The following is a 144,179-nucleotide window of genomic DNA, read 5'->3' as shown; positions in this document are numbered from 1 at the left end:
CTCTGGCTGTGACTTCAGAACTGCCAGACCCCTGGAGTGTCTCCAGCAGTGTGTGTGTCTGCCTGTCTGTGTTTTACAGTCCCTGGGGTGTTCCCTGGAGGGGGCGAAGGAGGGTGCTGCGCTGAAGGGGATCGCAGTGTCTCCCACACTGACACCTGCAGCCGTCTGTGCTGAAACCGAGCGGGGACTCGGCTCTCTGCCTCTGTGCGCCGATGCGTGCTGCTGTCTGCTAAACAAAAAAGGGACTTGCATTTCTCTAGCGCCGTCATCACATTGAAGAGTAGAGCGGACCCAGTGGGCCAGATGGCCTACTCCGGCACCCTCAGTTTTCTAGAGGGATAGACATTGACTCAGGACATCAGGAAAAACTCTGATAGCCTTCTCCAGGAAGTGACAAGGAGATGGTGGGAGGCCCAGAAACCATTGGTCTGATATTTCAGCAGAAAGACAGCATTTCTGACACTGCAGTACTCCCTCAGCACTGACCCTCCGACATTGCGGCACTCCCTCAGCACTGACCCTCCGACAGTGCGGCGCTCCCTCAACACTGACCCTCCGACAGTGCGGCGCTCCCTCAGCATTGACCCTCCGACAGTGCGGCGCTCCCTCAGCACTGACCCTCCGACAGTATGGCACTCCCTCAGCACTGACCCTCTGACAGTGCGGCGCTCCCTCAGCACTGACCCTCTGACAGTGCGGCGCTCCCTCAGTACTGACCTCTGACAGTGCGGCACTCCTTTAATACTGACGTCCCTCAGCACTGACCCTCTGACAGTGCAGTGCTCCCTAAGTACTGACCCTCTGATAGTGTGGCACTCCCTCAGTACTGACCCTCTGACAATGCAGAACTCCCTCAGTACTGACCCTGCGACAGTGTGGCGCTCCCTCAGCGCTGGCCCTGCGACAGTGCGGCACTCCATGTTGGAATGTCAGCTGTCATTAAGTGCTCTGGAATGGGGGTCATACCCACTGCCTTCCCGGCTCCAACACACAACAGGTACATACATACACACACACACAGACACAAGCACCCCATTCCCATCATTGTCCGGATAATAAAGCCCCCAGTCAGTGTGTTGCAGGACCATTCAGTGACACTTTGCAATAAATGAGTGTTGAAGCTTTGCCCTGTCCGTCCCTGCTGCTGTCACTATCCCCGCAACCCCTCCCCCCACCCACTCGTCAGTGGGAGTTCGAGGGCATGGGGGGGGGGTCACCAGACTGCAGGGTGAGACTGAGACCTGGTCAGAAGCTAAAAAGTTCCAGGCAGGGAGGTGCCAAGGAAATCCATATCTTCATCAGGAAGCAGGAGGTGAAAGTCTGTCAGACAATCTCCCTCCCCATGAGCTCACGGCCCTGATGAAGCACCAGGAGGGTGGGTGTCTACGTGTGTGTGACTGTGTGTGTGCGTGTCTGTGTATGCATACGTTTGTGTGTATCCATGAGACTGTGACTGTGTGTGTGTGTATCTATCGGGGTGCAGTGGGCTGGTACATTTTCCCAGTCCTGATGGAGGGTCCTATCTGAAATGTCGACTCCCCTGCTCCTCTGCTGTGCTTTTTCCAGCTTTTTCCGTCGGAGATTAGCTCATGCCAGACCTGCCTGATGCTGGAACTTGCTCTGTAGCTCAGTGAGGTTTCTGAGTCCCAAGACCCAATCTAGAGGCTCAATGTCCAACCCTTAGCAACTTCATCTGCAAACATTTACACTCGGGAGACTCTGCACCCCTTTCCTCTTCAAAGCGATTGGACATTGATCTCACTGACTGGGTCAGTATTTACTGCCCACCCCTCACTGCCAAAACTGCTGTGGGTCTGGAGTCACATATAGGCCAGACCAGGTAAGGATGGCGGATTCCTTCCCTAAAGGACATGAGTGACCCAGATGGGGTTTTCCCAACAGTTAACAATGGATTCATGGTCATTATTAGACTTGTAATTCCAAATTCTTATCAAATTCAATTTCCACCATCTGTGACTGGATTCGAACTTGAATCACCCAAACATTCCCTGGTTCCCTGATTAATATGTGAGCCATCGGCTCACATTAGGCTAGCTTTCCTCTTCCAAATTTTTGTTAAATTTGAACTTCCTGATTAGCCGTGGTGGGATTTGAACCTATGTTACCGGAACATGGGCTTCCTGGATTACTGACCCAGAGACATTACCCACAGGATAATTGTTCTACTGCCTCTCTCAGGCCCTCCACTAACTCTGAGATCCAATGCTGCTCATTTCCAAACACTGCTGGACGAGAAGGAGTCTCCTCAGTCTGAGTGAGGGCCCATACCAAAGCCACTAGCCATCAATACACACCACAACCTTCATTCCTCAGCCACCGGCTTCATCCCTGTTCCTGGCCAGTCCCTGGGGGCTAAAGCAGATTGTTTGCAGATTGTTGGCACAGACATGATGGGCTGAATGGCCTTCTTCTATACTGGTGGAGGATTGATGAGGGCAAAGCAGTGGACATGATCTACATGGACTTCAGTAAGGCGTTCGACAAGGTTCCCCATGGGAGACTGATTAGCGAGGTTAGGTGTCACGGAATACAGGGAGAACCAGCCACTTGGATACAGAACGAGCCCAAAGGTAGAAGACAGAGGGTGGCGGTGGAGGGTTATTTTTCAGACTGGAGGCCTGTGACCAGTGGAGTGCCACAAGGATCGGTGCTGGGTCCTCTACTTTTGTCATTTATATAAATGATTTAGATGCGAGCAAAAGAGGTACAGTTAGTAAGTTTACAAATGACACCAAAATTGGAGGTGCAGTGAACAGCGAAGAGGGTTACCTCAGATTACAACAGGATCTTGACCAGATGGGCCAATGGGCTGAGAAGTGGCAGATGGAGTTTAATTCAGATAAATGTGAGGTGATGCATTTTGGGAAAGCAAATCTTAGCAGGACTTATACACTTAATGGTAAGGTCCTAGGGAGTCTTGCTGAACAAAGAGACCTTGGAGTGCATGTTCATAGCTCCTTGAAAGTGGAGTCGCAGGTAGATAGGATAGTGAAGAAGGCGTTTGGTATGCCTTCCTTTATTGGTCAGAGTATTGAGTACAGGAGTTGGGAGGTCATGTTGCAGCTGTATAGGACATTGGTTAGGCCAATTTTGGAATATTGCATGCAATTCTGGTCTCCTTCCTATCGGAAAAATGTTGTGAAACTTAAAAGAGTTCAGAAAATATTTACAAGGATGTTGCCAGGGTTGGAGGATCTGAGCTACAGGGAGATGCTGAACAGGCTGGGGCTGCTTTCCCTGGAGCGTCGGAGGCTGAGGGGTGACCTTATAGAGGTTTATAAAATCATGAGGGGCATGGATAGGAGAAGTAGACAAAGTCTTTTCCCTGGGTCGGGGAGTCCAGAACTAGAGGGCATAGGTTTAGGGTGAGAGGGGGAGATATAAAAGAGACATAATGGGCAACCCTTTCACGCAGAGAGGAGGTATGTGTATGGAATGAGCTGCTAGAGGATGTGGTGGAGGCTGGTACAATTACAACATTTAAGAGGCATTTGGATGGGTATATGAATAGGAAGGGTTTGGAGGGATATTGGCTCTGTGCTGGCAGGTGGGACTAGATTAGACAATAGACAATAGGTGCAGGAGTAGGCCATTCTGCCCTTCGAGCCTGCACCACCATTCAATATGATCATGGCTGATCATCCTTAATCAGTATCCTATTCTTGCCTTATCTCTATAACCCTTGATTCCACTCTCCTTGAGAGCTCTATCCAACTCTTTCTTAAATGAATCCAGAGACTGGGCCTCCACTGCCCTCTGGGGCAGAGCATTCCACACAGCCACCACTCTCTGGGTGAAGAAGTTTCTCCTCATCTCTGTCCTAAATGGTCTACCCTGTATTTTTAAGCTGTGTCCTCTGGTTCGGCACTCACCCATCAGCGGAAACATGTTTCCTGCTGCCAGAGTGTTCAATCCTTTCATAATCTTATATGTCTCAATCAGATCCTCTCTCAGTCTTCTAAACTCAAGGGTATACAAGCCCAGTCGCTCCAGTCTTTCAGCGTGAGGTAGTCCTGCCATTCCAGGAATTGTTCTCGTGAACCTACGCTGTACTCCCTCAATAGCCAGAATGTCTTTCCTCAAATTTGGAGACCAGAACTGCACGCAGTACTCCAGGTGTGGTCTCACCAGGGCCCTGTACAGCTGCAGAAGAACCTCTTTGCTTCTATACTCAATCCCTCTTGTTACGAAGGCCAGCATGCTATTAGCCTTCTTCACTACCTGCTGTACCCGCATGCTTGCCTTCATTGACTGGTGTACAAGAACACCCAGATCTCTCTGTACTGCCCCTTTACATAAATTGATTCCATTGAGGTAGTAATCTGCCTTCCTGTTCTTGCCACCAAAGTGGATAACCATACATTTATCCACATTAAACTGCATCTGCCATGCATCTGACCACTCACCTAACCTGTCCAGGTCACCCTGTAATCTCCTAACATCCTCATCACATTTCACCCTGCCACCCAGCTTAGTATCATCAGCAAATCTGCTAATTTTATTACTAATACCATCTTCTATATCATTAACATATATTGTAAAAAGCTGCGGTCCCAGCACTGATCCCTGCGGTACCCCACTGGTCACTGCCTGCCATTCCGATATGGAGCCGTTTATCACTACTCTTTGTTTCCTATCAGCCAACCAACTTTCAATGCAAGTTAGTACTTTGCCCCCAATACCATGCGCCCTAATTTTGGGTTGGGATATCTGGTCAGCATGGGCTGGTTGGACCGAAGGGTCTGTTTCCAAGTTGTACATCTCTATGACTCTATGATGAATTAGATGATTATCGATGGGGTCATACTGGACCAGGGGTCTGACTCACTGCTGCCATGAGCCTGTGCCTCTGTCCAAGGAGGCCGTTCAGCCCATCAAGTCTGCACTAGCTCTTCAAATGAGTGTCAGCACCTCATGCCAATCTCCTGCCCCATCTCCCTGCACGCCATCTCTATCCAAATAACCATCCAATTCCCCACTTGAATGGTTCAATTGAACTGCCTCCCCCAAATTTCCAGGGAGTGCATTCATATCCTAACTTCTTTCTGTGCAAATCAGAGTCATACAGCATGGAAACAGACCCTTCAGCCCATCGTGTCCATGACAACCAACAGACACCAATCTACACTAATCCCATTTCCCTGCACTTGGTCCATTGTCTCTTCTGGCCTGGTATTTTAAGTGCCCGTCCAGATGCTTATTAAATGTTTTGAGAATCCCTGCCTCCAGCATGTTCTATGTTTCCATCACCCTTTGGGGGAGAAACATTTCCCCTCAGATCTGCTCAAAACCACTTACTCCTCACCTTAAACTCAGATGGCCTCTGATCGTAGACATGTCTGCAGTTGTTGTGGGCCTGTTCACCAAGCTGGGAAGCTGGTTTGCAGACACATCTCCCATGGGGAAAGGATTCTCACAATCTCCCCTGACTAATTTTGCACACCACAGTCAGACACCTTGCCCCCTCCCTCAGCTCCTCTGCTCCAGAGGAAACAAACCCAGCCGAGCCAGTCTCACCCCAAAACTGAGTGAAACAAAGCACTTTCTCACATCACCCTTGGTTTTGCCCTTCACTTTAAAGCAATTCCCTCTCATTCCTGTTCCTTTGACAAGTGGGAACAGAATTACTCTATCCAGTCTCTTCATGTTAGCAGCCTCGAATCCAGATTGAAATCACACGCCTGGACATGAGCACTAAGGGAAATTACAGCAGACACTAGGGCGCAGGACTAAGGGATTGCAATGTTGTTGGTGTGTAACAGAAGGGACAGTCTCCCTGTGCAGGTAAAAGCAGCAAGACCATCTGTACAAGAGGGTGAGAGGCATTGATATCATGGATAGCCAGAGACTTTTTCCCAGAGCGGAAATGTCTATCACGAGGGGGCATAATTTTACGGTGATTGGAGGAAGGTTTCGGGGAGATGTCAGAGATAGGTTCTTTACACAGAGAGTGAGGGGTGTGTGGAATGCACTGTCGGCAGTGTTAGTAGAGTCAGAGACATTAGGGACATTTAAGCAACTCTTGGATAGGCACATGGAAGCTAGTAAAATGAAGGGTATATAGATTAGTCTGATCTTAGAGTTGGATAAAAGGTCGGCACAACATTGAGGGCCGAAGGGCCTGTACTGTGCTGTACTGTTCTATGTTCTATCACTGAACCACTATTTCCAAGAACGGTGGGGGAGTGGTTTCATTCATATTCTGCGCCCCTCCCATCCCCCTTCCCCACCCCCAGTCCAGTCAATGCTGGTATAAAACAGATTGCTAGCACTGGGTAGCATTCATCTCAGGGAAATGAGAGAGGAAATATCCAGAATTCTTTTCCCAAAATGGCAGGGAATTTTCTCAGTGATTTTGCTTCTTGAAGGAGGTTAATTGGCTGGAGATCAAGGGAGGGCTGGGGCAGGGGAGTTAGAAGTAACAATGTCTTGGCCCTTTGAACATGGGGCTGGCTCAGAGTTAATCTCCCCCAGCCCACCCATTGTGTGTGTGTGTGTGTGTGTGTGTGTGTGTGTGTGTGTGTGTGTGTGTGTGTCCCCGCATCTGCGTGTGTGTGTGTGAGAGTCTGTGTCTGTGTGAGAGATTTTACAAACTGGCAATACCACTGACCTCTCACAGGTAAAACCATTCAGTGTAACATGTTTGGATTTGTCCTGTAGTTAGGGAGGGCAGGATAGAAAATGAATGAATCTTATCTTTTGCTTTCAATAATGCAATCTGAAAATAGATGGACATGATGGTACAGTGGCTCAGTGGTTAGCACTGCTATCTCACAGCACTAGGGTCCCAGGTTCGACACCAGCCTCGGGTGACTCTCTGTGTGGAGTTTGCACATTCTCACTGTGTCTGCGTGGGTTTCCTCCGGGTGCTCCAGTTTCCTCCCACAATCCAAAGATGTGCAGATTAGGGTGAATTGGCCATGGGAAATTGCCCATGGTGTTCAGGAAGTTCTTTGAGAAGGTGACCAAACAGGTAGATGAGAGTAAACCGGTTGATGTGGTGTATATTGATTTCAGCAAGGCATTCAATAAGGTTCCCCACAGTAGGCTATTGTACAAAATGTGGAGGAATGGGATTGTGGGAGATATAGCAGTTTGGATCAGTAATTGGCTTGCTGAAAAAAGACAGAGGGTGGTGGTTGATGGGAAATGTTCATCCTGGAGTCCAGTTACCAGTGGTGTACCGCAAGGGTCGGTGTTGGGTCCACTGCTGTTCGTCATTTTTATAAACGACCTGGATGAGGGCGTAGAAAGGTGGCTTAGTAAATTTGCAGACGACACTAAGGTCAGTGGAGTTGTGGATAGTGACGAAGGATATTGTAGGTTACAGAGAGACATAGATAAGCTGCAGAGCTGGGCTGAGAGGCGGCAAATGGAGTTTAATGCGGACAAGTGTGAGGTGATTCACTTTGGTCAGAGTAACCGGAATGCAAAGTACTGGGCTAATGGTAAGATTCTTGGTAGTGTAGATGAGCAGAGAGATCTCGGTGTCCAGGTACACAGATCCTTGAAAGTTGCCACCCAGGTGGACAGGGTTGTTAAGAAGGCATACAGTGTTTTAGCTTTTATTAATAGAGGGATCGAGTTCTGGAACCAGGAGGTTATGCTACAGCTGTACAAAACTCTGGTGCGGTCGCACATGGAGTATTGTGTACAGTTCTGGTCACTGCATTATAAGGATGTGGAAGCTTTGGAAAGGGTGCAGAGGAGATTTACTAGGATGTTGCTTGGTATGGAGGGAAGGTCTTACGAGGAAAGGCTGAGGGACTTGAGGCTGTTTTCGCTGGAGAGAGGAAGGTTGAGAGGTGACTTAATAGAGACATATAAGATAATCAGAGGGTTAGATGGGGTGGACAGGGAGAGCCTTTTTCTAAGTATGGTGATAGCAAGCACGAGGGGCAATAACTTTAAATTGAAGGGTGATAGATATAGGACAGATGTCAGAGGTAGTTTCTTTACTCAGAGAGTAGTAAGGATATGGAATGCTTTGCCTGCAACGGTAGTAGATTCGCCAACTTTAAGTACATTTAAGTCGTCATTGGACAAGCATATGAACGTACATGGAATAGTGTAGGTGGGATGGGCTTCAGATTGGTATGACAGGGCGGCGCAACATCAAGGGCCGAAGGGCCTGTACAGCGCTGTATTGTTCCATGTTCTATGAATGTGTAGGTTAGGTGCATTAGTCCGGGGTAATATGTGGAGTAATAGGGTCTGGGGGAATGTGTCTGTGTGGGTTACTGTTCGGAGGGTCACTGTGGGCTTGTTGGGCCAAATGGCCTGTTTCTACACTGTAGGGATTCTATGACCCAGCTGGGAGGGTGTATTCCTGAGAACAGAAGATTTGCAGGGGAATCGGAGGCAATCGCCTGGTGGTATTATTGCTGGATTAACTTAGGATCTCTGGTCAGCATGGAAGAGTTGGACCGAATGGTCTGTTTCCATGCTGTACATCTCTATGACAATGACTGTTAATCCAAAGAGCCAGGTAATGTTCTGAGGGACCTGGGCTCGGATCCCACCACGGCAGATGGTGGCATTGAATACAATAAGAATCTGGAATTAGGGATCTAATGATGACCATGAATCCATTGTCCATTGTTGGGAAAACCCATCTGGGTCACTGATGGCCTTTAGGGAAGGAAACTGCCATCCTTACCTAGTCTGGCCTACATGTGACTCCAGACCCACTGCAATGTGGTTACTCTCAAATGCCCTCTGGGTAAGTAGGGATGGGTAATAGCGAGTGACACCCACATCCCATGAATGAATAAATAAAACAGGAGCCCAGTCAATGTGGGGAACAGAGTTTCTCGAATGAGCAGGAAACAAAAGGATTTCAATCAAGTTACAAATTGCTGTCATGATGTTTATAATTCTCAGCTACAACAATTACTGATGAGTCATGCTGTCCTGCCCACTCTTGCTCTCTACAGCCATCCAATCCTTACAGGGAGACAGAACTTGCATTTATGTAGCACCAATCACAAGCTCATGATGCCCCCAAAGCACTGTACCAACCAATGAAGAACTGCTCTATAGAGCAGAGCAACCAGAGACAGCCACAAGTTGCAAGGTTGAGGACACCATGATTTAGATTACTTACAGAGTGGAAACAGGCCCTTCGGCCCAACAAGTCCACACCGACCTTCCGAAGAACAACCCACCCAGACCCATTCCCCTACATTTACCCCTTCACCTAACATTACAGGCAATTTCTCATGGCCAATTCACCTAACCTGCATATTTTTGGACTGTGGGAGGAAACCGGAGCTTCCGGAGGAAACCCACGCAGACACGGAGAGAATGTGCAAACTCCACACAGTCAGTTGCCTGAGGCGGGAATTGAACCCAGGTCTCTGGCGCTGTGAGGCAACAGTGCTAACTGCTGTGCCATGTTGGCGGCCAAGACAAACTCTCTCTGCTTTTTCTCTGAAATAGTGGCCCTGGTCCCTTTTACACTCACTCCCCACGTCATGTCTTCTCTGAAAATCAGCACCTCAGACTGGAAAGTACTCCCTGCACTGGGGGAGAGATTGAAAACCACAGAGAGTCGGGGGGTGTTAATGAGTGGGAGCTGCTAGATTGGAGAATGAGGGAAGAGATCGGATCTGGGCAGGATTGGAAATGTGAAGGGAGATTTGGAATGGAGACTTGAGGTTTTTTTGGAATGGGCCAGTCAGAGAAAGGAAATTCTCCAATACAATAATCTGTGCACATCCACTTTCCCGGAGAGACAATGGGAGTACTGACCGGCTCTGGATCCCTATGGACCCATGGCCTGTCACTGGGCTATCAGACTTGATAAAGTCCAATCCCACTCTGAACCTGGTTGGAGATGACTCATAGGAATACTGGAGTGGGTGTAGGCCATTCACCCTGTTCCACCATTCTAGACCAAGACTGATCATTTACCTCAAAGCCATCTACTGTGTTCTCCATATTATAGCCATTAACATCCAGAAGTCTATCAGACTTTGTCTTGAACACACATAATGCTACATCCTGCCCAGTCCCATCTCCCTAACATCACTGTCCCCTGTCACCTGCTGTTGAATCCTTCATCTTTCAGTCTCTGTTACTTTCCGACTTGACTACTCCAGCCTGCTGTCCCAACGTGCTGTCCTGATGATTATAAACAAGCAGAACTCTGTAGTCTGCCTCCTAACCAAACCCCATTCACCCACCATCCTATCTTTCAGTAACATCTCCTGGTCCAGCAATGTTCTGCTCAGTATGAAAAAAACAGTTTTGTTTGTTCATGGGATGTGGGCATCACTGACTGGGCCCAGCATTTATTACCCGTCCCTAGTTGCCCCTCGAGGAGGTGGGGGTGAGCTGTCTTCTTGAACCGCTGCAGTCCATGTGCCACACATTGATCCACAATGCTGTCTTGGTTTTTCATTTATCTCCTCTGCCAGGCTTCTGACTCCATCTCCTTGTCCCCTCCTCCAGCCCCTACACCTCCCTCCCTATCGTTGTAACCTCCTCCAGCCCCTACACCTTCCTCCCTATCGTTGTAACCTCCTCCAGTCCCTATACCTCCCTCCCATCGCCGTAACCTCCTCCAGCCCCTACACCTTCCTCCCTATCGTTGTAACCTCCTCCAGCCCCTACACCTCCCTCCCTATCGCTGTCCCCTCCTCCAGCCCCTACACCTTCCTCCCTATCGTTGTAACCTCCTCCAGCCCCTACACCTCCCTCCCTATCGCTGTCCCCTCCTCCAGCCCCTACACCTCCCTCCCTATCACTGTAACCTCCTCCAGCCCCTACACCTCCCTCCCTATCGCTGTCCCCTCCTCCAGCCCCTACACCTCCCTCCCTATTATTGTAACCTCCTCCAGCCCCTACACCTCCCTCCCTATCGTTGTAACCTCCTCCAGCCCCTACACCTCCCTCCCTATCTGTGTAACCCCCTCCAGCCCCTACACCTCCCTCCCTATCGTTGTAACCTCCTCCAGCCCCTACACTCCCTCCTTATCGTTGTAACCTCCTCCAGCCCCTACACCCCCTCCCTATCGTTGTAACCTCCTCCAGCCCCTGCTCCCCCTCCCTATCGCTGTAACCTCCTCCAACCCCTACACCACCTCCCTATCGTTATAACCTCCTCCAGCCTCAACACCCTCTCCCTATCTCAGTCACCCCCTCCATCCCCTGCACCCCCTCCCTAACTCTGTCACCTACTCCCCCCACCCCACCACCCCACCCCGTCCCTGCCCCACCCCGGGATACCTGCCTCCTCTATCCCTGCCCTGATTCCCCTCACACTGCCATCGGCTGTCTGGCCTTCAGCTGCCAGGGCTCAAAGGAATTCCTTCGGCCTCCAAACCTCGCTCCCTCGTTCAAACCCCTGACTGAGCTCTCAATCATCTGACTGAGTGTCTCCTTACACCACATACTTTCAAACTGTGTGTCATCCACGGTCCTGTCAAGCACCTTGGGACTCTCTGAACTACACGGAAAGGTGCTATGAAAACCCCAGTTGTTGTTGTTGTTGTTGTTTTTGGGTGGAGCTCACTGTGATTTCACCCCTGCATGTCACTCAACACCCACTCCCAACCAGATTAACCCTTTCCTACCCTTCTCCCCTTGTGTGTAGTGCACTGGTACCTGTCTGTGTTCCTGGAGGATGGAAGGGGGTGGGGGGGTGGTGCGTGTACCTAGTGGGTCTGGGGGTTATGCTGTGGGGGTGGGGCGAATGGGTGTTAGATATTACTGGATGTTACATTGGGGTGAACGGTTCACAGGGAGCATTTTCCAAAGTGCCACTTACAAGACGATGTGGTGAGAATGGGTTAATAAGTAGGCATTCAGCCTCCCCAACTCCACAACACACAGAAAACACACTAATTCCACAAAACCACTGCCCCTGTAAATCCCCAACTGTTGAAGGATATTTAGATCCAAAGTGAAATATTAAACCTTTGACTCTGCCCCAAAATTCAGAGCCCCCCCCCCCGCCAGGACCAAGGGAGGATAGGACAGGAACACAGTTCAACTCACCTCCTTTACAGAGAATCCTGGAAATCTCTCTCTTTTCCCTTTCACTTGGCTCAACGCTCTCTCCTTTCGCTCTTCCCTGAATGTCTTTTCTCTCCTCCTTCTCTTGCCCACTGGAATACCGGCCTCGTTCCCAGCTGGATTCTCCCCACTGTTTTCCCTTGCATTCCCTTTCCTTGACCCGGGGGAGGGGGTATTGGAGTTTGTTTTTGCCCCCTGTCAGAGGTGGGGTTTGTGAATAGTCAGTCAGTCAGTTACCCCGGCCGTAGCCTGCCCCTTCCATTGAGCCGAAGCTGATGTTTCACTGCCTTACTCCAGTCAACAGCTGACACACAAATTCCAGCTTTAATGACCAACACTTTCTTTAACTCCTCCTGTCCTGCATCCGACTCTCCCGGGCTGAAGTGAGAGTCCGCAGCATCTCCCACTGCAAGCTTCCAAATATTTCCTTTTGAAGAAGCTCATCTTTAAATAAACAAAGACCAACGCTCGACAGGAACAGGCAACTGAACTTGGAACGTTGGAGGAACGAGGAATATCAGGCAAGAGCAATGACAACAACTCAAAGCAAGGGCTTTGAGAAGCCTGAACACTGAAGGCAATTCCGAAGGTGGCAGGAGGTGAGTAGGCATCCGGATCAGGAATGACTGAGAACAGAGCCGAAACAGTCCATTCGGCCCTTCAAACCTGCTCTCCCATTCCATAAGGTCTCGGGTCTGAGTTCTGAATTTCACGTTCCTATCTATCCCCAAAAACCTTTCATTCCCCTATCCAACACAGAAACACACAATGTTGGAGTAGGAGTAGATCATTCGGTCCTTCGAGCCTGTTCCACTATTCAATGTGATCCTGGCTGATCATCCAACTCAGCCCCCTGCTCCCATTCTCTCCCCAAACCCGTTTGATTCCTTGAGCCCTAAGAACTATATCTAACTCCTTCTTGAAAACATTCAATGTTTTGGCTTCAACCACATCCTCTCCACTCTCTGGGGGAAGACATTTCTCCTCATCTCCGTCCAAAATGGCCCACCCCATATCGTTGGACTGTGACTCCCTGGTTCTGGACTCCCTGGTCAGCAGGAATATCCCTCCTGTATTTACTCCTGTCTAGCCCTGTTAGAATTTTATAGGTTTTTATAAGATTTCCCTTATTCTTCTAAACGCCAGTGAGTATAGTCCTAACTGATCCAGTCTCTTTTCATAAGTCAGTCCTGCCATCCCAGGAATCAGACTGGGAAACCTTCATTCCACCCCTCCATTGTCAGAATATCCTTCCTCAGACAAGGAGACCAAAACTACACACAGTGGGATGGTCGCATCCAAGGCCCTGGTTAACCGCAGTAAGACATCCCTGCCCTGGTACTCAGATTGATCTACTTCGCCTTAAAATACTCAATAATCACCACGTTCTGAGACAGCAAGTTCCAAAAGTCAAATTCAGAATACAAAATGCTTCAAGGGTTTTCATTTTATAAACATCAGACCCTGTAAATGCAGCTTGCAGGTGACATTAACATAGCAGGTGAAGTTCACTTTGAGGTGAGGCCAGGAATTTATAAGAGGACACACTCACATTCAGAAACTGACTTGGATTGGACCAGAGATATAGATTACACCGGCTACAAGAGCAGGTCAGCAGCTAGGAATCCTGCAGCGAGTACCTCACCTCCTGACTCCCCAAAGCCTCTCCACCATCTACAAGGCATAAGTCAGGAGTGTGATGGAATACTCCCCACTTGCCTGGATGGGGGAAGCCCCAAAAACACTCAAGAAGCGAGTTTTGAGAAGATTTGTAGCTGAGGTTGAGGTTTTGGATGTAGGTTTGCTCACTGAGCTGGAAGGTTCATTTCCAGATGTTTTGTTACCTTACATCACCACAGGAAATGACATCACCAACCCAAAGAAACCCAAACATATAAATGGAAAGCAGGAATTTTCAGCATTGCTTCGCGTAAAGTCCACTGAAGATGTTACCTAGTAAGGTAACGAAACGTCTGGAAATGAACCTTCCAGCTCAGCGAGCAAACCTACATCCACACTAAAGAAGCTCAACACCATCCAGGACAAAGCAGCCTCTTGATTGGTACCACATCCACAAATATCCACTCCCTTCACCACCGACACTCAGTAGCAGCAGTGTGTACCATACACAAGATGCAATGCAGAAATTTACCAAAGACCCTCAGACAGCACCTTCCAAACCCACAACCACTTCCATCTAGAAGGACAAGGGCAGCAGGTACATGGGAACACCACCCCCTGCAAGTTCCCCTCCAACCCACTCACCATCCCAACTTGGAAATATATCGTCGTTTCTTCACTGCCACTGGGTCAGAATCCTGGAATTCCCTCCCAAAGGACATTGTGGGTCAACCTACAGCACATGGACTGCAGCGGTTCAAGAAGGCAGCTCACCCCCACCTTCTCAAGGGGCAAATAGGGACGGGTAATAAATGCTGAGCCCAGTCAGTAATGTCTGTGTCCCACTGAAAGAAAGTGAATGAACACAAGCAAAGCAGACGGAATTCAATCTGAGGGAGTGAGAGATCCCCAATCTGGATCTTAAAAAGACATTGGTGAATAACCTCTTCTTAGTGAGACTTCAAAAGCAGTGAATGTGGAGATCAACATTAAAGTGTACAAAACAGGAGGAGGAGTAGGCCATTCGGCCCTTCCAGCCTGCTCCCCCATTCAATTGTACCATGGCTGATCATCCAGCTCAGTCCCCTATTCCCACATTCTCCCTGTACCCTTTGATCCCTGTAGCCTGAAGAATTGTATCTAACTCCTTCTTGAAAACATTCAATGTTTTGGCTTCAACCACTCTCTGTGACAGAGAATTCCCCAAGCTCCCCACTCTCTGGGGGAAGACATTTCCCTGAAAGACTCCAGCTGGAATCTGGCACTCATTAAAAAGTATCATTCATAACAAAAGCTAATGGACTTTTCCCTGAAGAGAATTGAAATGTAAAGTGGGGGAGGTTAACATTCAGTTATACAGAGACTTGGTCAGAGCCCATCTGGAGAAAGTAGGTTCAGTTATGATCAGGACTGACTTGGGACAGCAAACGCTCCCCAGAATGACACCAGAACAGAAAGGGTTATGTTATAAGGACAGGCTGCATAAACCTGGATCAAATTCCCTGCAGCTGAGAAGGTTGAGGGTGACCTAACTGAGATATTTAAGATGCTAAAGCGATTTGATAGGGACAAACCTTTCTGATGGTTGTGTGGCAGAGGGGATTCGGGAACAAGGGGACAAAACAGGAGCCAGGTTATCCATGAGTGAGACCAGGACATGCTCCTCCAAAACGAGGATCCATCTGGAAATTGCTCCTCTTCCCAAAGGCTGTCGATAGACGGGATCCGCAGGAAACTTTCAAAACGGAATGTGACAGGGGGTCCTGGGTAATAGCACCAATGGGGCAGGAAGGAAGGGCTGGGAATTGGAGCTGGGTCACAAGTCAGCCTGCATTGGATAGAATGGCAATGCACATCAGAGGGGCTGAATGGCCTCCTGCAGTTGCTATGCTAGAGAATGTGGGAACGTGTATTTCAAAAAAGGCAGCAATAAGGGAGGAAAACTCAAAGAACCTTATTTCAGGGCAACAGAGGCAAAAGGCTGTGTACACCCGAGTAAAGGAATCACAAATTCACTGGGTCATACCCAGTGAGGGCTCGTACCCAGTGAGGGCTCGTACCCAGTGAGGGGTCACACCCAGTGCAGTGTCATATCCAGTGAGGCACATGCCCACTGTAACTCAGTGAGATTTCAGGAAGTCATGGAAATAAGGGTTCTGAATTTGGAGAAGGCCAATTTATTACAACAGGGTCTGGGAGCAGTTATTTTCAGGAAAATCCTCATCAGAGCAGTGTGAGACATTCAAAAGGGCAATAGTGAGAGATTAGGGCTCACATGTTCCTGCCCAGGTTGAGGGTGGGAACAACTAGTCCAGAGAACCGGGCATGTCGAGGAATATACAGGGCAGTACAGTGGCTCAGTGGTCAGCACTGTTGTCTCATGGAGCCAGGGACCCAGGTTCGATTCCACCCTCAGGCAATTGTGCAAATTCCACACAGACATTTCCCAGTGTCTGTGGGTTTCCTTACACAGTCCAAAAATGTGCTGGCTCGGTGGAGTGCCTATGAGAAATGCAGGGTTAGAGGGTAAAGGGCGGGTCTAGGTGGGATGCTCTTCAGTTGGATACGATGGGCTGAATGGCCTGCTGCAACATTGTAGGGATTTTCTAAAGGAATAAAAGGGTTTATGTTATGGTTTATAGTGAGGGCTCAAAGCACCGGAAACCCCGGAGCCATATAGAGTTTCCTTAAAAAGGAAACTGGGAAAACAAAGCAGGGACATGAGAAAACTCTCAACGTCGATTCTCCTGCTCCTCAGACGCTACCTGACCTGCTGTTCTTTTCCAGCACCACTCTTTTTGACTCTGATCACCAGCATCTGCAATCCTCACTTTCTCCATGAGAAAACGGGCAGGTAACATTAAAATCCAAAGGAGTTTTTTTTTAAAAAGTATATTAGGCACAAGAGGGTAAATAGGGAAATAGTAGGATCCATAAAGGACCAAAGAAGACGAGAGTGTGTACACGTGTGCGTGAGCATGTCTGTACGCGTGTGTGTGTGTATCTGCGCGTTTGTGTGTGGAGCCAGAAGAGATACAGAGGAAGTAAACGAGTCAATCACATCTCTATTCACTATAGAGAAGGTTAATATAGGTCTAGAAATCAGGGAGAGCAACTGTGATATAATTGCCAAATTAGCATTTCATGGGAGGAGGTATTCGTGGTTTTAACTGGACTGAAAATGGATAAATCCCCAGGCCCTGATGAGATGTAGCCAAGCATACTGTGAGAGACTGTAGAAGGTCTTACATTAAATTTTCAAATTCTTTCTAGCCACGGGAGGGGTACCACAGGTTAATGTGGTGCCATTATTCAAGCAGAGAGGTAGAGAGAAATTGGCAACTGTCAGCCAGTGAGTCCAACATCTGTGTTTGGGAAGCAACTGAAAAAATTCTGAGGGACAGAATTAATCTGCACTTGGAGAGGCAAAGATTAATCAAGGGTAGTCAGAATGGCAGTGAGGCGGGACATTGTGCCTGACTGGTTTGACTGAATTTTTGGAGAAGGTGTAGTGCAGTTTAGAATCCCTCCAGTGTGGAAACAGGCCCTTCAGCCCAACAAGTCCACACCAACCTTCTGTAGAATAACCCACCCACACCTATTCCCTTACCCTACTACCCATTCCCCTAACTAAAGCCCCTAACCCACACATCTGTAAACACTATTGGCAATTTAGCATGGCCAATTCACCCAAGTTCGTAGTGTGGGAGGAAACCCAGAGGAAACCCATATAGACACGGGGAGAATGTTCACACATTCAAGGCAGGAATCGAACCCGGGACCCTGATGCTGTGAGGCAGCAGTGTTAACCACTGAGGCACCGTGCCACCCCATTTAGTCCACATGGAACGCACAAAGAGGTTTGGACAAAGTCTGACATGGAAGACTGGTTAATAAGAGAATAGCCTGTGTGCTCCAGGCACTTTGACAAACTGGATCCAAAACTGGTGCAATGACAGAGGGTGATGGTGGAGGGGTGTGCCACAGGGTTCAATGCTGAGTCCCTTGCTGTTTGCTGTGTACATTAATGATCTAAATGTGAATGGAGGAGAGGGGTTTGATCCGTACGTTTGCAGGCCACATGAGAATTGGAGCCGTGGTAAATAAGGAGGAGGAAAGCTGACAGAGAGGGGCTTGTGAGGTGGGTGGAACAATGCCAAATGGAATTTAATCAGCAGAGTGATGCACTATGGGAGGACTATCTCAGAGTGAGGCTCTGCCTCTAATGGCGTCTGATGGTGAAACACTGTCTTTGAAGGGTAGATCAACAATTACATTACGCACAGACTCCTGCTCGTCGATTCTCTGGATTATATGGGGAGGTGATTGCCTAATGGGATTATTGCTAGATTATCAATGCAGAGACGCAGGTAATGTTCTAGGGACCTGGGTCTGGATTCTGCTGCAGCAGGTGAATTCATTAAAAATCTGGAACCAAGCCTCGAAGGATCAGCATGAAACCATTGTTGATTGTTGGGGAAAACCCATCTAATTCACTAAATGTCCTTGAGGGAAGGAAACTGCTGTCCCTTTCCTGGTCTGCTTTCCTGTAAATGCAACTCCCTGTGCCCCAGACTCCTCTCTCTTTCTGAAAGTCTCACCTCGTGTGCTCAAAGTACTTTCTCAATCAATGGTCTCCATCTGTGTATCCCTAACCTTGGAGATACAGTTGATGTGTGGGGGAGGGGTCGGTGTTGTGGTAGTTCCCTGTCTCTGAGCCAGGAGGTCCAGGTTCAAGACCAGGTGGGTAATAACATCTTGGAAACTATCTACAATTAACATGTCTTCATCACCTCAGGTCAGTGCATCTCAGACGGTGCTACTCAAGAAATCAATTACAGATCCGCTGAAGACTCCAAAGACTCAAGCATAGAGTGCCCCAAGTGGCCGGCAGAGTCACTGTGCATGTAGCTGAGGGATATGGGGGAAGAAAAGACAAGGCAGGAGAATTTTTCTATTCTTTCATGAAAAGAGGCATCGCTGGCTGGGCAAAGCGATTATTACCCGCCCCTAGTTGCCCCTTGAGAAGATGGGGGTGAGCTGCCATCTTGAACCACTGCTGTCCACATGCTGTGGGTTGACCCACAATGCCTTTAGGGAGGGAATTCCAGGATTCTGACTCAGCGACAGTGAAGGAACAATGATATATTTCCAAGTTGGGATGGTGAGTGGCTTGGAGGGGGTGATGTTCCCATGTATCTACTGCCCTTGTCCTCCTAGATGGAAGTGGTCATGGGTTTGGAAGGTGCTGTCTGAGGATCTTTGGTGAGTTTCTGCAGTGCATCTTGTAGATAGTACGCACTGTTGCTACTCAAGTTCAGTGTTGAAGGGAATATACATTCAAGGCAGGGAATGGACTGCCTGAGAAGGGGCAAATGGTGCTGAACATAGTGCAATCATCGGCAAACATCTCCACTTCTGATCTTATGATGGAGGGAAGATCATTGACAAAGCTGCTGAAGATGTTTGGTTCTAGGACATTACTCTGAGGGACTCCTGCAGAGATATCCTGGAGCTGAGATGACTGACCTCTAACAACATTTCCTGAAAATCCAAATACCTCGTGCATTGTGTCCGTTGCTCCTGATGCAGTCTCCTCTACATCGGGGAGACAGGACGCCAACTCACCGAGCGTTTCAGAGAACATCCCAGGACACCCACACCAAACAACCCCACCGCCCCGTGGCCAAACACGCCAACTCCCCCTCCCATTCTGCCAAAGACATGCAAGTCCTAGGCCTCCTCCACCACCAAGTCCTAGCCAGCTGACACCTGAAGGAAGAATGCGTCATCTTCCGTTTTGGGACCCTCTAACCACATGGGATCAATGTCAATTTCACCAATTTCCTCATCTCCCCTTCCCCACCCTATCCCAGATCAAACTCTCCAACTCAGCTCTGCCCTCATGACCTGTCCATCTTCCTACCCACCTATCCGCTCCACCCTCTGCTCTGACCTAGTACCCCACCTTCATCTACCTATCGCATTCCTAGCCACCTTCCTTCCCAGCTCCACCCCCCTCCCATTTATCTCTCCACTCCTTAGGCACCCCCAACCCCAATCCTGATGAAGGGCTTTTGCCCGAATCGTCGACTCCCCTGCTCCTCAGATGCTGCCTGACCTGCTGTGCTTTTCCAGCGCCACATTTTGACTCTGACTGTCCAGCGTCTGCAGTCCTCACTTTCTCCTGACCTCAAGCAACCACAACCATCTTCCTATATGTCAAGTATGACTCCAACCATTGAAGACCTTTTTCCCCAAGTTGTTTAATTGTCCACCACCATTCTCAACTGGATGTGACAGGGCTGCAGAGCTTAGATGTGATCAGTTGGTTGTGGGATCGCTTAGTTCTGTCTATGCCTGGCTACTTACGCTGTTTGGCAAGTAGACCTGTTTGGTGGCTTCACCAGGTTGGCACCTCATCTTCAGGTCTGCCTGGTGCTGCTCCTGGCATGCTCTCCTGTACTCTCCATTGAACCAGGGTTGATCCGCTGGCCTGATGGTAATGGTTGAGTGGGGGATATGCTGGGCCATGAGGTTCCAGATTGTGCTGGAGTACAGTTGTGCTGCTGTTGGTGGCCCACAGTGCCTCATGGATGCCCAGTCTTGAGTTGCGTGATTTGTTTGAAGTCTGTCCCATTTAGCACGGTGATAGTGCCACACAAACCGATGGAGGGTATTCTCAAAAACTGGATCCAGCATTCCCAATGCTGCCTAACAGTCCAACCTATGGTTACACCTCCCACCCGATAAATCCAAAACCAATTGCTTCCTGTATACCCAGGGGTTTATTGACAAGTTTGACATTATTTTCCAGGCTCAAGTCCCCCCAGCCTTAGCTACCAACTCCCAAATGCCTTCCCTACATTAGTTTGTCACAAATGTAAGGGGAATTGGCCCAATCAATGAACAGAGGAAGTTCCCAGCTCTCTGGGGGGAAAGAGTGGGTGGTAGTGGGAGACACAGAGTGGATCTAAGAGGATAGCTCTTTCACAGGCATAGTACAGATAACAATGGGCCAAATGGCCCCCTTCTGGTGCATCAAGAGTCTCCAAGAATGTTAACATGTTATTCTCAAGTTGATTCACTGTCACACGGAGATGTAGGAAGGTGGATGTTTTTGTCTTTCTTTTCCTTTTTTTCTGAAAGCGTTCACACTCCCTCAGTGTAAAGATATCATTCTGTAATCCGAGCCCCTGTTGCTCACTTACACGGTTAGAATCTGAGGGCTGGCAGATTCCTGATCAAAAATAAACCAGCCCAGTTCAGCCCCAAGTGAACGTGTGTGACGGACCTGACAGGTGCAAGCCACAACTCCCCACGGTCATCCAAACCCCCCCACTGCCTCACTTTAACATCCTCTCACTAAACCCATCCTCCATGCCAACAGAGTAAATCTCTCTATCACTGTCAGACTCTCCCTCTCACTGTATCACTGTGTTAGGAACAAACAGCAGTAAAAATGCATTCAGCCACACCTGGAAATGAGTATACTCATCATACTGTAGCTCCTTCCTGAATTATACAGGACAAGTCAGATTAGTCTGTACCATTTACAGGTTTTAGTGACTTTTCATTCTGGGTTTCTGTCTCGCCATCTCTGTATCTGTCTCTCTCCCTCCCTCCTCTCGCTCTGCCTCTCCCTCTGTCTGTGCATTTCTGGTTCTCTGTCTCTCTTTTATGTTTTTCTCTCTCTCACACTCTTTCTCTCTCCTTACCTGCATTCCTGTTATTGTCCCCTGCTCTCTTTCTCATCCTCATCCACTCAATCTCTCTCTCTCTGTCACTCTCCCTCTCTGCTTCTGCACTATTATTCCCATTCTGTCCATCCTCTCTCTCTCGCTGTCACAATATACGTCCTTCTCTATCTCTATACCACAGAAGCATTCAGCATAAGAGGCCATTCAGCCCAGCTCCTTGAAAAGCTCCCCAATTTGTTCCACTATCCCCTTCGTTCCCCACACCTCTGAACATTTTCCCTTCCAAGTGTCCAATCTCTTTTGAACACTCCTGTTGTATCATTTCTGCTGCCCTCTCACGCAGATCACAATTGCTCAAAAAATCCTCATCTTCCGCCTGACCCTTTTCTTAGTTATCTTCAACCTGTGTCCCTCTGATCACCAACTTTCCTGGGAACACCACTCAGTAAAGACCATTCATAATTGCTTTCAATCTATCCTTTCACCTTCTCTGCTCTCAGGAGAGCAAGCTCAGCTTCTCCATCTCTCCACGTTCACTGATATCCCTCACCTCATGTTCTGAAAATTTCCTCTTAGCTTCGTTTTCTCTCTCTTGCTCTCTCATTGTCTACTTTACTCTGTTCCTCTGAACCTCACAGGGCCCATTCTCCCATTCTGCCACACTCCTCAATTCCATCCTCCTGTAGGTCAGAAGCTAGGAATCCTGCAGCGAGGAACTCCCCTCCTGACTCCTGTCCACCATCTACAAGGCACAAGTCAGGAGTGTGATGGAATGCTCCCCACTTTCCTGGATGGGGGCAGCTCCAACAACACTCAAGAAGCTCGACATCATCCAGGACAAAGCAGCCGGCTTGTTTGGCATCACACCCTCAACATCCCCTCCCTCCACCACCAACACTCAGTAGCAGCAGTGTGTACCATCTACAAGATACACTGCAGAAATTCACCAAAGATCCTCAGGCAGCACCTTCCAAACCCACAGCCACTTCCATCTAGAAGCACAAGAGCAGCAGATACTTGGGAACACCACCCCCTGCAAGTTCCCCTCCAAGCCACTCACCATTCTGACTTGGAAATATATCGCCGTTCCTTCACTGTCGCTGAGTCAAAATCCTGGAATTCCCTCCCTAAGGGCATTGTGCATCAAGAAAGTTAAAGAAGGCAGCTCCCCCGACCTTCTCAAAGGGCAACTAGGGACAGAGAATAATTACCAGGCACCGTCAGCGATGTACAAATCCAGTGATTAAATGAAAAAACAGCCAGGAACTAAGAGAGAGCCAGGACACTGGCTGATGCAGGGTGAGAGTGAGCATGTCGATATCTGAACTGTGGTTCAGTGGGGACCACTCTCACCTGAGTCAGGTCGGAGATTGAAACATGCAATAGCTCAACTGTACAATTACCCAGCCTGGGCACCTCTGTCCCCTCACCATCTGGGGAGATACCTGTCACCGCACTGTACACACATTACACACCTGTACTCACACCTATACCCACACTCTACCCGCAGTACACACCTGTACTCACACCTATACCCACACTCTACCCGCAGTACACACCTGTACTCACACCTATACCCACACTCTACCCGCAGTACACACCTGTACTCACACCTATACCCACACTCTACCCGCAGTACACACCTGTACTCACACCTATACCCACACTCTACCCACAATACACACCTGTACTCACACCTATACCCACACTCTACCCACAATACACACCTGTACTCACACCTATACCCACACTCTACCCGCAGTACACACCTGTACTCACACCTATACCCACACTCTACCCGCAGTACACACCTGTACTCACACCTATACCCACACTCTACCCACAGTACACACCTGTACTCACACCTATACCCACACTCTACCTACAGTACACACCTGTACTCACACCTATACCCACACTCTACCCACAATACACACCTGTACTCACACCTATACCCACACTCTACCCACAATACACACCTGTACTCACACCTATACCCACACTCTACCTGCAGTACACACCTGTACTCACACCTATACCCACACTCTACCCGCAGTACACACCTGTACTCACACCTATACCCACACTCTACCCACAATACACACCTGTATTCACACCTGTCGCCACACTCTACCTACAGTACACACCTGTACTCACACCTATACCTACACTCTATCCACAGTACACACCTGTGCTCACACGTATACTCACACTCTACTCACAGTACACACCTGTACTCACACCTATACCCACAGTACACACCTGTACTCACCGTCCCCATGCTCTACCCACAGTACACACCTGTGCACACACCTATGCTCACACCTATACCCACAGTACACACCTGTGCTCACACCTATACCCACACTCTACCCACAGTACACACCTGTACTCACACACTGTCCCCATACTCTACCCACAGTACACACCTGTGCTCACACGTATACTCACACTCTACCCACATTACACACCTGTACTCACACCTATACCTACACTCTATCCACAGTACACACCTGTGCTCACACGTATACTCACACTCTACTCACAGTACACACCTGTACTCACACCTATACCCACAGTACACACCTGTACTCACCGTCCCCATGCTCTACCCACAGTACACACCTGTGCACACACCTATGCTCACACCTATACCCACAGTACACACCTGTGCTCACACCTATACCCACACTCTACCCACAGTACACACCTGTACTCACACACTGTCCCCATACTCTACCCACAGTACACACCTGTACTCACACCTATACTCACACTCTACCCACAGTACACACCTGTACTCACACCTATACCCACGGTCTACCCACAGTACACACCTGTGCTCACACTGTCTCCATTGTCCACCCACAGTATACACATGTACTCACATTGTCTTCATATTCTACACACAGTACACACCTGTGCTCACACCTATACCCACACTCTACCCACAATACACACCTGTACTCACACCTATACCCACAGTACACACCTGTACTCACACTGTCCCCATACTCTCCCACAGTACACACCTGTACTCACACCTATACCCACACTCTACCCACAGTACACACCTGTACTCACACCTATACCCACATTACACACCTGTAGTCACACTGTCCCCATTTCCTACCCACAATACACACCTGTACTCACACTGTCCCCATACTCTACCAACAGTACATACCTATACTCACACCTATATCCACAGTACACACCTGTACTCACACCTATACCCACACTCTACCCACAGTACACACCTGTGCTCACACCTATACCTACATTCTACCCACAGTACACACCTATTCTCACACCTATACCCACAGTACACACCTGTACTCACACCTATATCCACACTCTACCCACAGTACACACCTGTACTCACACCTATACCCACATTACACACCTGTAGTCACACTGTCCCCATTGCCTACCCACAATACACACCTGTACTCACACTGTCCCCATACTCTACCAACAGTACATACCTGTACTCACACCTATACCCACACTCTACCCACAGTACACACCTGTGCTCACACCTATACCCACACTCTACCCACAGTACACACCTGTACTCACACCTATACCCACATTACACACCTGTAGTCACACTGTCCCCATTTCCTACCCACAATACACACCTGTACTCACATTGTCCCCATACTCTACCAACAGTACACACCTGTACTCACACCTATACCCACATTACACACCTGTAGTCACACTGTCCCCATTTCCTACCCACAATACACACCTGTACTCACACTGTCCCCATACTCTACCAACAGTACATACCTATACTCACACCTATATCCACAGTACACACCTGTACTCACACCTATACCCACACTCTACCCACAGTACACACCTGTACTCACACCTATACCCACAGTACACACCTGTGCTCACACCTATACCCACACTCTACCCACAGTACACACCTTTGCTCACACTGTCGCCATACTCTACCCACAGTACACACCTGTGTTCACATCTATACCCACTCTCTACCCACAGTACACACCTGTGCTCACACCTATACCCACACTCTACCCACAGTACACACCTGTACTCACACCTATACCCACACTCTACCCACAGTACACACCTTTGCTCACATTGTCCCCATACTCGACTCACAGTACACACCTGTACTCACACTGTCCCTATACTCTACCCACAGTGCACACCTATACCCCCACAGTGCACACCTGTACCCACAGTTCACACCTGTACTTACACATGCACAGCTGAACCCAGTGTCACATGGTTGGGTTCACATTCACTTTGAGGTCCAGAACTGTATGGGGTCAGTTACGCACCTGGATGCACACTAACCTGGCCTCATACAGCTGGACATACCTGCAGTGATTGGGTTAAACACGTTTACCTCCCTATGCAGTGGGACAAGTGCTCCACACCTGAGGACACTGACAGATCTTTCCTCAGCCTGTCAGACAGCAGGACTCACACCAACATTAACTCTTGAGTAGTCTGACCCCTTGTCAGTTCACCCTGTGGGATTCTGTAGTGACTCAGGCTGTCTGAGGCAAGTCTATTATAAGACCATAAAACATAGAAGTGGAAGTAAGGCCATTCAGCCCATCAAGTCCATTCCGACATTCAATCACGGCTGATGGGCATTTCAACGCCACTTACCCACACTCTCCCTATATCCCTTAATTCCTTGCAAGATCAAGAATTTATCAATCTCTGCCTTGAAGCCATTTAACGTCCCGGCCTCCACTACACTCCGTGGCAATGAATTCCACAGGCCCACTATTCTCTGGCTGAAGAAATGTCTCCTCATTTCCGTTCTAAACTTACCCCCCTCCAACTCTAAGGCTGTGCCCACGGATCCTAGTCTACCCACCTAACGGAAACACATTTCCAGTGTCCATCCTTTCCAAGCCATGTATTATCTTGTAAGTTTCTATTAGATCTCCCCTTAATCTTCTAAACTCCAATGAATACAATCCCAGGATCCTCAGCCGTTCCTCGTATGTTAGACCTACCATTCCAGGGATCATCCGTGTGAATCTCCGCTGGACATGCTCCAGCGCCAGTATGTCCTTCCTGAGATGTGGGGCCCAAAACTGTACACAGTACTCCAAATGGGGCCTAACCAGAGCTTTATAAAGTCTCAGTCGCACATCGCTGCTTTTATATTCCAAACCTCTTGAGATAAATTACAACATTACATTTGCTTTCTTAACCATGGACTCAACCTGCAAGTCAACCTTTAGAGAATCCTCGACTAGCACTCCCAGATCCCAGATAACTTTGTACTTCAGTTTTATGAATTTTCTCACCGTTTAGAAAGTAGTCCATGTCTGTATTCTTTTTCCCAAAGTGCAAGACCTCACATTTGCTCACGTTGAATTTCATCAGCCATTTCCTGGACCACTCTCCCAAACTGTCTAAATCTTTCTGCAGCCTCTCCACCTCCTCAGTACTACCTGCCTGTCCATCTAACCTCTTATCATCGGCGAACTTCGCCAGAATGCCCTCAGTCCCTTCATCCAGATCATTAATATATAAAGTGAACTGTTGTAGCCCCAACACTGAACCCTGCGGGACACCACTTGTCACCAGCTGCCATTCCGAGAAAGAACCTTTTATCCCAACTCTCTGCCTTCTGACAGACAGCCAATCATCAATCCATGCCAGTAGTTCACCTTGAACATCATGGGCCCTCACCTTACTCAGCAACCTCCCGTGTGGCACCTTACCAAAGGCCTTTTGGAAGTCTAGATAGATAACATCCACTGGGTTTCCCTGGTCTAACCTACTTGTTACCTTTTCAAAGAATTCTAACAGGTTTGTCAGGCACGACCTCCCCTTACTAAATCCATGCTGACTTGTTCTAATCTGGCCCTGCACTTCCAAGAATTTAGAAATCTCATCCTTAACGATGGATTCCAGAATTTTACCTACAACCGAGTTTAGGCTAATCAGCCTATAATTTTCCATCTTTGTCTTGAACCTTTCTTGATCAAGGGCGGTTTTCCAATCATCTGGAACTTTCCCTGACTCCAGTGATTTTTGAAAGATTACAACCATGCCTCCACTATTTCCTCAGCCACCTCCCTCAGAACTAACGGACATAGCCCATCGGGGCCAGGAGATTTATCAATTTTTAGACCTTTTAGCTTTTCTACCACTTTCTCTTTTGTAATGGCTACCATGCTCAACTCTGCCCTTGACTCTACTTAATTGTTGGAATTTTACTCATGTCTTCCACTGTGGAGACTGACGCAAAGTATTTATTAAGTTCTCCTGCTATTTCCTTATCTCGCATCACTAGCCTTCCAGCATCAATTTGGAGTGGCCCAATTTCTACTTTTGCCTCTCCTTTGTTTTTTATGTATTGAAAGAAACTTTTACTATCATTTCTAATATTACTGGCAAGCTTACCTTCATATTTGATCCTCTCCTTACTTATTTCTCTCTGTTATCCTCTGTTTGTTTTTGTAGCCTTCCCAATCTTCTGATTTCCCAGTGCTCTTGGCCACTCTATAGGCTGTCTCTCTTTTTTTGATACATTTCCTGACTTCCTTTGTCAGCCATGGCTGTCTAATCCCTCCCCGGATAATCTTCCTTTTCTTTGGGATGAACCTCTGTACTGTGTCCTCAATTACACCCAGAAACTCCTGCCATTGTTGCTCTACTGTCTTCCCCACTAGGCTCTGCTTCCAGTCGATTTTCGTCAGTTCCTCTCTCATGCCCCTGTAATTACCTTTATTTAACTGTAACACCATGACATCTGATTTTGCCTTCTCTCTTTTAAACTGCAGACTGAACTCTACCATATTATGATCGCTGCCTGCTAAGTGTTCCCTTACTTTAAAGTCTTTTATAAAGTCTGGCTCATTACATAGCACTAAGTCCAGAATAGCCTGCTCCCTTGTGCGCTCCATCACAAGCTGTTCCAAAAAGCCATCCTGTAAGCATTCCATGAATTCCCTTTCTTTGGATCCACCAGCAACATTATTCACCCAGTCCACCTGCATATTGAAGTCCCCCATGGTCACCATGACCTTGCCTTTCTGACATGCCTTCTCTATTTCCTGGTACATCTTGCGCCCCTGGTCCTGACCACTGCTGGGAGATCTGTACATAACTCCCATTAAGGTTTTTTTGCCTTTGTGGTTCCTCAACTCCACCCATACAGACTCCATATAATCTGACCCTATGTCATTCAGTGCCATAGATTTAATTTCGTTCTTAACTAACAAGGCCACCCCGCCCCCTCAGCCCACCTCCTTGTCTTTTCAATAAGTTGTAAATCCTTGGATGTTTAACTGCCAGTCCTGAACCCCCTGCAACCACGTCCCTGTGATGCCTACCACACCATAATCATTCACCATGATTTGTGCCGTTAATTCATCAACTTTGTTATGAATACTACGAGGTAAAGTGCCTTCGTGCTAATTTTCTTATCCTCATGATTTCCAAAATCTCTAGTAATACGTCCAAACTTATCCTTCCTTAGGGTGTAGGTTTGCTCGCTGAGCTGTAGGTTTGATATCCAGACGTTTCATTACCTGGCTAGGTAACATCATCAGTGGCGACCTCCAAGTGAAGCAAAGCTGTTGTCTCCTGCTTTCTATTTATATCTTTCTCCTGGATGGGGTTCCTGGGGTTTGTGATGATGTCATTTCCTGTTCATTTTCTGAGGGTTTGATAGATGGCATCTAGGTCTATGTGTTTGTTTATGGTGTTGTGGTTGGAGTGCCAGGCCTCTAGGAATTCTCTAGCATGCCTTTGCTTAGCCTGTCCCAGGATAGATGTGTTGTCCCAGTCGAAAAGGTGGCTTTTTTTATCCGTGTCTAGGGCTACGAGGGAGAGAGGGTCATGTCTTTTTGTGGCTAGCTGGTGTTCGTGTATCCTGGTGGCTAACTTTCTTCCTGTTTGTCCTACGTAGTGTTTGTGGCAGTCCTTGCATGGAATTTTGTAGATGACGTTGGTTTTGTCCATGGGTTGTACTGGGTCTTTTAAGTTTGTTAGTTTTTGTTTGAGAGTGTTGATGGGTTTGTGTGCTACTAGGATTCCGAGGGGTCTTAGTAGCCTGGCTGTCATTTCTGAAACTTCTGAAACAGCTCAGCGAGCAAACCTACACCCTAAACCTCAACCTGAGCTCAAACCTTCACAAACCTTGCATTATCCTTCCTTTTTGTTTCTTAAAGGGAAAGGGTGTGAAAAAAATCAAGTAAATCTCCGGAAAATCCGAACAGAGATGCTGACAACACCTCCGAGAGAGCAAATCACTGGGTGAAAGAGCCAGAGAATACAGGAAATGCAAAACAGCTTGGGGCAGACATTGAGTTGGTGACTCAAGAAGTGAGAGGTACTGGGGGAGAGAGTGAGAGAGAAAGGAGGGACACAGAAAGAGTGTGGAAACCAAACAATAAGGACTGATAGAGAGAGAGAAAAAGCAACACTGAACGTGTGCAAGGACGAGTATAAAAGAGAGAGAAAGATTGAGAACGAAATTAGAAAGTGAGGGGGAGGGAAGCAGTGAGTGAAGGAGAGACTGAAAGAGAACAGATCCAAGAAACAGTGAGAAGCAGAGTGTCAGAATGAAGAGGTAGAAGCAAAGGGGAGAACAAAGAAAAGAAAGTGTGAGTGATATACAGGACGAGGAATCTAGAGAGAGGTTGGAAAGAGGGACAGAGAACTGGATACGAAAAGAATGTCAGAGAGAAAAAGGGAAAAGTGAAAAGCAGAAAAAGAGTGACAGAGGAGAGAGAGCAAAAGAGGGAATGAGTGATGAGAGAGAAAGAGACAGACAGACAGACAGAGAGAGAGAAGAGAAAGCAAATGCGAGAGAGAGAGAGAGTGAGCATGAGTGTGGGATCATTTAACAGCAGAAATGTGCACAGTCAGTTTAAGTGGGAAATTGATCCGACACCAAAATAAATAACTGGAAAATAACACATCAAAGGGAACTTCTCACCCTGCAGTGCTGTGTGAGAGAAAAAGGAATACAGCAAAAATCTCTCTCCACTATAAATGAACAATTAACCACAGCCAGTGGGTCCCAGTTACTTTGTTCTCCTCTTGGGAAAGATTCTTTTAATGCAGTGATTCCCACTCACAGACGGACCACAAGGGGGAAACATCTTCCTCTGATATATTAAGACGGGATCACCAAAGGCACAGTAACCTTTACACAAAACAAAACTTCTTCAAAGCATTCTGCAAATATTACCGGGCTACGGCTGAGTAACCAGCATTCCTGTCTCTGAGTCGGCAGACCACAGCCAGCCGGGTCCACTCTCATTCCAAGAGATATGACAGGCAAAGGCCAGGCTGACATTCCCAGTGCAGCAGCGACGGAGTGCGTCACTGTCAGAGGTGCCATCCGGCAGGGGAGAGGTTAGACAAAAACTTTGTCTGCTGTGGACAAAAATAGATCTTGTTGCTCATTTCACAGAGAGAGACAGGGATTCACCTCTTGTCCTAGCAAATATGTAGCCTTTGACCGACATCAGAGAAGCACCTGAACTATCAGACCATGAAACACTGGAGCACAAGTAGGCCATTCAGCCCATCTGCACTACCATAGAATCATAGAGATGTACAGCATGAAAATAGACCTTCGGTCCAATCATCCAGACTGACCAGATATCCTCAGTTAATCCAGTCCTATATGCCAGCACCCAGCCCATATCCCTCCAAACCCGTCCTATTCATATACCCATCCAAATGCCTTTTAAATATTGCAATTGTACCAGCCTCCACCACTTCCTCTGGCAGCTCATTCCATACCCGTACCACCCTCTGTGTGAAAATGTTGCCCCTTAGGTCTCTTTTATATCTTTCCCCTCTCACCCTCAACCTATGCCCTCTAGTTCTGGACTCCCCGACCCCAGGGAAAAGACTTTGTCTATTTATCCTATCCATACCCCTCATAATTTTGTAAACCTCTATAAGGTCACCCCTCAGCCTCCGACGCTCCAGGGAAAACAGTCCCAGCCTGTTCAGCCTCTCCATGTAGCTCAAATCCTCCAACCCTGGCAACATCCTTGTAAATCTTTTCTGAACCCTTTCAAGTTTCACAACATTTTTCCGATAGGAAGGAGACCAGAATTGCATGCAATATTCCAACAGTGGCCTAACCAATGTCCTGTACAGCTGCAACATGACCTCCCAACTCCTGTACTCAATACTCTGACCAATAAAGGAAAGCATACCAAACGCCTTCTTCACTATCCTATCTACCTTCGACTCCACTTTCAAGGAGCTATGAACCTGCACTCCAAGGTCTCTTTGTTCAGCAACACTCCCTCAGACCTTACCATTAAGTGTATAAGTCTGCTAAGATTTGCTTTCCCAAAATGCATCACCTCACATTTATCTGAATTAAACTCCATCTGCCACTTCTCAGCCCATTGGCCCATCTGGTCAAGATCCTGTTGTAATCTGAGGTAACCCTCTTTGCTGTCCACTATACCAATTTTGGTGTCTTCTGCAAACTTACTAACTGTACCTCTTAAGCTCGCATCCAAACATTTATGTAAATGACAAAAAGTAGAGGACTCAGCACAGAACCTTGTGGCACTCCACTGGTCACAGGCCTCCAGTCTGAAAAACAACCCTCCGCCACCACCCTCTGTCTTCTATCTTTGGGCTTGTTCTGTATCCAAATGGCTAGTTCTCCCTGTATTCCGTGAGGTCTAACCTCGCTAATCAGTCTCCCATGGGGAACCTTGTCGAACACCTTACTGAAGTCCATGTAGATCACATCCACTACTCTGCCCTCATCAATCCTCTTTGTTACTTCCTCAAAAAACTCACTCAAGTTTGTGAGACATGATTTCCCACGCACAAAGCCATGTTGACTATCCCTAATCAGTCCTTGCCTTTCCAAATACATGTTCATCCTGTCCCTCAGGATTCCCTTCAACAACTTGCCCACCACCGAGGTTAGGCTCACTGGTCTATAGTTCCCTGGCTTGTCCTTACCACCCTTCTTAAACAGTGGCACCATGTTTGCCAACCTCCAGTCTTCCGGCACCTCACCTGTGACTATCGATGATACAAATATCTCAGCAAGAGGCCCAGCAATCACTTCTCTGGCTTCCCACAGAGTTCTAGGGTACACCTGATCAGATCCTGGGTATTTATCCACCTTTAACCGTTTCAAGACGTCCAGCACTTCCTCCTCAGTAATATGGACATTTTACAAGATGTCACCATCTATTTCGCTACAGTCTATATCTTCCATATCCTTTTCCACAGTAAATACTGATGCAAAATATTCATTTAGTATCTCCCCCATTTTCTGCAGCTCCACACAAAGCCTTGCTGATCTTTGAGGGGCCCTATTCTCTCCCTAGTTACCCTTTTGTCCTTAATATATTGTAAAACCCTTTGGATTCTCCTTAATTCTATTTGCCAAAGCTATCTCATGTCCCCTTTTTGCTCTCCTGATTTCCCTCTTAAGTATACTCCCACTTCCTTTATACTCTTCTAAGGATTCACTTGATCTATCCTGTCTATACCTGGCATATGCTTCCTTCTTTTTCTTAACCAAACCCTCAATTTCTTTAGTCATCCAGCATTCCCTATACCTACCAGCCTTTCCTTTCACCCTGACAGGAATATACTTTCTCTGGATTCTTGTTATCTCATTTCTGAAGGCTTCCTATTTTCCAGCCGTCCCTTTACCTGCGAACATCTGCCCCCAATCAGCTTTGAATGTTTTTGCCTAATACCATCAAAATTGGCCTTTCTCCAATTTAGAACTTCAACTTTTAGATCTGGTCTATCCTCTTCCATCACTATTTTAAAACGAATAGAATTATGGTCGCTGGCCCCAAAGGGCTCCCCCACTGACACCTCAGTCACCTGCCCTACCTTATTTCCCAAGAGTAGGTCAAGTTTTGCACTTTCTCTAGTAGGTACATCCACATACAGAATCAGAAAATTGTCTTGTACACACTTGTCCTCTCCATCTAAACCCTTAACATTATGGCAGTCCCAGTCGATGTTTGGAAAGTTAAAATCCCCTACCATAACCAGCCTATTATTCTTACAGATAGCTGAGATCTCCTTACAAGTTTGTTTCTCAATTTCCCTCTGACTATTGGGGGGGTCTATAATACAATCTTAATAAGCTGATCATCCCTTTCTTCTTTCTCAGTTCCACCCAAATAACTTCCCTGGATGTATTTCCGGGAATATCCTCCCTCAGCACAGCTGTAATGCTGTCCCTTATCAAAAACGCCACTCCCCCTCCTCTCTTGCCTCCCTTTCTATCCTTCCTGTTGCATTTGTGTCCTGGAACAGTAAGCTGCCAGTCCTGCCCATCCCTGAGCCATGTTTCTGTAATTGCTACAATATCCCAGTCCCATGTTCCTAACCATGCCCTGAGTTCATCTTCCCTCCCCTTGCATTTAATTAATAAATACAGTTTAATTTCCCTCAGCCTTTCCTCATTAGACCTTCCCTCTATACCAGGCAACATCCTAGTAAATCTCCTCTGAACCCTTTCCAAAGATTCCACATCCTTCCTATAAAGCGGTGACCAGAATTGTATGCAATTACAGTGGTAGTTACTTTATCTCTTTCCTGTCCTGGAATATTGCAGATTTTTGGAATACCTTTACTGCCTTCCACTGTGAAGACTGATGCAAGATATTTATTGACCTCTTCTGCCATCTCCTGCTTCCTATTATTGTTTCCCCAGCCTCATTCTCTGAAGGGCCCATGTTCACTTGGGCTTCAACGCTTGCTGCCTGTTTTGATGATACTGGTTTCCTCGAGGATTGTTTACCCTGACATTATTCATTAATCCGGCCTATTACACTTCACCAGAACTGTCCCCTCACTATTGGAAATTTCCATTTACCAGGAGAAAGTGAGGACTGCAGATGCTGGAGATCAGAGCTGAAAAATGTGTTGCTGGAAAAGCGCAGCAGGTCAGGCAGCATCCAAGGAGCAGGAGAATCGACGTTTTAGGCATAAGCCTGAATCCTGAAGAAGGGCTCATGCCCGAAATGTCGAATTTCCATTTACCCCCAGCCTCCCCCGATCCTTTCATGACGGAGAAAGTTCCAGATTTCCTTTGCCCCTTTGTGTGAACATGTTCTTCCTGACATCAGCCCTTGGTCAATTTTTAAGGTTCTGCACTCACCAACACACACAGTCCCACTTCCCCTTCCAGCCTCCCATCGGAGAGAATGGTTCCTCTCTATCCACCTTATCAAATCCTTTAATATTCTGCAATAAGACCTCAATCTGATACTTCTTAAATTCATTCATGAGATTAAGGCAGCCCTGACATTTGTTGTCCATTCCTCATTGGTTTATACCTCAGGTGAATAGGAACCTTGCCAGTCCCTCTCACCACCCCCTCCCCACCTCTGGATCACTTTGGGGAATCAGCAGGGGTCACAGGTTCAAATCCAACCCTTAGAATTGCAAATTTTTCTCAGTTATGACAACCACTATTGATTATCATGAAGAGCCACTAATGTCCTTCAGCAAAGGAATTGCCTCCCTAAGGGCATGTGGGTCTACCGACAGCACAGGGTGAAGGAAGGTGGAGGCCGAAACCTGGCAGAGTGGCGAAATCAAAAACCAAGACGCCATTGTCAGCCTTCCTTGAGAGCATTGTGGGTCAACGTGTGGTACATGGACTGCAACAGTTCAACAAGGCAGTTCACCCCCACCTTCTCAAGGGGCAACTAGGGACAGGCGATAAATGCCGGGCCCAGCCAGTGATGCTGATGCCTCGTGAGTGAGTAACAAACAAAATCTGCCATCCTTGCCTGGTCTGGCCCACGTGTAACTCCAGGCCAATAGCAACAGAGCTGACTTTTAATTGCCCTCTGAAATGTTCCTGCAAGACACTCCATTCAAGGGAAAAAAAGTTAGGGATGGACAATTAATAATGGCTTTGTCAACATCACCCACATTCCATGACCGAATTAAGAGAAAGTGAAGGAGTTTAGAGAAGGGAGAATGTTGTGTGGTGCTGGAAGAGACTACCAAGATTGGAATGGATTTGGAGGACGAGAGATTAGAAATTGAGTTATTGTTGGATGGATCTGATTCCTGGGATGAGAGAGAGATTTGAAATTGAGTTGTTGTTGGACGGAGCTATTCCTGGGATGGTAGGACTGACGTATGAAGAGAAACTGGATCAGTTAGGACTATACTCACTGGGATTTAGAAAAATGAGGGGGATCTCAAAGAAACCTCTAACATTCTAACAGGAAATGGACTGGGTAAACACAGGAAGGATGTTCCTAATGACCAGGGAGTCCCAAACCAGGGGAAGGTCACAATCTAACGATATGGAGTAGGCCATTTCGGACTGAGCTGAGGAGAAACGTCTTCACACAGAGAGTGGGGGGAATATGGAATTCGGTTACAGGATGTGTTTGAGGCCAAAAGGTTCAATGTTTGCGAAGATGAGTTTGACACAGTTCTTCTTTGTAGTGCCCTACGCTGGGCCTTTGAAGGAGCTCTGCAGTCAGTCTCACTCCCTCCTAATCCCTCCCCTGCACATTCCACATCAAAACAACTCACTGAGTGAAATCACATTGCTATCCCCTTGTCCTACTCTTTCAGTGATTCCCTTTGATCTGTGTCCCCCTGGTTACCAACCCTCCTGGAAACACTTTCTCCTCATTTATTCTATGAGAAGTCCTCATGCCACAGAGCAAAATGAGGCCATTTGGCCCATTGTGCCTGCACCAGCTCTTCAAATGAGCTTCATTACAAAGTTCAGCATCAGCTTCTTGCTCTTATATTATATGCTCTTATTAATAAAGTTGAGAACATTGTGTGCTTTATTAACTGCTCTCTTGCCCTGTCCTGCCACCTTCAATGATCTGTGCACATAACCCCCCAGCTCCCTCTGCTCCTGCACCCCTGTAGAATGTACCCCCTACTTTATATTGGTTTTCAATGTTCTTCTTAACAAAGTGCATCACTTCACAGTTCCCTGCATTGGACCTCATCTGGACCTGTCCCTTTGGAGTTGCACACTGTCCTCCTCACAGTTTACAATCCTTCCAAGCTTCATTCCAAACTTTGAAACTGGCTGCTGCACACCAAGATCCAGATCATTGAGATAAATCAGGAAAAGCAAGAGGCCAAACACTGACCTACTCCAAATCTTCCTCCAGCCTGACTGTGGATCTGCCTTTCCCAGGAATCAGTCTGGTAAACCTTTGCTGCACTCCCTCCACAGACAGGACATCCTCAGGTACAGAGACCAACACTGCACACAATACTCTAGGGATGGTCTCACCAAGGCCCTGCACAACTGTAGCAAAGTATCCCTGCTCCTGTATCAAATCTTCTCACGATGAAGGTCCAACATCCTATTCACTTTATTCACCGGCTACTGCTCCTGCCGATTTATAGTGTCAGAGTCCTGGCTGGCTTCCCATCTCCATCCACCATCAACCAGCACTCCCATAGATACCATGTCACAGGTCACACCAATTCCCATTCACCCATCATCCCCTGTTGCTCGGTCTAACAACAACTCAATTACTAAACTCCCATCCTTGTTTGGAACTTCATTTCTATCTCTGTGACCTCCTCCAACTGGAGACAGAGATAGTTAGGTTCTTGATTAGTAAGAGAGGGGGGGTCAAGGATTATGGGGAGAAGGTGGGAGAATGGGGGTTGAGAAACACCTCAGCCTTCTATGCTCTGAGCGGAACAATCCCAGCTTCCACTGACGGTTAGTTAACCTTATGTAGATTCCTGATCAGAAGCGATGCTAGTGAGTTTTGAGAAGATTTTTAGCTCTGGTTGAGGTTCTGGATGTAGGTTTGCTCACTGAGCTGGAAGGTTCATTTTCAGATGTTTCATCACCATAGGAGGTAACATCTTCAGTTGGCCTCCAGACGAAACATTGCTGATGATTCCTGCTTTCTAATTATATGTTTGGGTTTCTTTGGGTTGGTGATGTCATTTCCTGTGATGATGCCATTTCCCATGGTGAAGCCATTTCCTGTTTTTTTTCCTCAGGGTGTGGTAAATGGGGTCCAAGTCAATATGTTTGTTGAGAAAGTTCTGGTTGGAATGCCATACTTCTCGGAATTCTCGTGCGTGTCTCTGTTTAGCCTGTCCTAGGATGGATGTGTTGTCCCAGTCGAAATGGTGTCCTTCCTCATCAGTACATAAGGATACTAGTGAGAGAGGATCATGTCGTTTTGTGGCTAGTTGGTGTTCATGTATCCTGGTGGCTAGTTTTCTGCCTGTTTGTCCAATGTAGTGTTTGTTACAGTCCTTGCATGGTATTTTGTAATTGACATTAGTTTTGTTTGTTGTCTGTATGGGGTCTTTCAAGTTTATCAGCTGCTGTTTTAGTGTGTTGGTGGGTTTTTGGGCTACCATGATGCCAAGGGCTCTGGGTAGTCTGGCAGTCATTTCCAAGATGTCTTTGATGTAACATATAAATAGAAAGCAGGAGTCATCAGCAGTGCTTTGTCCGGAGGCTCACTGAAGATGTTGTCTAGTATGGTGACGAAACATCTGAAAATGAACCTTCCAGCTCAGTGGGCAAACCTACATCCAAAAGTGGCTCTGATTCAGTGTCACTCTGGGTGCCACGACGTTAACTGTTGAAACCAGTGATGAGAACTGGGATGAGGTCATTCAGCTCCTTGAGCCTTTCCCACCATTCAATGAGACAATGGCTGCTCAGTGACTTGACTCCACTCTCTTTTGTATTATGTCCCATGTGCCTTTGGCTAACAAAAATCTATCACAAGACACAGGAGCAGAATGAGACCATTTGGCCCATCAGGTCTGCTCATGGCTGATATGTTTCTCAACCCCATTCTCCTGTCTTCTTCCCCTTACTTGTCAAGGACCTATCTATAGGGTGGAATCCCCAGTGTGGAAACAAACCATTCGGTCCAACAAGTCCACACCGAACCTCCAAAGAGTATCCCATCCAGACCTCTACGCTATCCCCATGGCTAACACACCTAACCTACACATCCCTGGAACTATGGATAAATTTAGCATGGCCAATCCACCTGACCATCTTTGGACTGTGGGAGGAAACCAGAGCAAACCCCAGCAGAAACAGGGAGAAAGTGCAAACTCCACACAGACAGTTGCCTGAGGCAGGAATCAAACTCTGGTCCCTGGCGCAGTGAGACAGCAGTGCTGACCACTGAGCCCCTGTGCTGCCCTGGCCTAAAGGCACTCAATGACTTGGTCTCCACAGCCCTCTGCAGCAATCAGTTCCACAGATCCCCCACCCCTAGCTGAAGAAATCCCTCCTCATCTCAGTTCTAAAGTTGCTGTCCCTTCACTCTGAAGCTGTGCCCTCAGGTCCTAGTCCCTCCTTCTAATGCAAACACTTTCCCCACGTCCACTCTATCCAGGCCTGTAAATTTCAATCAGACCTCCCTCATCCTTCTAAACTCCATCGAGTACAGACCCAGAGTCCTCAACCACTCCTCATATGACAAGCCCTTCATCCCCGGGATGATTCTTGTAAACCTCCTCTGGGCTCTCTCTGACACCAGCACATCCTTCCTTAGACACAGGGAACAAACTGCTCACAATGTTCCAAATGCTGTCTGACCAGAGCCTTATGCAGCCTCTGCAGTATATCCCCACTCTTGTATTCTAGCCCGCTTGAAATGAATGCTAACATTGCTTTGCTTTCCTAACTGCCACACGAATCCTGAATTAGGATTCCTAAGCCCCTTTGCACTTCAGATTTCTGAAGTCTTTCCCCATTTAAAAAATAGCCTATTCTTCCTGCCAAAGCATATAACCTCACACTTCCCCACATTGTATTCTATCTGTCACTTCTTTGCCCACTCTCCCAGCCTGTCCAAGTCCTTCTGCAGCCTCCCCACTTCCTCAACATGACCTGTCCCTCCATCGATCTTGGTGTCGGCTGTAAACATTGTGACAATGCCCTCAGTTCCTTCGTCCAAAGGGAAGTCACACCAGTCTCAGATTCCAAATCAACAATTAAACCAGCATCAGTTCCCATTGAGGGAAGAGAGTTTCCAAGCAATCCCCCACAATTTACATGAGGAAGTGTTTACTAATTTGTGAGGAAGAGTCACTCGACCCAAAACGTTAACTCTGATTTCTCTTCACAGATGCGGCCAGACCTGCTGAGTTTTTCCAGCAATTTCTGTTCTTGCTTCTGATTTCCAGTGTCCGCAGTTCTTTCAGTTTGTTTTCATTCCTGAATGTCCCAGCTCAAACCTTTGGGCGTGGCTCTGTACCCCCACAATCTGAATCCCTCAGCACGACGCAAAATCTTCTCTTTAATCTTTACAAATTCATGGGCGGCACGGTGGCACAGTGGTCAGCACTGCTGCCTCACAGCGCCAGAGACCCGGGTTCAATTCCCGTCTCAGGTGACTGTCTGTGTGGAGTTTGCACGTTCTCCCCGTGTCTGCGTGGGTTTCCTCCGGGTGCTCCGGTTTCCTCCCACAGTCACAAAGATGTGCAGGTCAGGTGAATTGGCCATGGGAAATTGCCCGTAGTGTTAGGTGAAGGGGTAAATGCAGGGGAATGGGTCTGGGTGGGTTGCGCTTCAGCGGGTCGGTATGGACTTGTCAGGCCGAAGGGTCTGTTTCCACACTGTAAGTAACCTAACAAATCTACAAGCAAGGAAGAGGTGCCTGCTTCCCCATTCAATAAGATTATGGCTAATCTGATATAACCTCAGCTCTACAGTCCTGCCCAGCCTGATAATCTTCCATCCCCTTGGTCATCACAAATCTATTTCCGAGGTAAAAACAATGACTGCAGACGCTGGAAACCAGATTCTGGATTATTGGTGCTGGAAGAGCACAGCAGTTCAGGCAGCATCCGAGGAGCAGCAAAATCGACGTTTCGGGCAAAAGCCCTTCCGATGAAACGTCGATTTCGAAGCTCCTTGGATGCTGCCTGAGCGGCTGTGCTCTTCCAGCACCACTAATCCAGAAACAAATCTATTTCCCTCTGCCTTAAAAATTGTGAAAGATTCTACATTCACTGCCTTCTGAGGAAGGGAATTCCAAAGTCTCCCAACTTTGTGAGAGAAATGATGTCTCTCATCTCTGTGTTAAATGGGTGCCACCTTATTTTTCAATTATGACCCTAACTCTAGATTCTCTCACAAGGGGAAACCTTATTTCTTCATCTGCCCAGTCATGTCCCCTCAGGATCTTACATGTTTCAATTTGGTCACCTCTAAAAGCAGTTCACACTTCAACCTTTGAAATTCTTGGCTCATTTGGTGCAGAGGTAGTGCCCCTACCTTTAAGCCAGAAGCCTCAGGTTCAATCCAATTATTAGCCAATTGTATGGACTCTCTGGCCTCAAATAATGCTGATCTTGCTAAGGTTGAAAACTTTTGCTATAAATTTTGCGTCTTACAATCTTCTTCTCCACAACCACCTGATGAAGGAACAGCGCTCTGAAAGCTAGTGCTTAAACAAACCTGTTGGGCTATAACCTGGTGTTGTGTGATTGTTAACTTTGTAAAAGGGGTAAAAACAAGGACTGCAGATGCTGGAAGCCAGATGGCTCAATTCCTGATGAAGGGCTTTTGCGCAAAACGTCGATTTTCCTGCTCCTCGGATGCTGCCTGACCTGCTGTGCTTTTCCAGCGCCACTCTAATCTAGTCTCCCCACCCCCTCCCCCAGGGTCCCCACCCCCACCCCGCTCCCCTAGGGTCCCCACTCCCCACCCCCAGGGGGTCCCCACCCCCAGGGTCCCCACTCCCCACCCCCAGGGGGTCCCCCCACTCCCAGGGTTCCCCCCAGGGTCCTACCTTCCACCTCCAGCACAGCCAGCACAGCCGAGGAGCGGGACTCCCCGATGGGGTTCCGGGCGATGCAGGTGTATACTCCGGCGTCGGCCGCTTTGCAATCCCGGATCCAGAGCGCCCCGTACTCGCCGCTCTCCTGGGCCAGGCACACGTTGTCCCGGTACCAGGCCAGGGTGGGCACCGGGCTCCCGCTCACCGCCACCTTCAGCCCGATGTCGCAGCCGGTCCCCACCGCCGCGTTCTTCAGCTTCCGGAGAAACGCCGGGGCCCCGGGTACCGTCTGCTCGCCCCCGTGCACCCTCAGCCGCTTCGGGGGAGGGGCAGCCGGACCCCCGTCAGTCCGCCTGGCCCTCCCGGGGGGCACGGCTACATCGCTGCTCTTCTTCAGGGTCAGGGTGGTCTGCACGGTATGCATCAATCAAAACTACCACCCTGCCCCCCCCCCCTCCCGGGCAAGACTGGCAGCGGCTTGGAAAACCAGGAGGACAGCTGTCAGAAACACACACCTGGGTATTGTACAGCCTGACCCTTCCCTCAGGCAATCACAAGCTAATAAATAAAAGGGTGACGAGAGAGAGAGAGAGAGAGAGAGGGGGGAAGACCAGATAATCTTTTAAACAAAAAACTTATTGGAACTTTCTGCACTTTGAAAACTTTTAATCTAAGTTTGCTCGCTGAGCTGAGCTACAAAACTTTTAATGTAAATTGAACAGAGTGAAGCGATTCTCCAGGCTTTACTAAATTAAACAATCCAAAACCACGGCCAGAAACAAGTAGGAAGGGGGTTGTATAAACTTGCAAGAGTTTAAAAAGAATCTCCAGCATTTACACCTGCCTTTATTTATTTAACCGACTGTTTCTCTCTCTCTCTACAACCGGTTAAGGTGTGTTATTTTGGAAGAACAAGGAGAATAAGAGTTTAGCGTACCTCAACCTTTTGGTTAAACAAGGGCGTTTTGCTCAGGATTTTTCCCCAGGTTGGAGCGATGTTGTTAGGGGAGGTTTCCTTTGACGGAGGGCGAGGGGGAGGAATCAGTCGAGAACGGCGCTGTTAAAGAGGAATATTTTTAGCTGGTTCCAGCCACTAATCCTCTCCCCTCTCTGACGAGCCGGAGGAAAACTCCAGAGAATTTGCCCCTCAGCACTGCCTGCTTGGTTCCTTTAAAGTAAACCTTTTATCGAGAGCTCGGAGTGTACCCGGGGGTTGGAGGTCACCAGCCTGGTCATGGTTAGACCCCCTCCTCAGGCACTGGTGATGTCCCACCAGTTTCAATCCTTGTCCATCTCTCTGTCCCTCTCCCTCTCCCTCCTGTCATTCCCTTGCAAAACCCCAGCTGTTTCCCGTCAGTCACAACTCTCTTTAAACAGCTCAGAGTCATCCCTTTCAAGGAGGCAGAGACGGGGTTGGGGGAGGGAGGTGGTGAGATTGGGCGGGAGCGCCTTCAACCAAAATAAGATCAAGGACCCTTGACCTCAGCAGCCAGCCCAGCCTCACCGTGATGGCGTTGTTGCTTCACGTTAAAAATCCCACAACACCAGGTTATTAGGTCAGCAGGTTTATTTGGAAGCGCTAGCTTTCGGAGCACTGCTCCTTCATTAAGTGGTTGTGGGGGGTAAGATCATGCTCACGGAATTTATAACCGAAGGAGTCCAGTGTCAGGGAGATGTGATACAGTAAACAATCTTAGATTAAACACTTTCATCTTTTAGAATGGTTTATGCTGGTTCCCCCAGGACTTCCCCCAAATTACATACTCCACAACCACCTGATGAAGGAGCGACGCTCCGAAATCTAGTGCTTCCAATTAAACCTGTTGGACTATAACCTGGTGTTGTGTGATTTTTAACTTCTCAAGATAGCTCAGGTTTTTAGCCAATCGGTGTGAAGTCTGTCTGTGTCCAAATGCTATGTCAGACTGACAAACCCTCTGTATAGTTTTACACGGTTTAACATGGATTCATGCAGTTTCTAAGCAAAATAAAACGTAATTTGCAAAAACAAATTCACCCCATTAAGTTATATGAGTGAGCATGGAGGAGTGACAGATTGAGTGCGCATGTGGGTGTGAGTGCACATGACTGTGTGTGTATAAATGTGTGTGTGTAAGCTTGGTTAAGTGGGTGTATGTGATGGGGTATGTGTGAGGAGGTGCATGTGCGCAGTGTGTGTATGTGTGTGCATATGAGAGAGAGCTTGTGTATGAGGGATGGTTTGTGTGTGTGTGTGTGTGTGTGAAAGGGTGTAGTGCAATGGGGTCACCTGAAGTGTGACATGAACCCAATGTCCCGGTTGAGGCCATTCCCATGGGCACCGAACTTGGCTAATCAGCCTCTCCTCGGCCACTCTGCGTTGTTGCCTGTCCCGAAGTCTGCCCTGGAGGATGGTCACCTTCCACAGGGGAAGTTCTGGGATTTACATATCAAAGAACAGAAACCAACATATATCATTATAAAAGATGAAAGTGTTTAATCTAAGATTGTTTACTGTATCACATCTCCATGACACTGGACTCCTTTGGCTATAAATTCTGTATGATCTTAACCTCCACAACCACCTGATGAAAGAGTAGTGCTCCGAAAGCTAGTGCTTCCAATTAAACCTGTTGGACTATAACCTGGTGTTGTGCGTGGTTTTTAACTTTGTCCACCCCAGTCCAACACTGACACTTCCAAGTCTTATTCATTAACTTTCATCTGCACCATGCCCCCTCCGACCCCGACTCTTGGCAGATATGGCAGACCCCCGACTGGTAACGTTTTGGATACACAAAGGGAGTACACCCCCTCACCCACTCACCACCCAATCCCCAACCCCCCATCCACTCACCACCCAATCCCCAACCCCCCATCCACTCACCACCAATCCCCAACCCCCCACCCACTCACCACCTAATCCCCAACCCCCCACCCACTCACCACCCAATCCCCAACCCCCCACCCACTCACCACCCAATCCCCAGCCCCTCACCCACTCACCACCCAATCCCCAACCCCACACCCACTCACCACCCAATCCCCAACCCCACACCCACTCACCACCCAATCCCCAACACCCACCCACTCACCACCCAATCCCCAACCCCTCACCCACTTACCACCCAATCCCCAACCCCCCACCCACTCACCATCCAATCCCCAACCCCCCCACCCACTCACCACCCAATCCCCAACCCCCCCCACCCACTCACCACCCAATCCCCAACCCCCCACCCACTCACCACCCAATCCCCAAACCACCACCCACTCACCACCACGCCCCATTCCCCCCCACCCCCAACCAACATTTATTCCCCACCCAACGTCCCTGTGGGCTGACGATCTGGCCGTAGCTGGTTGTGGGAGCTTGCTGTGCATAGAAGGGCTGCGGAGTTTCCTTACGCTGCAGCAGTTCCAAAAGTATTTTGTTGTAGTTTTGCCTCCGATGGTGTGAGGCTCTCTCTCCCTCCACCTGGGTCTGGCACTAAATGAAGACTTGCCAGTTAGACTCATCGAATCTCTACAGTGTGGAAGCAGGCCATTCAGCCCATCAGTCCACACCGACCCTCCGAAGAGCATCCCACCCAGGCCCGCTCCTGTACCCTATCCCTGTGACCCTGCATTTCCCATGGCTAACCCACCCAGCTTGCATAGCCCTGGACACTTGGGGTAATTTCCCATGGCCCATCCACCCTGACCTGCACACCTTTGGACTGTGGGAGGAAACCGGAGCACCCGGAGAAAACCCACACAGACACAGGGAGAATGTGCAAACTCCACACAGACAGTCGCCCGAGGCTGGAATCGAACCCAGGTCCCTGGCGCTGTAAGGCAGCAGTGCTAACTATACCACCCCAGTCCAACACCAGCACCTCCAAATCTTGACAAAGGAGTATCGCTCCAAAAGCTTGTGATTTCAAATAAACATGTTGGACTATAACCTGGTGTCATGTGCCTTCTGACCTTTTCTGCCCCCAGTCTAACCCTAGCACCTCCACATCATGTGCCCAGAGCTTTGTAAATCCCCTCTGGGACACTAGTGTCCTTTAGGGAAAGAAATCTTGACCTGGTCTACCTGTGATCTGAGACCCACAGCCAATGGGTTTGACCCTAAAACCCTCTGGCTGGGTAAATCACTGAGTTGTATCGAAGATGGTGGCTCAGCGTCACGTTCTGAGGGCAATTGACAGCAAATACTGTAACAGCCAGATGCTGAGAATAAATAAAGGTGTCTAAATTCACAGCTGCTCTCACTGTGTGTCCCTGAGAAGGTTATGCCATTAATAAAACATGGGGAGTATAACATAGGAAATGGGTGAGCTATACTGCTCTTGAATTTGGAACACAACAGTTCGGTACAGGAGTAGACCATTCAGCCCTTTGATTCTACACCATCAGTTAAAACAGACGTTACAAAATGTCCCATCTTACAGGGACCTGCTGAGGTTATGAACACTGGGGCACAGCCAGCCTCACACAGGGCACCTCACACCTTCAGTACATTACCTGAACTGACATGGCACCTATTGTTAAAGTTCACTGGAGAATGTAAACTTAAAAAAAATTCTGAGATTTACATATGAAAGTACTGAAACCAACATGGTCATTCTAAAAGATGAGAGACTTAACAAACAATCCAGGTTTTTTTCAATATATAATTTCAGTTGCATCACACTGTAAACGTTTTGTTATAAATTCTGTGTCTTATGATCTTATTCTCCACAACCACCTGATGAAGGAGCAGTGCTCTGAAAGCTAGTGCTTCCAAATCAACCTGTTGGACTATAACCTGGTGTTGTGTGATCTTCAACTTCTTTCATCAGGTGATGGACTCTCACCTGGATGCGTGTGACTTCTGATTTTGACACGTCGCACAGGTATTACTCAGTTTTAGTTCCAGACTTTATCCATTTTCTGGCGATGCAGGGGTAATGTCTCTGTGTCTCAGGGACTGCAGGGTTTTTTTTGTGTTCCACTTGGTACCTGAGGAAGTTGTGTGCAGAATGCAGCCACACGGGTCAGTTAATAATCTGTAAATCCTTCCCAAGATAAGAACGGGACTGCGTCCTGTTGATCCCTCAAACAGCAGCCTCTGGCAATGGGCCAGAGATTAGTTCCAACAGAAGCTAGCTACAGGAACAGATACGAGAGTGTGCTTTGCCCGCCTCCTACGTTACCAGACATGGGAAAGCCTTTAAACCCGAGATTAAGTTAATTTAATTAATTGGATTTAAATTCTCCAGATGCTTTAGAAGGATTTGGAAGAATGCTTAGTCTGTGAACAAAACTACTCTCGAAATGGAGTGTCACTGTTCACCTCTGGCACTGTCAGTGTAATTCCTACCTTTACTGCACACACTGTCTGAAGGCTTTGCTCCCCAGTTCACAAATTTTATGTGACTCTTTCCGATCCTTTTCCAGGTGGACACAGATTCCACTCGCAAATAGAACCGTTTCCACGTTTGGCTCTGGGTTCTAATCTCACAGGTCAGTTTCCAGCAGTAATACAGCGTTATCACATACACATCGTCCAAAGGTCTTCGATCTATACCCAGAACAGGGACAGCACGGAGTTAGACACAAAGTAAAGGAATGTGAGTTTCTCCCTTAAACCCGACACCGAGACTGGACATTACACACCTGAAGTGACAGTGAGATTAAGCAGAAAGTTTTGGGTTTTCGTCCACCTGTGTCTTGTCTACCTGTCTGTCTATCTATCTGTCTATCTCTCCTACTATCTATCTGACTAGGGTCTGTCTCCCTATGATTTGGAGGTGGCTGTATTGGACTGGGGTGGACAAAGTTAAAAATCACACAACACCAGGTTATAGTCCAACAGGTTTAATTGGAAGCACTAGCTTTCGGAGCGACCCTCCTTCATCAGGTGGTTGTGGAGTAAAAGATCATAAAACACAGAATTTATAGCAAACTTTTACAGTGTGATGTAACTAAAATTATATACTTACTATAAGCTCTGTGTCCTACGATCTTATACTCCACAGTCACCTGATGAAGGAGCAGCGCTCCGAAAGCTAGAGCTTCCAATTAAACCTGTTGGACTATAACCTGGTGTTGTGTGATTTTTAACTCTATCTATCGATTTATCTATCTGCTTATCTCTGTCTGTGTCTCTGGCTATCTGCTTGTATTTTTTTTACCTGTCTCTCTCTCTCTCTGTCAATTTGTCTCTTTATATTTTGGTCCACCTGTCTAACTTTCTGTCTGCCTACCTGCCTATCTGTGTCATCCACAAATGTGTCCCTCTGAGACAGGTAAAAAGGGGTAAGGTTAAGGAACCTTGGATGACGAGAACAGAGGAGCTTCTTGTCAAAAGGAAGAAGGCACCTTACGTAAGGTGGAGGAAGGAAGGGTCTAGCACAGCTTTAGAGGATTACAGGCTTGCTAGAAAGGAGCTCAGGAATGGCATGAGGAGAGCCAGGAGGGGGCATGAAAAAGGCTTGGCAAGAAGGATTAGGGAGAACCCAAAGGCATTTTACTCATACGTGAGGAATAAGAGAATGATCAGGGAGAAGGTAGGGCTGGTCAGGGATAGCGGAGGGAACTTGTGCGTGGAGTCTGAGCAGATAGGGGAAGCCCTAAATGAGTTTTTTTGCTTCGGTTTTCCCTAAGGTAAGGGAGCTTTATGTGAATGAGAACTTTGAGGAGCTGGGATACAGGCTTGACCAGATCAAGATTGATGAAGTTGATGTGCTAAACATTTTGGAAAACATAAGATTGATAAGTCCCCAGGGCCAGACCAGATTTATCCCAGGCTGCTCAGAGAAGCGAGAAAGGAGGTTGCTAAGCCGCTGGCGAAGATCTTTGCTTCCTCACTCTCCACGGGAATCGTATTGGAGGATTGGAGGGAGGCGTATGTTGTTCCACTTTTCAAGAAGGGTAATAGGGAAGTCCCTGACAAATTTTGGAAAGAATTCTGATGAATAGGATTTATGACTATTTGGAAAAGCATATCCATGACTAAAGGCAGTCAGCATGGCTTTGTGAGGGGCAGGTCATGCCTCACAAATCTTATTGAGTTCTTTGAGGACATGATGAGACAGGTCAACGAAGGTCAGGCAGTGGATGTGGTGTATATGGACTTCAGCAAGGTTTGATAAGGTTCCCCATGGTAGGCTCATTCATAAAATCAGGAGGTATGGGATACAGGGAAACCTGGCTGTCTGGATTCAGAAATAGTTGGCTGACAGAAGGCAGAGAGCAGTTGTAGATGGAAAGTATTCTGCTGGAGGTCAGTGGTGAATGGTGTCCTGCAGGGCTCTGTTGTTGGGCCTCTGCTCTTTGTAGTTTTTATAAATGACTTGGATGAGGAGGTTGAGGGTGGGTTGGAGGTGCCATTGAGGGCTACTGCAGGCTGCAGCGTGACATAGACAGGATGCAGAGCTGGGCTGAGAAATGGCAGATGGAGTTCAACCTGGATAAATGCGAAAGGATGCATTTTGGAAGATCGAACCTAAATGCTGAATATAGGATTAAAGACAGGATTCTTGGCAGTGTGGAGGAACAAAAGGATCTGGGTGTGTAAGTACATAGATCCCCCAAAGTTGCCAACCAAGTGGATAGGGTTGTTAAGAAAGCATTTGGTGTTTTGGCTTTCATTAACAGGGGGATTGAGTTTAAGAGCCACGAGGTTTTGCTACAGCTCTACAAAAGCCTGCTGAGACCACACTTGGAATATTGTGTCCAGTTCTGGTCGCCCTACTATAGGAAAGATACAGAGGCTTTGGAGAGGGTGTAAAGAAGGTTTACCAGGATGCTGCCTGGACTGGTCTTGTCTTACGAAAAGAGGTTGACTAAGTTTGGACTTTTCTCTCTGGCGAGAAGGAGGAAAAGAGGTGATCTGATCGAGGTATACAAAGTACTGAGAGGCATGGATAGAGTCAATAGCCAGAGACTTTTCCCCAGGGCAGGATTGACTGGCACAAGGGGTCATAGTTTTAAAGTAGGTAAAAACAAGGACTGCAGATGCTGGAGACCAGATTCTGGAGTAGAGTGGTGCTGGAAAAGCACAGCAGTTCAGGCAGCATCCAAGGAGCAGGAAAATCTGACGTTTCGGGCAAAAGCCCTTCATCAGGAATACAGGCAGAGTGCCTGAAGGGTGGAGAGATAAATGAGAGGAGGGTGGGAGTAGGGAGAAAGTAGCATAGAGTACAATAGGTGAGTGGGGGTGGGGGTGGTGATAGGTCAGGGAGGAGGGTGGAGGAAGGTAGCAAAGAGTACAATGGGTGAATGGGGGTGGGGATGGAGGTGATAGGTCAGAGAGGAGGGTGGAGTGGATAGGTGGAAAGGAAGATAGGCAGGTTGGACAGGTCATGGGGACATGAGCTGGAAGTTTGGAACTGGAGTGAGGTGTGGGAAGGGGAAATGAGGAAACTGTTGAAGTTCACATTGATGCCCTGGGGTTGAAGTGTTCCGAGGTGGAAGATGAGGCGTTCTTTCTCCAGGCATCAGGTGGTGAGGGAGCGGTGGTGAAGGAGGCCCAGGACCTCCATGTCCTCGGCAGAGTGGGAGGGGGAGTTGAAATGTTAGGCCACAGGGCGGTGTGGTTGATTGGTGCGGGTGTCCCAGAGGTGTTCCCTAAAGCGTTCTGCTAGGAGGCGTCCAGTCTCCCCAATGTAGAGGAGACCACATCGGGAGCAACGGATACAATAAATGATATGAGTGGATGTGCAGGTAAAACTTTGAGTGATGTGGAAGGCTCCTTTAGGGCCTTGGATGGAGGTGAGGGAGGAGGTGTGGGTGCAGGTTTTACAGTTCCTGCTGTGGCAGGGGAAGGTGCCAGGATGGGAGGGTGGGTTGTAGGGGGGCGTGGACCTGACCAGGTAGGCACGGAGGGAACAGTCTTTGCGGAAGGCGGAAAGGGGTGGGGAGGGAAATATATCCCTGTTGGTGGGGTCCGTTTGGAGGTGGCGGAAATGTCAGCGGATGATTTGGTTTATGCGAAGGTTGGTAGGGTGGAAGGTGAGCACCAGGGAAGTTCGATCCTTGTTACGGTTGGAGGGGTGGGGTCTGAGGGCGGAGGTGCAGGATGTAGATGAGATGCGTTGGAGGGCATCTTTAACCATGTGGGAAGAGAAATTGCGGTCTCTAAAGAAGGAGGCCATCTGGTGTGTTCTGTGGTGGAACTGGTCCTCCAGGGAGCAGATACGGCGGAGGTGGAGGAATTGGGAATACGGGGTGGCATTTTTGCAGGAGGTAGGGTGGGAAGAGGTGTAATCCAGGTAGCTGTGGGAGTCGGTGGGTTTGTAAAAAATGTCGGCATCAAGTCGGTTGTCATTAATTTAAAGTATTAGGTATTAGGTATTAGGGCGAAGGTATAGAGGAGATGTCAGAGGTAGGTTCTTTATGCAGAGAGTTGTGAATGCATGGAATGCACTGCCAGTGGCAATGGTGGAAGCAGAGTCATTGGGGACATTTAAGTGACTGCTGGACATGCACATGGATAGCAGTGAATTGAGAATTGAATTGAATTGAATTTATTGACAAGTGCACTGAGGCACAGTGAAAAGCTTTGACTTGCAAGCAATATAGGCAGATCACAGAGTTAAGTAGCATAGATAGTAAATAATAGGTAAACAGCAGCTAAAAGGGAATGTTAAGAGTTGTGAGTTGATTCAGTATTCTAACAACAGTAGGGTAGAAACTGTTTCAAACCAACTGGTGCGTGTGTTAAATTATTTTATTTTAGATTAGGAATAATCCTCAGCACAACGTCGAGGGCTGAAGGGCCTGTTCTGTGCTGTACTTTTATATCCAATTTCCAAAGTTAAAAATCTCACAACACCAGGTTATAGTCCAACAGGTTTAATTGGAAGCACTAGCTTTCGGAGCGACGCTCCTTCATCAGGTGGTTGTCCGCTCCGAAAGCTTGTGCTTCCAACTAAACCTGGTGGACTATAACCTGGAGTTGTGTGATTTTTAACTTTGTCCACCCCAGTCCAACACCGGTGTCTCCAAATCAATTTCCAAAGGTTCTGTTACAGAACACAGGTAGATGATGCCCTCAAGTGGTTCCACCGCGATATGACAGGCTAGCGGAGACAGTGCGCACACCCATGGAGAGCTCTGTATCTGGCAGCTTTCTCTTGACAGAGGGAAACCTGGGGATGCTGAAACTCGTTATCACCTGCAGTGTACCTGTGTGGGTATTTGAGGAGCAGGATCTCATTCTCAACACTAAGCTTGTGGTTTAAAACATTAAGACGTAGCAGCAGAAGTAGGCCATTCAGCCCATCAAGTCTGCTCCGCCATTCAATGAGATCATGGTTGGTCTGATCATCTTCAGCTGACATGGCCCATTGAAGAGTCTAACCTGGGCACCTCCAGGTCCCACCAGTGTCACCTTCACAAGATCCTCCAAATCCAAGGGCAGAAAAGGGAGTCTGACAGCAATATCCTCTCCCGCCATTGAAGGGACAGTCGATCAAACCTGGGCTCCACTAATCAGCACATGTCATTCGTGAGCCTGATCTGGGTTCCCAATGAGACTGCTCAACTCAGACTTCCAAGAGGATGATAGGAAACACTTTGTGGACATCCTCAAAGCCTCCCTGAAGAGGTCAATCATCCCGATGACTCATGGAGACCCTAGATGGGTACGATCAAAAAGTTCACTTGGGAAGACTGCTAGGACATCGAAAGACTCCATTGAGAAGATATGGAGCTAAAGATGAGCTGTTGGAGAGAACAGCATAAGCGCCCATTAACCTATTGACCCGATCTTCCAAACACCAGCTGCCGCAAACACAGCAGAGTCTGCAAACCAAGCATCAGACTTATCAGCCATCCTAGAAACCATCGAACCCTGACTGGGAGCAAGCTCCCCTCAGTCCCAGTTTTCAGCTCTGGGTCAGGGTCAAAGGCTTGAGGTCCGATAGTGAAGGAAGATCCCAACGTCCATCCATTTCTCCATTTGGTCAGGCCAGGGGATATAAACACAGCAAAGTTGTTGTTGTGCCGTCATAGCTTACCAGACCATAGGAGCTGCTCTCTCATTAGAGAGAAGCGACTGGTGGTGATTTAACCTGAGGGCCACCAGACCTCAGGTGAGGGAAGAGGTTGAGAAGGAGAGTTCTTCATAGTTACCTCAAACCGGTGATGGGAATCGAACCCACACTGTTGGCATCACAGTACTCTGGAAACCAATCATACAGCCAACTGAGTTAAACCAATTCCCACAGCAGAATACAGACTAAAGGAAAGCAGCCTTTCCCTGGCTCCAGCGTTAACAGCAGATGGGGCAGGAGTCTCTGGGTGGGCGTAGTGCATCACCGTTCCTCACCTCGGAGTCAGGAGACTCTGGGATCATGACCAGTTCCAGTGAGCTGACACTCGGAGTGCAACATTACCGATAGCTCAGACCTTAACTAGGCGCCTCCTCTGCCAAAACAGATTTAAAATAGACATAAGAGGCAAGTGTTTTTTTCCCATCTGACACTCCTGTTTTTTTAAGCCCCACACTGCCGCCTAACTGCGGTAGTGTTTATCTTTTCCCCATGTTGCATGTGTGCAGGTGTGAGACACAGTGAGAGACACAAGGTGCACAAATCTTTATTCAATTTCCACCACCAGGAAGAAAGGAAACACCTGAGTGGCCAGTGACAAGCAGTGCCCTTCACATCAAAAGGCAAAGCTCTGTGATCAAACAGTGAAGGGGAGGGCAGGGATTAAATCATAATAGAGTTGGAGGGGGAGATAATACACTCCACTCCCTTCGGCGCCCACCTCTCCCTGAACAACTCCAGGGTGTTGGTGGACACCGCGTGCTCCTTCTCCAGAGACACCCAGGCTCTAACGTAACCGCGGAAGAGGGGCAGGCAGTCGGCCCTAACGACCCCCTCCACGGCCCGCTGCCTGGACCTGTTTATGGCCAGTTTGGCCAGGCCCAGGAGCAGACTCACGAGGAGATCCTTTGAGAGCAAATGTTTTACACAGAGATTGGTTCATGTGTGAAATGAACTTCTAGAGGCAGTGGTGTATGTAGGTACAGTTACAATGTTTAAAAGAAATTTGGATGGATACATGAATAGGAAAGGTTTGGAGGGATATGGGCCAGGAGCAGGCAGGTGGGACTAGTTTAGTTTAGGATTATGGTCAGTATGGATTGATTGGACTGAAGGGCTGGTTCTGTGCTATATGACTCTATAAGATCAATAGGAATTAGTATTTTTTTTACTCACTCATGGGGTGTGGATGTCACTGGCTGGGTTCAGCATTTATTGCCCATCCCTAGTTGCCCCTTGAGAAGGTGGGGATGAGCTGCCTTCTTGAACCGTAGCAGTCCATGTGCTGTAGGTCGACCCACAATGCCCTTAGAAACAAAGAAAGGAGAGAAATTAGGAATAGGAGTAGGCCATTCGGCCCTTCAAGCCTGCTGTGCCTTTGAATATGATCAGGGCTGATCATCCAATTCAATAGCCTGTTCCTGCTGCCCCCCACCTCCCAATTCCCTTTGATCCCAATTGCCATAGAACATAGAACAATACAGTGCAGTACAGACCCTTCAGCCCTCGATGTTGCGCCAACCTGTCATACCAATCTGAAGGGGGTAAAAACAATGACTGCAGATGCTGGAAACCAGATTCTGGATCAGTGGTGCTGGAAGAGCACAGCAATTCAGGCAGCATCCGACGAGCAGCAAAATCGACGTTTCGGGCAAAATCCCTTCATCAGGAATAAAGGCAGAGAGCCTGAAGCGTGGAGAGATATTTAAAAGGCATCTGGATGGGTATATTGATAGGAAGAGTTTAGTGGAATATGGGCCAAGTGCTGGTGAATGGAACTAGATTGGATTAGGATATCTGGGTGGCATGGACGGAAGGGTCTGTTTCCGTGCTGTACATCTCTATATCTGTATGACTTTATGATCCGAAGGGACAATATTGTCAATGATCAGATTCAGAGGCAGGAGTAAGCCAGTCAGGCCCTCAAACTGGCTCCACCATTTAATGATGGTCCCTTTGAGGATGAAGCATGATGTGGCCTGAGATAAGGGAAAGTGGCCGATGCTCGATGGAGGGTATATTCAGGGGTATTTATTGAGAGAGAGAGAGAGAGAGAGAGAGAGAGAGAGAGAGAGGTGAGGCACGAAGGAAGCTGCAGTAGATTACCTCCACCTCCAACTCCATTCCAGTTTAGTTCAAAATCACACAACACCATTTATCTGTAATCAATCTGTAATCAGCCTCGCTCCTGCTCCACAACGACCTGATGAAGGAGCAGCACTCTGAAAACTTGTACTTACAGATAAACCTGAATTCAATTGAATTTATTGTCAGGTGTACCGAGGCACAGTGAAAAGCTTTGTCTTGTGAGCAATACAGACAGATCACATTGTTACGTAGCGTAGATAGTAAATAATAGGTAAACAACGGCAAAAACAAAAACACAGGTACAGTCTAATGTGAAGAGTTTGTGAGTCCATTCAGTATTCTAACAACAGTAGGGTAGAAACTGTTGTGAAACGGGCTGGTGCATGTGTTCAGGCTTCTGTACCTTCTCCCCGATGGTAGAGGTTGTAGAAAAGCATTACCAGGGTGGGGTGGATCTTGGAGAATGCTGGCGGCCTTTCCTTGACAGTGGGCCTGGTAGGTGGATTCTACAGATGGGAGGTTGGCCTTTGTGATTGTCCGGCCCAAGTTCACCACTCTCTGTAACTGTCTCTGATCTTGAATGGTACAGTTGCCATACCAGGTAGTGATACATCCAGACAGAATGCTCTCGATGGCACACCTATAAAAGTTGGCAAGGGTATTCGCCATCATGCCAAATTTCCCCAGCTGCCTGAGGAAAAAGAGATGTTGTTGGGCCTTTGTAACCAGTGCGTCCACATGAAAAGTCCGAGAAAGCTTTTTGTGGATAACCACTCCCAGGAGCTTGACACTCTCCACTCGTTCCACCTCTGTGCTGTTAATGTGTGGGGGGGGGATGAGTAACATCCCACCAAAAGTCAATAATGAGTTCCTTGGTTTTGCCGGCATTGAGAGCTAGGTTGTTCTCAGTGCACCATTTTTTCACCTGCTGTCTATAGTCTGTTTCATCGCCGTCTGAGATTTGACTGACTATGGTGGTGTCATCAGTGACCTTGTAAATGGCATTAGTCTGGTATTTGGCGACGCAGTCATGGGTATACAGTGAGTACAGTAGGGGGCTGAGTACGCACTCCTGGGGGGCTCCAGTGTTGAGCGTTAGTGAGGATGAAATATTGTCCCCAATCTTCACTGATTATGGCCTGTGGGTCAGGAAACTGAGGATCCAGTTGCAGAGAGTGGAGCTTAGTCTGAGATCACTAAGTTTAGTAATTAGTCTCGAGGGGATAATAGTGTTGAAGGCTGAACTGTCGTCAATGAGTAGGATTCTTACGTAGCTGTTTTTGGTGTCAAGATGTTCTCGGGAGGAGTGAAGGGCAAGTGATATGGCATCTGACGAGGATCTGTTGGTCCGATAGGCAAATTGGAGTGGGTCAAGAGTAGTGGGGAGGCTGGAGCTGATTAATGCCATGACCAGCCTTTCAAAGCACTTCATGTCCACCGAAGATAGGGTCACTGGGCGGTAGTCATTGAGACATGCAGCATGAACCTTCTTAGGCACAGGGATGATGTTGGCCCTCCTGAAACAGGCAGGGACAGCGGCCTGCTGCAGGGAGAGGTTGAAGATGTCAGAGAAGACCTCTGCCGGTTGGTCTGCACATGCTCTGAGTTCACGGCCTAGTACTCCGTCTGGTCCCATCGCTTTCCTTGGATTCACACGAAGGAAAACTGATCTGACTCTGATGCAGTGACTGTTGGGATAGGGTTCGTCAGGACTTGTCGGAATAGGTGTAGCCTCTCAGCCGCAATTCTGCTCAGAGCGAGCATAGAAGGTGTTGAGATGATCTGGGAGGGATATGTCATCGTCTGCTATCTTGCACTGTCTCTTTTTAGAACCTGTGATGTCATTCAGTCCTTGCCATAGTCATTGTGTGTCTGTCTGGGTCTTTAGTTCGGATCGGTATTGGTCCTTGGCTGTCTTACTGGCTCTGCAAAGGTCACACTTGGATTCCTTATATTTGAGTGGGTCTCCTGATCTGAAGGCCTCACGCCTGGTTTTTAGCAGGTTCTGTATGTCCTGATTCATCCAGGATTTCCTGTTGGGGAACACCCGGATTGACTTCCTCGGTATACAGTCCTCCACATACTTGCTGATATAGTCTGTGACGGTGGTGGCGTACCTGTCCAAGGTACCTGCGGCCTGTTTGCACATGGCTCAATCAGCCAATTCTCGGCAGCACCGGAGTTGATCCTCTGCCTCCTCTGACCAGCACTGGACCTATATCCGTGAGGGGGGTCTCCTGTTTGAGCTTTTCCCTGTAAGCTGGGAGAAGAAAGCCGGCATTGTGGTCGGAGTTCCCGAAATAAGGGTGGGGGATGGAGCGGTTGGCATCTTTCACAATGGTGTAGCAGTGGTCTAAAATGTTCGAGTCCCTGATGGAACAGGTAATGTCCTGGTGGTACTTGGGTAACACTGACCTTAGATTGGCTTGATTGAATGCACCTGTTACAATAAACAGGGCCTCGGGGTGTCCCATCTCCAGGGTTGTAGGGGTGGAGTACAGCACATCCAGAGCTTCCTCAATCTTTGCTTGTGGTGGTATGTACACAGCAGTTAGTACAGCAATGGGAAATCACCGTGGTAGATAGAAGGGGCAGCATTTGATGATGAGGAGTTCAAGGTTTGGGGAACCATGGCTGCCCAGGGTTGCAATATCCGTGCACTGCAAGATGTTGATTAAAAAGCAAACCCCTCCACCCTCTGTCTTACCTGAGGATGCTGTACGGTCCATAGGATGGATAGAGAAATCATCAGAAGTGCGCAGTCAGGAATGGATGGGTTGAGCCAGGTTTCTGTGAAGCAGAGTGCACAGCAGTCCCACAGTTCACGCTGGAAGCTGAGCCGTCATCTGAGTTCGTCCATCTTGTTCCCCAGAGATTGTACATTTGCTCGGAATAAGCTAGGAAGGGGGGTCTTGAAACCGCATAGTCTCAGTCTTACTAGCAGGCCAGCACATTTACCCCACTTCCTCGCAGGTATCTTACATTTGAGTGGTCTGGTGGAGTGCATTGTGACTGCTTCCAGTTAAGTGATCCTTCCTCAGTGATCCAGCCTGTTGGACTCTAACCTGGTGTTGTGTGATTTTTAACTTTGGTAAAAACAATGACTGCAGATGCTGGAAACCAGATTCTGGATTAGTGGTGCTGGAAGAGCACAGCAGTTCAGGCAGCATCCGAGGAGCAGCAAAATCGACGTTTCGGGCAAAAGTCCTTCATCAGGAATAAAAGCAGGTGATTTTTAACTTTGTCCACCCCAGTCCAACACCGGCTCCTCCACATCATTTTAATTTAGTTCTGTCCCTCTGTCCCTACCCTCTCCTAACTGTGTTGTTGTTACTTTGCTCCTGAGGTCAACAATTTTTACTCATTTATTAAATTAGAAACCCAGCTGATGTGGTGATCATAATCAAAGGTGTGTAATAGGCAGAGGGGTGTAATAGGCAGAGGGGTGTAATAGGCAGAGGGGTGTAATAGGCAGAGGGGTGTAATAGGCAGAGGCGTGTAATAGCATCTCTGAACTGAAGGAAAGGAAGGGGCAAGAGTTGCATCATTCATTGTTTTGCCCCTTTACCAGGGACTCTGTCACTTCATGTTTCACTCTGGGTATCATCCAAATAGCAGCCTTGTAGTTCTGCCATATCCTTCGTAAGCCTACATTTTCCCTCTTCCCAAAACATCTCACCTCTAATTAACTTGTATTCCTCTCTACAGCCCTAATTATTTAAATAACCAGGATACTGGTCCCACTGCCATTCAATTAAAGCTTATCCTACTGAAACATATCCCAGTATTCTATCCTAATACTGGTTCCAGTCTAAGGATATGGGGTGGGCCATTTTGGGCTGAGATGAGGAGAGATGTCCTCACCCAGAGAGTAAGGAGCCTGGGGAATGCTCTGTCACAGAAAATGGTTGAGGCCAAAACATTGAATGTTTTCAAGAAGGAGTCAGATATGGTTCTTAGGGCTAAAGGGGTCAAAGGGTATGGGGAGAACCTAAGTTGGATGATCAGCCATGATCGTATCGAATGTCGGAGCAGGCTCGAAGGGCCGAGTGGCCTACTCCTGCTCCTACTTCCTGTTTTCTGAAGTGGGCATGTTTGTGTTTTATATTGGGGGATTAATTCATTTGTTTTTAGGTTTACTTTTACATAAAAGAGCATTGGTTTTCAACACCCCCAATAATATTTTTTCCTCTTTGGTGGTAGGTTTCAGTTCAGTTCATGGGTTAAGGGTCAAGATGGGGCGGATGTAGGGGCTGAGGTTAAGGGTCAGAGTGGGGTAAACGTGGGAGCTGGAGCGAAGTGTTAGGAACAGGGTGGTTGTGGGGGCTAAGATTAAGATTTGAGGTAAAGTAAAAGTGGGAGTCAAAGGTGTCGGTGGGGTGGATATCAAGGTCAGGGCTGGAGTCAAGGGTCAGGGTAGGGTGAAGGTCAAGGCTGGAGCCAAAAGTGGGTTTGGGGGTGGGGTCTGGGTTTGAGTAGGGTGGGGAGGATGTGGGGGTGGGGGTCAGAGCAAGGAAGAGTGGAGGTGGGGGTAGGGGTCAGAGCAGGAAGGGGTGGGGGTGAGGACTGGGTTGAGCATCAAGGTGGGGTGGGGGTGGGAGCTAGGGTCAATGACCCACTCTCGCTGAGGTGGGGTTGATGTCCTAAGTGCAGTTGTTGATGGTGTACTGACAGGCACCACTAGGTGGCAGTGGTGGACAGCACCAGTGTGTTCCCTGGTGCCACTGGGCATTAACCCGGCCTCTTACCGCAGGGGCTCGTGGGGGGAAGGGGTAAAGGGGCCAGGGTGGGGATGGGGGGTTACAGGGAGGGGTTCCCATTCATGGGGCCTGCTTCCTTCAGCTAGATGTGGAGCTGGGTCTCTCTGGGCTGGAGCAAGGGGCAGATATGAGATGATGTGTAACATTCACCAGGACCAGCACCACGTCTGGGAGGGGGTCTCCTGCGTTGCCTCAATGTTCCTCTCCCACAAAATTCCATGGCTCAGAACGCGGCCGTATGGATCCCTGGATGATCCAGGAGCTGTTTACGCTGGCTGGAGCACTCTCAACAGTACACTGGTTCTCCAGCCTCACCCAGCTACACAAGGACCAGGTTCAGAAACTTTTCAATGTTTGAAATGCACCCCGGTGTTTTCAAAACTCTCCCCCACCTCACCCCTTACCTTTCTGTGTAACCTGCTCCAGACCCCAAACCCTTTGAAATCACCCACCATTTAATTCTGGCCTCTTGGTCTGTTTCCACTGCTTCACCATTGGTGGACGGGCCCTCAGTTACCTGAGCCCAAGCTCAGGAATTCGCTTCATACCCCTCCCTTAGGGTCCCCCCCAAGCCCCCCCCTTCAGGGGTATCTCTCTTAGCCCTGCTCCCCGCATGGGGAAGCTAGAACACAGAAACTCAAGGTGTCCCAGAGTGATTCCTGGGATGGCAGGGCTGATGTATGAACAGACACTGATCAGTTGGGGCTATACTGACTGAGGTTTAGAAGAATGAGGGGAAATCTCATAGAGATCTATAAAACTCTAACACGACTAGACAGTGGTAAACACAGGATGAATGTTCCTGATGACCAAGGAATCCCAAACCAGGGGGTCACAGTCTGAGGAAACAGGGTAAGCCCGGGGGAATGTCTTCCCTGGGGGTGGGGAGCCTGTGGAATACTCCGCTATAGAGAGCAGCTGAGGCTAAAACATTGAATATTTTCAAGGAGTTGGATGTAGTTCCAAGGGCTAAAGGGATCAAAGGTTATGGGGGAGAAAGCGGGAACATTGGAATGAGTTGGATGATAAGCCATGATCTTCTTTAATTGGTACAGCAAGCTCGAAGGGCCGAATGGCCTGCTCCTGCTCCTATTTTCTGGGTTTCTTAGAGATAAGGAGAAATGAGTGGCATGGAGGTTGTAAATTATCCCAATTCTCTGACCCAGAGGGGTGTGGATTCTCCATCATTGAATATATTTCAGGCAGGGACAGACAGGGATTTGGTTTCTGAGGGAAGCGAGGAAGACGGGAGCAGGTGGGAAAATGGGATTCAACCCCAAGATCAGCCTTGATCATGTTGATTGGAGAAGTAGGCTCCTAATTTTCAGTTCCATAAAACCAACCCCTTTAAGCAAACTGTAGGTCTCCATGTCCTAATAAGGCCATAAGACATAGGAGCTGAAGTAGGCCGTTCAGCCCATCAAGTCTACTCTGCCATTCATTGAGATCGTGGCTAATCTGATAGTCTTCAATTCCCCTTTCTTGCCTTTTCCCCATAAGCCTTGAATCCCTTCCTGATTAGACATCTGTCTATTTCAGCTCTGAATATACTTAATGAATAAAGTGCTTTATTATGTTGTAGTGTTATATAAATGCAGATTGTTGTTGTCACCTCCTGAACATAATTTTCACAAATGTTATGGATCATGCTGTTGAACCTCACCCATTCTGATCGGTGAGGTTGGATGTGTCAGGGGGTGGGGAGAGGGGTCGAGTGACAGCCTGGCGTTTCCCCATGTGACTGGACAGCGTCGTGTCCATCAGTGAGCCCAAACTGAACAGGAATCCCAGAAATTCAAACATTTCCAAGGAAGCGTCACTGAACCCAAAACTTTACTGACTTCTCTCCACTGATGCTGCCAGACCTGATGAGTTCCTCCAACAACTTCTGTTTTTGTTTCAGATTCCAGCTTCTGCAGTTCTTTGTTTGTCACTGTGGCAATGGACAGAAGACAGCAGCTAACACTGAGAAAGAAAGGTCACACTCTCACACTCATACACACTCGCACAGACACACACATTCAGTTACACGCACACACACACATACACACACACACTCATAGACACGTTCATATACACACACACTCAGACACTCACATTCATGCACACACACACTCACACACTCATAGACATGTTCATATACACACACACACATTCATAGACACGTTCATATACACACACACACTCATAGACATTCACATTCATACACTCACACATACACACACACACCACCCTCCTCCTCTAACCAAAAAAAAAAGACTCTCTACTAAGATAAGGTTTTTCTATTTCTTTAAATCGTGTGATTGGTCTTTTTTTTTCCTTTTCTTGTTTATCTATTATTTGCTATTATAGTTGGACTAAGTCAAGTTTAAGATTAAAAATGGCAGGAGATCTCAGACCATGTTTTGCCCCTCTTGCTCAGTGTGGGAGCTCAGGGACACGGCTGATGGCCCAGACTCCTTCATATGCAGGAAATTAGTTCAGCCGGAGCTCTTGTTAGATCGCATTAAGGCTCTGGAGCTGCGGATGGATTCAATTTGGAGCATACACGATGCTGAGGGGAGTCGTGGATAGCACGTTTCGTCAGTTGGTCACACCGCAGATTAACATTTCCAAGGGAAAAGGGGAATGGGTAACCAAAAGGCAGAGAAGGAGCAGGAAGGCAGTGAGGTGTCCCCTGCAGTCATTTTCTTCCAAAACAGGTAAACTGTTTTGGATACTTTTGGGGGAGATGACTCACCGGGGAATGCAGCAGTAAGCCAGTTTCATGCCACTGTGGCTAGCTTTGCTGGGCAGAAGGCCGGGAAAAAAAGAGTGGAAAGGCTATAATCATAGGGGATTCAATTGTAAGGGGAGTAGATAGGCAGTTCTGTGGTCAAAACTCCTCAATGGTATGTTGCCTCCCAGATGCTCGGGTCAGGGATGTCTCAGATCAACTGCTGAACATTCTGAAGAGGGAGTTTGAACAGCCAGTTGTCGTGGTGCACATAGGCATCAATGATATAAGTAAAAAACAGAATGAGGTCCTACAAGTAGACTTTAGAGAGTTATGAACCAAGTTAAAAAAGTAGGCCCTCAGAGGTAGTAATCTCAGGATTGCTACCAGTGCCATGCGCGAGTCAGAGTAGAAAAGAAAGAATAGGCAGGATGAATGCATGGCATTAGAGACGGTGCAAGAGGGAGGGGATCAGATTTTTGGGACACTGGGACTGGTTCTGGGGGTGATGGGACTATTAGAAATTGGACAGTCTCCACCTGGGCCGGACTGGAACCAATGTCCGGGGTGAGGGGCGTTGAATCTTCCTAACGCTGTTGGGGAAGGTTTAAACTAATGCGGCGGGGGGATGGGAACCAAATGAGGAGGTTAGTGGACAGTAAGGAGGCAGTAACTAAAGGTTATAAGGAACTAGAAAATGAAGTCAGCGTGACTAAGGGGAAGAGTAGGCAGGGAGCAGACGATGAACTCAAAGGGACTGGTGGCCTGAGGTGCATTTGTTTAAATGCAAGAAGTGTAGTAGGTAAGGTGCATGAATTTAGGGCTTGGATTAGTACCTGGGAGCATGATGTTATTCCTGTTACTGAGACTTGGTTGAGGGAAGGGCATGATTGGCAACTAAATATCCCAGGATATCGATGTTTCAGGCGGGAGAGAGAGGGAGGTAAAAGGGGTGGAGGAGTTACATTACTGGTCAGAGTGTATATCATAGCTGTGCTGAAGGAGGGCACTATGGAGGACTAGAGCAGTGAGGCAATATGGGCAGAGCTCAGAAACAGGAAGGGTGCGGTAACAATGTTGGGGCTGTATTATATGCCTCCCAACAGCAGCGCGAGATAGAGATACAAATATGTAAAGAGATTATGGAAAGACGTAGGAACGACAGGGTGCTGGTGATGGGAGATTTTAATTTCCCAACATTGACTGGGATGCACTTAGTGTTAGAGGTCTGGATGGAGCAGAATTTGTAAGGAGCATCCAGGAGGGTTTTATAGAGCAGCAGGTAAATAGTCCAACTGGGAAAGAGGCCATACTGGATCTGATGTTGGGGAATGAGCCTGGCCAGGTGGTTGATGTTTCAGTAGGGGACTACTTTGGGAATAGTGACCACAATTCCACAAGTTTTAGAATACTCATGTACAAAGACGGGAGTGGTCCTAAAGGAAGAGTGCTAAATTGGGGGAAGGCCAACTATAGCAAAATTCAGCAGGAGCTGAGGAATGTAGATTGGCAGCAGCTGTTTGAAGGTAAATCCACATTTCGATATGTGGGAGGCTTTTAAAGAGAGGTTGATTATCATGCAGGAGAGATATGTCCCTGTGAAAGTGAGAGATAGAAATGGCAAGGTTAGGGAACCATGGATGACAGGTGAAATTATGAGACTAGCTAAGAGGAAAAAGGAAGCATACATAAGGTCTAGGTGACTGAAAACAGGTGAAGTTTTGGAAGAATATCAGGACCAATCTGAAACAAGGAATTAAGAGGGTTAAAGGGGGTCATGAGATATCTTTAGTAAACAGGGTTAAGGAAAATCCCAAAGCCTTTTATTCAAATATGAGGAGCAAGAGGGTAAATAGAGAAAGGGTTGGCCCACTCAAGGGGAAAGTTATGCGTGGATTCAGAGAAAATGGGTGAGATTCTTAATGAGTACTTTGTATCAGTATTCACTGAGGAGAGGAACATGGCAGATGTTGAGGTTCGGGATAGATGTTTGAATTACTCTAGGTCAAGTTGGCACAAGGAGGGAGGAAGTATTGGGTATTCTAAAACGCATTAAGGCAAACAAGTCCCCAGGTCCAGATGGAATCTATCTCAGATTACTGAGGGAAGCCAGAGAGGAAATAGCTGGGACCTTAACAGATATCTTTGCAGCATCCTTAAACACGAGTGAGGTCCTGGAGGACTGGAGAATTGCTAACATTGTCCCCTTGTTTGAGAAGGGTAGCAGGGATAATCCAGGTAACTATAAACCGGTGAGCCTGATGTCAGTGGAAGGGAAGCTGTTGGAGAAGATACTGAGGGATAGGATCTATTCACATTTGGATGAAAATGGGTTTATCAGTAATAGGCACTATGGATTTGTGCAGGGAAGGTCATGATTAACAAATTAATAAACCTCTTTGAGGAAGTGACAAGTTGATTGATGAGGGAAGGGCTATAGATGTCATATACATGAACTTCAGTAAGGGGGTTTGATAGGGTTGCCTATTTTAGGCTGGTGGAGAAAGTGAAGTCGCATGGGGTCCAGGGTGTACTAGCCAGATGGATAGAGAACTGGCTGGGCAACAGGAAACAGAGAGTAGTAGTGGAAAGGAGTTTCTCAAAATGGAGAACTGTGACCAGTAATGTTCCACAGGGATCCGTGCTGGGACCACTGTTGTTTATGATTTACACAAATGATCTGGAGGAAGGTATAGGTGGTCTGATTAGCAAGTTTGCAGATGACACTAAGATTGGTGGAGTAGCAGATAGTGAAGGGGACTGTCAGAGAATACAGCAGAATATAAATAGACTGGAGAGTTGGGCAGAGAAATGCCAGATGGAGTTCAATCCGGGCAAATGCGAGGTGATGCATTTTGGAAAATCCAATTCAAGAGCAAACTATAGAGTAAATGGAAACATCCTGGGGAAAGTTGATGTACAGAAAGATCTGGGTGCTCAGGTCCATTTATAACCTGCATTGCCACCTTCAGGGAACAGACTGGTCAAGAAGGCATATGTCATGCTTTCCTTCATCGGGCGGGGTATTGAGTACAAGAGTTGGCAAGTCATGTTACAGTTGGATAGGACTTTGGTTCGGTCACATTTGGAATACTGCATACAGTTCTGGTCACCACATTACCAAAAGGATGTGGATGCTTTGGAGAGGGTGCAGAGGAGGTTCACCAGGATGTTGCCTGGTATGGATGGTGGTTGAGAGGTTGAGTAAATTCAGATTATTTTCATGAGATAGACAGAGGTTGAGAGAAGACCTTATTGAGGTCTACAAAATCATGAGAGGCATAGACAGGGCAGATAGCAAGAGGCTTTTTCCCAGAGTGAGGAACTCAATCATTAGGGGTCATGAGTTCAAGGTGAGAGGGGAAAAGTTTAAGGGAGATATGCGTGGATAGTCAACATGGCTTTGTGCGTGGGAAATCATTTCTCACAAACTTGATTGAGTTTTTTGAAGAAGTAACAAAGAGAATTGATGAGGGCAGAGTGGTGGATGTAATCTATAGGGACTTCAGTAAGGCGTTCGACAAGGTTCCCCATGGGAGACTGGTTAGCAAGGTTAGATCTCAAGGAATACAGGGAGAACTAACCATTTGGATACAGAACTGACTCAAAGGTAGAAGACAGAGGGTGGTGGTGGAGGGTTGTTTTTCTGACTGGAGGCCTGTGACCACAAGGATCGGTGCTGGGTCCTCTACTTTTTGTCATTTACATAAATGATTTGGATGCGAGCATAAGAGGTACAGTTAGTAAGTTTGCAGATGACACCAAAATTGGAAGTGTAGTGGACAGCTAAGAAGGTTACCTCAGATTAAAACAGGATCTTGATCAGATGGGCCAATGGGCTGAGAAGTGACAGATGGAGTTTAATTCAGATAAATGCGAGGTGCTGCATTTTGGGAAAGCAAATCTTAGCAAGACATATACACTTAATGGTAAGGTCCTAGGGAGTGTTGCTGAACAAAGAGACCTTGGCGTGCAGGTTCATAGCTCCTTGAAAGTGGAGTCGCAGGTAGATAGGATAGTGAAGAATGCGTTTGGTATGCTTTCCTTTATTGGTCAGAGAATTGAGTACAGGAGTTGGGAGGTCATGTTGCAGCTGTACAGGACATTAGTTAGGCCAGTTTTGGAATATTGCATGCAATTCTGGTTTCCTTCCTATCGGAAAGATGTTATGAAACTTGAAAGGGTTCAGAAAATATTTACAAGGATGTTGTCAGGGTTGGAGGATTTGAGCTATAGGGAGAGACTGAACAGGCTGGGGCTGTTTTCCCTGGAGCGTCGGAGGCTGAGGGGAGACCTTATAGAGGTTTACAAAATTACGAGGGGCATGGATAGGATAAATAGACAGAGTCTTTTCCCCGGGGTGGGGGAGTCCAGAACTAGAGGGCATAAGTTTAGGGTGAGAGGGGAAAGATATAAAAGAGACCTAAGGGGCAATCTTTTCACACAGAGGGTGGTACGTGTATAGAATGAGCTGCCAGAGGATGTGGTGGAGGCTGGTACAATTGCAACATTTAAGAGGCATTTGGATGGATATAGGAGTAGGAAGGGTTTGGAGGGATATAGGCTGGGTGCTGGCAGGTGGGACTAGATTGGCTTGGGATATCTGGTCAGCATGGACAGGTTGGACCGAAGAGTCTGTTTCCAGGCTGTACATCTCTATGACTCTATGACTGTATGACCTGGAGACTACAATCAGTAAGAATAGGTGACAACACCATCTCTGCAATTATCCTTAACATCGGTACCCTGTAAGGCTGTGTACTCAACCCCTTACTATACTCGTTATATACTCAGGTCTGTGTCGCCAAATTCAGCTCTAAACTCCATTTAGAGATTTGCTGATCACACCACTGTTATGGATTGGATCTCAAACAATGACAGGAAAGTCCAGGAAAGAGATAGACAGCTGAGTGGCTTGGTGTAAAGACAACAATCTCTCCCTCAATGTCAGCAAAATGAAGGAGCTGGTCATTGACTTCAGGAAGCGGAGTGGAGGACATGTCCCCTGTCTGAATCAATGGGGCTGAGGTGAAGATGATCAAGAGCTTCAAGTTCCTTGGAGTAAATATCACCAGCAATCTGTCCTGGTCCATCCACATCAATGCTACAGTCAAGAAAACACACCAACACCTTTACTTCCGCAGAACACTAAGGGAATTCAGCATGTCCACAATGACTCTTTCCAATGTTTATAAATGCACCACAGAAAGCATCCTATCTGATTGCATCACAGCTTGGTATGGCAACTGCTCTGCCCAAGACCATATGGAATTACAGAGAGTTGTGAAAGCAGCCCAGTCCATCACACAAACCAACTTTCCATCCATTGGCTCTGTCACCACTTCCTGCTGCCTCAGGAAAGTAGCCAACATCATCAAAGACCCCTCCCACCCCAGTTATACTCTCCTCTACCCTCTTCCATCGGGCAGAAGACACAAAGGTTTGAAAACATGCACCAACAGATTCAAGAACAGCTTCTTCCCCGCTGGTTTCAGACTTAGGAATGGATCTCTCACATACCCGAGTTGATCTCTCTCTGCATCCTCTCTGTAGCTGTGACACAATATTGTGCATTCTGTTCTATTACCCTGAAGTACTTATGTAAGGTACAATTTGTTGGGATAGCACATAACACACTTTTCACTGTATCTCGGTACACGTGACAGTAATAAATCAAATCAAATCCTTTCCCCTTTCTTCAATAATTATGTCACATTTGCAATTCTCCAGTTCCCTAGGGCTAATCAGAGGGGCCTGGAACACTTCTGTCAATGGCTCCATGATTAGCTCCTTACTCCACCTGGGATGGACCCTATCCGGTCCTAGCGACTTCTCTACCTGCCGTTCTGCACCTCCTCATTATCCATCATTTCAAAGCTCAGTTGCTCAACACCCACATTTTCAACCAGACCATTATCACCATTTTCTAACTTGGCAAAAACTATAGCAAAATGTATATTTCGTAACGCTGCTAGATCCTTCGCTTCGGTAAACAGCTTACCCTGCTTCTTCCTTATGGGCCCCACTCTCTGGAAAGCCAGGGAGGAGATTGCAGAGCCTTTGGATTTGATCTTTATGTCATCATTGTCAACAGGAATAGTGCCAGAAGACTGGAGGATGGCAAATGTTGTTCCTTGTTTAAGAAGGGAAGTAGAGACAACCCTGGGAATAATGGACCAGTGAGCCTTATTTTGGTTGTGGGTAAAGTGTTGGAAAGGATTATAAGGGATAGGATTTATAATAATCAAGAAAGGAATAATTAGATTAGGGATAGTCAACATGGTTTTGTGAAGGGTAGGTCGTGCCTCACAAACCCTATTGAGTTATTTGAGATGGTGACCAAACAGGTGGATAAGGGTAAATCAGTTGATGTGGTGTATATGGATTTCGGTAAGATGTTTGATAAGGTTCCCCACGGTAGGCTATTGCAGAGAATATGGAGGCATGGGATTGAGGGTAATTTAGCAGTTTGGATCAGAAATTGGCTAGCTGTAAGAAGACAGAGGATGGTGGTTGATAGGAAATGTTCAACCTGGAGTTCAGTTACTAGTGGTGTCCCGCAAGGATCTGTTGTTTGTCACTTTTATAAATGACCTGGATGACGGTGTAGAAGGATGGGTTAGTAAATTTGTGGATGACACTAAGGTCAGTGGAGTTGGGGATGGTGCTGAAGGATGTTGTAGGTTACAGAGGGACATAGATAAGCTGCAGAGCTGGGCTGAGAGGTGGCAAATGGAGTTTAATGCGGAATAATGTGAGGTGATTCACTTTGGTCGGAGTGACAGGAATGAAGAGTACTGGGCTAATGGTAAGGTTCTTGGTAGTGTAGATGAGCAGAGTGATCTCAGTGTCCGTGTGCATAGATCCCTGAAAGTTGCCACCCAGGTTGATAGGGTTGTTAAGAAGGAAAACAGTGTTTTAGCTTTTATTGGGAGAGGGATTGAGTTTCAGAGCATGATGTCATGCTGCAGCTGTACAAAACTCTGGTCCGGCCGCACTTGGAGTATTGCTTACAGTTCTGGTCACCGCATTATAGAAAGGACGTGGTACGGAGGGAAGGTCTTATGAGGAAAGGCTGAGGGACTTGAGGCTGTTTTTGTGAAAGAGAAGGAGGTTAGGAGGTGATTTAATAGAGGCATACAAGATGACAAGAGGATTAGATAGGGTGGACAGTGAGAGCCTTTTTCCTCGGATGGTGATGGCTAGCACGAGGGGACATAGCTTTAAATTGAGGGGTGATAGATATAGGACAGATGTCAGAGGTAGCTTCATTACTCAAAGTAGTAAAGTTAAAAATCACACAACACCAGGTTATAGTCCAACAGGTTTAATTGGAAGTACACTAGCTTTCGGAGCAACGCTCCTTCATCAGGTGATTGTCACCTGATGAAGGAGCGTTGCTCCGAAAGCTAGTGCTTCCAATTAAACCTGTTGGACTATAACCTGGTGTTGTGTGATTTTTAACTTTGTACATCCCAGTCCAACACCGGCATCTCCGAATCAGAGTAGTAAGGGCGTGGAATGCCCTGTCAACTTTATGGGCATTTAAATGGTCATTGGATAAATACAGACGAACCTCGATTGTCCGAACGAGATGAGCTGGCAGTATTTCATTCGGATAATTGATTATTTGGTTAACTGATTCAATGCCTCTCCTCTGGGGCTCGGAGTTTTCTGAAATTTCCTTTTTCCTCGCTCTGCCTGCCTTGCTCCCTCTCTCTGTCTCAGGATTTGTTTCTGAGCAGAGACACACTTGTGTGTAAGGGACCTGCAGCATTGCTCAAGCCTCAAGCATCGGTTCAATGGGATTGACACAACTAGCACTTGCTAAGTCTGCTCCCCGTTCAGGAGACTAGGCAGCAGCTCAGAGCGCGAGCCCACACACACACAGAGCTCAGAGCCCACACACACACAGCCCCACCACCTGGGGGGCCCCCGTCTGCCCACCCGACCCACACCCCCATCCACCCACTAACCCCCATCCAATCCCGCCCTGTCTGCCCCCAGCCACCCTCAACTCTGTCCCCATCCACCCCCAACTCCATCCACCCCACCCCTGCCCACCCCCAACCCCGCCCACATCCACCCACACCTTCCTCCCAACCACCCCACCCTATCTGCCACCATCCCAGCCCTCTGTCTGCCCCCCAACCACATCCAACCCACCCCTGTCCACTCCTTAGTCCATCCAATTCTGCCCCTTTCTGACCCCACCCCTGCCCCCCACCCTGGCTGCCCAGTACACCCCTCTCCAGGGTGACCGGACGGGACACAAACAGTAAGACTGCTGCTGCCTTTTGGGGGTTGCGTCTCCAAATAGCATGCGCACACACACACACAGCCACACACACACACACACACACACACACACAGACACACCTACACACCTACATACACACACACAGCCACACACATACACACACAGCCACAGCCACACACACAGCCACAGCCACACACCCACACACACAGCCACACACCCACACACACAGCCACACACATACACACACACACACAGCCACACACAGCCACAGCCACACACATAACTTTTTACTGCAACCTTTTGACAGGTTCCACCTTTGCCCTGTACAGGACAATGTTTGAGAGATTATCTGGGAAAGGCGGGGTTTAGGGTACACCCCTGTGTCAAACTCCAGGGAAAGTTTGGAGAGAGAGAGAAAGAGCAGGAGGTCAGTCACTTGGAGACAGTACCTGGGCTCCCATCGATGTCCAGGGCTGTTCTCGGCAGCATTTCAATAAGTCAAGTTCATTTTTAATCATTGTAAACAAAAGACGCGATCAGTGTTGAAACATCTCTTTGCTGTAATGTTTCTATTGGGACCTTGAGATCTCCTTCGGATAATCCGAAATTTGGATAATTGGTATTCAGATAATTGAGGTTCCTCTGTATATAGATGATAATGGAATAGTGTAGGTTAGATGGGCTTTAGATTGGTTTCACAGGTTGACGCAACATTGAGGGCCGAAGGGCCTGTACTGCGCTGTAATGTTCTGTGCTCAATATCCTTCACTAATCTTTTACTTTTAATATGTTTGAAGAACATTTTACAACTTGTTTTTGTGCAATCTGCCATCCTGTCCGCATACTTCCTGTTAGCCTTCCTTATTCCAGCCTTAACCTCTTTCCTGCATTTGAGATACACCTCCTGATATCTACTGCTAGTATTATTTTGGTATGCATCATATACCTTCTTTTTCTTCCTTATGTTTTCATCAGTTTCCTTAGACATTTAGGGTATTTCAGCGTTGGATATCCTGTATTTATTTCTCATGGGTATGTATCTAGCTTGCACCCTCTTCAGCTCTGTTCTGAAATTCTCCCACTTTTCACCCACTATTTTACCCACCAAAATGTGTTTCCAATCAATGTACTCCAGTTCAACTTTTAGACCCCTAAAACCTGCCCTTTTCTAGCCTGGGATCTTAATCATTAACTGATTTTAATCCTTTTCCAACTTGATTTCTTTTATCCATTCATGAGATGAGGGCGTCACTGGCTATGCCAGTATTTACTTGTTATGACCAGGGGTAAATCCCTCTGCTAATTAAAACCAGCCACACAGAAAAGATTCACCCCGTGCTGTATTCTGTTAAAATTTGAGAGGCAAAGACTTATCCCAGAGGTTATTATTTAAAGTAAAAATTAACAACTTTATTCTTTAAGTCCATCAGAGAATATTAAAACCAACAACTATTTCCAACTCCTTTCACTTAAACCTATCTTTTACCTCCCACTCTACAATACTAGTCCAATAAAAAATCCTGATTAAGACTCAAAAAAAAAATTCAACTTTCAAAACCAGTCAGCTGTCGAACCTTCTCTCTGTATCTTCCTCTGCGGATTTTCCTCTCTCATCTTTTCGATGTTCTACTGTGCACTCTGCTTATAGCCAGGTACCTTTCAGAGAGCTGTTCTGCGGGCAGTCTGTATTTGTTGGTGGCTTGGCAGTTCTTCCCCTAGCTGTTCAAATGTCCAATTTTATACCCCAAAACATCAGATCGTTTCATTGGTATTAATATTATCAAAATACTAAATTCAAATTTGATTGGAATCTGGTATCAAGGGGCATAGTTTAAACTGATTGGCCGAATTTGAATTTGATTAGATTAGATTACATTACAGTGTGGAAACAGGCCCTTCGGCCCAACAAGTCCACACCGACCCGCCGAAGCGCAACCCACCCATACCCCTACATTTACCCTTTTACCTAACACTACAGGCAATTTAGCATGGCCAATTCACCTGACCTGCACATCTTTGGACTGTGGGAGGAAACTGGAGCACCCGGAGGAAACCCACGCAGACACGGGGAGAATGTGCAAACTCCACACAGTCAGTCGCCTGAGGCGGGAATTGAACCCGGGTCTCTGGCGCTGTGAGGCAACAGTGCTAACCACTATGCGACTGACTGTGTGGAGTTTGCACGTTCTCCTTGTGTCTGCGGGGTTTCCTCCGGGTGCTCCGGTTTCCTCCCACAGTCCAAAGATGCCGCCCACGGTTGTTTTTGTCGTCCATAGCATCTCAGCTGTAATATGGTTTCAACCAAGTGTTACATTGTTACCTTGTTCAGAACACTGTGTGCTGTGACAGGCAGTCCTTGCTAGATTTTCAACCCTCTTAAAAGTACAGTACTACTACACCTTCATAACATATTGCCCAGAGGGCAGGTAAGAGTCAACCACATTGCTGTGGGCCTGTAGATGAGAACAGGAATAGATGGCAGTTTCCTTCCCTAAGGGACGTTAGTGACCCAGATAAACTTTTCCTGGTAATGAACAATGTTTTCGTGGCCATAATTAGACTCTGAATTCCAGATTTATATTGAATTCAAATTCCACCATCTGTCGTGATGGGATTCAAATACAGGTCCCCACCAGAACCTGACCTGGGCCTTTGGATTAACAGTCCAGCAATAATACCACTAGGCCAATACCTCCTACTCTCCTGCAAGCCTTCCGTTCTCTAGAATAAACACTCCCAGGCCAGGTCATCCATTGTCAGATTGCATTGTTGGGTTTGGACAGGAAGCAAATAAAAAGTGTGATTCGTTTCTTTCCTGCCCTCCCTGACCACAGGATGCCTCCAAGCATTTTATTGCACATTACCTGGGTCAAGCGATAATACCATAGGCTATCGCCTCCCCTTTATTGAACCTTATTATGTTAAGATCACTATTTCTCAAAGGCAGCCCCCCCCCCCCCCCCCCCCACCCCCAGTCTGATGTTCTTCACCTGCCTCATTTCCTAGGACCAGATCCAGCACAGCTCCCTCCCTGGTAGGACTGTTCCAGTTTCACTCCATGTGATATCACAAACAGTTGGAGGCACTGGATACCGTGAAGGCCATGGGCCCTGACAACATTCCAGCAATAGTACTGAAGATATGTGTTCCAGAACTTGCTGCTCCTCGAGCCAAGCTGTTCCAGTCCAGTTACAACACTGGCATCTACCTGACCATGTGGAAAATTGCCCAGGTATGTCCTGTACATAAAAAGCAGGACAGATCCAACTTGGCCAATTCCCGCCCCATCAGTCTACTCTCGATCATCAGTAAAGTGATGGAAGGGGTCAGTAACAGAGCTATCAAGCAGCACCTGCTCAGTAATAACCTGCTCAGTGACGCCCAGTTTGGGTTCCCCGAGGGTCACTCAGCTCCTGACCTCATTACAGCCTTGGGTCAAACATGGACAAAAGAGCAGAGGAATGGGGAGAGGGACAGCCCTTGACATCAAGGCTGCATTAGACTGAGTGTGGCATCAAGGAGTCCTGGCTAAACTAGAATCAACGGGTATCGGGGGCAAACTCACTGCTGGTTAGAGTCATACCTGGATCACAGGGAGATGGCCATGGTTGTTGGCAGTCAGTCATCTCAGCTCCAGGACATCTCTGCAGGAGTTCCTCAGGGAAGTGTCCTAGGGCCAACCATCTTCAGCTGCTTCATCAATGACCTTCCCTCCATCATAAGGTCAAAAGTCGGGATGTTCGCTGATGATTGTACAATATTCAGCACTATTTGCCACTCCTCAGATACTGAAGCAGTCCATGTTCAAATCAAGTAAAACCTTGGACAATATCCTGGTTTGGGCTGACAAGAGGCAAGTAACATCTGTGCCACACATGGGCTAGGCAATCATCATCTTCAATTAGAGTCAATCTAATTACTGGTCCTTGACATTCAATGGTATTCACATCACTGAATCCCCAACTATCAACATCCTGGGGGTTACCACTGACTAGAAGCTCAACTGGAAACACCACATAAACACAATGGCTACAAGAGCAGGTCAGAGGCAAGGAACACTGCGGTGAGTAACCCACCTCCTAGCTCCCCAAAGCCTCTACAAGGCACAAGTCAGGAGTGTGATGGAATATTCCCCACTTGCCTGGATGGGGGCAGCTCCAACAACACTCAAGAAGCTTGACACCATCCAGGACAAAGCAGCCTGAAAAATGTGTTGCTGGAATAAGCCCTTCTTCAGCATTCTCCTGCTCCTTCGATGCTGCCTGACCTGCTGCGCTTTTCCAGCAACACATTTTTCAGCTCTGATCTCCAGCATCTGCAGTCCTCACTTTCTCCTAGGACAAAGCAGCCGCTTGATTGGCACCACATCCATAAACATCCACTCCCTCCACCACTCAGTAGCAGCAGTGTGTACCATCTACAAGATGCACTGCAGACACATACCTAGGCTCCTTAGTCAGCACCTTCCAAACCCACGGCTACTTCCATCTAGAAGGACAAGAGCAGCAGATCCATGGGAACATCACCCCCTGCAAGTTCCCCTCCAAGCCACTCACCATCCTGACTTGGAAATATATCGCCGTTCCTTCACTGTCACTGGGTCAGAATCCTGGAATTCCCCCCCTAAGGGCATTGTGGGTCAACCGACAGCACATGGACTGCAGCGGTTCAAGAAGGCAGCTCAGCACCACCTTCTGAAGGGCAGTTAGGGATGGGCAATAAATGCTGGCCCAGCCAGTGATGCCCACATCCCATGGATCATTACAAAAGAGATTTTGACACAAACATCATAACAAGTTATCAACCTGTTTTCTATCACTATCATGACACACATTCAATCCCCAGTGAAATATCATTCCTTGCTCACCTTTATAAAACATTACTTCACTGAATTCCCCAGTTTTTCTTCATGACGTTGGAGACAATTGCTTGTTTTTTTTCCAGATTTGTGAATGTGAACCTCTTACAATTCTGATGACCCAAACCTTCCCACTTCGAACAACTTGATGATCTCTTGGAAACTTCATTGACTGAGAATCACTGCTGAAGTAATTGGTTCTCCCCTGACAGTGCGGCACTCCCTCAGTACTGACCCTCGGACAGTGCAGCACTCCCTCAGTACTAACCCTCCAACAGTGTGACACTCCCTCAGTACTGACCGTCTGACTGTGCAGCACTCCCTCAGTACTGATCCTCCGACAGTGCGGCACTCCCTCAGTACTGACCCTCCGACTGTGCGGCACTCGCTTAGTACTGACCCTCTGACAGTGTGGCACTCCCTCAGTGCTGACCCTCCGATAGTGCAACAATCCCTCAGCAACGTTCCTCCCTCAGTGCTGTCTGTCCTGAGGATGAGGGTGTGTGGGTGAATCAGTGGGTTTGAGGGTGTGTTGCAGTAGAGATTGAGGCTGAGGGATAAGAACATAGAATATAGAACAATACAGTGCAGAACAGGCCCTTCGGCCCTCGATTTTGCACTGACCTGTGAACTATTCTTAGCTTGTTCCCCCTATACTATCCCAAAATCATCCATATGCTTATCTAAGGATTGTTTAAATCTCCCTAATGTGGCTGAGTTAATTACATTGGCAGGTAGGGCAGTCCATGCCCTTACCACTCTGCATAAAGAAACTGCCTGTGATGTCTGTCTTAAAAGGGAGAGGACAAATGGGCAGAGGATTAGGGTGATGGGACAATCGTGAGGGGGTGGGTTTATAGGGTAGTCGTTGAGGAGTTGGTTTGGGCACCATGTGTAGTAGTGGATTGTGGGAGTATGATGAGGGGATTCAGGCAGGGTGGACAGAGGCTGAGACGGTTGGTTATGTGGGTAGGGTGAGGGGGAAGGGGTGAGGGGAAAGGGGTGAGGGGGAATGTGTTGGGGGTTAGGGGTCAGGCGGTAGGGGTGAAGGGGGGGGGAAGGGGTGAGGGAGGGGGGAAGGGGTGAGTGAGGGGGGGAAGGGGTGAGTGAGGGGGGGAAGGGGTGAGTGAGGGGGGGAAGGGGTGAGGGAGGGGGGGAAGGGGTGAGGGAGGGGGGGAAGGAGTGAGGGGGGGAAGGGGTGGAGGGGGGGAAGGGGTGAGGGGGGGAAGGGGTGAGGGGGGGAAGGGGTGGGGGGGGGGAAGGGGTGAGGGGGGGAAGGGGTGAGGGGGGGGAAGGGGTGAAAGGGGTGAGGGGGGAAGGGGTAAGGGGGTGGGGGTAGGGGTGAGGGGGTAGGGGTGAGGGGGTAGAGGCGAGGGGGTAGGGGTGAGGGGGTAGGGGTGAGGGGGAAGGTGTGAGGGGGTAAAGGTGAGGGGTAGCGGTAAGGGTGTTGACTTGATAAATAACCAAAAACAACTCCTTGAAACTGGTGAAGGTGTTAGTGATGTTTATGGTGACCGCGGTGTGGGGATCACTCAGACTGGCTCTAGTTATGTCAGTAATTCCCTCTGTAACTAGTAGGGATCACTATCGCTCCATTTCTGGGAACGAGCGAAGTGCTTTGTTATTCTGTCTCCAGTGCTTGAGCGGTAATTCACTCTTCAATGTTACACAATGGCCATATCAGTTACTCTGCTAACCGGTGAATTAACCATTAATCAATCCCTGGCAAGTGGTAAAGTAATACTAGTTACATCTGTTAATCAAGGAAGTCAGTAGCTTCTCTGTCTTGGTGACCAGGAAAATTATTACTTTTCCTATGGTAACCAGTGATGAGAGGTGAGTTAGTGTATGTTACACCCCAGTGATCAGGGGTGAGTTATTGTATATTATACCTCAGGGATCAGGAATGAGTTTGTGTATGTTATACCCCAGTGATCAGGGGTGAGTTATTGTATGTTATGCCCCAGTGATGAGGGGTAAGTTAGTGTGTATTACACTACAGTGATCGGGGTGAGTTAGTGTATGTTATAGCCCAGTGATGAGGGGTGAGTTAGTGTGTGTTATACCACAGTGATCGTGGCGAGTTAGTGTATGTTATACCCCAGTGATGAGGGGTGAGTTAGTGTATGTTATACCCCAGTGATGAGGGGTGAGTTAGTGTGTGTTATACCCCAGTGATCAAGGTGCATTAGTGTATGTTATACCCCAGTGATGAGGGGTGAGTTAGTGTATGATATACCTCAGTGATTGGGGTGAGTTAGTGTATATTATACCCCAGTGATCAGGGTGCGTTAGTGTATGTTATACCCCAATGATCAGGGATGAGTTAATGTATGTTATACCCCAGTGATCGGGTGTGTTATTGTATATTAAACCGCAGTGATCGGGGGTGAGTTAGTGTATGTTATACCTCAATGATCAGGGGTGAGTTCATGTATATTATACCCCGGTGATCAGGGGTGAGTTAGTATATGTTATACCCCAATGATCAGGGATGAGTTAGTGTATGTTATACCCCAGTGATCAGGGGTGAGTTAGTGTATGTTATACCCCAGTGATCAGGGTGAGTTATTGTATGTTATACCCCAGTGATCAGGGTGAGTTATTGTATGTTATACCCCAATGATCTGGGGTGAGTTAGTGTATGTTATACCCCCAGTGGTCGGGGTGAGATATTGTATATTATACCCCAGTGATTGGGGTAAGTTAGTGTATGTTATACTTCAGTGATCGGGGTGAGTTAGTGTATGTTATACCCCAAAGATCAGGAGTGAGTTAATGTATATTATACCCCAGTGATCAGGGGTGAGTTATTGTATGTTATACCCCAGTGATGAGGGGTGAGTCAGTGTGTGTTATACCACAGTAATCGTAGTGAGTTAGTGTATGTTATACCCCAGTTATCGGGGTGAGTTAGTGTATGTTACACCCCAGTGATCGGGGGTGAGGTATTGTATGTTATACCCCAGTGATCAGGGGTGAGTTAATGTATGTTATACCTCAGGGATCAGGAATGAGTTCGTGTATGTTATACCCCAGTGATGAGGGGTGAGTTAGTGTATGTTATACCACAGTGATCGGGGTGCGTTAGTGTACGTTATACACCAATGATCAGAGATGAGTTAATGTATGTTATACCCCAATGATCAGGGGTGAGTTAATGTATGTTATACCCCAGTGATGAGGGGTGAATTAATGTATGTTATACCACAGTGATCGGGTGAGTTATTGTATATTATACCCCAGTGATCAGGGGTGAGTTTATGTATATTATACCTCAGTGATGAGGGGTGAGGTAATGTATGTTATAGCCCAATGATCAGGGGTGAGTTAATGTATGTTATACCCCAGTGATCGGGAGTGAGTTAGTGTATGTTATACCCCAGTGATCGGGAGTGAGTTAGTGTATGTTATACCCCAGTGATCGGGAGTGAGTTAGTGTATGTTATACCCCAGCATGCCTGGTCACTTTCTCAGTGTTTCTGGTTTTGAAAGAATAACGAGGTGAGTGGCTGGGAATTCACATTGTGCTGTTTTGTTCAGACTTGTTTACTAAGTCAATGTTCTGCTCTCAGACATCTGTGGTTCAGGAGCTGTGCTCACTCGGGTGGAATGTACAGTCGGTATAACATCAAACAAACACGAAGGAACATCAGGGGCCTCCAAGAGGTAACACTCCCCAGCCCTCCGCCACCAACGCTCTGACTCAAGAGAAACACAACACCAGCTCTCCACTGGCCTTTCCATCCCTTACATTTCACTCTCTCTCTCGCTGCCTACAATGTTGGGTGAGACCTATACTTGCTGGGGTTTACAAGAATGAGAGGGTTTCTTGTGGAAACCTATACAAACCTAACAGGATAGACCCAGGAAGGATGGTTCCAGTGACCAGGGAGTCCCGAACCAAGGGGTCACAGACTAAGGATATGGGGTGGGCCATTTGGGGCTGAGATGAGGAGAAATGTCCTCACCCAGAGAGTTGGGGAGCCTGTGGGATTCTCTGCCACAGAAAGCGGCTGAGGGCAAAACATTGAATGTTGTCAAAAAGGAGTTAGACACAGTTCTTAGGGCTAATGGGATCAAAGGTTATGGGGGAGAAAGTGGATTATCAGCCATGATCACTTTGAATGGTCAAGCAGGCTTGAAGGGCCAAATGGCCTACTCCTGCTCCTGTTTTCTATGTTTTGATGTTTGTCTCTCTGCTCCAGTCCTTAACGTTTACTGTCTCTATTTCCATCTACCTCTCTGGCCCCTGTTCTCTTGCTATTCTGTGTTTTTTGTGTATAGTTTGCTCCCAGCAACATGGAGCTGAATCAGATGAGAGTATTAATTTGCACGTGTTCCTCTTAGCCATTGCGAATCTTTCACAATCCTACCACGTCCCAGTTCAGGACCCCCTCTTTTGAAATGACCAATAAGGGGATGTGTGAGAAGAATTGTCCATCCAGTACTTTTCTTAACAGCACAGAAAGTCAAGAGGAGATTTATGCTGAGATCCTGAGGAATTTCAATGAAGAAAGTGAGGATGAACGGTTTCCAGGGAAATGAGGGTCAGTAACCAGAGGGACACAGATTGGAGTGAACCAGCGAAAGGTTCAGGGGTGCAGTCATGATGCTCTTGCTTATGCAGTGAGGTTGATCTAAGACACACTGACTGAGAGGGCAGTGGAAGTTCACTCAATTGGAACTTTCCAAAGGAAGTTGAATAAATACTTGAAGAGGAACACTGTGGAGAGGTGGTGACCCAGTGGTAGTACTGCTCACGCTCTGGTGACCAAGGTACGAATCTCACCATGGCAGATGGTGGAATTTAAATTCAATTTTTGTCAAAAAATGGAAATTAAGAGTCTAATATGACCCAAATTCCATCTGGCTCACTAATGTCTTTTAGGGAAGGAAATCTGCCGTCCATACCAGGCCTGGCCTACATGTGACCCACGCTGAAAATGTGTTGCTGGAAAAGCACAACAGGTCAGGCAGCATCCAGGGAACAGGAGAATCGACGTTTCGGGCATAAGCCCTTCTTCAGGCTTCCTGATTCCGGAAGAAGGCTTATGCCCGAAACGTCGATTCTCCTGTTCCCTGGATGCTGCCTGACCTGCTGCACTTTTCCAGCAACACATTTTCAGCTCTGATCTCCAGCATCTGCAGGCCTCACTTTCTCCTCCTACGTGACCCACAGCAATATGGTTGACTCTCAACTGCCCTCAGGGGCAATTAGGAATGGGAAAGATGTGGTGGGATTTTTAAGAGTCACAGAGCTTTCAGAGCACAGGAAGAGGCCCTTCCACCCGTCATGCCCATGTCTGTTGTGAAGCGTCTATCGACTCTCACCTCATTTACCAGCACTTGGTCCATAGCTTTGTTGGCTGGGGAAAGTTCTCGTTGATAACACGGGTCATTGATGTACAGGAGTGCACTGCTAATGATTGTTCTGTCCACTTGGACATTGGTTGACTGGGATAGGCCTTTGTTGTCAAGGACTCACAGCTGTAGTATGGAGAAGGACACAGCTGTCAGACCTCCCAATCAATCGTGGCCTTCAGAAAGATGTGTCTGCCAAGATACGGGGTATTCTCAATATATTCCAGACTCTAATAACCGAAAGAACTGCATATGCTGTAAATCAGAAACAAAAACAGAAGTGTCAAGAGTCTCACCTTCCATATCTTTGGGAGCTGGAATATTCAGCTGACCGGGTCTGGGGTTAATACAAGTTTGTTTTGGCGACGTTACAGCGGGTTGAGTCTATTACGCGCAGCATTGAAGAGATTGAGAGTGCCTTACAGGTTTCGTTGAGACAGGGCAATGACACTGCAATCATTTGCAGACTATCGATCCTGTATGCTTCTTGCAGTCAGTTTAGTTTTTTTTGACACAGAGGTCAAAGAGTTATCCACCCAAGCATCACATGGGGGCCAGAGGAGGGAGGTGGGAGCGGTATTTGGAAGCACTGTGGTAATGTCACTTGAGTAGAAACCTGGAGGCCCATGCTAATCCTTTCTGGAACACGAGTTCAAATCTCCCCAGAGCAGATGGTGGGATTTACATTCTAGTTGAATTAAACTAGAATGAAAGGACAATGTCGGTAATGATGAAATGATGATTTACTGATCTTCAAAAACCCATCTGGGTCACTGATGTCCTTTAGGGAAGGAAACTGCCATCCTTACCTGGTCTGGGCTACACGTGACTCCAGACCCACAGCAATGTGGTAGACTCTTAAGTGTCCCCTGAAATAACCTAGTAACCACTCAGTTCAAGGGCAGAAACTGGTAGCCTTGGTAATGATGTTCACATCCCATGAAAGAATAAAAATAGTCATTTGGTAGCAATAGAACTTGAGACACATTTTGTTGAAGGTTTTTTTGTCTTGCACTCATCAGGATAATTCATGAGAATCACCAAAGTGAATGGAAATCAACTTTTGTACTATGTGAGAGGAGAGTGTAGTGATTGTAATGAGGTCAGCCAGGTGGACCTCATACAATAGGAGTTCCCTCATTGGGGCTTTTAACCTGGTCCAATCAGGGAGCCCTGGTTAACAGATATAAACAGGAGGGAGCTGTCTTTTGTGTACAGCTGTCAATGTTTTTTGCAAAAAAAAATATAAACAGGAGATTCAGGAGGTCTCCTCATTCTAGGGAAAAAAATAATATAAACAGGAGATTCAGCGTCTCCTCAGTTTAAGGGAAAAAAAAAATAAATAAACAGGAGTACTACCGCACTTAGGCGGTAGTGTGGGGGTTAAAAAAATATATATATATATATAAATAGGGATTCGCTGTCACCCCGGGCAGGTACCGGGGTGGGCTGCCCCAGAGGTGGTCGAAAGGTGCTGAGGGTGGTTAGTGAAGCCGGAAGGTGGGTAGGCCGTCCTGACTGCAAAAAAAAAAAAAAAAAAAAAAAAAAAAAAAAAAAAAAACAGGAGGGAGGTGGGAGGGGCGGGGGCTTGCTGGGTCTGTATTGTCTGCACTTTTGTATGTAACGGTATTGTCTAATGTATAAATGTCATTGTCACTGTCTTGTCACACGTGGAACTGGGATTTGAGGTTTGTCCTCCTCTCCCTGTAAAATGGTTGAACGGTAGGGTTCGGGGCCTAGCTTTGCTGCTCCCCTCCCTTGTAAAACTGCTGTCTTTTGTGTACAGCTGTCAATGTTTTTTATAAACTGTTTTGTAACTTGTTTAATAAAATAAAATATAAACAGGAGGGCGGACTGAACTGGAAGGGGCATGGGGTGGACCGAGAACCGGAAGGTGGGTAGGGGCGGGCTGCCTTAGAGTGGTCGGAAGGTGGGAGGGATGGGGGCTTGCTGGGTCTGTATTGTCTGCACTTTTGTATGTAACAGTACTGTCTAATGTACAAATGTCATTGTCACTGTCTTGCCATAAGTGGAACTGGGATTTGAGGTTTGTCCTCATCTCCCTGTAAAATGGTTGAATGGTAGGGTTTGGGGCCTAGCTTTGCTGCTCCTCTCCCTTGTAACATTGCTGTCTCTTATGTACAGCTGTAAATGTTTTTTGTAAACTGTTTGTTTGTAATTTGTTTAATAAAATATAAATAAACAGGAGGGCGGACTGAACTGGAAGGGGCATGGGGTGGACCGAGAACCGGAAGGTGGGTAGGGGCGGGCTGCCTTAGAGTGGTTGGAAGGTGGGAGGGATGGGGGCTTGCTGGGTCTGTATTGTCTGCACTTTTATATGTAACAGTACTGTCTAATGTACAACTGTCACTGCTGTTGTCTCTTTATATCTTTATGTGAAACTGGGATTTGAGGTTTGTCCTCATGTCCCTGTAAACTGTTTGAATGGTAGGGTTTGGGGCCTGGCTTTGCCGCTCCTCTCCCTTGTAAAATTGCTGTCTCTTGTATGCAGCTGTAAATGTAACTGTTTGTTGTAAACTGTTTTTGTTAAAAAAAAAATAAATAAACAGGAGGGGAGAAAAGAGAAAAAAAGATAAACAGGAGGGGAGGTGGTGGAAATTGAATAAAGATTCGTGCACTTTGTCTTTCACTGTGTCTCACACGTATACAAAAAAAACAAACAAGAGTGTAGCCACCCGGGTGTTTTCCTATCTTCCTGGTGGTGGAATTTGAATAAAGATTTGTGCACTTTGTGTCTTTCACTGTGTCTCACACGTATACACACACACCATTGGTGCTGGGGATAAAATAAGCACTACCGCACTGAGGTGGTAGTGCGGGGAAAAAAGAGAAAAAAAAAATAAAAAATAAAACAGGGACCCTGCTCCTGGGCCCACAAAGAAAAAAAAATAAACAAACATCTGTGGCTCACTGTTTTGATCACACAGCACTGCCCTTTGATGTGAAGGGCAGTGTTTGTCACTGGCCACCCGGGTGTTTTCCTATCTTCCTGGTGGTGGAATTTGAATAAAGATTCGTGCACTTTGTGTCTTTCACTGTGTCTCACACCTGCACACACACACCATGGTGCTGGGGAGAAAAAATAGAAAAAAAAAAGAAAAAAACAGGAGATTAGAAAAAAAATAAACAGGAGATTCTAAAAAAAAACACAAACAGGAGTTAGAGCCCGGGTGTCCTTGGAGAAGGAGCACGCGGTGTCCACCAACACCCTGGAGTTGTTCAGGGAGAGGTGGGCGCCGCAGGGAGTGGAGTGCATTATTTCTCCCTCCAACACTATTTTGATTTAGTCCCTACCCTCCCCCTCACTGTTTTGATCACACAGCACTGCCCTTTGATGTGAAGGGCAGTGTTTGTCACAAAAAAAAATAAACAGGAGGGGAGAAAAGAAAAAAAGGATAAACAGGAGGGGTGGTGGTGGAAATTGAATAAAGATTCGTGCACTTTGTCTTTCACTGTGTCTCACACGTATATAAAAAAAAACAAACAAGAGTGTAGCCACCCGGGTGTTTTCCTATCTTCCTGGTGGTGGAATTTGAATAAAGATTCATGCACTTTGTGTCTTTCACTGTGTCTCACACCTGCACACACACACACCATGGGTGCTGGGGTAAAATAAGCACTACCGCACTTAGGTGGTAGTGTGGGGGTTAAAAGGAAAAAAAAACAGGAGTGCCATGGGTGCTGGGGAAAAAAAAAGCACTACCGCAGTTAGGCGGCAGTGTGGGGGGAAAAGAAAGAAAAAAAAATAAACAGGAGTAAGGTGGGAGGGGCGGGGGCTTGCTGAGTCTAAAAAAAAAACAGGAGCCTCACTACCGCACTTAGAAAAAATAAATAAATAAATAAATAAACAAACAGGAGGGGTGGTGGTGGAAATTGAATAAAGATTTGTGCACTTTGTGTCTTTCACTGTGTCTCACCCCTGCACACACACACACCATGGGTGCTGGGGAAAAAATAAGCACTACCGCACTTAGGTGGTAGTGTGGGGGTTAAATTATTTTAAAAAAAAGAAAAAAAGAAAAAAAGAAGAAAAAAAATAAACAGGAGGGGGGCAGTACGGTGGCTCAGTGGTTAGCACTGCAGCCTTACAGCACCAGGGACCCAGGTTCGATTCCAGCCTCGGGTGACTGTGTGTGGAGTTTGCACATTCTCCCTGTGTCTGCGTGGGTTTCCTCCGGGTGCTCCGGTTTCCGCACACACTCCAAAGATGTGCAGGTCAGGTGGATTGGCCATGGTAAATGCCCATAGTGTTAGGTGCATTAGTCAGAGGGAAATGAGTCTGGGTGGGTTACTCTTCGGAGGGTCGGTGTGCACTTGTTGGGCCGAAGGGCCTGTTTCCACACTGTAGGGAATCTAATCTAATCTAAAACCTCAGGTCAGGCAGCATCTGAGGAGCAGGGAAAATCAATGTTTAAAAAAAAACAGAAAAGACAAAAAAATAAACAGGAGGGTCCCCTCCAACTCTATTTTGATTTAATCCCTGCCCTCCCCTTCACTGTTTGATCACACAGCATTGCCCTTTTGTTAAGAGCACTGCTTGTCACTGGCCACCCGGGTGTTTTCCTATCTTCCTGGTGGTGGAAATTGAATAAAGATTCGTGCACTGTGTGTCTCTCACTGTGTCTCACACCTGCACACACACACACCATGGGTGCTGGGGAAAAAAATAAGCACTACCGCAGTTAGGTGGTAGTGTGGGGGTTAAGAAAAGAAAAAAAAAAGAAAAAAAAATAAAAAAAATAAAGAGGAGGGTCAGGATTTGAGGTTATAAGAAAATAGAACATAGAACAAAACAGAGTATGTGTGTCGTCATTTCCCTGAAAAGTTGAACGGTGGGGTTCAGGGCTTGGCTTTGCTGCCTCTCTCCCTTGTAAAATTGCTGTTTCTCTGTATACAGCTGTCAATGTTAATTATTTTGTAAACTGTATTGTTTAATAAAATACCACATAAACAGGAGTGTCAGAGGTTCTGTTCAGTCTGAGAGCTGGCTCAGTGTCATGTACAAATGTATGTGTAAATAAAGGATTATCTGGTGATGGGATACGGTCCTTTGTGGAGTCATTTCGGTGGTGACAAGAGAAAAACACGCCTCTGAAGAGATTCACTTGCAACAATCATTTTGAGTTGAGGGTCAGCATTTCCGGCATCATGCCATTATTTATGAAGTTTGGCTGGGCCCAGCCTGTGGAAAGAATGCAACACTTTTTCCAGGTAAATGACATAGGGGCGATGGAAAGCAATGAGGAATTCTCCTGACAGCTTGTGATCCCGTGGCTTTTTTGGTTATTTGGAACCTAACTTTCCCTGAGGCACCAGATTCTAAAACCTTTCAAGAGTTGATGGAATTAATTAAAGAATATTATGACCCCAAACCTCCCTGGATCCCCTTCAAGACCAGCACATCCTTCCTTAGATACAGGGAACATGATATTCCAAATACTGTCTGACCAGAGCCTTATACAACCTCAGCATTATATCTCTGCTTCCATTCTAGCCCTCTTGAAATTAATGTTAACATTGCATTTGTCTTCCTAATTACCAGCTGAACCTGCATGTTAACCTGAAGAGAATCCTGAACGAGGACTCCCAGGACCCTCAGTGCTTCAGAGGTTTGAAGCCCTTTCCCACTTAGAAAACAGCCGAAGCCTCTATTCCTCCTACCAAAGTATATAACCTTATACTTTCCCACGTTGCATTTCATCTGTCACTTCTTTGCCCACTCTCCTAGCTGTTCAAGTTCTCCTCAGCCTCCCCACTTCCTCAACACTCTCTGTCCCTCCACCTACCTTTGTGTCATCTGCAAACTTAGCGACAAGGCTCTCACTTCCTTTGTCCAGATCATTAATGTATAATGTGAATAATTGCAGTCTCAACACTGACCCCTGCAGAACTCCACTAGTCACCGGATGCCATCCTGAAAAAGACCCCTTTATCCCCCTCCCTGTCTTCTGTCAGTCAGTCAGCTAATCCTCTATCCATGCCAGTACTTTGACCCTAACACCATAGGCTGTTATCTTAATTAGCAGCCTCCTATGCAGCACCTTGTCAAAAGCCTTCTAGAAATCCAAATAGATCACGTCCACTGGCTTTCCCTTGTCTGACTTGTTCATTGCCTCCTCAAAGAATTCTAACAGATTTGTCAGACATGACCCCCCCCCCAACCTCACCCTTTGATGAAACTGTGCCAACTCAGTGACCTTCACAGCACACAAGTGCTTGAAGAAGGGCTGGTACACATGAATATTTTCGTAAACTAACCGACATATTTCTACTCGCGCACACAGACTGAGATTGAATTGGCTTTTAGCCCTTGTCCTTCTGTGTTTTTGAATAGGGAAGTTACAGCACATCTCTCTTGTTCCAGGCTGCTGTGTTTTCTCCCATCATGTTCACAGGTCAGGATATCACCCAGGAGATTTCAAGTCGGTTTGTTGCATACTTCTCCCTTTTACACCCATTGCCTTGAAGCTTCTTTCACACCTCATTAGGTCTGACCTTCCAGGCACTCTCTCTCTCTCCACGGTATTTGTCTGACTATAGCAGTACACTTGTAACATTGGAATTAAAACCTCAATATGTCTATGGGTAACCTCAGGTTATGACCTGGGGCTATGACAAAACTTACTATTAATTCAGAGGCCAAGGCTAATGTTCTTTGGACATGGGTTCAAGTACCATAACAGCAATAAACTGAATTAACAAACTGTGAATATAAAGCTATTATCAGTAATGGTGAGCTTGAAATTATCACAAGACAGAGGAGCAGATGTTGGCCATTCAGCCTATCAAGTCTGCTTCACCATTCAATGAGATTGTGGCTGATCTGATAATTCCCTACTGCCTGCCTTTTGCTCATATTCCTTGTTTCCCTTCCAGATTACAAATCTGTCTCTCTCAGCTTTGAATGTACTTAGTGACTCAGTCTTGACAGCCCTCTGTGGTAAAGAATTCCACAGATCCACTCCCCTCAGAGCAGAAATTCTTCCTCATCTCTGTCTTAAATACGACCCCCTGTTCTGAGATTATGCCCAAGTGAGTAGACATGAAGCTGGAAGAGCACAGCAGGTCAGACAGCATCCGAGGAGCAGGAAGGGTAATGATTTGGGCTGAAATCCTTCTTCTGAAATGATGCCCTCTGGTCCTAGACTCTCCTTCAAAGGAATACAGCCTTTCTGCATCTCCTGTCAAGTCCCCTAAAAATCCTGAATGTTTCAAGAAGGCTGTCTCTCGTTGTTCTAAATGCCATTGAGTACAGACCTAACCGACTCAACCTCTCCTCATATGACAGTCCCTCCATCTCCAGCATCAGCCGAGTGGACCTTCTCTGGACAGCCCCCAATGTAAGGGGCCCAGAACTGTTCACTGTATTCCAGCTCTAGTCTGACACAGCCTTGTATAATTATAGTAAAACATCCTTACTTTTATATTCCACTCCCTTTGAAATGAAAGTTGATTGTGGCAAAATCCTATAAAGGTTCATTCATGTCCTTCAGGGAAGGAAATCTGCCACCCTTACCTGGTCTGGTCTGTATGTGACTCCAGACCCTTAGCAACGTGGTTAACTCTTAACTGTCCTTTGAAATTGTCCAGAAAACCATGCAGTTCAAACTCAATTCAGGATGGACAACAATTATCAGCAGCATTCGCATCCCATGAGAGTGTAAAGAATAATAAAACTAAAAAGGATTATCTGGCCAATGCTGCTTGAATGATCTTGCTCTGCATTATTGATTGCTGCATCTTCTGCTTTTAGACAGTGGTTCAGCATACAAAGTCATTGGTTGTAAATTGAAAATATAAACTGCACTATTTACGTCAAAAATATGGGGGTGCTGGTGTTGGACTGGAGTGGACAAAGATAAAAATCACACAACATTAGGCTGTAGTCCAACAGGTTTAATTGGAAGCACTAGCTTTTGAAGCGCTGCTCCTTTGTCAGGGAGCTAGTGGGGCAGGATCATAAAACACAATTTATAACAAAAGATCATAGTGTCATACAACTGATTCCATTTTTGAACCAACCTAACAATCTAGATTTGTTCAATTTATTGTATCAGTTATATGACACTGTAACCTTTTACTATAAATTCTGTGTCTTATGATCCTGCCCCACTTAGCTCCCTGACGAAGGAGCAGCGCTTTGAAAATTAGTACTTCCATAAGAACCTGTAGGGACTACATTCTAATATTGTGTGATTTTAACTACGTGGAAAATGGGAAGGTTGTGTAAATTTGTCACGTGCAATGACGTCCTGTCAGCAGTGGTGCGACAGTGCTTTCACTGGCGGGAGGTTGTAATTACAGGGGTTTAAAATTCCTTGTTTTCAAACAGCTCCATGGCCTCACCCCTCCCCCTCCAGTCCCACAACCCTCCTAGCTGGGTGTGTGCTCCTCCAACCCTGATTGTTTTTTTTACCCGATTTATCTTCAACTTCCATGACGCTGAACTCTGAAGTTCCCTCCCTGAACCTCTCCTTTACAACTCGTCTTAAAAACTGACCACTTCGACTATGCTTTTCATCACCTACCTTAAATATCATCATTTTGCTTGCCTGATTGCGTGCCTGGAGTTGTTTTTTTTTAAAAGAATGGCGTTAACGGCGCCAGATCAATGCAGGTGTTTGTTGTTGTGAGGGGCATTCCAATCTCATCGTGATCAGAAGCACAAATTTGCATTTACCCAGCTCCACTGTCCAGTGTTGCAAGAATAAACCTGGATCTGACGTTAAACGGCGCTACATTAATGCAACTATTTGTTGTTGTCACGGGCATTCCAATCTGATCGTGCTCAGACGCAGAAATCTGCTTTTACCTCGCTGCCCTGCCCAGTGCTGCAAGAATAAACCTGGGTCTGACGTTAAAAGGTGCTACATCAATGCAGGTGTTTGTGGTTGTGACGGGCTTTCAAATCTGATCGTGTTTAGAAGTAGGGATTCCTGCTTTTACCTTGCTCCCCTGTCCAGTGCTGCAGGGATTAACCTCGGTCTGTTTCCCAGTTATCCCTGCATTTCCATCTTTCTCTCTCTCTCTCTCCACAAACACCCCCAGGTTTACTTCAATGCCCTGCTTTTTGTCTGAACAGAAACGCTCGCTGTTTTCCAACGAATTGATGAACGTGGAACTGCCTGATCGGTGGTGCTTTAAGAGACCATGTGTCAACCAATGAGCATTCCATAGATTGGAAGTTAGGGAGCGTGGCTCAATGTGAGACAAAACAACAGCTATTCTGGAAATGAACAGCAACAGTGTTCCTTGAAGTGTTAAAGAATTACAGACTAGTTACGGTGCAACTGGAAGCCATTTGGCCCACTGCACCTCTGCAAACGAGGATCATGACCCCCTTTGCAAAATGGCTCTCCCTCATATCCCCTGCAAACAACCTCTAGTCAAATAACCATCCAATACCCCAGGTAAGAGCACATTCGTGCAGATGCTGGAATCGGTTCTGAAAACAGCAAATTCTGGAAATCACAGTGGGTCAGACAGCATCCATGGACAGAGAGCAAGCTAATTTTAAACAGAGATGAGGAGAAATTTCTTCTCTCAAAATGGTTGTGAATCTGGGGAATTCACTCCCCAAGTGCGGTAGATGTAGACAGTCATGTAAATTTAAGGAGGACAGACAGATTTTTAACTAGTAATGATGGAAGAGTTATGGGGAGTGGGCAGGAAAGTGTGGGTGAGGCTGAGGTAAGGTTAGCTATGATTGTATTAAATAGCAGAGAAGGCTCAAGGGGTTGAGTGGCCTCTTGCTCCTAGTTCTTATGATCTAATATAAAATGCTGGAAATCTTAATTAAAAACAGGAAGTGCTGGAGAAACTCCATAGGTTAGGCAGCACTTGTGGAGAGAATGAAGTTAAACTTTCAGCTTCATTAGGTCTGTGATGTGACAATACCACACGTAGGCTATCTCTCTCTCTGTCCCCCTGTTGCTGGTAATGTGACCCAAGCCAGATACCGAATTATGAATATTTTAACCAACCTGTTCAGGCACATTATGACACACTCTGTAGTGGCAATAAGATATAAGAGCAGAATAGTTCACTGAGTCTACTCCACCTTTCAACCCTGGCTGATATGCTTCTCAACCCCATTCTCCTGCCTTATGACTGTAATCCTCCATCCCCTTACTAATCAAGAACTTATCAAATTCTGTCTTAAATACACTCAATGACTTGGCCTCTGCAGCAATGAGTTCCACAGATTCCCTATCAGCGAATAAGGCTTGAACCATGGTACTCTGGCCCAGAGGTAGGGACACTACAACTGTACCACAAGAATCCCTTTTCTTTAGTTCATCCATAAGATCCAGGCATCACCAGCTAGACCATTGATTACTAGCCAGCCCTACTTGACCAGGGGGGCATGGGGTTTAAGAGCCAATCAGTGACTGTGGGTCTGGAGTTACGTGTAGGCCAGACCAGGTATGGATGGCAGATTTCCTTCCCTAAAGGACATTAGTGACTCAGATGGAGGTTTCCCCTCAACAATCATTTTATGTTTATCATTAGATTAACTCTTTATACAGCCTTAATTCCAGATATTTATTAAATTCAAATGCCATTAAATGTCACAGCAGGATTTGAACCCAGAACCACAGGTTAATACTCCAGCATTAATACCACTAGGCCATCACCTCTTTTTTCAAATGGTTTAACAGATTTATTGTCATTAGTGCACAAATTAGCCAGCACTTTCAGAGCATGTCAAGATGCACCATACTCTTCCAGAATTCTGACAAAGGGTCGTAGAGTCATAGAAACATACAGCGCGGAAACAGACCCTTAGGTCCAACTCATCCATGCCGAACAGATATTTTAAACTATTCTGGTCCCATTTGCCAGCACTTGGCCCATATCCCTCCAATTCAGGCAGCATCTGACAAGCAGCAAAATTGATGTTTCGGGCAAAAGCCCTTCATCAGGATTCCTGATGAAAGGCTTTTGCCTGAAACGTCGATTTTGCTGCTCGTCGGATGCTGCCTGAATTGCTGTGCTCTTCCAGCACCACTGATCCAGAATCTGGTTTCCAGCATCTGCAGTCATTATTTTTACCCCATATCCCTCCAAACCTTTCATATCCATATACCCATCCAGATGCTTTTTAAATGTTGTAATTGTACCAGCCTCCACCACTTCCTCTGGCAGCTCATTCCATACACGCACCACTCACTGCGTGAAAACGTTGCCCCTTAGGTCCCTTTTAAATCATTCTCCTCTCACCCTAAAACTATGCCCTCTAGTTCTGGACTCTCCTATCCCAGCCAAAAGACCTTGTCTACTTATCCTATCCATGCCCCTCATGATTTTATAAACCTCTAAGGTCACCCCTCAGCCTCCAATGCTCCGGGGAAAGCAATCCCACCCTATTCAACCTCTCCCTGTAGCTCAAACCCTCCAACCCTTTGCTGAACCCTTTCAAGTTCACAAGAAGTGATGGATGTCTTGAAATGCATAAAGGTGGATAAATCTCCAGGACCTGATCAGGTGTAACCTAGAACTCTGTGGGAAGCTATGGAAGTGATTGCTCGGCTTCTTGCTGAGATATTTGTATCATTGAGAGTCACAGGTGAGGTGCCGGAAGACTGGAGGTTGGCTAACGTGGTGCCACTGTTTAAGAAGGGTGGTAAGGACAAGCCAGGGAACTACAGACTGGTGAGCCTGACCTCGGTGGTGGGCAAGTTATTGGGGGGAATCCTGAGGGACAGGATGTACCTGTATTTGGAAAGGCAAGGACTGATTAGGAATAATCAACATGGCTTTGTGCGTGGGAAATCATGTCTCACAAACTTGATTGGGTTTTTTGAAGAAGGAACAATGAGAATTGATGAGGGCAGAGCAGTAGATGTGATCCATATGGACTTCAGTAAGACGTTCAACAGGTTCCCCATGGGAGACTGATTAGCAAGGTTAGATCTCATGGAATACAGGGAGAACTAGCCATTTAGATACAGAACTGGCTCAAAGGTAGAAGACAGAAGGTGGTGGTGGTGGAGGGTTGTTTTTCAGACTGGAGGCCTGTGACCAGAAGACTGATGGAGTTTAAATCAGATAAATGTGAAATGCTGTATTTTGGGAAAGCAAACTTTAGCAGGACTTCTCCACTTAATGGTAAGGTCCTGGGGAGTATTGCTGAACAAAGAGATCTTGGAGTGCAGGTTCATAGCTCCTTGAAGGTGGAGTCGCAGGTAGATAGGATAGTGAAGGTGGTGTTTGGTATGCTTTTGTTTATTGGTCAGAGTATTGAGTACAGGAGTTGGGAGGTCATGTTGCAGCTGTACAGGACATTGGTTAGGCCACTGTTGGAGTATTGCGTACAATTCTGGTCTCCTTCCTATCGGAAAGGTGTTGTGAAACTTGAAAAAGTTCAGTAAAGAGTTACAAGGATGTTGCCAGGGTTGGAGGATTTGAGCTATAGGGAGAGGCTGAATAGGCCGGGGCTGTTTTCCCTGGACCGTCAAAGGCTGAGGGGTGAACTTAGAGGTTTACAAAATCATGAGGGGCATGGATAGGGTAAATAGGCAAAGTCTTTTCCCCAGGGTTGGGGAGTCCAGAACTAGAGGGCATAGGTTTAGGGTGAGAGGGGAAAGATGTAAAAGAGACCTAAGGGGCATCTTTTTCACAGAGGGTAGTATGGGTATGGAATGAGCTGCCAGAGGATGTGGTGGAGGCTGGTACAATTGCAATATTTAAGAGGCATTTGGATGGGTATATGAATAGGAAGGGTTTGACAATAGACAATAGGTGCAGGAGTAGGCCATTCTGCCCTTCGAGCCTGCACAACCATTCAATATGATCATGGCTGATCATCCTTAACCAGTATCCTGTTCCTGCCTTATCTCTATAACCCTTGATTCCATTATCTTTGAGAGCTCTATCCAACTCTTTCTTAAATGAATCCAGAGACTGGGCCTCCACTGCCCTCTGGGGCAGAGCATTCCACACAGCCACCACTCTCTGGGTGAAGAAGTTTCTCCTCATCTCTGTCCTAAATGGTCTACCCCGTATTTTTAAGCTGTGTCCTCTGGTTCGGCACTCACCCATCAGCGGAAACATGTTTCCTGCCTCCAGAGTGTCCAATCCTTTAATAATCTTAAATGTCTCAATCAGATCCCCTCTCAGTCTTCTAAACTCAAGGGTATACAAGCCCAGTCGCTCCAGTCTTTCAGTGTAAGGTAATCCCACCATTCCAGGAATTGACCTTGTGAACCTACGCTCACTCCCTCAATAGCCAGAATGTCTTTCCTCAAAATTTGGAGACCAGAACTGCACACTGGAGGGATATGGGCTTGGTGCTGGCAGGTGGGACTAGATTGGGTTGGAATATCTGGTTGGCATGGTCGGGTTGGACCGAAGGGTCTGTTTCCATGCTGTACATCTCTATGACCCTATGACTCGATAACATCCTTCCAAAAGTAGGGAGACCAGAATTGCACACAATACAGGTATTCCAAAAGTGGCCTAACCAATGTCCTATACAACTGCAATATGACTTCCTAACTCCTATAGTTGATGCACTGACCAATAAAGGAGAGCATACTAAACGCCTTCTTCACTATCCTATCTACCAGCGACACCCTTTTCAAGGAACAATGAACCTGCATTCCAAGTTCTCTTTTTCAGCAACACTGCCCAGGATCTTACCATTAAGTGTATAAGTCCTGCTCTGATTTGCATTTCCAAAATGCAGCACCTCGCATTTTTATCTGAATTAAATTCCATCTGCCACTCCTCTGCCCATTGGCCTTTCTGATTAAGATCCTGTTGTACTCTGAGATAAATCTTCTTTGCTGTCCACTATACCTCCAATTTTGGGGTTATGGGACTCAAAACTTTCACTCTGTTTCTCTCTCCACAGACATGGCTAGAACTGCTGAGTTTCTCCAGCATTCTCTGTTTGTTTCTGATTTCCAGCATCCACAGTATTTTGCTTTTGTTTTAAAGCTCCAGGGACACAGGCTCGAATCCCACCACTGCAGCTGATGGAATCTCAAGTCAATTAACAAAATCTGGAACTAATTTAATATTTAAAAAAGCCTCTTCTTTAGGGCTTTGTAGGGCAGTGGTTGAGTCCCTACATCTGAGCTAGGAGGCCTGGGCTCAAGTCCCACTTGCTCCAGAGGTGTGTAATAACATCCCTGACCAGGTTAATTCAGAAATACCTAAAATAGTTCATCTCAGTAATTGAAATCATTCTCATTAAAACCTAATAAAAACTGGAAAAAAACCTGCAGATGCTGTAAATCAGAGACAAAAAGACTCAGACTAAAGTTCTGAGGAAGGGTCATTTGACCAAAACATTAACTCCAATTTCTCTCTACAGGTGCTGCCAGACTTGCTGAGCTTTTCCAGCTCTGTTTTTGTCTCATTAAAACTTATCTGGTTTGCTAATGTCTGCATCCTATTATATAATAAAAGTAAAGTTTAATTGCTTATTTATCCATTGTAGATGTTTTCTAATCCATCTGTTCAGAGATGTTATGATACACCTATATAGCAGGTGGGACCTGAACCCAGGATCTCCTGGTCGAGGCACTACCACTGTGCCACAAGAACCCTTAATTTATTGATTGGAGATATTTGCTAATACAAATCTTCTCAAAACTCGCTATTTGCTAATACAGCCAAAACTCTTTTTGACTGTTTCCTCTTCACTTGCAGACAATGCATTCCAGACCACAACAAGATTAATTTATTTTTAAAGTCTCCTTGAGTCAAATTAGGCCTTTTAAGAATACAATAAATAAAACTGTGATCCATAAGACATGAAAGCAGAAGTAGCCCATTCAGCCCATCAGGCTGACTCTGCCATTCAATGAGATCATGTCTGACCTGAACATCCTCAACTCCCTTTTCCTGTCTTTTCTTCACAACCCTTGATTCAATACCAGATTACAAATCTGTCCATTTCAGCCCCGAATATACAATGGCCCAGTCCTGACAGCCCTCCGTAGTGAAGTATTTATTAGATTCACTACCCCCTGAGAGAATAAATATTTCCACATTTCTGCCTTAAATGGGTGACCCCTTATTCTGCGATTATGCTCTCTGATACTAGACTGTCCCAGAAAAGGAAAAGGAAACAACCTTTTGATATTTACCCTAGCAGGAAACCATGGCCTAATGGTATTGTTGCTAGACTATTCATCCGGAAATCAGAGTTGACGTTTTGGGTCAAGAGACCAAAGGGGCAACTTTTTCATGCAGAGGGTGGTACATGTATGTAATGAGCTGCCAGAGGAAGTGGTGGAGGCTGGTACAATTGCAACATTTAAGAGGCAATTGAATGGGTATATGAATAGGTAAAAACAAGGACTGCAGATGATGGAAACCAGATTCTAGACTAGAGTGGTGCTGGAAAAGCACAGCAGTTCAGACAGCATTCGAGGAGCAGGAATCTGGGTATATGAATAGGAAGGGTTTGGAGGTTTATGGGCCGGGAGCTGGTAGGTGGGACTAGATTGGGTTGGGATATCTGGTCAGTATGGACGGGTTGGACCGAAGGGTCTGTTTCCATGCTGTACATCTCTGTGACCCAAAATGTTAACTCTGGTTTCTCCCACAGATGCTGCCAGATCTGTTGAGCTTTTCCTGCAATTTCTGTTTTTGTTTCTGATATACAGCATCTTTCATTTTTTTAAAATTTAGTATTAATACAGCAAGACTGGGGACATGGGTTTGAATGCTGCCATCACAGATGATGGAATTTGAATTCAATATAAAAAGGAATCTGGAATTAAGAGTCCAATGATAAGTATGAAACTGTTGTCAATCATCAGAGGGGGAAAACCCATCTGGTTCACGAATCCTCTTTAGGGAAAGAAATCTGCTATCCATACCTGGTCTGGCCAAATGTGACTCCAGACTCCAGACCCACAGCAATATCATTAACTCTTAACTGCTTTCTTGGCTATTAAGGATGGGCCATAAATGCTGGTCCAGCCATGACATCCACATCCTGTGAAATAATAAAAGCTCCTTTATATGTTTCAATAAAGTCATCTCTTATTATTTTACATTTCAATGAAGACAGCCCCTCCATACCTGGGAACAGCCTTGAGAATGCCTCCATATCTTGCCAGGGTTAATCACTTTGTAAGATACAAATCCTAGTGACCAAATGTGCACAGCAACCTCCCAAAAACAGGAATGACCCAATCATCCATATTATAGTAATGTTGATTGGGGGATAAATATTGGTCAGGTAATTGGGGAAGAACCCCCTTCTCTTCAAATTAGTGGCTAAGGGGTCTCTGTCAATCACCTGAGAGAGCAAATGGGACATTAGTTCAATATTGCCTTCAAACAACAGCATCTGTGACTGCACTGGGAGTGTCCAGCCGTTCACATTGACTGCACCTTCCAAACCCATCTAGAAGGACAAGGTCAGCAGATACATGGGAACCCCACTCCCTGCAAGTTACCCTCCAAACCTCTCACCATCCTGACTTGGAAATATATTGCCATTCCTTCAGTGTCACTGGATCAAAATCCTGGAATTCCCTCACTAAGGGCATTTTGGGTCAATCCACAGCACATGGACTGCAGTGGTTCAAGCAGGTAGCTCACCCCCACCTTCCCAAGGGGCAACTAGGTACAGGCAATAAATGCTGACCCAGCCAGTGCCACCCACAAAATCCAATCTGTACACAGCAAAATCCTACAGTTACCAGATAATTTGGGTTTAATTGTATTGACTGAAGGCCTCATAGTGATGCAGGAGATAGTTCCTCTGCTCTGCTGTGATTTGGGCTGGTGGACCTCTCAGACCCACCCTGAGGGGCGAATCATAACCTCAAATCAAGTATTTCATCTGCCAGGGAGGGCATGTCTGACAGTGCAACACTCCGTCAAGGGGTGCACTGTCTGCTCAAATCCACTAGAGAACTGGAACTCAGTGAGAAACAGGAAATATTTGTAAAAAAGAAGAATATGGATCCAGGAAGGGAGGGGGGCGGGGTGGTGTGTGTGTGTGTGAGAGAGAGAGAGAGAGAGTACATGGTCTTTGTGATCCTTCATGATTTTATTTTTTTTCAAATGTATACCTCCCTCTAAAGTCTAAACACTGGTCTGCCTTCTCTCCTACGATTACTGTCAGGGAAAACAATTCGCTGCTTCGAGCAGGCGAATGCGCTTTGGAGACGGTCCCTAACCCTGGGGCTCCAGCGCTGCTGTTTCCAGGCTCCCCCCCCACGCATCTACATCAACTCCCATCAAAACAACCTCGGGGGGGGGCAGCAGAGTGTGCGTTGAAGGGTTTGAAACTTTTTTTGTTGTTTTTTAAAACACACACAGTCGCAAAGAAAACGGAGTTTGGGGAAGGCGAACCTCAGAGACGCGGTAGTGAGGAGAGGAAGGAAGGGAGGACGGACGGACTCACTCCGCCGCCTTCAGGACGCTGTGAGCCGAGCCTTACGCTTGGAGAAGCGGCTGCCTGTTACAGGCTGAGTCCCTGTGCGGCGGGCCGCCTTGAAACCGAGCCTGACGATGCTTGTTAGTTTCGTGCTTCGAAACTGACGAGGAAAAGGTTTCCATGTTGAGATTGAGCTCCTGAACTCCCCCTCCCTCTCTCTTTCCTTTCCCCCCCCTCCCCTCCTCCATTTTAAACAAAAATATATAGAAGCATTTTTTTAAAAAGAGAGAGGGGGGGGGGAAGGGGGAGAGATTTTGTATTTGCAAAAAAAAAGACTGATGGACAATATGTCTATAATCACACAAGTCAGCAAAGAAGAGCTGAGAACGCCGCTGCGAGAGAAAGGTAACAATTCTGTAACATTGTATCGATGTGAGTTACATTGTATCTCCTCCCCTATTGTTGTGGTTTAAACAGAGAAACTTTGTAACAAACTCAACCGCAACATTGTATCGATCCCTCTCCTGCCAGCCCTTGACGGACTTTGAGTCTCCCCTTCCTTTCCGAATTGTAATTTCATGTGGTTTTGCATTCTTTCGCTCGTTTTTTTTTGGAGGGGGGGGGGTGTGGATCAACGGCAAAACAACAGGGGAGGGAGGGGGAGAAGTCTAGCCCTGTGTCTGTTGAAGATGTTGTTCATCCTGTCTGTTCTCCCTCCCCTTTTTCTCGCCCCCCCCCCCAGAGTAAAGGGAGGCAGAGAAACGTCGCCCCGTGAAACCAGTCCTCACCCCGGGCAGGAGAAGGCAGATTGCCTCCGGCCCCCGGGAGCCTTGTTTATTTTTAAATGTCAACATTTGGAATAGTGTCGCTCTGGGTGAGGTTGATCAGGTAGGATTGTGTTGTTTTTGTGTGTGTACGCCTCCCTCCCCCCCCCGTTGAAGGGAGAGCGGATGTTTGTGTTGAGTGGAACTTGCTTGGTGGGTGTGTCAGTGTTTTTGAGTCCGCTGCTGGGGGAAGGGGGGGGGAAGCCTCGGCACCGCTACAGAATTCAGGGCCCGCCTCCCCGCCAGAAACTGCTCCTCTTTCCAAAATGCACATCTGCCCGCTCGCCTGGTCTCTTCTGTTTGCAGCCTCGTGTCTGTACTTGTGCCCTTACGCCTAGGTCGTGGGCACTGCCCCTGGGCAGCTGGTGAAGGGGAGGGCTCTGCAGTAATGTGAATGGTTGTGAGGGGCTGGCAGTGTTAGTCCAGGGAGCATGGAGGTTGTCAAATCTGCCCTCTGCCCAGTCTGAGGTACACACAGGGTCCTCTGGTCGTTGTGACTTGCTGATCATCATCACTTGGTATTCAGCATCAAGTCTGTTACCTCGGCATTATCTGAACTGTTTTTGTAAATAAAAAGTGTCGAGTGCAATCCTATTTTGAACTACCACATCTTTCACAGTGCTGGTTGGCTTCATGTTTAATTGGAGTGACAGTCCGTATCCACATACTGCCCACCCGGTGTCAGTACTGAGGGAGTGCTGCACTGTCAGGTGAAGTGCTAAATGGTCAGAGAAGATTCTGTGCCCACTATTCCAGAGAAAAATAGGGAATTTCTCCCATGTCCTGCACAAATATTCATCCCTCAACCAACATTGCTAAAGCAAGTTATTCAATCATTATCACCTTGTTGCTTGTGGGAGGTTGCTGTGCTCAAATTGATCACTCTTGTTTCCTACATTTCATGCAAAGTGTTTCATTGACTGCACAGCACTTTGGGAGGTCCTGTGGTATGTGTAACAGATAAGTAAGTTCCCTAGCCTAAGGAAGAGCCTGTTTCCTATTGAGAGAGTTGAGCAGGGAATCACCAGACCCTGGTAGTACTGAGGAGAAATTGATTGAAGTGGACAGAGTTTAGGGGAATGAGGGGTGATTCCCATAGAAACTTACAAAATTCTGGAAAGGGAAAATGCAGAAAGGACGTTTCCTCAGGCTGGGGCTCAGCCTCAGGATAAGGACAGCCCAGTTAGGAATGAACTGTGGAAGAAGCTCATCACTCAGGGAATAGTGAATCTTTGGAATTCTCTGTGGAGCCCAGTACTGTACTAAGTAGAATCAAGTTTTGTAGATTTCTAGATATTGGTCACATTAAAGACGATGGGGATAGGGCAGGATGATTGTGTTGAGGTGGTATAGAATGGTGGAGCTGGTTTGAAGGGCCGAATGGCTAATTTGTGCTCCTACTCTTCTGAAGTCAATCTTCCTTTAACTTCTGATAGAAGTATCTTTCAGATGACATCCTCAGAATATCCTCTCTTTTGGCTGTTCACCTATTTCCTGCTGCAGTGCTTTGGGATGGGGTTTCTACACTGAAGTGTAAATGCAGTGCAGGGAGGTACAAGTCTGAGGGTATGCAGCAACATTCAGGAGTGAGTGTTGGCCGCAGTGTCTCCAGCCGGAGGGAGAACAGTGAAGCAGGTCTGATCACTGTCTGACAGCCCCTGTCCTGCCAATATCCTCCTCTCCACGGCTGGAGGTGAAGTTGTTCTGAACTGGGTTTCCCTACATGGTCACTTATTCTGGAGTGACTTGCTGAAGAGGTTTCCCGGAGCATTAGGGAGTTGTGCGTCATGACGGAGAGCAACTGTGAATCTCCTTGATCTTGACCATTCATGGGGTGAGGGGTATCATTGGTTAGACCAGAATCGGTTGCCTTGGAGCCTTCTTGAACTGCTGCTGACCATGCGCTGTAGGTTCACCCGCAGTGTCCCTTAGGGAGGGAATTCAAGATTCTGACCCAGCGACACTGAAGGAATGGTGACATATTTCCAAGTCAGGATGCTGATTGGCTTTGAGGGAGACCGACAGGAAGAGAATTTCATTCCCATCGATCTGCTGTACCCTTCTTCCCACCGCACCCTGCCACCTCCCAGAAGGGTGCAGAAGGCTGCCTTGGCAGCTGATTGGGCTGAGGCTGAGGCAGCTTCGGCTGAATGGGTAGAAGATGATGGGTAAAATTTGGCTGAACACTGTACCCCAATGTTATACAGTGACAGATCTGTCTCCACCAGTACTGTACCCCAGTGTTATACAGTGACAGACCTGTCTCCACCAGTACTGTACCCCAGTGTTATACAGGGACAGACCTGTCTCCACCAGTACTGTACCCCATTGTTATACAGGGACAGACCTGTCTCCACCAGTACTGTACCCCAGTGTTATACAGTGACAGATCTGTCCTCACCAGGACTGTACCCCAGTCTTATCATTGACAGACCTGTCCCCTCCAGTACTGTACCCCAGTGTTATACAGGGACAGACCTGTCCCCACCAGTACTGTATCCCATTATTATGCAGGGATAGACCCGTCCCCACCAGTACTGTACCCCAGTGTTATACAGTGACAGATTGTCCCCACTGGTACTGTATCCCATTGTAATACAATGACAGACCTATCCCCACCAGTACTGTACCTCAGTGTTATACAGTGACAGACCTGTCCCTACCAGTACTGTACCCCAGTGTTATACAGTGACAGACCTATCCCCACCAGTACTGTACCCCAGTGTTATACAGGGACAGACCTGTCCTCACCAGTACTGTACCCCAGTGGTATACAGTTACTGGGTAGTCTGTCATGTCACAATTACACAATAGGGCAATTAGAAGGTGCTAATCTGGGTCCACTAAGATCTGAGACTATTTTGCTTTCACTGTTATTACAAGGAACTGTAACCATAGGGCACTGTATTGTCTGTACATTTTAATGAACCGATTCTGGTAGCACACCGGGACTGAAGAGACAGCTCACTGGAGGGCAATGCACTCACAGGCCAGTTAATGACAATTGCCAACTGTTGGGAAATATTGTCAACTGATGACGTTACAGCATAGTGAAGAAGTTTAAGTCTCATTCCCATTGACAGACCTGTCCCCAACTGTACTGTACCCCAGTGTTATACAGTGACAGACCTGTCCCCACCAGGACTGTACCCCAGTGTTATACAGTGACAGACCTGTCCCCACCAGGACTGTACCCCAGTGTTATGCACTGACAGACCTGTCCCCACCAGTACTGTATCCCAGTGTTATGCACTGACAGACCTGTCCCCACCAGTACTGTATCCCAGTGTTATGCACTGACAGACCTGTCCCCACCAGTACTGTATCCCAGTGTTATGCACTGACAGACCTGTCCCCACCAGTACTGTACCCCAGTGTTATACAGTGACAGACCTGTCCCCACCAGGACTGTACCCCAGTGTTATACAGTGACAGACCTGTCCCCACCAGGACTGTACCCCAGTGTTATGCACTGACAGACCTGTCCCCACCAGTACTGTATCCCAGTGTTATGCACTGACAGACCTGTCCCCACCAGTACTGTACCCCAGTGTTATGCACTGACAGACCTGTCCCCACCAGTACTGTACCCCAGTGTTATGCACTGACAGACCTGTCCCCACCAGTACTGTATCCCAGGGTTACACAGTTTTAGAACAATAGCTGTGCTGCTATCCTGGCAGAGCTCAAACAGGAGAGGAAAATATTGATAATGCAGGATCAGTCAACAGTGAACAATCCAATAGACAGGGATGGTGTACCAGAACTTTCCTGTGGAATATTTTCATAGTGAGGCTGCCTTTGGAATACTGTGTACAGTTCTGGTTTTCCTGCTGTATGAAGGATGTTGTTAAACTGGAAAGGATGCAGGGAGGATTTACAGTGAAGTTGCTGGCACTAGAGTCTATGAGTTATAGGCTAGGGCTTTTAGCCCCTGGAGCATTGGACTCTGTGTGGTGTCCTTACAGGGGATTATAAAATTATAAGGGACTTAGATCGGGTGAATAACCAAGGTCTTTGCCCTTGGGTCGGGGAGTCCAAAACTAGAGGGCATAGTTTTAAGGTGAGAGGAGAAAGATTTTAAAAGGTCCCGAGGGGTAACATTTTCGCATAGAGTGCTGCACATATGGAACGAGCTGCCAGAGGAAGTGGTAGAGGCTGGTACAATTACAACATTTACAATGCATCTGAATGGGTACGTGAATAGGGAGAGTTTAGACTGATATGTTGCAAATGCTGGCAAATGGGACTAGGTCAGCTTGGAATGTCTGGTCAGCACAGATGAGTGAACTGAAGGGTCAGTTTCCATGCTGTATGGCTCTATGATCTGTCGCTACCAGTACTGTATACCAAGGGTTATACAGGGACAGACCTGTCCCCACCATTACTGTACCACAGGGTTATATAGGGACAGACCTGTCCCCACCATTACTGTACTACAGGGTTATACAGGGACAGACCTGTCCCCACCATTACTGTACCACAGGGTTATATAGGGACAGACCTGTCCCCACCATTACTGTACTACAGGGTTATATAGGGACAGACCTGTCCCCACCATTACTGTACACCAGAGTTTATTGAATCCATGTGCTTCCTCCAGAGCCCGGTATGGATTGGTCAGATGGAGAATGATGCTGTGTGTATTCTCAGTGTTGTTTTGCTGATCTTGCGATGTCCTGCAAATTGTGCTTTTCCCCCAACTGATGCTGTGGGAGGGAACACATCACAAAACCGCCATTACCATGTCATCATTCTGCACTGATCAATGTAACATGGTGTGTGTTTCTGTGTAAACATCCAAAGCAGAAGTTGCAAGTGTACGATTCCTTACGGAGTGTCAGGGAGATTTGCTGGTTCTGTGTGTCTTTGCAAAGGCTCTGTGGGAAATTTGTTACTGATGGAGACAAACTGGTCTCTGTGATCTGTTCATCATCTTCCTCTCCTTTTCACCCTTATGGATGGGCATTACATATTGAGTAAGAGAAAACAACTTTCAGATAATGCCTCTTTGTAGCAGCCCTGGCCCTGTATGGCTTATTCTATGCAGATGAAATGATAACAGTTTGGACACGGGAGATGAATATGATGGTGTGTTGTTAACACTGTTGTTTTTTTTTACCCAATTAACATTTCTTTTTCCCATATCTGTGAGAGTGTTTGTAGTTTGTTATATAGAGGGAGCTTTACTCTATCTAACCTTGTGCTGTACCTGTGCTGAGAACATTTCATGGAGACAGTGTTTTCATTTTAAAATTGGCTAATGGGCAGAAAACAGAGAGTTGGGCTGGGGGGTTCTTTTCAGGTTGGTGACCCATGACCAGTAGGGTTCCACAGGGATCAGTGCTGGGGCTGCCACTGTTTACAATATATATAAATGACTTGGAGGAAGGAAGTGAATGTACCGTAGCCAAATTTGCAGAAGACACAAAAATAGACCAAAGGCAGGCTGAGAGGCGGATACAGACAGTTTACAGAGAAATATTAATAGGTTAAGTAACTGAGCAAATGGAATATAATGTGAGAAAATGTGAAGTTGCTCATTTTGGAAGGGAGAACAAAAGAACAATATTATTTAAATGGAGAGAAACTGCAGAAAGCTGCATCACAAAGGGACTTTGAGGTCCTGTGCAAGAAACGCAGAAAGCGAGCGCACACGTGCAGCAGATAATCAGGAAGGGTCATGGAATGTTGGCCCTTCTCTCAAGAGTGGCTAGAATAGAATCTCTACAGTGTGGGAACAATCAGCCCAGGTCCACACCGACCCTCTGAATAGCATCCCACTCAGACTCATGCCCCTACCCTATTCATGTAACCCTGCATTTCCACCCAGCCTGGACATCCCTGGACACCATGAGCAATTTAGTATGGCCAATCCAGTTAACCTGCATATCTTTGGACTGTGGGAGGAAACCGGAGCACCTGGAGGAAACCTTGCTCAGACACTGGGTGAATGTGCAAACTCCACACAGACAGTCACTCGAGGGTGGAATTGAACTCAAGTCCCTGGTGTTGTGAGGCAGCAGTACCAACCACTGAGTCACCGTGCTGGGTTGGAGTATAAGAGTAGGGAAGTCTTAGTGCAACTGTACAAGGTGCTGTGCAGACCACTTCATGAGCACTGGGAGCAGGCTTGGTCTCTTATTTAAGGAAAGACATTATACTTGAGGCAGCTCAAAGAAGGCTTTGTCTCATGAGCAAAGTTTGGGTCTGTACTCGCTGGAGTTCAGAGAAATGAGAGGTGATCTCATTGACCCTGTCAAGCCCCTTAAGAATCCAATGCTGAGAGGATGGTTCTCCCCATGGGAGAGTCCAGGACCAGAGGGCACTGTCTCAGAATACAGTGACACCAACTTGAGACAGAGATGAGGAGGAATCGCTTCTGAGGGTTGGGAGTCTTTGGAATTCATTGCCACAGAGAGCTGTGGGGGCAGAGTCCTTGCTTATATTTAGGACTGAGATGGAGAGATTTTTTTTATAGATATTTTTATTGAAAATTTAACATTTTTACAAGTTTACAGAATAAAAAATAACCCAAGTATAAGCATTGGTATACAATTAAATCTTAAATAAATAATAACCAAAATTTAACAAAAGAAAAATACGAGAGAGAAAAAAACAAAACTCCACTAACTACTAATCTAACCTACAACTAACCAGAGTGTATAATTAAGTTGGAGAGATTCTTGATCAATTGGGGAGTTTAGGGGGAAAGATTAACGTGATTATGAGGAATATCAGATCAGCCATGAGTGATGAATGGCCTGCTGCTGTTCTTATTTCTTATGGGATTATGGTGTAAAAGAGGAGGAGTTTTATTTTGTATCTAATCATGTGCTGTCCGTGTCCTGGGAGTGTTTGATGACACAAGGATAGGTGTAGGGACAGGTAATGTTGAGGAAGTGGGGAGGCTGCAAAACGCTGTTGCCAGGGTTGGAGGATTTTGAGCTGTAGGGAGAGGCTGAACAGGCTGGGGCTGTTTTTCCTGGAGTGGCAGAGGCTGAGGGGTGACCTTATAGAGGTTTACAAAATTATGAGGGGCATGGATAGGGTAAATAGACAAGGTCTTTTCCCTGTGATGGGAGAGTCCAGAACTAGAGGGCATAGGTTTAGGGTGAGAGGGGAAAGATATAAAAGAGACCTAAGGGGCAACATTTTCACACAGAGGGTAGTGGGTCTGTGGAATGGGCTGCCAGAGGAAGTGGTGGAGGATGGTACAATTACATCATTTAAGAGGCATCTGGATGGGTATATGAATAGGAAGGGTTTGGAAGGATATGGGCTGGTTGCTGGCAGATGGGACTAGATAGAGTTGGGATATCTGGTCGGCATGGATGGGTTGGAGAGAAGGGTCTGTTTCTGTGCTGTACATCTCTAGGACTCTATGACTTGGGCAAGTTAGGAGAGTGGGCAAAGAAGAGGCCGATGGAATACAATGTGGGAAATTGAAAGGTTATGCACTTTTGAATAGAAAGAATAGATGTGTAGATTATTGCCTAGGTAAGGAAAGGCTTTGGAAATCTGAAGTACAAATGGACTTGTGAATCCTAGTTCAAGATTCAGTTAGTATTTCGGAAGGCAAATTCAATGTTAGCATTCGTTTCAAAAGGGCTGGAATACAAGAGCTGAGATGTACTGCCGAGGCTGTCCAAGGCTCTGGGCAGACTGCTTTTGGAATATTGTTAGTAGTTTTGTTCCCTGTGTCTAAGGAAGCCTGTGCTGGCCTGGGAGGGCGATCCAAAGGAGGTTTACAAGAATGACCCCGGGGATGAGGGGCTTGTCATATGAGGAGTGGTTGAGGACTCTGGGTCTGTACTTGATGAAGTTTAGAAGGATGAGGGAGGTCTGATTGAAACTTACAGAATACTGAGAGGCCTGGATAGAGTGGACATGGAAAAGATGTTTCCATTAGTAGGAGGGACTCGGACCCAAGCGGCACAGCCTCAGAGTGAAGGGACAACCCTTTAGAACTGAGATGGGGAGGAATTTCTTGAGCCAGAGGGTGGGGAATCTGTGGAACTGATTGACTTGGCCTCCACAGCCCTCAGTGACATTGAGTGAACTTAAGACAGAGATAGATTCTTCATTAGTAAGGTTATAGGGACAAGGCAGGAGAACAGAGTTGATAAACATATCTGCTACAATCAAATGGTGGAGCAGACTCGATGGGCCGAATAGACTTATTCTGTTCCCATCTCTTGCAGTCTTATGTAGAGGGACCCTTACTGTGTACCTAACCCAGTGCTGTCCCTGTCCTGGGAGTGTTTGACGGGGGACAGTGTAAAGGGAGTTTTACTCTGTATCTAACCCCGTGCTGTTCCTGTTTTGGGAGTGTTCGATGAGGGGGATATTGAGGGTGTTGCTTAAAGTTACTGTTCAATCTGCTTTCCTTGCACCGTGGCACTTGTTTGATTGTGCTGTCGTGTGACTGATCATTCTGCAGACTTCTCCCCAACTCACACATTTCACAGTTATCCACCAGGAAGGGTGGATGGGGACCAGGAGCTCAAGTCAGTGACTGCAGCACCCCGAGCCCACCAGCCCACTCCCTCGTTCCACCAGATTTGTAACTGATCCAATGGCACTGAGGCCAAATCTAGCAACAACAACAACTTTTACAAAGCAGCGGAACACCCTGCGGCACATATACAGCAGTGTCACCCAACACAAGGTGACACTGACTCAGACTGAGCGATACCGGAACTGGAGATGCCGTCTTTGAGATGTCAACCCAAGGTCTGGCCTTCTCGTGGAGGCATAAACGGTCCTGTGGCTACTGGTTTTGAAGAATAATCAAGATGTTTGTCCTGTGCTGTTTAGCAACTAATGAGGGGAAAGCAGGCAGAATGTTATTAATCACGAGGGGCTTTGAATTCAGGTTATGTGTCAGTTACATAGGGCACTGCTGAGACCACGTCTGGAGTACTGCGTACAGCACTGGCCATCTTGTGGCCATGATGGGATGTCAGTGCATTAAAGGGCAGTCCAAAGCAGATTTGGGGGAGGCTGGTTAGCTCAGTTGGCTGGACATCTGGTTTGTGAAGCACAGTGATGCCAGCAGCGTGGGTTCAAACCCTTTCTCTATATCGGTGAGACCAAACATAGACCTGGTGTCTGTCTCACTGAGCATCTCAGCCTGACCTCCCAATCATCGCCCATTTCAATTTACCTTCCCACTTCCTTTCCGACATGTTCATCCTCCACCTCCTCCATGGCCTCAGTGAATCAGACCGTAAATTGGAGGAGGAACACCTTGTCTTCTGCCTCGGCTGCCCGGAGGACTCAACGTTGAGTTCTCCAATTTCAAATTACCACCTTTCCCATCCCGTGACTCCTGTCCCAGCCTCTCTGCCTCCCTTCCATTTCTCTGACTGACCCTTCCGTCCTGCCTCCAACCAGATTGATCCCTCCCATCAACCAACCTGTGTTCACCTATCCCTACCTCACCATTCTGCTACTCCCCCACCGCCCCGTATCTGTAGCTCTCCCTACCCCACCCCCATGCCTGAAGAAGGGGGTTACACCCAAAACGTTCACTTCTCCCCCCTCCTGATGCTGCCTAGCTTGCTGTGTTCTTCCAGCCTCCTGTTTGTCCACTTTGGATTTCCGCACTGGCTGAGGTTACCATGAAGCGCACTCCTTCTGAATCTCTTTTCCCCACCCTCAGCTTGAGGTTAAACTCCCCACCAGTCACCTCAGCCTCACAGACAGCAATCCTACAATTCTCTGGGACCGTGGTGACTTTACATTTTACTGGAATGAGCAGATTGATGAGACCAGGTTAGGTTCATGGAGCTGGAAAAGCACAGCCGGTCAGGCAGCATCCGAGGAGCAGGAGAATCAACGTTTGGGCATAAGCTCTTCATCAGAAATGAGGGGATGGGGGAAGGGGACTGAGAGTTAAATGGAAGGTGGGCATGGGGGCAAGGTAGCTGGAAAGGCGATAGGTAGATGCAGGTGGTGGGTGATGGTGACAGGGGAGGGGAGGGTGGCATGGACAGGTGGGAAGGAATATGGACAGGTCAAGAAGGCAGGGCTGAGTCGGAGGGGTGGATCTGGGATGAGGTGGTGGGAGGGGAGGTGAAACTGGTGAAGCCGAAGTTGATGCTGTGTGGTTAAAGGTTAGGTTCATAATCTCGGGAGTTTAAAACAATAAAAGGCAAGCTGATTGAAACATGTTACACTTTGAGGGGATGTGACCGGGAGTGGGTGAGAGGGAGGGAGGTGCAGATGTGGAGATGATGTTGTCCCTCGTGGGAGACTCTAGAACGCGTGAAAACAAGGGGTTTCCCATTTAAGAGAGATTTGAGGCAAATGTTCTTCTTTGAGCATTATAAATCTTTAGAGCTCCCTTCCTGAGAGGCAGTGGATTCAGAGTCTTTGGGAATTTTTCATGCCGAGTTGGATCTGAGTTAAACAAAGGGGCAGAGGTGGGCAGAGTACGGATTGGATAGTGTAATAAGAGGGCTATGATCTTGCTCAGTGGTAGAGCAAGTCTGAGGGGCTGAATGGACAAAAGTGAGGACTGCAGATGCTGGAAATCAGAGTCTAGATTAGAGTGGTGCTGGGAAAGCACAGGGTTTTTGCCCAAAAAGTTGATTTTCCTGTTCCTTGGATGCTGCCTGACCTGCTGTGCTTTTCCAGCACCACTCTAATCTAGACTCTGAGGGGCCGAATGGCCACCTCCTGCTCCTGAGTTGTGGTCAGTGTTAAATCCCTGAACTGAGACCCTCTCAAAGCAGATTACCTGCTTGCTCTGATGTTGCTTCTGTGAAGGATGTTACTGTTTGAAACATAAAAAATATACTTCATTTGGGCCTTATAAATACAAGTTTATTTTTTTTTCTGTCTTAAGGCAGGCTGGTTGGGGAAACATTAATGATTGAGTGCTGGGCTTCTGGATGTCTCTGTATTTTACAGGGAGCCCCTTGCTGTGCGACATCATGGCTCAACCTTTATTGTATCCCACTTCCGTCCCCTGCCTATCCTGCTGTAACTGAGGAGCCCTGGAAGGGATGAGGGGTCCTGAACCTCGGTGATGTAGAGGCCTGTGTGGACAGCTGTGTCTCCCAGACAGTCGTGTCCTCACCAGAGCACTACACTGCAGCCTCTATTGACTCCAGGTTTTACAGCATGGGAAGAGGCCATTCAGCCCATCATATCTGTCCTGGGTTGTCAGGCAGCTATCTACTCGAATCCCACTTTTAGCCCATAACCTTGTAGGTGTTTTCTAATCCACTTGTCCAGAGATGCTGTTACACACCTACTGGGGATGGTAGGCTTTGAACTGAGGTCTCCTGGTCTAGAGGTAAGGACAGTGCCACAAGAGCACAGGCCCTGTACACTGCTCATGTTAATAGTTTTTAAATGCTGTGATGGCTCCTGTGATGCTCTCCAGCTTTTCCAGGACATTACTGACCATATCCTGCTGTGCACACAGCCCTGTTCACCCATCATCCCCGAGCTCACTCCCAATTCTGCCACATCTCCATTTTTAAATTTTCTCTGTAACCTTTAGCCTGTAACCTCCCCCTTTAGCCTGTAACCTCCCCCTTTAGCCTGTAACCTCCCCCTTTAGCCTGTAACCTCCCCCTTTAGCCTGTAACCTCCCCCTTTAGCCTGTAACCTCCCCCTTTAGCCTGTAACCTCCCCCTTTAGCCTGTAACCTCCCCCTTTAGCCTGTAACCTCCCCCTTTAGCCTGTAACCTCCCCCTTTAGCCTGTAACCTCCCCCTTCAGCCCTCCCAGTCTCTGGTGTCTCTGTACACCCCTCATTCTGACCTCATGCACATCATTTCCATTTGCACCCCGAACCCAAGAATTATCGATCCCACATGGACACCATCCCCTCGCTCGCCCACGCTCCCCTCCATCTCGTGCTTACCCGCTCTCCTTTTGAGAGTCTGATTTGAACTGAAACCTCTAACCAAGTTATTTTTTTTGCCATCCTTTCCAGCGCCTCCTGTTTGCTGTTTATTGGAGGCGCTATATAAACGCTGCCTGCTGAGGGTAATTTGGAGTAGTATTTCTGGAGAAATCCAAGCCCCCCCCCCCCCAACTGTGTACCGTTTATCTGGTCAGGGACATGGGCACAGCCACAGAGCCACAGCAGGCGTTAGTGAGCGTGTGCGGTGTAGAGTGAGCTCGGCATAGTGAGTCCCAGTGTTGGTTTCTCAGTGATAAGCCTGCCTGCTGCAGGAAGCACGGGGCCCTCCGAATGAGCCGGGTTGGGGTGGGGTGGGGGGGTGGTTGCTAACAGGCGCAGGCAGTGGCTTCCTGTGCAGGGAGATAGTGAGATGTGCCCCACTGTCTCTGGCAGGTTGTGTAACCCCTCTGTTACAACATGGTAGCTCTGACGATGCTGTGCCCATTCAGTTTCAGGTCGGGTTATCTGGGCATTGGTGAATCACAGTATTTACTGCCTTGGAGTTTGACCCCATGCCCGTTGCACCCCATGTGGCCAGTTTAACCGCACTAATGAGGCTTGTACCATTGCCAGCAATAAGCAGGGAGTTCCACACAATGGGCGCTGTGAGGATTAGACAGCAGAGCTGGAGGCCATTCAGTCTATTGTGCTGTGTTGGCTCTTTGAGCGAACGATCCAATCAATTCCATCGTTTCTCCGTCCCCTTTCCTCAAGTTCCTGTAAATGTCTCCTTTTCAAAACCTTATTTTGATTATTATTGAATCTGTTTCCGCTGCCCTCTTCAGACAGATTTCAATAACTCGCTGTGTTTTATGAGTGCGAATTCTGCTTCCTGTTGTCCTTTTGACAATTATCTTCAATCTCTGACCCTCGGGTTCCTGAACACGCAGCCCCACCCAGCTTGAATTGTTTTCTCTCCCTCCCCACTCCTTGTGCTCTCTACCCTCCCTTCCCCCTCCTCCAAGGCCAATATATCCTGGACTTAGACTTTTCTTACTCATGTCATCAAAGCGCTTTCATGATTTTGAACCTGACAGTTAAATCCCTCTCTTTAACTTTCTCTTTATAACAATCCCAGTGTCTCTTGTCCCAGTTCCATTCCAATAAAGCTCCCTCTGTCTCCTTACTTTCCTAAATTGATGGTAGTTGAGACCTAACTGTTTTTTTTAATATAAAACCTTAGAACAGTACAGCACAGGAACAGGCCCTTCGGCCCACCATCTTATGCTGAACACGATGCCAAATTAAACTAATCCCTTCTACCTGCCCTTGGCCCATTTCCCTCCATTCCTTGCATATCCCTGTGCTTATCTGAAAGCCCCTGAAATGCCCCTATCGTATCTGCCCCCCCCCCCACCACTCCCTGGCGGTGCGTTCCACACTCCCACCACTCTGTGTAGTAAACCTTTCCCCTCACATCTCCTTTGAACTTTCCCCCTCTCACCTTAAATTTATGCTGCTTAGTTTTAGACATTTCAGCTCTGGGATAAAGATTCTGACCATCAACCCTATCAATGTGTTTTATAATTTTATAGATTTCTATCAAGTCTTTGCTCCAGAGAAAACAACCCGAGTTTTCCTCTCTCCTTATCGCTCATACCCACTAATCCAGGCAGCATCCTGGTAAACCTCTTCTGCACCCTCTCCAAAGCCTCCACATCCTTCCTGTAATGGGGTGACCAGAATTGAACACAATACTCTTAAGTATGGCCTAACCAAAGTCTTCTGAAGCTGTAACATGACATCCTGATTCTTGTATTCCATACCCTGATCCATAAAGGCTACACGTCATACTCCTCCTCCATCACCCTGTCTACTTGCATGGCCTCTGTCAGGGAGCTATGGACTTCTGTACATCAATGCTGTTCAGGGTCCTACCATTAACTGCTTTGGTGTTATTTCAGTGCTTTTGGACTCTATGCTGTACATCTGGAGCATAAAGTTAGACCTATTCAAAATGTACTTTGTTTATAAAATTTAGGAAAAATTACAAAAATATTTCAACTTGCATCGTACAGAATTTGCAGTTGAGTCACAGAAGCAGACCCTTCGGTCCACCCAGTCCATGCTGACCGTGTTCCCAAACTAAACTAGTCCCCCCCTTGCCTGCTTTTAGTCCGTATCCCTCCAAAACCTTTCCTGCTCAAGGACTTATCCAAACGTCTATTAACTGTATCCACACCCATCACTTCCTCTGGCAGTTCATTCTACACATGAATCACTCTCCGTATAAAAACAAAAGTTGCCCCATATGTCCTCCTTTAAACATTTCTCCTATCACCTTCAGAATATGCCCCCTAGTTTTGAGGGTCACCACCCTGGGGAAAAGACTGTATTCACATTATCGATGCCCATCGTGATCTTATAAACCTCCATAAGGTCACCCCTCAACCTCCTACCTTCAAGTGAAAATAAAAGTCCCAGTCTATTTTTATATCTCAAACCCTCCATTCCTAGTGACACCCGGATGAATCTTTTCTGAACCCTCTCCAGCTTTAATGATATCTTTCCTGTAACAGAACAGCGCACTGTACTCCAGGAGAGGCCTCACTAACATCCCATAGTGTTCTGCTCAATGATTGTAATGGACTTTAATATTGACAAAATCTGTCAGATATGCAGCCTGAGGGGGAATACAGTTCAGGCAGAGCCAAAGGTGTAACATTTTACTTTAACCACCATTTTATATCTTGATGTGTCTTAAAAAAGCTGTTAACGCTCCTATTTTACAATAAACATCCTTTGTAATGCACAGGATCCTTTGTACTGGCCCCTTCCCACCGCCCCAGGCTTTAGTGTGTGGATCAGCCCGTAGTTCCATCCTGTCCTATGCCTTTCCCTGCCTCTGCACCCGCTTTAAATCTCTCTGGCTGGGTTTGTATCGAGCCGTGGGCAGAGTGAGGGGAGGGGAGCTGAGGGAGGGGGTGGTGGATGTTCGAGGCCACAGCCAGGAGATCAAAGACTCGGACTGGTGTGTGTGCACAAAGTCTACTGTGCCTCCGGGCCGGCTGACACAGCAATCATGACCTGGGTGGGAATAAACATTCCAGTCCAGCGCGTGACCCACCCCAACACTCCAATCCCCCCCACCCCCGCCCCCATTGTGAGTAACCCGTGTGGGGAGGGCTGTCACCTGTCACTGTGGGCTAGACTAAAGGGTCTGCACATCATGGAGTCTCCCCCCCACCTTGTGATTCAGTAATGTCGACTTGCATTCACTGGTCTCGCTCAACTTTAGAACTTCTCTGGTTCTTGTTGTGTGTGTGGGATGGGGGAGTGGGAGTGGCGGGTGGTGGAGATTCAGAATGCCAGCCCCCTGCAGTGTGTAAAGAAGGGGGACTGGACGGGAGGGAGTTAAATTAGTTAGTGTTGGAGGAGACCTACAAAGGTTCATTGCTATAGCACCTCCCGGATGTTTTGCTGCCAATGTTTTGATGTGTGGGAGTCTGTCTGCACCCATCGGGTCCCACAAACCCAGGAGCGAACAACCCCGTTCCCTGGGTACCGTTTGTTGAGAGGTGGGTTTTGACCTCAGGACCCCGGGGAGAGCATTTCCCTGCTCGCCTTCACTCTGGGATCTTCCAGGCAGCGGTGGCAGGGTTTGAAAACCTCGTCTGAAACGGAGCCCCAACCCGAGACAGTGCCACACCCTCTCAGTACCAGCCTGGAATGTGAGCCGGTCTCTTTGGATGTGGGTTTGAACCCCACTTCACACCACCACCCACCCAGAGGAGGTGGGAGTGTCACACACTGGGTGTAGCTGACGCTGCCTCAGGCTGGAGGAATGACCGAGAGTTTAGCCCTTCACATTGGACTATTTTGACTTTTAAAAAAGGAAGAGTTGTATTTATATAATGCTTTTCTGACCTACCCAACACCTCATGAGCACTTTATAATCAGTGAAATGTTGTTGTGTAGTCACTGATGTGTTGCATGTTGATCTCGGGGCAGTGTTTTGTTCAAAGGAGTCCTGAACCAGGTGGTCACAGTCTAAGGATACAGACTGAGCCATTTTCTACATGATGCGCTCTAGATAAATTCAGCCAGTTGACCATTGCCACTGCAGATCACCACCAGGGGCGCTGTATGTTCTGACAATCTGTGTCCTTGGTGTGTTTAATAAATGGCTCCCATCTGTCCCGCGCTGTCTCGCTCTAACTCTGGGTGTGCCTCTGCCCCCTCAGGTCGCCTGTCCGTCTCCAGCAAGAAGCTACGGCAGCGCAGTATCCTCCGTACCATCTTCTGCTGTCTGGCTCACAGTGAGGATGACGGTGACCAGGCCCTCAGCAACAGAAACAACAACACCTCCCAGGTGCTTGACTGCAAGAACAGCACCTCCCAGGTATGGGGGTGGGGGCACCGGCCTGGGCGAGATGGTTACTGAGCTCCTCACTCAACCATACAGGCCTGAGATGGAGTTAGATACGTCTGAATTCAGACCCTCTGAAGGACTGGGTAGGAGGTGGATAGGGCTTGGAAGATGGACAGGGAGAGGGCAGTGGGTGGATGGATTGAGGTTGGGGGAGTGAGTGGGAGAGGGGAATGGTAGGAGAATAACTGAAGGGTGAGGGAGGGGGGAGTTGGGGGTGGAGGGGTGGTTTGGGAGGGAGGGTGAGAGGCAGGAGTGACTCTGGGATGGGGAGAGGAGGAATGAGTTAGGGAGGGGAGAGCAAATCGGGGGGGAAAAAGAGATAATGATGGGAGGGGGGAGCAGGAGATATCGGGAGGGAGGTGTTGGAGGGGAGCAGAGATAAGGGGGGGGGAGTGAGTCAGGGACAAGAGGGGGATGTCGGGAGGGAGGTGTTGGAGGAGAGCAGAGATAAGGGTGGGAGGGGGTGGTGTTAGGCATTCCGTTGGGAGCGCTGGATGGGAGGTTGTGGGGATGGGGACAGGATATGAAGATCACTCTCATTGCTGCTCGGATACAGCCAGAAATCCCAGGGAAAATAGCTCCGGAAAATCCCTCTCTGACTTCCCACTGTGACGGAGACCCAGTCCAGGAAATTATCAGGAGCGACAGGTCACTGTGGAGGTATTGTGAGACCCCGTCCCAGTCAGGATCAGAGAATCTGTACCTCGCCCCATATTCCAACAGCTCACTGTTCCCTGGGGAAAGGGTAATGTTCCCAGGCTATCCTGACTGAGAGGTTATAACCATGACACCTGGTTCTTCCTGATCTGTCTTTCTGGAACAATCCCTCAACCTTCCCTGATGCCTTTAATCAGTGACATGACCTCGCCGAGCTTGATGTAGGATGAACAGTATCAAGCTGAGGAACTCAAAACAGGTAAACATTCCCGTTTCTGGTGAGCCCTTTGATCGTGTCCATTCCCAGTGAGTTGGAATCAGGGGATTACTCCCAGCTGGATTGGGTATTGGACAGTATGTGGGCCTGGGAAGGAAATCCTGTCTCAGTGACTGTAGTTACAGGGGGTGAGGGAGTCAGAGTTGATTCACTCGATTGGTCTCAGGCAGCGTGTGAAACAAAGAGCTTTAGATCGTCCAGAGTGTTCCCAGCAACATGCCCATATCCGAAATCAAGGGGGTTTAAAAATACAATGAAAGGCAGTAACTAGAGGGGACACCATTCAAGAAAATCATCAGAACAACCAGAGACAGGAGGAAACCAGGAAAATTTTCTTTAACTCTGAGTTGGGCAAACTGGGAGGGCAGAGGAAGCAAACTGAGCAGGAATTTCCAAATGGGAGACTTGAATAAATTGTCCTGCAGAGAAAAATGTAATTGCAATAGTTTGGGACAAATGGGAGCGCTCTGTCAAAGAGCAAGTGCAAGCACGTTGGGCTGAATGTCCTGTGGTGCAGTAAGCATTTCCAGCTTGAGTTGCTGGTACTAAGCAATGGTGACTTTTTGATCTAGGTTCTGGGCATCAAAGAGGCAGAAGTGCTACCCATTATCCATCAGAAAGTTCCTGAGATCTTGATTCAGAGAGTAGACGTAAGCTTAAAACAGGTAAAAACAATGACTGCAGATGCTGGAAACCAGATTCTGGATCAGTGGTGCTGGAAGAGCACAGCAATTCAGGCAGCATCCGAGGACAGGCAAAATCGACGTTTCGGGCAAAAGCCCTTAAAACAGGACAGAGCTCAGGGCTTACTGTGGAGGGCACCGCTGGCAGGTTGGCCCTAGCCTGGGTCTGGGTTAGGAGGAGACTGTTAGAGAGCTGAGCCCATCCTGGTTGAATAGACAGCTCAAATAGGGAGAGGGAGGATGTAATCCAAACAGCAGCAATCCTGAAACATTTGGAAACTTCCAAGAATTGGAAGTGTAACTCAGTAATCCAGATTGAGTCAGCCGTAATGTCTTGGTGTCCGTCCATTAATGGGTTAGTGCGGTATGTGGCCTGGGCTGGGGAAATGTGAAGGCAGCAGGGTGATGGGGATGGGCTAGTGTGGAGACTATGATAGGGGAACATGGAACATAGAATAGTACAGCACAGGAATAGACCCTTCAGCCCACAATGTTGTGCCGAACACGATGCCAGATTAAACTAATCCCTTCTGCCTGCGTATAAAGGAACTGGGGAGTATTGTGTATTTACTGTCCACTGATATCCTACACAGGATGGTAATATGCCAACATGGACCATGGGAACAGTTATAAACATGTCCATGCCCACCACACTGAGTGTTTGATTCTCAAAGCTCAAAGAACAGGGCTTCTGTTCCTGATGGATAGGTATCTCCCATCGGTGTGTGAACTCACTGCCCATGGACAGGAGCAGACTCCACTGAACATCCCATGAACACACATCTTTCCACTTGTGTACATCGGGTGTGTACAGACATAAGAAACTGGGGGAACGTGTGACCCATTCTAATTGTGGCGAATCCGAGAGAGTTTAGTGGGCCTGAATGGCCTCCCCTCCTGTTCCTGTTCCCCACAGATCATGGGTGAACACGGGAGGAACCTCATTCAAGCAGCAAGTTGGGAACGGGAAGCTTCAGCTGCAGTGAGCTGCCTGAATCTACCGGGTTAAAAATCACACAACACTGGGCTGTAGTCCAACAGGTTTAATTAGAAGCACTAGCTTTCGGAGCGACGCTCCTTCATCAGGTGGTTGACACCCAGTCCAACACTGGCATCTCCATATCATGAATCTAGCAGGTTACAGGGTCTCCCAGTCCCCTGCCCCAACCTCACTCAGACCTGTTGTTCTTTCCTCTGCCAGAAGGTGGCAGTGCCGCTACATTGTCAATCAGTGGTGTCCAGCTCCTTGTTCGAAAACAAAATAGCAAGGCGAATGGAATGTGAAGAATGTAGGACTGTTGGGGGTGGGGGGAACCTCGGGGGAAGGGTGGGGTGAGGGGAAGCGGGGGCACTGATTGAGAGCAGCGATAATCAGAAAGCTGAGTAGGAAACGTTAAAAACCCTCCTCAAACCCTTCCCCTTTAGCCTCTCTTGTTTTGTTTTATTTAGAAAGAGGTTGAATTCCACAAGCAGTGATCCCTCCTGGCCTTTTCCTACACCGCACTGTTAGAAAAATGTCCTTTTTTTTTATTTGTTTTTCAGTTTAGGAAGAACAGAGAGTATTCTGGTCCCTCAGCTTCGAGTTAGATGCAGAGTCTGGAGGGAGTGCTTTCTGAGTAATGCCTTGGCTGTTAGAGGAAGCAAAGGGCATCTCGCAAGGTGATGGCTTTAGAACTGAAAGGTTACAAATTCAAATACTTCACAGTGACCCAAAAAACAAGCAACCCCGTCAAAGCTGGATAAAAGGTGTCCTGACAGAGCTTTTTAGAATCTGGCAGCATCTGTGGGGAGAGAGAGAAAAACAGTTAACATTCCGAGTTGAGTATGTCTCTTCTTCAGCTTGTGGTGACTTGAGAGGACGGCAATGGAGATTTTCCAACTTTGGGAAAGACCAGGAATTCACGGGCGTCAATCTGAGAGAGTCTCTGCTTTCTCCTGAGAAAGTTGTTTACTCACCCAGCTGTGAGACTGTGGGACCTGCATCCCCAGGGCATGGTGGAGGTGAATAACTGAGATGCATTTCAGAGGCTGTTGGATAAACACACGAGGGAGAGAAAGCTAAGGACCCCTTGGAAAATCGGCATCCAATTTGGGCTGTTCTCCGTTGTAAACAGCTTGCAACCATGTGGTACGTTTACTGTAGTAAGCCAATGCCAGAGATGTCATGCAAAGTAATTAATACTGAGCCAAATAGTCCGGGAACCCCGCACTGCCCGGTTCTACCTCCTTCCCAAGATCCACAAGCCTGACCACTCTGGCTGACCCATTGTCTCAGCATGCTCCTGCCCCACTGAACTCATCTCTACCTACCTCGACACTGTCCTATCCCCCTAGTCCAGGAACTCCCCACATACGTTCGAGACACCACCCACACCCTCCACTTCCTCCAAGACTTCCGTTTCCCCGGCCCCCAATGCTTCATCTTCACCATGGATATCCAATCCCTCTACACCTCCATCCGCCATGACCAGGGCCTCCAAGCCCTCTGTTTTTTCCTCTCCAGACGTCCCCAACAGTACCCCACCATCGACACTCTCATTCGTTTGGCCAAGCTGGTCCTCCCCCTTAACAATTTCTCCTTTGAATCCTCCCACTTCCTCCAGACCAAAGGGGTAGCCATGGGCACACGTATGGGCCCCAGCTATGCCTGTCTCTTTGTTGGCTACATAGAACAGTTGATCTTCCGTAATTACACCGGCACCACTCCCCACCTCTTCCTCTGCTACATTGATGACTGCATTGGCGCCACCTCGTGCTCCCGCGAGGAGGTTGAGCAATTCATCAACTTCACCAACACATTTCACCCTGACCTTAAATTTACCTGGACCATCTCTGACACCTCCCTCCCCTTCCTGGACCTCTCCATCTCCATTAGTGACGACCGACTTGACACTGACATTTTTTACAAACCCACCGACTCCCACAGCTACCTGGATTACACCTCCTCCCACCCTATCTCTTGCAAAAATGCCATCCCGTATTCCCAATTCCTCCGCCTCCGCCGGATCTGCTCCCAGGAGGACCAGTTCCACCATAGAACACACCAGATGGTCTCCTTCTTTCGAGACTGCAATTTCCCTTCCCACATGGTTAAAGATGCCCTCCAACGCATCTCGTTCACATCCCGCACCTCCGCCCTCAGACCCCACCCCTCCAACCATAACAAGGACAGAACGCTCCTGGTGCTCACCTTCCACCCTACAAACCTTCGCATAAACCAAATCATCCGCCGACATTTCCGCCACCTCCAAAAAGACCCCACCACCAGGGATATATTTCCCTCCCCACCCATTTCCGCCTTCCGCAAAAAACGTTCCCTCCGTGACTACCTGGTCAGGTCCACGCCCCCCTACGACCCACCGTCCCATCCTGGCACTTTCCCCTGCCACTGCAGGAACTGTAAAACCTGTGCCCACACCTCCTCCCTCACCTCTATCCAAGGCCCTAAAGGAGCCTTCCACATCCATCAAAGTTTTACCTGCACATCCACTGATATCATTTATTGTATCCGTTGCTCCCGATGCGGTCTCCTCTACATTGGGGAGATTGGGCGCCTCCTAGCAGAGCGCTTTAGGGAACATCTCCGAGACACCCGCACCAATCAACCACACCGCCCCGTGGCCCAACATTTCAGCTCCCCCTCCCACTCTGCCGAGGACATGGAGGTCCTGGGCCTCCTTCACCGCCGCTCCCTCACCACCAGACACCTGGAGGAAGAACGCCTCATCTTCCGCCTCGGAACACTTCAACCCCAGGGCATCAATATGGACTTCAACAGCTTCCTCATTTCCCCTTTCCCCACCTCATCCTAGTTTCAAACTTCCAGCTCAGCACTGTCCCTTGACTTGTCCGGACATGTCCGACCTGCCTATCCACTCCACCCTCTCCTCCCTGACCTATCACCTTCATCTCCTCCCCCACTCACCTATTGTACTCTATGCTACTTTCTCCCCACCCCCACCCTCCTCTAGCTTATCTCTCCACGCTTCAGGCTCTCTTCCTTAATTCCTGATGAAGAGCTTTTGCCCAAAACGTCAATTTCACTGCTCGTTGGATGCTGCCTGAACTGCTGTGCTCTTCCAGCACCACTGATCCAGAATCTGGTTTCCAGCATCTGCAGTCATTGTTTTTACCACCCAAATAATGGGCTGCTGACCCAAACTTTGAGCAAGGAGGTAGTTTTATGTTGTAAACATTGTTGAGGAGAGAGAGGCAGAGACGTTTAAGGTCAGAATCCTAGAGGAGCGATTATAAGAACATAGGATCAGGAGGAGGCCATTCAGCCCCTCCAGCCTGTTCTGCCACTGAATGAGATCAGGGCTGGTCTGTGATCTAACTCCATTTACCTGCCTTTGTCCCATATCCCTTAATATCTTGGCTTAATAAAAATGATCAATCTCAGATTTAAAATTAACAACTGACCCAGCATCCACTGCCATTTGTTGGAGATAGTTCCAAACCCCTCTCACCTTTTGTGTGTGTCAGTCAAAGTGCTTCCTAACATCTCTCCTGAATGCTCTGGCCCTCATTCTTAGACTATGCCCCTAGGTATAGAATCCCCAACCAGTAGAAGAAGATTACCTTCCTTTACCATGGTTTTCCCTGTTAATATCTTGAAGACTTTGATCAGACCACCCCATAACTTTCTAAATTGTAGATCAAACAGGCCTCATTTGTATAACCTCTACTTGTAACCTAACCCCTGAAGTCCAGGTGTCATGTTTGTAAACCTGTATTAAAACTGAGGAACAAATTATTGCAGATGCAGGAATCTATACTGCTGGTGGAGATCCTAGTGGGTGAGACAGATGCTTCCTGACCTGCTGTGACCTCCAGCATTTGTTGTTTTCGATTAAAACTGAGGGATGCTGGAAAGTGGAGGGTGGTTGAGCTGGAGGAGATTGGATGAGGGATGGTAAGTCTATGGAGGGATTTTTCAAGATGCTTGATTTCCCAAACTGAGGAGGACCATTCTGGGTTTGCTGTCTCTGGTTGAGGGCTGGATTCTTCTTGCGTGGGATACACATAGGTATGGTTTTACTCATGATACCTCGTAGTATTGCATCCTTTATCATGTGTACCTCTTCTGGGTTTGTGCCTATCTGTTCTTACTGTTTTGTTTTTAAAAACACACAGACTGCTGTTGACCACCATCTCCTCCCTGAAGTCAAGGTTCAGGACAGTGGGAAGAAATGTGTTGTCATTGACCTCGATGAGACTTTAGTTCACAGCTCGTTTAAGGTGTGTTAATCATTTACTTTCTCCTCATTTTGTCACATTTTATTTGTTTCTGCCGTCCACACCTTCCTCCCCAGCACACTGACTCCTTGTTCCAGTTTGGGATCTGGCCCTCCGGTTGGATGAAGAAAGCATCTGGCGAGTGAAGGGTGACCTCCCAACCACATGAGACTCTGCAGCAATGGACCCCAGTTTGTCTCCCAATGAAATTTGTGTTGCCTATCCCTAATTGCCCTGCTGGGTCATTACAGATCATTGAATTTAAATTTCACCAGCAGCTATGGTGGGGTTTGAACCCACGTCCTTTTAGCATTAGCCCAGGCCTCTGGGATACTAGCCCAGGCCTCTGGGATACTAACCCAGTGATATTAATACAACGCTATCATCCTCTGCCTTGGGCCACGTCTGAGTGAGTTGGGTTTGATCACTGTAATTGCTCGAGAGCTCCCCCTCTGGTCAGCCAGGTTTCCTGACCATTTCATGGTTGAGTCTCAGAAATCTTCTGGGTCATTTGGTCATTCCTGGAGACCCTGCGACAATAACGATCCTGTCCTATCCTACAAACTAGGAGTTGGGAGGCAGTTATAAAATATTAGTTATAGTACCCCTGCCCCCATTCTATCCTGGTTTTTTGGTGCTGGTGAGGGTGAAATGGGTTGATGCGGAGAGGTGGTGAGGGTGAAGTGGGTTGGTATGGTGTGATGGTGGGAACTGAATGACTCATTTTATCACCATCTCCCAACCCTTTGTTCAGGTTGAGCAGTTGTAACCCCTCGAGTTCAGGCCTCTTGCCCATCTCCCGATTCCCATCATTCCACCATTGGCAGCCACAACTTCAGCTTCCTGGTCCCCAGCCTCTGGAATTCCTTCCTCAAAGCCTCCTCTCGCCCCTCCTTAAAGTGAGGGCCAGTGTAGCTCAGTGAGCAGAGGGCTGGGGGTGAATCTGTCCTTCTGCTGAATGGGAGACATGGCTGCTTTTTCCCTGAATTTGGACTGCTGGGTTCCAGAGAGTCGGTAGATGCTGTGAATATGGGATTACTGCTTCTCGTTTTATGTATTAGTGGAAGTTTAATCTCATCTCATCCCATCCCCCCACCCCACCCTCACCTCCCACCTAGTTGAACAGTTTCCCATATTTTTATGAACAAGCTGTTGAAGAGAAGGGCACAGTGTGTCTCCACCTCTGTTTTACTCAAGAAAATCCGTCTCTAATCCCTGGAGTGGACCACCCAGGCCAATCCTTGCAACAGCCCCCTTCCCCAAAACCAATAGAATAAGTTAACATTACCGTAGCATTGGTTTTTTAGATCCTCAAACTGACGCACAGATTTTACTTTATTTGACATTTAAATTTGGGAAACACAGCACATTTATTTGAATCCAAAACAGTCAGTGAGATCGAAAACCAAGGCACCTTCCTTTTGGACATAGTTTATTAACTACTCAGTCTTGCAGCTCATTTCACACCCAATGTTAATAATCTTTTTTTTAAATTTAACCTATTTTTCTAATCTTCCCCCTGTTCAGAGAGGGTATTACATCCCTCTGGAGCAGGTCAGACTTGAACCCAGGCCTCTGGCTCAGAGATAGACACCAAACCACTGCACCACAAGAGGGCGCCCAGAAATGAGTACAGAGGAACCTCGATTATCCGGCATTCAATTATCCGAATTCTGGATTATTCGGCAAGATTGCAAGGCCCCGATGCTTGCTTAACCTATGTTATCTGGCATTCGATCACCCGCCCATGTCCTTCAGATAATCGAGGTCCCTCTGCAATACCTGTGTATAATTAACAGGGACCATCTGTCTCTTTTTAAGCAAATAAAGACATTATTGAGCTCCACGTTGTGATTAACCAGATATTAATGTCACAGCTGATTTGTACACTGCAATCTTCCTCAAGTATCAAAGACCAGCTGGTCTGTTCATTTACTGACGTGGGTTGAAGATAAATGTTGGTCAGATCACAAGGGAGAAATGCCCTGCTCTTTGAAATAATGATCAGACCAAATAATGTACATTGAATAAGACCTACCTGGGGCTCAGCTGAGCTTGTCATCTGAAAGTTGACATTGTTAGAAGTGCAACACTCCCTCGGCATGGCCCTGGAAGGAGCAGCCTGAATCATTGGGCTTGTGGGACTCTGAGGCAGGATTGGAGATTGCAGAGCTTGGCATTGCAGAGGGATCTGGGTGTCCTGGTGGGTGAAACACAAAAAAATTAGTCTGCAGATACAGCAAGTGCTTAGGAAGGCGAGTGGAATATTTGTTGCAAGGCAAATGGAAAATAAAAATAGGGGTGTTTTATTCCAGCTGTACAGGGCTACGAGCAGGTCAATTCTGGAGCATTTTGTGCAGTTTGGGTCTTATTTGGAAAGAGATACAACAGTATTAGAAGCAGAGGAGAACACATTCAGGGCTTATTTTATGAAGAGAGGTTTGAGGGTATTAGATCCATTGGAGGTTTGAAGAATGTGAGGTGATTTATTGAAACATGAGGCAGCTTGACAGAGTGTGGTCTGGGAGGCTGCTTCCTCTTTGTGTGGGAGGCTAGAGCCAGGGAGCACCGTTTAAGAATGAGGTCTTTGTTTTCAGACAGAAATGAGGAGAGATTTGTTTCCTCTCGGGAATGTGGAATTTCCTTCCCCAGTGATAGGTGGAGGCTGCGTCAGTGAATGTATTCACAGCTCTGTTAGGATCTAATACAGAAAGGAGTGGAGAGTCTGGGGTATGAAGGGGGGTGGTTGCAGATTTGGGAGTTGAGACCACAGTCACAGCAACCATGAGCTTATCAAATAGGCTAGCGTATAAGTCCAAAGTTTCAATGATCTAATCGCAAGGTCTGAGTCAGGCAGGAGTGTGACCAATGACTAGTTGGACCAAAGGGCTGTGATGTGTGGGGGCAGGTAGGTGGTGGTGTTGGAGGGGGGGGGGGGGGTTGGAATGAAGGGCAATCTGGTGTGAGGGTTGAACACAGACTCCTGATTCAATGCTGCCTTCCCTCCCAACAGCCGGTGAGCAATGCAGACTTCATCATTCCCGTGGAGATTGATGGCAACGTGCATCAGGTGAGAGTCAAAATCTTTACGGAATGGGAGAATCGGCAGGAAGGGCGATTGCTCCTGGCAGAGGTGGGCAACTGGACTGGCGACAGTAATGTGTCAGTCATGGCTATTGGCAGCGCCAGTCCAAGCCTGGGCAGAGTGATGGGCATTGGTTTCAAATACCACTGCAGGAGCGACCAGCTGGTGTTGATTCAGTGACTCTGAAACTCTCAAATTATCATTAAAGAAACCTTGTTAACTAATATTCCACTGCACAGAACCCCACTGTACACTATCCCAATGGATCAAGCCCACCCCACTGTACACAATCCCAATGGATCAAATCCACCCCACCGTACACTATCCCAATGGACCAAACCCACCCCATTGTACACAATCCCAATGGATCAAACTCACCCCACTGTACACTATCCCAATGGATCAAACCCACCCCACTGTACACTATCCCAATGGATCAAACCCACCCCATTGTACACAATCCCAATGGATCAAACCCACCCCACTGTACACTATCCCAATGGATCAAACCCACCCCATTGTACACAATCCCAATGGATCAAACCCACCACAAACGTACACAATCTCAATGGATCAAACCCACCCCATTGTACGTGATCCCAATATGTTATATCACTTGCCACCCACCCCCCCCCCTCACCTGTTTGACCATCAGCATCAGGCAGACACCTGTCACTGTCCAGGATGTTGCCATGTCACTATCTCTCTGCATTAACAATGTGATGGTGGAGTTTCTTGATAGCTTCACACATCTAAGCTCCGTGATTATCAATAATCTGCTTCATCCTGAAATCAATTCGAGCATTTCAAACACTGCAGCTGTTTAGTACAAGTTGAGTGTGGAATAACAGCAAGCTGACTGAGATCACCAGTTTACCAAGCCTGATGTCCTCAGCTCACTCCTCAATGCTGATGAGATCTGGAGAACAAATTCCATCCAGGGGCAAAACTGAAAAGCTTCTCCATTTCCTATCCCCGATATTTCCTCAACATCACTTGGCAGGACCAGGTCACCAAACCCAAGGTCCTGGATTGTGTTTTTCCATCAGCATACCCTCATCGCTAAACCAACAATATCTGAGCTGGCTCAGCTATGTTTGTTGGAAGGACAATGGCCATCTATCTGTAGACCATCTGGACAGTGAGTCATATCCCTACAACAGGTGAGGTATGAGAGTGCACGTTGACCCTGAAGGACACAGTCGTTGATAGCTGTTACCTTTGGAGGCTGACTGTCCGGAAAGGTGAGCAGAAACTGAGGCCTGTGAAAAGGAGCCAGACAAAACCAAGTCTGGAGAATGATGCACTTCCTTAGCTACTGTCTTCCTCTGCAGTAGAGACAGCTGTGTCAGAGAGGGGTTCCTGAGCCACGCTGGGCTGTGTTTAACACCAAGTTGACAAGTGTAGCTCAAACCCATCACCCTGTGGGTCAAAAACGTGCCACTTCGATTCCCTGGGAATGGCCGAAACCTTCAGTATTTTCATCAGATTTGCCATCCGTGATTCCCTTCTGTGAAAAGAAACCGCATTCTCAAAGTGGAATTGCATTTTATTTCCATTTGTCAACTTCCAAAGTCGCAGGTAGATAGGATAGTGAAGAAGGTGTTTGGTATGCTTTCCTTTATTGGTCAGAGTATTGAGTACAGGAGTTGGGAGGTCATGTTGTGGCTGTACAGGACATTGGTTAGGCCACTGTTGGAATATTATGTGCAATTCTGGTCTCCTTCCTATCGGAAAGATGTTGTGAAACTTGAGAGGGTTCAGAAAATATTTCCAAGGCTGTTGCCAGGGTTGGAGGATTTGAGCTACAGGGAGAGGCTGAACAGGTGGGGTCTGTTTTCCCTGGAGCGTCGGAGGCTGAGGGGTGACCTTATAGAGGTTTACAAAATTATGAGGGGCATAGATAGGGTAAATAGACAAAGTCTTTTCCCTGGGGTTGGGGAGTCCAGAACTAGAGGGCATAGGTTTAGGGTGAGAGGGGAAAGATATAAAAGAGACCTAAGGGGCAACTTTTTCACGTAGAGGGTGGTACGTGTATGGAATGAGCTGCCAGAGGATGTGGTGGAAGCTGGTACAATTGCAACATTTAAGGGGCATTTGAATGGGTATATCAATAGGAAGAGTTTGGAGGAATATGGGCTGGGTGCTAGCAGGTGGGACTAGATTGAGTTGGGATATCTGGTCGGCATGGACGGGTTGGACTGAAGGGTCTGTTTCCATGCTATACATCTCTATGACTCTACTGGAATAGTTTGGGAATGGAGGGAATCCAGTGATGAGTTGCACCCTGCCCCTAACTAAGGAAGGTCCTAAAAGTGAGGTCAGCTCCTGCTGTCGGGGACAAAAGAGAGCAAAGTAGGCTGTAAGGGTCCCTGGGGTGGGGTGGGAGGGGGTGGGCATGATGTCAATGCAAAGAGACGTTGCACAATGCCAGCAGTGTGGGTTCAGTTCCTGCACTGGCTGAGATCACCATGACCCTTCTCAACCTCTACCCTCACCTGAAGTGTGGTGACCTCGGGTTCAACCACCACCAGTCATCTCCCTTGAAGGACTGGCCCCTTTACCTTTTCCCATCATCGCGGCACTGTCTCTCTCATAACTTGGAATGTCAACCTGTCTGCTCCCAGGGATTTGTCTGCACTCAATCCCAATATTTCTTTCTCCTGTTTCTGATATTAATCAGAGTTCTTCAACCAGGTTTGTCCCTTGGTTGCTCTCTCTCTGACACCTTTCTGTGCATTCAGACAGACATGTAATGCATTTATTTTTGTGATGCCTGTGGTGTAAAATCGATTGTGTTGTGAAGACACGTGGGCGGGGGAGGGAAGGACAGTGCTGCAAAGCAATGGAAGATTCTAGATCTCGCGAGGGCCACCATTGTGTAAGTGCTTCTGATCTCACTTGCTGGGAAAGCCGGAGCAGCTGTAGGCTGCTCAGTGATGGGGTGGGGGGAGGGGGTTACAGGTATGGTTTCCGCGACCCAGCTTTGGTAAGTAGGGACCTGGACGCTGTCCGGTGTGGATGGCAGAATCTAATCTTTCGCTGAACAAAGCTCCTCACAGGCTGGAGATCTGCTGAAGCTGTGGCTCGATTCAAGTAATCCAGGATAGGCTGTCAGTCAGGCTCTGGCCTGTCCTTGACTACTTGGCTCAGGACCCAGCTACTACGTCGTACTGCGATCTGCCCATCGCTTTCCTGCTGTCCTCGAGGGCTGTGTGAGAGTATCTCTTGTTAATGTCTCGTTGCTGCGATTGTCTGAGGGGGCTTAACACAGGACCTACTCCCAGGATGGTGTTCTTGCCCCAAACCCCATTCCCATTCACCTCTGATGCATCAAAGTCCAGATCTATCGGGTTTTTTCATTTGGAATATTCCTCTCCAACCTGTGCTTGGTGCTCTCCTTCCCCTTTTTTATCCTCATCCACTCTCATTTCTCCTTTGCTCGTTCTCCTCTTCTTTCTGTTCTACCTTTCTTTTCTGTTCATCCACCACCTTCTCTTGCCCCTCCAGTTGCTCTTTTCTCTCCATCCCCCTTTTACTCATCCTCCCCTTCCCCCAGCTGAAAAAAGATCCCTCCTTCCATCTTTTCCCAGTGTCTTGTTGTCAAATCATGGATAGTGCAGTCTGAGAGAGGCCATTCAGCCCCTTGTGGCCATGCTGGCTCACAGGAGGCATTTTTCTCTTTGCTTTCTTTGCCTCACCAGCGCCATCTTGTGTTTCAGGTGTACGTTTTGAAGAGGCCTTACGTGGACGAGTTTTTGAGGAGAATGGGCGAGCTCTTTGAGTGTGTGCTATTCACAGCTAGCCTCTCCAAGGTGAGTCCTCCCATCCCCACCCCCGTCACTCCATGTGCCTGTGTACCTCCCTCTCCATCCATGTCCCCTTGGTTGCAAGCTTCCCATTTTTCCCCGAATTGGGTAGTACCCTGGGATGAGACAGGATGGAGGAGTGATCTGTTCCTTTTGTGTAAGCCCTTTGAGCACGATCTTTTGTGAAGAGAGCTCCTCTCAGCTCTAGGTTCTTCGTGAGTGTTAGGAAAACAAAACTTGAGGCCACATGAGATGTCAGATCAGGTGACTACAGGTTTGCTTAAAGAGCTTGGTTTTATGAAGAATACTAAAGGTGGATGTACAGAGGGATCTTGGGGTTCAAGTCTATAGCTCCCTACAAGTGGCCATGCAAGTAGATAGGATGGTAAAGACGTTGTATGGTGTGCTTACCTTTATTGATTGGGGAATTGAGTACACGAGTCAGGATGTCATGTTGCACCTTCAAAAGACTTTGGTTAGGCCACACTTAGAGTATTGTGTTCAATTCTGGTTCCCCATTACAGGAAGGATGTGGAGGCTTTGGAGAGAGTGCAGAAGAGGATGCTGCCTGGATCAGAGGGTATGAGCAATAAGGAGAGGCTAGAAAAAGTTGGGTCATTTTCTCTGGAGCGGCAGAGGCTGAGGGGAGACTTGATAGAAATTTATAAAATTATGAGATGCACAGATAGGATTGATGGTCAGAATCCTTTTCCCAAAGTTGAAATGTCTAAAACTAGGGAGTATGTATTTAAGGAGAGAGGGGGAAAGTGCAAAGGAGATGTGAGGGGCAAGTTTTATTACACAGAGAGTGGTAGGAGTGTGGAACGCACTGCCAGGGAGTGGTGGCGGGGGGGGGGGGGGGGGGGGGCAGATACAGTAAGGGCGTTTCAGGGGCTTTTAGATAAGCACGGAATGTGCAAGGAATGATGGGATATGGGTCAAGGGCAGACAGAAGGGAAAAGTTGAATTGAATTGAATTTATTGTTACGTGTACTGAGGCACAGTGAAAAGCTTTGTCTTGTAAGTTTAATTTGGTGTCATGTTTGGTACAACATGATGGGCCGAAAGGTCTGTTCCTGTGCTGTATTGTTCTATGTTCTATGAGGACAGGGAAAGAGGAAGAGATGTTTAGGGAGAAAATTCCCAATTTGGAGGCACAGCTGCCAATAGTGATGGAAAACTGGAGTTGGGCAAGAGAGCGGAATCAGAGAAGTGTGGTAACCCTGGAGGGTTCTGATTCTGGAGGGGGCTGTCTTTCTGTAATTAACCTGTTCAGCGATGTTATGATGCATGCACTCTGGAATAGGTTGGGCTTGAACGTGGGCCTCATGGGCCAGAGGTACAGATGCTACCGCTGCACCACGAGGTCCTTCCTAAAGAGGGATGGACTTGGCTTAGAGGGAGTGCAGCAATGGTTTGATTGGCTCATTCTTGGAATGAGAGATGAGACTGAACAAGTCCCCGAGGTAGACTGAATGCAAAATACAAAGTTCTTAATCAACCTGGAGGATAGGATGAATAGACAAGGTCTTTTCCCCAGGGCGTGGAATCCAGAACTAGAGGGGTGTAGGTTTAAAGTGAGAGGGGAAAGATACAAAAGAGATCTAAGGGGCAACCTTTCCATACAGAGGGTGGTGCGTGTATGGAATGAGCTGCCAGAGGAAGTGGTGGAGGCTGGTACAATTACAGCATTTAAGAGGCATCTGGATGGGTATATGAATAGGAAGGGTTTGGAGGAATATGGGCCAAGTGCTGGCAAATGGGACTAGATTAGTTTAGAATACCTGGTCAGCATGGACAAGTTGGACCGAAGGGTCTGTTTCCATGCTGTACATCTCAATGACTCTAAATGAACCGGTTGGACTGTAACTTGGTGTTATGTGACTTCTGTCATTGATTGGTGGAACAGGTGGAAGGGGCTGAATGGCCTTTCCTGTTCCTATGTTACTGAGCACAGGAACTGGGGAGTGAATTGGACCCACGTTAAGATCCAGGCAGGAGAGTTTGGAATGGGGAGTTATTCCCTAGGGAACCGGTCTGAATGGGGAGTTATTCCCTTGGTAATCGGTCTGGCTTTGATCAGCATTGGCCTTAAGGTGACCCTAACCTCTGCTGCTTGTTGCAGTACGCAGATCCTGTCGCCGACCTCCTGGACAAGTGGGGAGCGTTCAGAGCCCGACTCTTCCGTGAATCCTGCGTCTTCCACCAAGGCAATTATGTCAAAGACCTCAGCCGGCTGGGGCGGGACTTAAACAATCTCGTCATCGTTGACAACTCACCGGCTTCCTACGTCTTCCACCCCAACAACGCTGTAGGTAGCATATTGTTACGGGTTGTGTCTTTGCCATGGTACAGGGCAGTGCTGAGGGACCTCTCCACAAAGGGAGACTTGCATTTCTGTAGCACCCTTTGTGATCCTTTGATATGGACCAGGCTTGACCCCCCTCAAAATACTTTCAGAAAGTAGCCTAGACCCTAACATTTTCATCTTTTAAAGGTCGGTGTGATATTCCAGGTGTGAAGCAGCTGGTCAAAACACTCGGCTTTAAGCAAAACAGAATTTATTTGAACACTACAAATGAAACACCAACAAAAGAAAGTATAACTTAGAATAACTTAAATACTGGAAAACGTAGCCGCCCCAATACAGTAACTGCTACTAACTAACTGTTCCAACATAGTAACATCCCATAAACACAGGCAGCAGGGAACAATATCCAGAGAGAGATTTCAGAGGAACGTCAGAGTGGTTCTTTACTAAAGCCTACAGCTCCCCTGGACTCTCATGTCTTGTGACTGCTACAGCTACAACAAACTATCAAAGACCTGACCTGGGAGAAGTGGCCACTCCCCTTCCATTGCCATTAAAACTCCCTCTTCAAAACAAAACTAAGGACAAATTAACCTTTTCAAAGTGACAGCATTGTCACTCTGCTTGATGTTGTTACTGTTAGACTACAAATCCAGAAACAGATGGTGTAATTTGAATTCAGTGAAAATCTGGAATTAAACATCTAGTGACGGCCATAAAACAATTGTCAGAAAAAGCCCACTTGGGTCACTAATGTCCTTTAGGGAAGGAAACTGCCATCCTTACCTGGTCTGGCCTCCATGGGACTGTAGACACACTGCAATGAGGTTGACTCTTAACCACCATCTGGGTAATAGATGCTGGCCCAGCCAGTGATGTCCACATCCCATGAATGAATTTAAACTAAAATTTTCTCAAAGAAACATGAATCTGTGAGAGGCACGGTGGCTCAGTGGTTAGTGCTGCTGCCTCACAGCATCAGGGTCCCAGGTTTGATTCCAACCTCAGGCGACTGTCTGTGTGGAGTTTGCACATTCTCCCCGTGTCTGTGTGGGTTTCCTCCGGGTGCTCCGGTTTCCTCCCACAGTCCAAAGATGTGCAGGTCAGGTGGATTGGCCATGCTAAGTTGCCCGTAGTGTTAGGTGCATTAGTCAGAGGAAAATGGGCCTGGGTGGGTTACTCTTTGGAGGATCGGTGTGGACTGGTTGGGCCGAAGAGCCTGTTTCCACACTGTAGGGAATCTAATCTACGCTAATCTGATCTGTGGACTTCACTCCCCCAGAGTGTGGTGGATGCTGGGACATTGAGTCAATTCAAGGAGGAGATAGTTTTATTTTAGTTAGAAATGGGTTATGGGGAGCAGGCAGGAAAGTAGAGTTGAGGCTGAGGTGAGATGAGCCATGACCATGTTAAATGGAGAGGCTGAATGGCCTCTTTCTGCTCACAGTTCTAATGTTGCAGAGCCGACAAAACACTCTCTGACTGATTCCTAGAATCCCTACACTGTGGAAACAGGCCCTTCGGCCCAACAAGTCCACACTGACCTTCCAAAGAGTAACTCTCTCAGACCCATTCCCCCCTACCCTATATTTATTCCTGACTAATACACCTAACCTAAACATTATCCCCGAACACTACGGGACCATTTCACATGCCCAGTTCACCCTAACCTGCACATCTTTGGACTGTGGGAGGAAACCGGAGCACCCAGAGGAAACCAATGCAGACACTGGGAGAACGTGCAAATTCCACACAGACAGTCATAGAGATGTACAGCATGGAAACAGACCCTTCTGTCCAACCTGTCCATGCCGACCAGATATCCCAACCCAATATAGTTCCACCTGCCAGCACCAGGCCCATATCCCTCCAAACCCGTCCTATTCATATACCCATCCAAATGCCTCTTAAATGTTGCAATTGTACCAGCCACCACCACATCCTCTGGCAGGTCATTCCATACACGTACCACCTTCTGCGTGAAAAAGGTGCCCCTTAGGTCCCTTTTATATCTTTCCCCTCTCACCCTAAACCTATGCCCTCTACTTCTGGACTCCCTGACCCCAGAGAAAAGACTTTGCCTATTTATCCTATCCATGCCCCTCATAATTTTATAAACCTCTATAGGGTCACCCCTCAGCCTCTGACGCTCCAGGGAAAACAGCCCCAGCCTGTTCAGCCTCTCCCTATAGCTCAAATCCTCCAACCCTGGCAACATCCTTGTAAATCTTTTCTGAACCCTTTCAAGTTACACAACATCTTTCCGATAGGAAGGAGACCAGAATTGCACGCGATGTTCCAACAGTGGCCGAGCCAATATCCTGTACAGCCGCAACATGACCTCCCAACTCCTGTACTCAATACTCTGACCAATAAAGGAAAGCATATCAAACACCTTCTTCACTATCCTATCTACCTGTGACTCCACTTTCAAGGAGCTATGAACCTGTACTCCAAGGTCTCTTTGTTCAGCAACACTCCCTAGGACCTTACCATTAAGTGTATATGTCCTGCTAAGATTTGCTTTCCCAAAATGCAGCACTTCGCATTTATCTGAATTAAACTCCATCTGTCACTTCTCAGCCCATTGGCCCATCTGGTCCAGATCCTGTTGTAATCTGAGGTATCCCTCTTCGCTGTCCACTACACCTCCAATTTTGGTGTCATCTGCAAACTTACTAACTGTACCTCTTATGCTCACATCCCAATCATTTATGTAAATGACAAAAAGTAGAGGACGTAGCACTGATCCTTGTGGCACTCCACTGGTCACAGGCCTCCAGTCTGAAAAACAACCCTCCACTACCACCCTCTGTCTTCTACCTTTGAGCCAGTTCTGTATCCAAATCACTAGTTCTCCCTGTATTCCATGAGATCTAACCTTGCTAATCCGTCTCCCATGGGAAACCTTGTCGAACGCCTTACTGAAGTCAATATAGATCACATCTACCACTCTGTCCTCATCAATCCTCTTTGTTACTTCCTCAAAAAACTCAAATCAAGTTTATGAGACATGATTTCCAAAACACAAAGCCATGTTGACTGTCCCTAATCAGTACTTGCCTTTCCAAATACATGTACATCCTGTCCCTCAGGATTCTCTCCAACAACTTCCCCACCACCAAGGTCAGGCTCACTGGTCTATAGTTCCCTGGCTTGTCCTTCCTGCCCTTTTTAAACAGTGGCACCACGTTAGCCAACCTCCAGTCTTCCAGCACCTCACCAGCAACTATCAATGACAGAAATATCTCTGCAAGAGGCCCAGCAATCACTTCTCTAGCTTCCCACAGATTTCTAGGATATACCTGAGGCTGGAATCCTTACAGGACGGGTCCCTGGTACTGTGAGGGAGCAGTCCTAACCACTGAGCGACCGTGCTGCCCTGTGGAATGAGGTGTGAGCTGTTACATAGAACTCCAGCAGGAGCTGTGTTTACAGCACATCCCCCACACATGCAGTCCACACTGACCTTCCAAAGAGTAACATTCACAGACCCATTTCCCCTACCCTATAGTTACTCCTGACTAATACACCTAACCTACACATCCCTGAACACTATGGGACAATTTAGCATGGCCTGTTCACCCTAACCTGCAAATCTTTGGACTGAGTGGAACCCGGAGCATCCGGAGGAAAGCCACGCAGACACAGGGAGAATGTGCTAAGTCCACACAGACAGTCGCCTGAGGCTGGAATCGAACCTGGGTCCCTTACACTGTGAGGCAGCAGTGCTAACCATTGAGCCACGGTGCCGCCCCACTTGGGAGGTCAAGTCTAAAAGAACAGTTAGTCCTTTCAGGTGTGAACTTAGAAAATGCTTTGTCACAAAGTATGGTTAAAGGTTGGAATTCTCGTCTGCAAATGACAATTGAATATTAACCTTTAACCTAAATTGAATGGTTCCTTGCTAAGGAAAGCATTGAGGGAAGTGGAGTTAATTGCAGATCAACTATGCTCCAATTGAATGGTTCCTGGGGCTAACTGGTTTGGTCCAGTTGCTATCCTGGTAATGGTGTAGGCATCTTGCAGTGTCCTAGTGGTATTCAGGTAGCCTGGAGATCCAGAAATCCAGCTGTGGGAATGGACAAGTGTTACTGCAGCAGGAATTAAATTGTTCTTGAGGTTTTGTTAAGTGTAGTGTGGAAGGTGTGGGATAACCACCCCCCTCCAGAATAAGGACCTTCCATGCAGATGGTTTAACATATCAACTGAAAGATGCCATATCAGAAACATGAGAGGAAACTGGGAGGGAAGTGAGTACTGTGTAGCCAGCACTGGAGCATGCACAGTGGTGTTAGCACTGCTGCCTCACGGCGTCAAGGACCCGAGCTCAATTCCAGCCTCTGGCAACTGTCTGTGTGGAGTTTGCACGTTCTCCCCGTGTCTGTGTGCTCCAGTTTCCTTCCACAATCTAAGGATGTGCAGATTAGGTGAATTGGCCATGCTAAATTGCTCATAGTGTCCAGGGATGTAACGATTAGGTGCATTAGTCAGGGATAAATGTAGAGCAATATTTTAGGGAATAGGTCTGGGTGGGATTCTCTTCAGAGGGTCGGTGTGGACTCGTTGGGTGAAATGGCCTATTTTCACACCATAAGGGATTCTATGAACTCTATGAGCACAGCTGCTAAGGGGCTGAATGGCCTCTGACAGACAGCAGGCTCTGTGATTCACTAACACAGCAGTGGGAAAAGAGGGGAGGAGGGGGTTGAGGGATGTAGGAAGACAGTGAGGGGAGGGGCTGAGAGTCCAGGCAGGGGGAGCAATGTCTGTGGATGTGGGTAAAAGACCTTTGACTTGGAGGAATTTTAAAGTGTTCTGGAAAGGAAATGAAGGTGATATTAGGAATGTGGTGGAGACAGGTTCCTTTGAAGCACTGGGATGTTTATTTTAGAATGTCGAGCCATCCAGGGATATGAGGAAAATATTGGAGATTGGTATGAGGGAACGGGGCCAGTACAGGCACATTGGGCTGAAGCATCACTTCCTGGAGGGATCTGAGTGAGTGGGAGTTTCTAACAAAGCGTTTGCTCCTTCCAGGTTCCCATTGCCTCCTGGTTTGACGACATGTCTGACACCGAATTGCTGGATCTCATCCCTTTCTTCGAGAGACTGTCGAAGGAAGAGGACATTTTCACATTGCTGCAGGAACACCAATCGAGGTAGCACTGAGCGAGGCCCTGAATGGACAAACCTCGATCTTCCTGCTTCCTCACCAACACGCTCCCCTACCCTCGCTGATGGGGAGGTGGGGAGCAACTCCGCTCTGGGCGAAGCCATGACTCCTCTCACCCTGCGTGCCTTTCCTTCATCGAGAGGGAGAATAGCAAATACGTGAGCACTGCTCACCCAAACAGCGCGGGGGGGAAGAGACGCACACATAGGCACACTGCGCGCACAGGCACACCACACACACAGGCACCATGCGCGCGCACGCACCGCGCACACCACGCACATGCATACCACACACACAGGTGCATGCGCACACACAGGCACACGTGTGCACACAGGCAGACACTCTCAGACACACACGCACGCACGCACACAGGCAGCCACGCACAGGTGCATGGGCGTGCGCGCACACACACACACACACACACCAACTGTTTGCAACCCCCCTCCCCTCTGCACAGCACTTAGAAATACACACACAGAAATCAGGACTGGCTCCTGCCGCACTTGGCCACGTTCTCTTCTATACTGTATTTCCATCGATTGGAACCGGGGGAGTGGGTGCTGTGTCTGAATGGGTTTCAGTTTGGGGAGTGCGATATCAGGCAATCATCTCCATTGGTGTGACCATTGTTGTCTCCTGTTCTCTCACTCCTTCCTCGAACCTCCTTACTGGGGATAGAAGGTCAACTGCAATGCCTTCTACAGCTGATCAGCCGGCCATGCCAGTGAGCTGGGGGCTGTGTGGGATGATTGATTACAGAGTGAAAGTTGTTAAATCATTAGAAAGATTTCCCTTGACATAAAAGAACCTGGAGAGAAGGGCAGGCCAGTTGAGCTAAAGGTTGATGTGTGAAGTGGTGTTTGATACAGAGATGGGAGATGGTGGGAGGAGACGACAGGCCTGGAGATTGTGGGGGGATGGGGGTGGGGAACAGTGGCAAGGTTAAAGGGATGGAGTGAGTCTGGTGTTTTGGTGTGTCAGGTCTGAGGGGCCGAGTCCTGGGATTAGCACTGTGACTAATATTCAGGCTGCTTTCTGCCGGGATTAAACTCCGTGATTCCGTTTTTTAAACATTTGAACAATTAAATGCCCTGGCAGCTGTTTTTTTTAGTATCCCAGTCTGACAGCCTGTTAGAAACAGAAACTCAGGAACTTCCTTCCAATTGGAACACATTGTTGGGACAGCGGGGGATTTAAATAAAAACTCACTGGTGAAGTTAAGAAGTTTGTTCTCTCCTCTCGAAACCATCATGACCCACATTGGAGTAAACGAGAGCTCCTTCGGTGCTGCTGTTCGGCTGTGGTAGGAATCACAGTCAGGCTTTTCCTGCTAGCAGGCTTTAACTGGGTCGGGGTGTGGGGGTGGGGGGAGGTTAGGCAGCTAAACATTCCACTGCCCCCTCACCCACCCCCCTCAACTTGGGGCAGTGAGGGTCACGATATACCTTCCCACAATACCCCAGCTCTGTCACGCAGATGCACCATGCCTCCCCATCCCAGACAGGGGCCTACACTAGCCTGCTTTACTGCCTCAGTGTGATAATTAAACAGCTCAGCCTCTGAACTGGCCATACATACCAGCAGGAGCAACAGGTTACCGACTCTCACCAGGTTAAAGGACCCTTTCCCTTCACCTCTCTGTACATTGTACCGCTATGCACCATACTGAGGGATGTACAGGACAGAGACAGGCCATTCGGCCTGCATGATGCATCGTGTTTCTGCTCCTACTCTCCTGAGCTTCTACACTACCCCCAGCACCCACACCCCTCGCCCTATCATGCTATCTCTCTGTGTCTCTCCCTCTGTTTATTCAGACTCCCCTTGAAGTGATCGCCAACTTCCACTCCCTACTCTCCCCACTGGCTGAGACAGAGCTCCCCCTGTCCAGACAAACCCCCCCCCCCTCCCCTGAGGGAAGACGGTTTTCCTGAAATCCTAATGGGATTTTTTGGGCTTTATCCTGGGGGCCCATGTAGTGGTGTTCTTGGTGTGGCTCAGCCTGGGTGCTGATCGCCCACTGAAGCCAGCACACAGTGCTCAGGGGGAGTGGGATACACCACATGGTTACTCTGCTGTTTCTGACACCCCCACTGTGCAGTTTGACACTGCGCACAATTATCACCAGTTTAAACAATTTTATTTAATCAGTGCAATTTCGTTAAACTGATAAATTACTGATTTACTTTGTTTGTTTATAGTTCAATTTAACTTAATTGTTTATAACTTAAAATGATTAAGTGGGTGATAGTGAATTTACTGTAACCCCCTCGGGAATAAACAGGGCCCAATCTGTCAGGGCGGTGGAGGCTGGGTGAGGGTCATGTTGAGGGATGACCTGACTGGGAACACGCTCGCTCTCTCGCTTGCGCTCTCTCTCTCTCTCTCTCTCTCTCTCTCTCTCTCTCGCGCGCTCTCTCGCTCTCTCTCTCCCATCCACCTCCTCTCTCTCTCTCCTTCCCTGTCTTCTCTCTTTCTCCTTGCCCCTTCTCTCTCCCGCTTCGCTCTCTCATTTCTCCATCCCCCCACCTTCTCTTCCCCTTCCATCTGCCTGCTCCCACCTAGTGTTTTTCCTGCCGCCTTACCCCATCCTCCTCCCTCTGTTGCACACACACACACACAAACACACACCCCACACACACCCCAGTCCCTCAGGGAGTTAAATCTCCACACTTTCAGAAGCAGCTTCCCATTCTCCTCAGTGAAAGCCCCCCGAGTTGTGGTCATGGACCAGTTCATGGCTGTGTGTGTGTGCCAGTCATTCCCCTCCCCTCCCACAGACCGCCCGGGAAACGTTGGGGGGTGGAGGTCATCCTGATCTCGATGGGGCGATGCCCCACCTGGTTGAATATCTGTGCACTCCCACTGCAGATCCATGAGCTCTTAGAGGGACGGAGCAGAGAGGGGAAGGATGGTGGGTGTTTGGTATCGGCTGGCCTGACCATAAGGCCCTGGGTTGAGGATGTTAGGTGGGAGGGTTGCTCATCCTCCCCCAGGGTCACCGCAGGAAGGACGGGGGGTGGGGATGGAAGCTGCTTTGTGTCCTAAGCACACAGCGGTCTTGAGGGAGCTCTGATAGATCTCCCTCCCCACCCCTCCCCCCCTCGGCAGCTGTTCCTTGGGCACCCTCTGTCCGGTGTCTGGGGTGGTGGGGGACAGCTGAAATACTAGGCAGCTAACACACTGTGGTGTGTAACAAACATAAGGAGGATCTCAGTCATGGTCACGCAGGCTGAGTTTAGAATTTTTGCAGAAACTGTGATTTACTTTGAGGCAGGTCAGTGACATGGAGGGATGGCTGTGGTGGGGGGGGAGGGGGGAATGCTGTTCTGAAGGTGTCCTCATACAACGGCTGTCTGTACAGATTCTGGGGGTGGGGTGGGGAATGTAAAGATTCCCGACGGCGGGAGAATTGGATGGGGTCAGTGGCACCCATTACCCCTCAGGGCAGCCCTTCAAAAGGGTGAATCCAGCGCTCTCAGTCTCAGGCTTGTGATGTGATGCCCATCACGGTGGAATAGCCTGCTGACACTCCACCGCTGGGTGGCCTCAGGAGGAGGGTGACAGCTGTTTAGCCTGCCAGGAGATGACACTTGCCTGAGTGGTGGGGCGGAAGTTAAGTGATTGGTTCAAGGAGCTCTGTCAACCTGACAGGAGCAAGAGTCTCAATGTCATGTGGCAAGGTCCCTCCATCACACACCCATCGCCTACCTAAACAACACCACCCTACATTCAGAGCTCCCCAGGTCCTGGGCCACCCCAACACCCAACTTGCTTCCAGTTGACACTGAGCTGAGAGTTTAGGATTTGCCGCCACCGTCCCCCTTGAGCAGGGTGTGTGTGATGCAGGCTGCAGTGTGTATGGGGTAGAGAGAGAGAGAGAGAAGGGCCCAACTAAGATCCCTTTGGGTTAAGCCCAACTGTAATTCCAGCTGCCTCCACCTGAGAGCAGTGTAGAGCTAATCTTGCCTTGAAATAGATCGTGCCTTATATGTAAATGTAATTAAAGATTTTAATACTTTGGAAAATGGGAGTTGGTATATAATATTTTTGTGCCTATTTTTATATGTGATGCTCTGTGACTGGGAGGTGGTTTGTACAGAGTGGGGTTTGAGCCTACAACAGCTGCCCATATGGGGAGATGTGTCATCACTGAGTGAAACTATCTTGCCCACTCTCTTGTTGATTCTTCTGAAAGTAAAACAAAAAAGATGTCTTTACAACATTTTGAGTCTGATTTGTGTCCGTGTGTGCATGTTTTGGAATTACGGATTAGTAGGGAGGATGGTGCATGACACAGGGGCTGAGAATATTAGATTAGATTAGATTACTTACAGTGTGGAAACAGGCCCTTCGACCCAACAAGTCCACACCGACCCTCCGAAGAGCAACCCACCCAGACCCATTCCCCTATATTTACCCCTTCACCTAACACTACGGGCAATTTAGCATGGCCAATTCACTTAACCTGCACATTTTTGGACTGTGGGAGGAAACCGGAGCACCCGGAGGAAACCCACACAGACACGGGGAGAATGTGCATGTGAGATCTTTTCAACTTAGGTCCCAACGCTGGAAAGCAGAAAATTAAACCTCTTGTTTTTAAGATATTTTGTGATCTAAAATGAAAACTTGACTGGTTTGTCCATGAATGGGGTGGCATGGTAGCTCAGTGTTTAGCACTGCTGCCTCACAGCGCCAGGGACTGAGGTTCGATTCCCACATCGGGGCAACTGTCTGTGTGGAGTTTGCACATTCTCTCCGTGCTGAATTGCCCATCATGTCCAGGGATGTGTAGGCTAGGTGCATTAGTCTGGGGTAAATGTAGAGTATTAGGGAAATGGGTCTGGGTGGGTTGGTGTGGACTTGTTGGGCCGAAGGGCCTGTTTTCACACTAGGGATTCTATGATCCTAAGAAGGAAGCTTGTCCACCCACCAGTCAGCCTGCAGGTGACTCCTGTCCTGTCTAACTAATTGGCAAAAGAAAGGCAATAAGCTCAGCCTTCTCAGTTTTGCCCGTAGCTGAGAATTGATTCCGAAAGAATCTGGCCTTTGCTTTGCGAAGCCACTCAAGTCGAAGGACAAATGTACGTTTTTCTAGCTCCTTTTCCAACCTCAGGACCCAAAATGCTTTGCAGCCAGTGAAGTCATTTTGAAGTGGATGAGATAGGGCAACCAATGTGTGCACAGCAAGCTCCCACAAGCAGCAGTGTGTCCATCATGGAATGGTTACATCTCAAAAGGAGATCATTCATCCCCTTGTGTCTGTGCTGGCTCTCTGAGGGCCTGGTGAAGTTAAGGATTGCTGAAACGTGGACTGCAGCAGTTCAAGATGGCAGATCACCGCCACCTGGTGGTGTGGAGGTGCCAGTGTTGGACTGGGGTGGACCAGATCAGAAGTCACAGGACACCAGGTTATAGAGCATCAGGTTTATTTGAAATGAGAAGCTTTCGGAGCGCTGCCCCTTCATCAGGAGAAGTCGGGCGGAAAAGAGGCAGTGCTGCAAAAGCTTGTGATTTCAAATAAACCAGTTGGACTATAACCTGGTGTCATGTGACTGCTGACCTCTCGAGGACAACTAGGAATGGACAATAAATGCTTTCCCAGCACTGACACATCCACGTTCCATGAGGGAATTTAAAAAAATGAAGTGGACAGAGGGACCTGTTTCCTTGGAGAAGACACATTCGGGATTTGATTGAGACCGGCAGATGTACAGGGTGGAGAATTTTCCTTTTCAAACAATCATTCAATTCCTTTTGAAAGCCACAATTAACCCAATCTTCTCTCAAGGCAATGCGTTCCAGATCCTGACTGTTCATTTCAATAAAAACAAAATAAAAAGCTCACGGATGCTTGTAATCCAAAATAAAGCCAGAAGGTGCTGGAAAAACTCAGCAGGTCTGGCAGCATCTGTAGAGAGAGAGAAACAAGAGTTAATGTTTCGACTCTGGTATGACCCATCTTTGGAACTCACTGCTTGAAAAAGAAAAGACTTATCCTGTTATCTCCTTGTTGCTTCTTTCAGTCTGTGACCTCTTATTAGTGGGAATAGTTTCTCCTCTGACCAAACGCCAACCTTCTCATCTCTGAGGAGAACAATTTAAAATTCTTTGATGTATCCACCTCGCTAAAGTTCCTCCAGTACAACTCTGTTTCAGAACACAGGCCTGAAATGTTAACTCTGTTTCCTGGGCACTGCCAGACTTACCGAGTTTCTCTAGCACTTTGTTTTTTTTATTTCTAAATCTCTCTCAGCTTTCCTAACCCCTTTCTTTACCTGTTCTGCTGCCCATGATGGTTTGTGCACATACATCCTCCTGGTTTGGATTCTCAAAAAGTAACAGTCAAGTCACCACAGTCCAAGAAGACCACTCTTCCATTACAGAGAGTTGCTGGGTAATATTTTAACCCTGAGAGCTGCCTTCTCCTATTAGACAGTCAGGCGACATGGTTGTGTTGCCGTAGTCTTACCAGACGGTAGGGGCTGCTCTCTCATTACAGAGAAGCAACTGGTGGTGATTTAACCTGAAGGTTATCAGACCTCCTTTGGTGAAGGAAGAGGTTGAGAAGGAGAGCCCTTCAAGGTAACCTCAAACCAGTGATGGGAATTGAACCCACATTGTTGCTGGTTTAATGTGAGGGTTGTCACACTTCAGGAGAGGGTGGAGGATGAGAAGGAAAATCCTTTGTGGTAACCTCAGTCAGAGAGTCATATAGCACAGAAACGGACCCTTCAGTTCAACTAGTCTACACCAGCCATAATCCCAATCTAGACTAGTCCCACCTGCCTGCATTTGACCCATATCCATCCTAGGACAGGCTAAACAGAGACGCGCATGAGAATTCCTGGAGGCCTGGCTTTCCAACTGGAACTCCATCAATAAACGCATTGATTTGGACCCCTTTTACCAACCTCTGAGAAAAAGACCGGAAATGATGTCACCCACCACAACAGACCAAGACACATAAATAGAAAGCGGGACATAACACCAGCGCTTCACTGGAGGCTCACTGATGATGTTACCTAGCATGGTGATGAAATGTCTGAGAACAAACCCACTAGCTCAGCGAGCAAGCTTACTACCTGAACCTGAACCTCAACCTGAGCTACAAATCTTTTCAAAAATCGTGATGTCGCAGGATCTTTCACATCCACGGGAGCACCTCAGCTTTGCTCCTGGTGTTGCGGGTGAAACCTCTGGCAGCTCAGCGCTCCCTCAACACTGCACTGCGAGCATCGGTTTAGATTCAGGCCTTTTGGGAGGGGAGGGCAGGGGGTTCTAGGACGCGAGAGTGTTGCTCCCTGTGTCACACCTCCTGTTTCCCGGCATGCTGTAGGAATGAAATGTGTGCCTCTAGGTCACTGTTGTGAGCAAAACTCAGAAAATCCTGGGGGCCTACAAAGCACTCGGGGGGAGAATTTAGCACAAAATTGTTTACACCCTCTCGGTATTTTTGAGATCTGAACCATTCAATCAGGTCAAAAGTTCTGTTGTTTTCAAGTTGGATGTTGAGAAACCGGGGGGGATAGACTAGTCAAGGAACTGAAGATGTTTGGAAGCAGGAGATATGGGGATTTTTTTTAATGCATTCACGGGATGAGGGTATTATTGCTCATCCCTAATTGCCCAGAGGGCAGTTAGGAGTCAACCACATTGCTCTGGGTTTGGAATCACAAGTAGACCAGGTCAGGATAGCAGTTTCCCTCCCTGAAGGTGTATCAGTGAACCAGATCGGTTTTTCCCCTGACAATCAGCAATGGGTTCATGGTCATCAGTTGGCTCTTAATTCCAGATTCTGTTTGTTTTTAGTGAATTCAAATTCCACCATCTGCTGTGGTGGGATTTGAACATGGGTTCCCCAGAACATTCCCTGGATCTTTGGATTAACATTACAGCAATAATACCACTAGACCATTGCCTGTTGTGGTGTTGAGAGTGCAATGGTGAAGTGATATTGTTCCTGGGCTAATAATCCAGAACCATAGGCTATTGTCCAATGTCAAAAACCCTCATAACATTCAAGAAGAATGGACTTGAGGGGCTGAACGGCCTGATTTACTTTCTATGTATGTGGATGTGCATTTGTGATGCCAAGATATACAAGGCTGTGGGCCAAGTGCTGGAAATTGGGATTGGAAGAGTTTGGTGGTTGTTTTAGCTGGTGCAGACTCAATGGATCTGTGCTGTAGATCTCTATGACTATGCCTAATGAATGTTCTAGGGGCATGGGTTCATCATGGGAGCTGATGAAAATTGAATTCA

The 144,179-nt window shown here is 47.5% G+C and overlaps 2 protein-coding genes and 1 long non-coding RNA gene across 5 annotated transcripts in view; 1 reads left to right on the top strand and 2 right to left on the bottom strand.

Moving 5' to 3' along the window:
* Window positions 1-42,428, bottom strand: part of spega (striated muscle enriched protein kinase a) — a 396,078-nt gene extending 353,650 nt beyond the window's left edge. The window contains exon 1 of one of the 3 annotated variants that reach the window (XM_087989397.1): window positions 41,141-42,428. In XM_087989397.1, coding sequence (XP_087845523.1) covers window positions 41,141-41,552 — 412 coding nt within the window. In that variant the 5' untranslated portion in view covers window positions 41,553-42,428. The remainder of the gene's footprint in view (window positions 1-41,140) is intronic. The other 2 variants (XM_087989394.1, XM_087989395.1) reach the window with 2 other exon arrangements.
* A 54,993-nt stretch (window positions 42,429-97,421) lies between these two features.
* Window positions 97,422-140,136, top strand: LOC122547779 (carboxy-terminal domain RNA polymerase II polypeptide A small phosphatase 1-like). The gene is made up of 7 exons (XM_087989393.1): window positions 97,422-97,959; window positions 114,488-114,645; window positions 121,429-121,533; window positions 124,544-124,600; window positions 128,338-128,430; window positions 130,550-130,735; window positions 135,776-140,136. Exons 1-7 carry the CDS (start codon window positions 97,893-97,895, stop codon window positions 135,899-135,901), a joined length of 792 nt encoding a protein of 263 aa, XP_087845519.1. The 5' UTR covers window positions 97,422-97,892; the 3' UTR covers window positions 135,902-140,136.
* On the bottom strand, window positions 117,955-123,688 carry LOC148149681 (uncharacterized). Its single transcript, XR_015757737.1, has 3 exons — window positions 123,569-123,688; window positions 118,249-118,320; window positions 117,955-118,073 (listed from the first exon to the last, which is right to left on the bottom strand). It is a non-coding gene; the product is annotated as an uncharacterized LOC148149681 (long non-coding RNA).
* Window positions 140,137-144,179: the final 4,043 nt, after the last annotated feature.

The sequence above is a fragment of the Chiloscyllium plagiosum genome, unplaced genomic scaffold (assembly GCF_037043375.1).
Source record: "Chiloscyllium plagiosum isolate Xiang-an unplaced genomic scaffold, Cpla_swu_hap1 HiC_scaffold_7, whole genome shotgun sequence".
Lineage (NCBI taxonomy): Eukaryota > Metazoa > Chordata > Chondrichthyes > Orectolobiformes > Hemiscylliidae > Chiloscyllium > Chiloscyllium plagiosum.
The sequence above is the reverse complement of the archived record's forward strand: the minus strand, read 5'-3'. Positions and strand labels throughout refer to the sequence as shown.

Coding starts and splice junctions, on each gene's coding strand:
- LOC122547779 (XM_087989393.1), top strand. CDS start 97,893: ATGGACAATATGTCTATAATCACACAAGTCAGCAAAGAAGAGCTGAGA. Junction 97,960..114,487: donor AACGCCGCTGCGAGAGAAAG/GTAACAATTCTG, acceptor CTGCCCCCTCAG/GTCGCCTGTCCGTCTCCAGC. Junction 130,736..135,775: donor TCTTCCACCCCAACAACGCT/GTAGGTAGCATA, acceptor TGCTCCTTCCAG/GTTCCCATTGCCTCCTGGTT.